Source organism: Heterocephalus glaber, unplaced genomic scaffold (assembly GCF_053883595.1).
Source record: "Heterocephalus glaber isolate CG9 unplaced genomic scaffold, H.glaber_assembly_v1.0 deba00001781, whole genome shotgun sequence".
Lineage (NCBI taxonomy): Eukaryota > Metazoa > Chordata > Mammalia > Rodentia > Bathyergidae > Heterocephalus > Heterocephalus glaber.
Window position 1 is genome coordinate 9,128,424 of NW_028258467.1, and position 121,896 is coordinate 9,250,319.

The following is a 121,896-nucleotide window of genomic DNA, read 5'->3' on the forward strand; positions in this document are numbered from 1 at the left end:
CTGAATACCTGTGACTCTTCACTGCCTACCCCATGGGCCCTCCCAGCTCCTGATCTCAGGAAACCATGAGGTCACCCCTCCAAGGAAGCAAGCATTGTCTCTGCCTGTGTCCCCGGAGCCAGGTGTGGAGTCAAGGGAACTTGACAAACAAAATGTTTGCCGAGTGAATCAATGAGGAGACTGCGTTGCTCTGTGCTTGCTAAGGGAGGTGGCTCTGGAAAGTAGAAAGGCCCCACTTTTGCTGTAAGAGAGCCACATTCAGACCCTGACTGCCTGTCAGTGCCTGAGTGACTTAGGGCTCAGTAATTATCCGAGCCTCAGTTCTCTCCCCTCAACTGTGAGAGGAAAATAAAGCGGACACTTCCCTCTGGTCCACCATGTAAGCACAAAATGAGATGATGCATGGAAATCCCAAACAAGAGGGTGAGTTCGTGGTAAGGTTTTTTAAATAAAGCATGGAATTTTGTGTGGTTTTAGCAGACCTGCACTGAGTTCTTTACACTAAACTCTTCTCTGGTCTTTCATTCCACCCCAACCATTTAGGATGATACTGGTTTTGCTCACTCTTCACAAAAAAAGAAAAGAAACTATGCCCAGAGATGTTAAGTAACTTTCCCAAAGTCACACAGCTAATCAACAGGATCTACCTCAAAATCCACCCCATTACCCTGTGTCCTCCAATAAGGGATGGGGGGTGAGTAGGATTCTGTGAAGTGTCTTCCACAAGTTATTACTTCCCTTCCCCACTGCCTAGACTGGGTCTCTTCTTTTCTGATGGTTTCTGGTATGCATTTGTTCACACAGACACATGAATGCCCTTTCTCTTTTGAAGGAATCCATGAGTTCTGATAAAGAAAGAAGGTGCATCTCGTATCACCCTGCTAGCCCCCACAGAGCATCCACCCGCTGCTCCCACACACACTGGCACACCACAGGGGGCAGCTGGTGGAGGCTGGGTGTGGGGCAATGCTTTCATCAGGAGCACACTGCCGGCCTCTGGCAGATCAGAGGCGAGGGCTCTCTAGCACTCGCTCTGTTAACATAATGAGGGGATAACCTGGTATTTAAATCGCAGCCACAGTGGTAAATCTGCATTGTCAGCCTTCAACATGATTTACAAAATAATTTAAAAATGCATGAACCTTCTTCTTTATAAAGCACAGGGGTGCTAAGTTAACTTCTAAATATTTTATCAGCCAAGGTGAGCTCCTTGCCTTGCAGCCATCACTCACTGAGCCCACTCTCTGCGTGTGAATCTGAAGACCCTTCAGTGTGAAAGACTCCGGCTCTCTTGGGTGAGGATGTGGCTGATTTCACCTCAAGTCATTTGTCCACCTTCTCATGAGAAACGGCTGCCTCCAGCGTCCTTGGCTGACTCTACTCTCCCCTCCTTCACTAGAACAAAGCAAGGGCCTTTGAGATCTCTCCTGCATGGCAGGGAGGGAACTCTCAGAAAAGAGCTCTATAGAAACTTCTGGAGAAGACAGCAGCAGCCTAAGCATCTTAACTACCTGGAAGAGATTGCAGTTGGCTAGGGTGAGAAGCAATGGTGACCAAAGACCCTGCATTGGGCAGCCAACGTTGGCTGACCCCCATCGAGATGAAGGAATTATAGGTTCTTGGATGTAAATTCATATCTGCACTCAACTTGCACTTCTTTAAGTGATGAAGTGCTCACTATTTCAATGGGGAGTCCATGCTTCTTGAAACCTTATTCTGCTCTAAATACACTGACATTTCACTCCATACCAGTTCTCCTTGCTGGTCCCAGCTGCTTGAGATCAATCAAGTCATCCCACTCAACACACTGTACAGCTGAAGAAATTTACATTAGCTGCTCCCTGCTGCAAGGGTTGCTCATCTCTTTTTTAGTGTATGTGCTGCCAAAGCCAGCACAGTTGCTCATCTCTTTCCCACTCTCATCTCACCTGGCAGCCTGTGCCCTAATTGCTCTCCTCCATGAACATCTGCTCTCAGGAAGGTATCTGCCATCCCAGCACGACTGAATCCATTAAGGGGTAAGCAGTGGATACCAGGGCCTGGCTCCCCCGGCTCTACCTCCTAGAACATTGGTCAAGGTGTTTTCACCCACTCCCTGGATCTCATCATTTTCTTCTCTGTTGTCACTGGGTCTGGTTTAGATTAGTTTTTAGGACTCTTCCCAACTCCCAAAGTCTAATCTGAGGAAGGAATAGGAAGGGTAGGAATAATGCCTAAAGTAGTTAGCCACTGGAAGGAGCTTAAGAGTGAGAGGAAAAAGGGAAGCCCCAGAGGAAGAGAGAAAAGAAAGAAGGAAGGAGGGAAAGAAGGAGGGAGGGGAAAGGAAGAGCAGCCCCTTAGAGTCTTTCGAAAACTTTCTAATGCACCAAGCAAAAATATTTTGAAAATGTAGACAACAACACTACTCTTTATATAGTTACTTATTACACGGTGCTAGTGTGCTGTTTGAATCACAAATTGCATGCTAATGGCCTAATTCATAAACCATTGACATTCTTTATGAGTCCTTAGCTTTCAGAAATGAAGAATTTGTGTTCAAAATATAATTTGCATTGCAAAATTCAATAATTTAGTTTCTCATATTCATTAATGCCTAAAACCACAACACATAACTTATCCCATTGCAACTTCCTCCTTAGGACACTGGAAAAAGAAGTGCTTCAGCTGGGAAATCAGGCGCTGCTTTTATGGCCATATTTGGAGCTGTACTAAGAGTCATCACAAGGGGAAGCCATGCTGTTTTTCTCAAAGAGTGGGTACTGAAGGATTTTTCCACAATAAGATAACACAATTGGGAGGCTTCTCAAACCCCATGCAGAAGTTTATTTAACCTTTCCAATCTCAGAAACTCCATCTGAGGAGAAAAAAAAAAAAAAAAAAAAAATCTTGCTGAAAGAGACATGCAATTTCCAGGAAAATAGTGTAAAACTCAGTGAAATAACCAATGTAGCAATTGAATCATCTATGGGGCTTCCAGTTGAATAGTCTGTGGAACACTCAGTGGAATGATGAATGTAACAATTGAATAGTGCATAGAATGCTCAATCGAATACTCTGTGGAACGCTCCAAAGTATTGTATAAGTATTGGTAAGTGCTGTACAATACTCTGTGAACTAGAAAGGGGACACTCTCTTAGCAGACACCTCCACTATGATAGGAAAACTGCTTCGTGTATATAAGGGTCCGGGTTGGGTTCATGGCATCTCTAGCTGGTTTTGTTTCCTAGTATAAGGTAGGCACTGAAAAATGATGGAAAGAATGAATGGAGAATGCACATAAAGAGCTAACTAATAATGTTTTTTTTTCAACTTCTAAGCGTTAGGTTCCTAAGCTCCAACTCAATATTTTAGTTTCTTTAATGCCTCACCAAGTCAGAGAACCTTACAGCTAGGAGAGGCCCTGGAAGTCATCTAAGAGCACTATTTTCCTTTATGTAATTTTCACACCTACACTTCTAAGAATGAGACAAGTAGTCAGGGCTGGTGGCTAATTTCCCAGAATTCTGGGAAACTGAGGCAGGAGGATTGCAAGTTTTTCAGGTCTGAGTATCAGGAGGCTGAAATTGATGGAATGCAACTCCAGAGTCAGAAGTCCTGAGTTTTCATTTCCATCCTTCTTTCATTCTCCTGTGTCAATTTGGCCAAGTCACACCCTCTCTTCTGGGACTTGGAAATAGGGATCTTTGGATATTGTGACCTCTAAAACATCTTTCAACACTAAGACTCCTAGGAATTCAGGGTCTGGCCCTAATATTAATAATTAATAGCCCACATTGGGCATTAGTTTCTCCTATTCTCACTCCGAAAGCTGATATCTAGAAGACAAACAATGTAGGATGTGTCTGATTCAGTGCTATAGTCCCAGCACCCAGGACACAGTCCACTGCTCAGAAAATAATCACTCATTCATTCAACAAATGTACTCTGAGCCCTGACATAATGCTGAGCTGCTTCCCAGGCAATAGAAACCCAATGATGTACAACAGAGAAAGTCTCTGCTTTTATGGAGCTTGCTTAGACCGGAAGAGACAGGCAGTAATCAAGGAAAGCACACATAAATAAACAGAAGAAGTTCAGGCAGTGATTGGAGTTAATCAAATAAGGTAATAACACTTTAGGTGATCAAGACCATCTTCTCTGACTTTTGATGGAACATTTGAGTTGAGACCTGGGTAACCACAAGAAGCCAGCCATAGGTAGATCCCAAAGCAGAGCTTTCTGGGAAGAGGGAGGAGCAAGTGCAAAGGTCCTGAGATACAAACATGCTCTGTGTTATGGGAGATGAGCAACAGCTCATGCAGTTGGTATATCGTGAGTAATGTGCCATAAATGGGTGAGGTGGTCAGAGGAAGGGTGGGATGGATCATGCAGGTCCCTACAAACACATTGTCAGAGTTAGGGTTTTCTTCTAAGAGTGATGGGAAACTATGGATATTTTAAGCAGGTGAATAGTGTGATCTAGTCCTTAGCTGTAAAGGTCCACTGAGTGCTTCAGAGAAAATGAAATTGTTGGAGTGCAAAGCACCACTATAGGATGCTTTGGAATGGGGTCAGCCTGGGGAGCCAACACCCACCCATTTGACAAATGTGGTGAGGCATTTCCATTGCAGTCCTTGCCATGGGGGCATCTGTTGGGCCTGGCACCCAACACCCCTTTGTGAAGCCTGAAAGTGACTCATTTCAAGATTTGCTGAACTTCCTCCTCCTTCTGTTCCTGCAAACTCTGCAGCCTTGTCATAAGAGCAAGTCATTCATCAGCAAATCTAAAATATTTATTGTGCATATTTTAAAGGCCAAAGTGCTATATCATCGAGCTCTGCCCAGATGGGGACAAGATTTCGCAGTGCCAATGACTGAGATGAAGACGTGCCAGACAAAATTGCAGACAATTAATCTGTGCAAATGGAACTCTCCAACGGGGACTGGAGTACGCACTTAAGCACCAGAGACAAACCATCCCATAATGACCACCATTAAAATTTAAAACAGTTTGCTTATTTTTAAAAAATGGAAATCTTCACGTCCTTTATAGTTATCAGTTATCCTGCTACCACCGGGAAAATGTGAGAGGTGTTGTGTAGAAGGTGGAGGAAGACTTTGAGGGTGACTCGAGCCAAATTCCTACAAGCAGGTCTCTGCAAGGCTGCTACACCCACAGGGGTCCCTTTGTCCTGCTCTCATGGCTGTCTGAACGGGGTGATGGCCAGATGGACTCATTTCTATTAGGACTCAGTGGGTCTGTTGGAGGTTGAGGTGCTGGTGGGAGAGGCAACAAAATGGTGATTGTTTCAGACTTGGAGTGAGTCCTTTGATCTTCAACACCCTCATTTATAAAATTAGAAATGGGTGCGGCACATGGTCAACATTAAATTCATGTGACTGTCACCATCATTATTACTGTTGCTATCCCTACAGCTGTTTTCCTATATACTGACTGTGGGACTCAGGCAAATACCTAAGATTTCCTTAAATGCTATTATGGTTGTGTCTTCCCCACTGGGTTCTTGGGGAGATTAGACAAATTATATGAGTCCAGCACTTAGGGCGTGTCCAAGTTCAGCCAACAGCTACCGCTATCATTGTCATCACCTTTACCTACCTTGGTCCATTATTCAACATTTGTCTTTCTTCCCACTCTTTTTTATTGGTTGTACAGATTAATGGGTTTCATTCTGGCATATTCATAAATGCACATAACGTACTTTGATCATTTTCAAATTTCCCCCTGCTCCTGCCCTGCCCTCTCCCCTAGTTTCACAGTTAGGGGGGTTGCAATATATAGAATATATTATGCTCATATCCATCTCCCTGTTACTTGCCCTTACACCCTCTCCCCACCCCTCTTATTCTCTTCTGACTGGGGCCGGGGCTGCCATGCTCTGGGCCAGAAGGTGCTGCTAGAGTGGATGACGGCAGCGCGCATCCACCATCTGCTTAATTCCTGAGTCCCTCTATAACTCAGTGTCCCTCATCAATAAATGGGACAATATATTAAAGTTGCATACATCACTGACACTGTTTTAAAATAAAGTGCAATCATAGATGCTGAGGCACTACGAAGGGTTAAAAAACACTATGTCAATATAAGGTGTTGATGGTTATTGTTTATTTAAGTAGAGAGGAAATTTTTTTATTATTGTTTTGATTCCTCTAGTCCTGAGATAACAGATAAATCAGGAAAACGTCAAGTCAAAGTGAAGCATGGATCTCGGGTACAGAGTTTCATCGGGATTTTTTTTTTCCTCCTTTTGCAATCTTTGCTGAAAGACATTTGAAGTGAAGTTAATAATTGAAACGTAATGAATAATTGCAGTTTGGGGTCCATAGCGCAATCATAATTGCCAGTTTATTACTTTTTTAATATATTTGCCAAGTATTAATAATATTGAAATAATGCAAGAAGATCATGGGAAATAAATGAAATATATCATTTGTCAAGGAAAAAGGATTTCCAAACTGTAGGCACTGCTCTTATGAGCTCGATGATGAACACAGCTATGCAGTGAATCCTTCATCATGGGGACATCACCTGCAAATTTTGGTTCCTGCATAATTCTCCTCCAGTCAAATAAAGGTGACAGCATGGAAGACTCACCGTGCAGAGAGCCTTACCATCATTTATGCACTTCTTTGGGGGTGTGAGACACAATCTAGGAAAACGTTCCAGAGCTGGGGCTAACAAGACCCAGGTTTCAGGCCTGGCTCTTGGAACAAGTCCTTCCTCCTCCAGCCCTCTTGGACCTTGCAGTAAAATGACAATGAAATGAAAGGACTGGAAGAGGTCTTAAGTCCTTCCTCTTTCATCTCTAAGAGCTCCTCCTCTTCTTATTCTTCTCCAGGGACTGAATGTTTTGAAAGCTCTTCATACAACAGAGTATGAGCAGCTGAATCACCAAGCCTTGTAATCTACTCTGGGAGCTTTGAGGGACTGAACATCATCATCTGTAAAATGAGAAGTTTGACCTTGGCAATAAGTCTCAACCTGCACATCTCAATATTAGGAAACCTCAGTCAGGGGCAGGAAGTCGCAACTGGTTTATTGCTAAGATTAGTAACAGTCGTGAAGCCTGAAGGGAGTTCCTAAAGCACATGAGAGTGGATTCAAAGGTCCCACTGATGAAGGCATTCTTCTCCTGTATGTTGAGACCCTCCCTCTTCCCTTCACCTACCGCCCTGTCTTAGGCATTCATACTGCGCTGGGGACTGAGTTAGAGACAGGAGGGCCAGAGAGGGTGAAAATGACCTGAGCTGTGTGGTATGGTTAACCATCCCCAGCTGGTGATTGATGGCCAAGTAGGTGTTATGACACAAGTTTGTTTCCAAGCAAAGGTATTGTTTCCTTTTTTTGGCTGTAAGAACTGCACACTTCTATCTTTGCTAAAAATATAAAGTCAAAAACATAGTAAACCCACCACCTGGATACTTCTACATATATGTAGATTCTATCTCACATAAACATGGTAACATCATTCGGTACAGGACTATGCTCTGATTCTCTTCTTCATTTTATTCTATAGTTCTTTCCTGGACAACAAAACCTTCCAGAAGTCTCCCCTTGTATTGATTTACTGTTAATAATTCACCATTGACATCCAGACCACTATCAAAAACCAGCTGTATAAAAGGAAAGAAAGCTTTTTGTGTGCTGATATGGAACAATCTCCAAGATAGGTTGTTAAGTGTAAAAAAGTAAGGTCAGAGCACTGCTTACATCACTCCCATTTGGGGAGAGAGAGAGAAAGAGAGAAAGACAGAGAGTGAGAGACAGACAGAGAGAGAGAGAGAACAAAGTATGGGGGTGGGTGGGAGTGCACCAGCAGAAGAGAACATGTAAACACATTTTCTCTGGAGGGGAACCCAAGGAACCAGTTGCAGGGGTCTGAGGTAGCAGAAACAAGTTTCTTTTTTTTTGAGGGGGAGGGGGGGTTGGTACTGGGGATTGAACTTGGGACCTTGGGCTTGCGAGGCAGGCAGCGGAACCACTGAGCTAAATCCCTGGCCCGAAAAGTTTCATTATTGTACCTATAAATTTTCAAACATACAATTGAATTAACCTAGACAAAAATGTGTGTTATGTTTGTGTTTTATGTTCTTCCTTGTGTGCATATATTTTTAATGTAATGAATATGTTGGGGATATATTAAAATTATATCATTTGCAATGTACACATTTATGTATTTAAAAGTATTTTACTGTGATATCCCCAGTTCCCACCCAAGTTCCTGGCATATAAGGAAGAGATTAATGAACATCTGTCAAATAACTTGAGGGGGAAGGGGGAGGGGAGGGGAAAGGAAAGAAGGGAAAGGAATTAATATGAGAAAATGAAAAAATGGAAACAAAGTCTTTGTAAATAGGGAGGGATGGAGGGGTTGAAGGGAGGGCAGGGGAAGGGGGAAAAAATAAGAACTGAGAGGTTATGTAAAGGTGCAAATTTCCAATGATGAATGTCATTATATTGTATACCTAAGATGTACCAATAAAACGATATATAATAAATAAATAAATAAAATATGAACAAAAAAATAACTTGAGATGTCTGGATGAATAAACAAATTCTGATTATTATAATATTCTATTCCTGAGTTGAATTTTTCTTTGGTTCCTTCCATTCTTTTTCAATTTGGGTTTTCTATCATGATCTGAATGCTACTTGGAAGCAGGCCACAAAAATGAACAAAGTGTCCCTGAGTGTGGTGGAAAACAAACTTTTGAGGACCCCTGGGCTGATTGCATTCAAGATCCTGCTGACTGAAAAGGTCCACAATTCCATGGTAGGACCGGAAAGGCCTGAGATTCAGCGGTTTCCCTCTGAGAAAGAACCGGAGATTTGGAAGCAGGGAAGATGGATGGGGAAGCTCTGTGCTTGACCCAAGGCTTCTTGCAGGAGGGAAAGCCCCCACGCCCCCAGTGCAACACGGTCGTCGTGGCAATGAAGCAGTCCCAAGGGCTGGCAGATGCTCTGGAAAAGCAGGTGTGTTGGGCCTCTATTTCCAGGTTCTCTATCTCATTAGGAGATTCAGATCCTACTCAGTGAGGGCCTAACATCCTCTGCAGGAGTCCGGGGTCACCCACCCTCTGAGTAGTGTGCCCTTGGCCTCATTTTCCCCATCTGTAAAATGGGGAGATGGTGAGTGCACAGACCCGGAAACTCACTGCAAGTCTTAAATGAGATAATACAGGTAGAACAACTGGCTCGCCAGAATGGCTCAGCTAGTATTATTGTCACAGAGGGATCCATTTCACCTTAAGTTGGGGAGCTGGGGAGAGATCAGAAAAAGACTTGGGAGCTGACAGGGATGGGCAAAGCAGAACTGAAAGAGTCAAGAAGCAGTGAGGGTAGCTGGGTGTGGTGATGCACACCTGTGATCCCAGCACTGTGGGAGCCTGAGGCAGGAGGATCTTGAGTTTGAGCCCAGCCTGGACAACTTAGTGAGACTGTGCTCAAAATAAAATATAAAAAAGGACTGGGGATGCAGCTCCGTGGGAAAGGTTCAATCCTCCATATACACACACAAAAATTGAGATGCCGTTCCCTCATTCCAGCCAGTGTCACTGGCCACTGCCTGTACCTCAATATCACACAGGGTACTGGGTACCAGCGGTCAGCAGAGGACATGGTTTTACTCTCTTGGAGATTACTGTCTGCTGAGAGGGATGCGTGAGACAAGTAAGTCTAAATCTGCTGTGGTGACAGGTGCTTCAGGAGAGAGTTGTGCCTCAAGGGGCAGTCGAGGGGGACTTGATGTAATGAGCGATCAGAGACTGATGCTTGGCTAAGATCTGAAGGATGACTAAGGATTATCCAAGTGGAAGGGACAGACAACAAGCGCAAAGTCCCTGTGGCAGAGATAGGCACAGGGAAATAAAGAAGTCCAAAGCTCTGGAGGATGGTTACAAAGGGAGTGCAGAGTGACAGGAGGCCAAGAGCTTACTATAGATCCACCCCATGCAGAGGCTAATGATAATAATGATCACAAATAGGATGGCAGCAATCACATACTGACCACCCGCTGTATGCCAGGCATATCATCTCATCAAAACTCAGGACAACATCATAAAGTTGGTGCCACTGTCAGTCCCAATTTACAAATTGTAGTAGTCTGCCATGGTGGTGGGTGCCTGTAATCCCAGAACTCTGCAAGGTTGAGACAGGAGGATTCCAAGTGTGAGTCCAGCCTGGGTGACTCAACAACATAGCAAAACCTTGTCTTGAATTTTTTTTTTTTTTTTTTTTTTGTGCTGGAGATTGAACTCAGGACCTTGCGAGGTAGGCAGTGGAACCACTGAGCTAAATCCCCAGCCCTCAAAATTTTTAAAATATATACATACCAAAGACTAGGGTTGTAGCTCATGGGCAGACCCTAGGTTCAATCCTTAGTACTGCAAAAAAAAAAAAAAAAAAAAAAAAAAATGGAGAAGGAAAGGGAAGGGGAGGGAAAGGAAGATAATGTGGTTATCAAGGATTTGAACCAGTTACATCTAACTCAAAAGCCTTTATTGTCGAAAACACAGAGCACTATGCAATTTGTCATACACACAGTGTCAGTGGAAGAGGACATTACTAATGTGGCTAAAACCACAGATTTAAGAAATTATCACCCCAGGCAATACCTGATAATATCTCAAGATAAAGGAGGTGAAGGTGCTTTGTAAACAATGGCATCCTCTAAGAGGTCGGGGATAATCTAGCTGACCAAGGGGTTCAGGAAGGGAAGGATCTCAGCAGAGCCAGGAAATCACTGTCATAAACCAGTTCCTCCCTCTGCCTCGACAGGAACCTGACTTCTACCAGTCCCACTTCTTAAATAGATTTGACATGTCAGAAAATAATTAATTGTGTAGGTTTTATTAATGTTTTAGAATAGAAATTAAAAATGTGACAAGTGAATGAGAAACAACAGTCTGTTTTAATGAAAATTTCATTCTCACCATCAATAAATCACAGACCAAAGCGAACCCAATATGGGTCACAATCGTCCTTGCCAGTCTGGGCGTGGGGTGTGGGGTGTTAGATGAATGATTCCACTTGGGAACAGGGAAGATTCTGGAATTCTGCAGGATCCAGGAAACTAGACTTGAGGTGCAGAGGGGGAAGCCACCATGGAGATGGCTTGCAGAGATACAGCAACGTGGACTTTACTGCTAAGGGATCCACCTCACCGAGGGCAGCTTCCACCAGGACAACATAGCAGTCAGAGAAAGGCACCTAATGTTGGGTTGAGATGTAGCAGAATAGAAGCATTTTACTGCAGGAGGCGTCATCTGGTGTGGATGTTGGGAAAGCCCTAGGGCAGGGTCTCCTGCCTAGAAAAGAGGTAAAGCACCTCCCACTTCCTCTACCATGATCCATTCTGACTTTAGGACCCATTCCCAAACTCTAGCCTCAGTTCTCAGCTGAAGTTTTGTTTTCTTTTTCTGAAATTTTCCAAGAGATACCTTAATCCCACTCTTGGACAGAAATAAACCAGTTCATACGCAAGTATCTTCAGTTGCACTGCAGTAGCTGCCTTGATGTCCTGAATTGATTCAAAAGGTCATGGCTGTTTTGACTTTGAGGAAGAGCCAGAAGTCCTATGGTCCCAGATCTGGTGAACAAGGTGGATGAGGATGCACTGTCACGTTTTTATGAGCCTGCCTTTCTGTTGTAAGGGACTGGGCAACAGCATTCATTGTATTTTATATCACACTGTGTAAAGATACTCATGAAAGAAGACTTCCAAAACCGCTTCCAAAAGTGGCAAGAATGATGGGATAAGTGTGTTTGAAGCAAGCAGGAGTATTTTGAGAGAGATTAACGGTAATCTGTCTTTCACTGTAATAAATTTGTTTATTTAAACACACACCATATTTTTATCAGGCATTGTATTTATTTCATATTTGGAAAGAAATCCAGGAAGAATGTTCTGGTCTCCCTTGGTCATCAGAGGTCATTTTTTAAATTTCTTTTTAATTGGCTCATAATAATTGTATATATTTGTGGACCACAGTGTGATAATTCAATATAAGTGCACAATGTGTAATGATCAAATCAGAATAATTAGCATTTTCCACTCCTTACACATTTATCATTTCTCTGCATGTCAGGAAGCTTCATCCTCCTGTCTTCTGGTTCTTTCTAAAATGCACCCTACTGTGCTGTAGAACAGCACAACCCAAGGGTGCTTTTAATCCCATCTCCCCCTCCCTCTGCCATTGCCTTGGGAAGCTTTGCTATTCCATTTCAGGCTTGCAAAGGATCCAGTCCAACTGACTTAGGAGCTGAGTCAAATATTCACAAACATTAAATATCTAAGAACACTTGGGGATGGGGTTGAAAATGCAAATTCTTCAGATGGAATTTTTTAAAGCTGACTCCTTCCACAGGTTTGAGGGGGGAGAAGAGGGGCGGGAATGAGGTTTGTACCTAAGCACCCAGGAGCACTCTTGGATCCACAGGACCAATTGGCCTGGGCGAGAACATGGGGACAGCAGCCTGGGTTCTTTGGAGTAACAGATATTTCAAACCAGAATCACCTCGAGTCTCAGCTCCCCACTCCTCCTGGCTCTTCCTTGAATCCTCCCTCTGCACCAGAGTGCAGCAAGCCAAGTCTTCTGAGGCCAGATTGAAATGCCAGAATGTATGGAGATTAATCACAGAATAATACAAACTGCCGCTTATCATCTCTCATATATTTGACATAATTACCCTACAAGCAACATGAAAATGTTATACAGTAATAACTCCCAGCCAAGAGAAAAAGCAGCATTGCTGATAACATGAAAATAGAGGAGAATACAGAACAGAGCCCTTGGAAAACTTTTAATTAATTTTTCCTCCTTTCAGCATAATTGATGTCAGTTCAGGCTTCAGTGTTTCCAAAGTGCTTGGCCTCATAGCAAAGAAATTTAGGGCTGGTATGGATTGCCTATGGAGCAAAGCTGGGCCTTGGTGGGGACTAAGGAAAGACTACATATGGAGTGTTTCTGTACCTTTAAACACATAATCTAAACTGTCGCTTTTTCATTTAAAATTATTTCATAGCTCCCCATCTCCCACCCTGAAGAACCTCAAGACCAAGGGTCCTTTGGTGTCACTGGGAATCCTCCATGGCCTGTCACCTCTGTGGTCTGTCACTTCCTTGATCAGCTTCCCCCTCCCCCCATGAGTGCCACTCTTACTGAATCACTTGTAATTTCTCCAATGCACCATGCTTTCAGTCCTCCAGACCCTGGCACTTGCTGTGTGTGTGTGTGTTTGTTAGCACTTCATCACTGTGACAAAAATACCCCATGGAGGAAAGGCTTATTTCCAGAGGTTGCAGTCCATGGTCAGCTGGTGCTATTGCTTCTAGGCATGTGATGAGGCAGAAACAACATGGTGGAAGGGCGTGGGGTTTGGGGCAGTCTGCTCACCTCATGGCAGCCAGGAAGCAGAAAGATGGGAGAAGCAGACAGGAAGCGTCTGGGGACCAGATACAGTCTCCAAAGGCTGTGCCTCCATGATCTCCCACCAATGAGGTCCCACCTCTCACTTCCATCACCTCCCAGAATGCCATCAAATTATCATCTAATCAACAGATTAATCTACTTGATGAAGTTACAGCCTTCATGATCCAATCACCTCCCAGGATCCAATAGCCATCCCTTTAGCCTATGAGTTTGGGGGGCACATTTCAAATCTATTCTTTGTTTTGTTTGGTTTGGTTTTGGTTTTGGCACCAGGAATCGAACTTGGGACCTTGTGCTTGCAAGGCAGGTGCCAGAACCACTGAGCTAAATCCCCGGCCCCACATTTCAAATCTAAACCTTAACATTGTACAAATTGCCCAGACACCCCACTCTACCTCCTTGGTATCCAAACGCCATCTGGTCAACCAAACTCATTCTTTAAAACTTAGCTCCTGCATCCTCTCAGCCCTCGTCCTGGAAGCCCTCCCTCCTCAACACAGCTGAGGTTTCTGTCTCGAGTTCTGTCAGGCTCTGTCAGAGCCTTTGACTTTCCTCTAGCACTGAGTGCACAAGCCCATAGGATCTGAATCGGTGTGTCTCTCTCTCCTCTAGAATGTAAACCCTAATTCACTTCTGTGGTCCAACATCTACATCATGTCTAGAAGCAAGCACATGCCCAGAGACTATATGAAGAATGAACAAATAAATGTTCTCTAGAGCTCCTAGAGTAACCTGGCGTTTTGTTGATGGCCACTGTACAGCAGCCCATGCAGTAACTTCCTCATATGAAACCACTTCCCTTTCCTGATGAACTACTGTGGCTCCACAGTCAAGCGGACTTACATAGCCCAGTATTTCCCTTCTTACCTAGACTTCTAGGAAACTCAAAGCAACATGAAGCCATACTGAATCATCAAAATGGTACCAGCCCAAGTCTCTGCTGATGTTCACCTCCCCTCACTATGATTTGTTGCTCTTCTTCTACTGTATTTCCAATTTCCTTGCCTCATTTTCCCACTCTATCACTCACTCTATTGCAAATAACCTCATATATGGGGGCAGGAAGGACTAAGTAAAGTTACCTCCTCTAATACTTGTTTTACATCTGGCTTAACCGACAAGCACAACTTGTAGATAAATAAGAAGTCTAACTTATCTAAGCAGTAAAAAAAGACAGCAAATATCTGTTGAGTTTTACCTATAAGTCAAGCACTGAAGACAGGCCCTGTGTATGCAGAGGAGAGAAGACACAGTTCCCTCATTCAAGGGCTACATTGTCTCTGGAAAGCAGACGAGTGACAACAGCACAGAGTGGGGACCTGCAATAGCCAGAAGTGGCTTGGGAGGAGGAAAACCAAACCGTGAGAAGTTGAGGTAAGCTTTCCAAAGAGGGTAGTATCTGACCAGGGTCTTAACAGAGAATGTAGGAGTTCACCAGCAGGGGACACAAAGCCTGCTGAATTTCAAGGATCTCAAGTGATTTGATAATGGGAGAGGACACGTGGAACTGTGGGCTTGTGGATGACCCACGCGTTGAGACAAGGAAGGACAGATCATGCAGGCTTTTTCCTATAGGCCGCTGGTGCTCTGGGCCTTCTTGCCCACAGTGCTCAGAAATTTCATGGCAGCACTTTCAGTGCTAACTGACGGAGAAAACACAAATCACAGCAGAAGCTATGGTAAGTTCAGTGATGCATTTAAATTAATTTGTACTTTGTCCAACCCAATCAAATCCACAGACATCTGAAAAATAGCTGCACCCAGCAAAACATCCACCGTTCTCCTCAGAGATGTAAATAAAATATGAATGGCCTATTCCGTGCAGGGACTCTTCTCCCCAACCTCCATTCTCGCTCCCCAGCATGGTGTTTTGTGATGCTAAGAGAAAGAATGCAGTTTATGCATTATGTCCTCCCGCTGTTCTCACAAGGGTCTTCTGCTTAATTAGGCCCAGGTTTCATCTTGCCTCTGCCCTTCCCAATTGTTCTTTCTTCTAGTTTCTCTATCATCTGTTGTTGTCCAGTTACATTTTGACACGTTCATCTCATCCAACGGTCCTCAAAAGCTAGCAGGATCAGAATCACCCAGAGTCTGTTCAAACAGATGGCTGGGCGCCACACTCAGAGGTTCTACTTTAGTGACCTTTCAGATTCGGAGCCCAAGATTCTGCTTCTCTGACAAATTCCCAAGTGATACTCCTGGTTTAGGGGCCACATTTTGAGAACACCTGATCCACATAATCCCCCTTCTTCTGTTTTACGAGAACTTTGTTGACGGTTTCGTGGGCTTCTTATATATTTTTGCCCTTCTTAGAATTTCCAAACCCTTGACTTCACAAAGAAATATTCAAAATGCACAAAATAATCTTAGAAGGCCACATGCCCAGAAAACCAGCCCATTATTGCCAGTAACCACTATGTCTTATAGCCCGCCATCCAGTTAACCCCAAATGGCCAGGATTTAATTAATTACTGATAGCTTCCCTAACTTATTGTGTGTGTGTGTGTGTGTGTGTGTGTGTGTGTGTGTGTGTGTAGTACCAGTTTTCTTGCACTGAGCTACATCCCCAGCCCTTTTTAGATTTTCTTAAATTTTTGAGACAGGAGTTCACTAAGTCATTACGTTCCCCAGGCTAGGCTTGAACTTGGGATTCTCCTGCCTCAGCTTCCCAGAGTGCTGGGTGGGATTACATGCATGCACCACCATGCCCAGTTTACAGCTTCTTTCCCTGATTTTTGTCCCTGCTCCCAACTTGAGATTTACCACAGAAAGCTAGATACAACTCCATAACCAAACACACACAGGGTATCTCACCTCTGATTATTCCACCTACAGCTTCCTGCACCAGCAGCCCAATCAGGGCTCACCTGGAGTCTTCCCTTTCCTCCATCTCGTGCTCTGCCACTCTGCTGCCTTGGAATCTCCGCCAAATGCAGGCACTGCTGGCTGACTTCCCTGCCACAGCAAGCTTTCAGTGAATGGCTTTTGCTACTCCCCTTTGGTTGGCCTGTTTCCAAAGTGGGCTGGAAGGACAAAGGACAGCCACAGCCCACTGAACCTCAGAAAGCATCTCTAAGCATTTCATAAGAGAGTAATATGAACAAGACCCACCAGGATGTTCAGTCAGTCTCTAGACAGAAAGTAATAGGAAAATATGGTAAATGTTTAGTTGTGGGGTTTTAAAAAACAATTTATTATAGTAAAAGACACATTTCCATTAACCCCCTTTAAAATCCTGCTCCTCACTTCGAACACACGCATCCCATCATGCTTGCCACTTTCTGAAGCAGCTCTGGAAGTCCTCTTTTGTGAGTGTTCCACTGTCATGGCTGCCTCCATGTCCTGAATTGAGTCCAAATGTTGACCTTTCATGGTCATTTTGACTTTGGGGATGAACTGGAAATCACACAGTGCCAGATTCGGTCAACAATGTAAATGAGGACACACCTCATGTTTTGGGGAGCCTGTCTTTCCACTGAATGGTGCTCAGTGGCAGCATTCACTGTATTTTTATCACACTGCATGAAGTCACTCGTAGAAGACGACTTTCCGAAAATGGCAAGAATGATGGGATAAGTGTGTTTGAGGCAGCCAGGAATATTTGAGGGAAATTAATGGCAATGTGTCCTTAACCGTAATGAATTTTTTTTTAATTGAAGAACTCATCATATGTTTCGATCACACCACAACAGTAATGATTGCTGCACACGGTGTTTTCAGGCTTCTTTCAGGGATTCTGTTGAAAGATCATGTGGCCTCGGTGTCACCTGGTGCCAGAGGCAGGGGATAGCTCTGTCGAGAAGTGAACATGTGAGCTGAGCTGGGCCATGACCTGGGCATGAAGACATCACCAGGGGGCTGTGTGGAGGAGGAGGAGTCAGGAAGGGTCGATCCCTGATCCCAGGGCTCTGTAAAGGGGTGACACTGAGAGGGGGTGACACTGCACTCCACGGGGGCCTTTCTTGTCCAGCAGTATTTCCCATCACCCCTGCACAGCCTGAATTTCCATCCTGAGCACAGAGGGAGGTGATGCTGTCTTTCCAAGCATGCAGCATCCTTCCATAGCCTCAACGTGAAGTCACAGTGTAGCAGCAGCCCACAATCACAGTTATTTAATTAGCGTGATGGACTCGCATCCAGAAGCCAAAGGGCACATTCACAGCTGAGGACCCACTCTTAATTGCTGGGCTAGGGAGGCCCTTCATGCCTGTGATGGGCCTGTGGATTGCTTGCTCTTTCCACCACCAACATCTGGATTTACTGGGGTTGTGGAAATGATTCCCAGTCTGGGTGGTAGCAATCCCAGGAACAAGGTTCTGGCCACAACATTCAGCCAGACTCCATTAATTTCATGAGGAAGGGGAAATGCACACTGCATTCTCCCTGTGCTGCTACAAGCAAGACACCCACTGCCTGATCTGCAGAGAAGTGTGTCAGATGCCCTGAATCCAAATCCAAGGCCCAGTGCTCAGTAATAGGCCCTGATGGAGGAAGTGACTCACCCTCCTCTCTCAGGCACAGGTATGTGCATTTGTGAAAAGGGTGCAACACCAGCACTGCTTCTCTGGGTTTGAAAACAGTGCATTTAAAGGGCTTGATAGCATGCTGAACCCACAACAAACTCTGACGATAATAACACAGGTGCCTTGAGTGGCAGGTGGTTCTTCTGTGATTCCTAAGTCAAGGCTGGAGATTCCCAGATCCTAGCCACACAGGCCCAGGTGGATCTATGACCTCTTATTCTTATCACCTCCCTAAAGAGTCTTTTAAACATTTTTTCCTAACCACCACTGCCCACCCACAAAATTTTAATAGCATAGATACACTGTGCATTTATTATGACCCTTTATTTTATTGTGACCCTTTAGGGGGCCATCAACATTCTAATATCCAAGATCTTTTTCACCTTTCAAGTACCAGTTCTCTGAGCAAAAATAAAATCTTAAATGCATCTGTTTTTCCTGCCCATAAAGAAATGCACTTAAACTTCATTGTGCACATGTGTCTGTGTGTGTATGAAATATATATAACATTAATGGACTATGGTTAGTTTTACTTTAATTGGTGAGTAGGATGATGTAAAATATTTAAATTTACATAATGGAGGAACTAGTGTTAAAGGAAATAGAGTGTATTAGTCAGCTTCCATGTTGCTGGAACACAATACCTGATACCCACAACTTAAAAGAGTAGAGATTTAATTTGGCTCATGTTTTAAGAGATTCAGTCCACGGTATTTTGGGTTTACATCATGACAGAAGGGTGCAAAGCTGCTTAGTTCATAGCAACCAAGAAGCAAAGCTGGGGAACAGTGACAGAGAAGAAAGAGCCAGGGACCAGATAGAGTCCCCAAGGCCACACTTCCATGGTACACACACACACACACACAGAAGTGTGCTCCACCAATCCCCTAGGCAGCTCTCAAGCCAATTAAGTTGACACCATCAAGCTTAACCATCACATCAATCATCTCCTAACTTAAAAAAAAAAAAAAAGGAGCCAATGATATCCTGCATTAAGAACACAAAATCTCAAGATGAATTTGGAGTGAAGGGATGAAAATAAGACAGTCCATGTATTCAATTTAAAGTTCAGTCTTTAATCCAAAATATTATATTTCTAGATTTAATAACCAAATTCAGTTGTGAACCTGGATACAAAGTCAATTCTCAAAAATCAATAGCATTCTTTACGCAAACAACAAACTCATTGAGAGAGAAATTAGAGAAACCACACATTTCATAATAGTATCCAAAAAATGAAATATTTAGGAATCAATCTAACAAAGGAAGTAAAAGATCTTTACACTGAAAACTACAGTACTCGGAAAAGGGAGATCAAAGAGAATATCAGAAAATGGAAAGATATCCTTTGCTCTTGGGTAGAAAGAACCAACATAGTGAAAATGGCCATACACCCAAAATTGTTATAGAGATTTAACGCAATCCCAATGAAAATACCAATCTCATACCTCACAGATATAGAGAAAACAATTCTAAAATTTATTTGGAACCAGAAGAGAGCCAGAATAACAAAAACAATTCTGGGCAATAAAGGCAAGGCAGGAGGCCTCACAATTCCTGATTTGAAATTATACCACAAAGCTACTGTGATAAAAACAGCATGGCACTGGCAAAAAACAACAACAACACCACCAATGGACCTGAGGATCGATGGAACAAGTTAGAAGATACAGAAACAACTCAAACACAAAGGAGCCAAATAGTTTTACTGGAAGAAAGATACCCTCTTTAATAAATGGTGCTGGAAAAACTAACCATGTGCCAAAGACTAAAACTAGACCCATGTCTCTCACCATGCACTAAAATAAAATCAAAATGAATCAAAGATCTAAATATTAAAACAGAAACACTAAATCTGATGGAAGAAAAAATAGGTAGAACTCTTGAAGACACAGGTATAGGTGATGACTTTATGAACAAAACCCCAATCCCACAGGGAGTATTATAAAGAATCAACAACTGGGATCTCATATTATTAAAAAGCTTTTGCACAGCAAAAGAAATCATCAGTAGAGTGAAGAGACAACCCACAGAATGGGAAAAAATATTTTGCCAGCTATTCCTCAGACAAAGGACTAATATCTAGAATACATAAGGAACTCAAAATAATCAGACCCCCCCAAATTTAAAGAACCAATCCAAAAATGGAAATCTAAAATGAATAGACACTTCTCAGATGAATAAGTAGAAATGGCAAATAAACATATGAAAAATAGTTCAACGTCACTGGTCATTCGAGAGATGCAAATTAAAACAACACTGAGATTCCACCTCACCCCAGAAAGAATGACTGCTATCAAGAAATCAACCAAGAACAAATGGAACCCTACTCCACTGCTGGTAGGAGTGTAGACTGGTGCAACCACTGTGGAAGTCAGTGTGGAGATTTCTCAAAAATCTAGGATTAGAGGTTCCATTTTACCCTTCTTGGTATCTTCCCAAAAGAATTAAAAACATCATAAACAGTGATATATGCACACCCGTGTTTATAGAAGCACAGTTTGTAATAGCTGAACCTTGGAAACAGCCCAAATGCCTATCAACCAATGAATGGATAAAGAAGATGTGGTTTTTTATAGAATGGAGTACTAGTCACCCATAAAGAAGGGTGAGCTTGAGACATTTCTAAGTAAATGGATGCACCTTGAGACCATACTCGTAAGTGAAATAAATTGGACACACACATGTAAATATCTGTTTCTCTGGTGTGAGAAACTGAAAGTATAAATAAGGACCAAAATGTATACTAGGTACTATGACATAGGAAGAAAATGCTCAAATACGAAGGGGAACTAGGGAGGGAGGAGGAGAAAGGAAGAAAAGGAAAATAAAAATAAAGGAAAAAAGAAAGAAAATTGGAAGCAAAGCTTTCATAAATAAGGAGAGGAAGAGGGGTTGAAGGGAGGGTAGGGGAATGGGAAAAAGAGGAATTAAGATATATCATGTACAGGTACCAGTTCCCTATGAGGAATGTGATCACTGTGCATATCTAAAATGTACCAATAAATTTAATTAATAAAAAAGTAAAGAACAAGAAAAACCAGTCTGTAAAGATTACATTCTGTCGGGTTCATTGATCTCACATTCTCAAAAAGACAAACACGGGGAGACAGAAAACAGACAGGCAGCTCCAGTGTCAAGTAAGACTGTAAACCACTCCTTGGAGGAGGAAAAAAGGTTCTGTAGCTTGATTGTGGTGCTTACATCATAACCGTACACATGGCAGGACTACACAACACACACACTCACACACACACACACACACACACACAATTGGACGAGACCTAACAGTGTTGTGGAGCCCAGTTCTTTGCTTTAATGAAAGACTGCCTTGTACAGGATGTCACCACTGGAGAAAGACAGGTGAGGACTCTGCAGGACTTCATGGGCTATTTGTGGCCACATCCTGTGGACCTGTAATTATTTCAAAATGAAGACGAAAAACAAAAGCAGGGGGTGTGAGCTGGGGTCCCTCCTGCTCCTGAGGACTCGCCTCCTCTGAAGGCAAAGCCCTTGTCCCTTCCCACAGCTCCGGTTCCCCGTGCCAGCTGCTCCCTGGGCCTCTGAGCTGTGACTCTGAGGTCATCTTTCATCGCTCAATCTAGCTCTCTGTGGCCACTTAAGCTGCCTGTATTTAAACTCCCCCCCGAGTGATCTCCTCCCTTTTATCCAGGTCCTTTGATGTCTTGGTTCTGGTCACTTGCTAATCTGGTAAGGTTCTTGTTTCCTGCCAGGTTTTTCTTCAGCTTCCCACCGCTGCCTTTGTGGCTCACCCTCTGCCTGTCTGAGAGATCAGGATGGAAATGCCAGTTAGAGCCCGGAGTGCTGACCACCGCCCTCCCCTTCCTCCCATCTCAGAAGCACCCAGCTGGCCCTGGGGCATCAACTCAGCCACCCTGCTTTTCAAGCCAAGTATGAGGGCCTGCAGTTTAATTGGCATCATTTCATGATACTTTGCAGCTCGACTTCTGCAGAATCTGACAGCAGACAGTACCTGTGGGCGTCAATGGCCAGGGAACATGTACAGGAGAAGGGAGATGTCTACGGAGCTCCAAGGAGCAGGAGATAGATGCTCGAGGACTTGCATCACCCTGTAACCAGCAAGACTTTTTCTCTACTTCAGATAAAAATGACTTTCTCCTTGACCTCACAGATGTGCAGCATGTCTGATAAGACACCAGCCCAGAGGACGAGCAAATACAACAGTGCTCTGCATATAAAGCTTAATAAAGAGCTATGCTTCCCCTATTTTCTTCTTTTTCCTCCTCCAAGAACCCTTCTAGTACCTCAGGTGCCGTTCTACCCACACGTCCGGTCCCCAGGCCAGCCAAGTCCTTGGTGCATTTTGTCCCCATTGCCCTTTATACTAGGTGCGTCATTTGGGTGTGCCCCAGTGGCTGTGGGAAACTGAGTCAATTTCTGGATGCCAGCCTGGAGACCATAGAGGACACCCAAGGAAGCTACATCCACTCCAGAGAGGCCTGGGGTTCTGAGGTCACTAGGTGAAGCTCCTTGAGCCCTGCTCTGGGTTGAGCGGGTGTCTGGGGTGTGGTCTGGGAAGCTCCAGATTTCGGGAGCACAGAAGTGGGAGCACAGGGCACTGGAGTGGGAAATTGAGGCCCAGCTCCATGAGGGAGTCTTTGGAAACCACATAGGGTTTCTCCTCAGGGTTGGCCCTCTGAAGACAAGAGGGCTGGGCACTGTGACTGCACCAGGGTTAGCACTGACTGCACGCGTCACACGTGCTCCAGTGTCAGCCATGCAGGCTCCCACAGCCAGAGAAGGCCGTCGGGTGGGCAATCCTGGGCACCTGCTGAGCAGTGGTGAAAGCCAAAAGAAGAGGGGCGCCTGCTGCAAACATCCTACTCCACAGCCTAACTGTGCCTTTTATCAGGTGCTGCCTAACAAACCACCCGAAGCTGAGTGTCTTATCCAACGATAGCATTTCTTTTGCTCGAAGACCCACAGGCAGGCAGTGCTCGGCCAGAGCCTCTGCTGGTGCAGCTAGGAGGTGGAGGCCTGGAAGCACCATCTTAATGCTCTGTCATCACACACCTGCAGAGACCCATTTGCTGAGTAAAATCACAGTCATGGGTACCAGAGTTACAATTTCAGTGTATCTTTTGGGAGAGGGGCTTGAACCCACAAGGGATCCTTATTCATGTGGGCCACTAAACCACGGTTCCTGAGCAGGCCACCCATCTGCAGGGCCCGGGGGCAAAAGGTAGCAGGTCAGATGTGCTTGTCCTCCCTCCCAGCTCCGATACCTCTCTTGCAGGATGCAGAATCAGGAGCAAAGCCCCGGGAGTGCAGGAAAAGCCAGGAGCTGCTCCAAGAATTCCAGGTGAGTGGTCGGCTCGTCACTGGAGCTCCATAAAGCTGCTACTTCCAAGCAAGGACCCAGCAGCCCCCAGATGCAGGAGGGCATGAACCCCACCAAGAAAGGGGGCTCTTGGAGGGGAGTGGGGAAGCTGCTCTCTGACTGCGGATTTGTTCCTCTTCTGGGGCTTTGAGCATTCTGTTAATTAAGCATTTCTAATTGAGGAAATAGAAATGACTGTGGAACGAATGTCAGTATGGTAACAGAGCCCATGCCGTGCTCAAGAGGATGCCCTGAATGAGACCAGGCAGCCCACACAGGGTAGCCAAGGGCCACACCAGTCTCCAGAGACCCTTCGGGTGTCAAGTGGGCACCGAGAGGCTGTCAGTGGGGAGACGGGAGTGGGTGGCTCAACCCTGCAGTCAGAAGACCAGGTTGAAGTCTCAGCTGTGCCTCTTGTAGCCTGGGAGCTCAGGGCTACCTGGTCCTCACTGAGCCCCCAGGGGATGGGGATGGGACTACAGGAAGACTGAGAGAGGGCACAGGGCATGCTCTGGAAATACTAAGGTGTTCTGCATAGGAAAGGCACATGGGCTAGGTGGCCCAGCCCAGCCCAGAGGGCACAGCAAGCACCCCCTGGAGGTGGCAGCAGGCAGGGGATAGCAACCACCCAGAGGTCGCCGTAGGGCACAGTCCTGTCACTCCCAGGCACCACACCCGCCCTCCTGTGACATGTGCATGTGTTGTCGGATAGGTGAGAAACTGAGGCCAGATGGGAAGGAGCTTTCCTGGTGGGTCTGGAGGGAAGCAGAAGAGTTATCAAGTGCTCGCTGCCCGACCCCTAGCCAGCACCCTCCCTCCTTCCATGGAGCACATATCCTCTATTGCCAGCCCCAGCAAGCGCCTCGTACCAAAACTCTCCTTTCATTTTTGCCTCCCAGCCAGGGCCCCAGCACATGAGGAGAATCTGCAATGGGAGAACCCTGACTGCCAGAGTACAGCATGGCAAGGTGATGCCTTCCCCCAGGAGCACTTCCTAGACCCAACAGCATACCCACAACGGCTTCTCTGCTGGGACCTGTGATGCCCTGCTGGCTTGTCACCATTGCATCCCTGGCAGCTAGCTGAGGACTTGGTTCAGGAAGAGCTCTCAGGAGACACTCGTGCTGTTGAATGTGACAGAAGAGCTTGGGGAGGTGGACGGGGCAGAGAACAACGGGCCAGTTGTACAGAAAAGAAGACTGAGGCCCAAGGGAGACAAAGACTGCCCCAAAGCCACCCCATCCAGCTGGAGTCCAGAAACTGGAAACCTCCTGCCCTGGTTGCTCATGGAGACTCAATGAGGCTGGGGCAGTGGTGACCAGCAGACAGATGGACAAGCACCTTCCCCTTCGTTCCACCCACCCGGACCTGCTTGGCCGTCTCCATGGTGGCCCCTGGGCTACTTCTCCAGGTCTCAGACGGGTGGGGTGCCAAGCTGGCGCTGGGCACGGGCTGGGCCTGGCCCTAGGTGTGCAGTGGTGTGGACCCCCCTGCTGTTCCCCCAACGCGGTTGCCTCCCGGGCCCCGGGGGAGCTGAGCTGTTCAGATAGACTTTTTCTCAATGTTTTATTTAGAGTGCGCTCCTTGTCCTTATCAGGAAAAAGTGTTCTATGAACCGGATGCTGGGTCACGCCAGCCACAGCCCGGTACAGTTCGTGTTGCCTTCATCTTCTGACTGCATCCTTTTCTCTTGGGCTCAATTTACTCTCTGATGGCCCCAGGGGCAGCAGGCTCTGCCAAGGGGGTGAACCCCAAGTGTGTGGCCGGCTGCCCCCTCCGATGCTGGGTGCATGCGCTCTGTGACATCCCCACAAAGGCGTTTCTCAGAATGTGTTCCTGGCGTCAGGCGGCGCCGACTGTCCTTCTGGGATCCCTGTGTCTCCTGCCCCATGCGTGTCCCATCTCTCCTCTCTCCCCGCCAGCCTACCCCTTCCTCCATCTGCTCCGGAGGGAACCTCACTGGTAAATATTTGAAAAGGTGCAGGCTGTTGTGGGAGGAAGGCAGGGATTAGGAGTCTGCTCCAGTGCTCGCTGAGGCCTGACACCAGAGTCCAGCTGTTGGGTGTCCTGGCTGCAAAGATGCCAAGTGGAAATTCACTGAGAGGAGAAGCCAAGGCCGCAGAGCACTCCCCGTCCCGCTGTAAATTAAACCCAGTCTGTTTGCTCTCAGGAGGGGGCTGGGGAGGGGCGCTGGGGCCCGGGACTGGGTCCCAGCCCACGTCTCTGGCCTGCAGCATGTCAAGGTCAGCCCTTTGTGCCCCTCGGGCTCCTGGCCAGCCAGGCAGGCAGCGGGCCAGCTCTGCAGGCTTCAGGGCACCCTGGGCTGTGCCAGGATCCTGTGTCTGCCCCGGCTTCCCCTCCAGGACAGGCACCAGAGTCAGCATCCGGACAAGGCCAGGTCCTCCCTCTGCCCCTGCCCATTGGCCCCAGGGAGACCCCTCCCCTGGCCTCCCTCAGAGGCCTGGTGAACACTGAGTGAGCAAGTCGGAGTGAAATCAGGAGCTCGAGTCACTGGTCTCTTCGGATCTGCTCAGCAGAGGACTGGACAGGATGCCACATCCATTGCATTGTTCACCCCAGTCCCCCGCCCCTGCATGTCTGCGTCACAGAACTTCTAACCAAGACACAGTGGCGATGTTCATTGTCTGTGTGTCACACACATATACACACACACACACACACACACACACACACACCAGGGTGTTGGCTTCTCAGGGCAGGTTCTCTGTCATTTTTGTTCACTGCTAAATCCCTCAGTGCTTCAAACAGTGTCTGCCACATCAGACCCAAATAACCTTCTGTTGATGCATGTGAATGAGTGAGTCAATGAATGAGTGAATGAATGAACAAATACATGAATGAAAGAACCCAGAGTGAGAAAGTGAATGAGCACGAGTGAGTGGATGAGTGGACTGATGAATTATGAATGAGTGAGTGAACAGATGATGGCAGGAACCATCGAATGAGTAAGAGTATGAAGAATGGATGGATATATAAGTGAGTGGATGGACAAAAAAACAAATGAATGGATGCACACGTCAGTATAAAAATAAGTGAGGAACCAAGTGAGAGGATAGGTGGATAGATGAAAGTATGGGTGGTCGGGTGGGTGAGTGGGTGGGCGAGTGGGTGGGTAGGTGGAGAGGTAGGTGAGTGGATGGATGGGTGCACGGATGAGCGGCTGGACAGGTGGATGGGTGAGTGGGTGGACAGGTGGGTGGATAAGAAGACGGGTGGATGTGGGTGTGGGTGTGCCTCCATGGGTGAGTGCACCGCAGACCCAGCTGCCGGCAACCTCTGCGGGCCCCTCTGGCTCTCAGCGTGAATCTCCCCGAAATGGAGCCGCAGAAAGGGACCTCGCACTTCCGCCCTTGGGTCTTGGCACAACCCTCCCGCCCCTCCCTCCTCCTGCTCTCCCTCAACTCCCCTGTCTCCTTCAATCACACCCCAGGGCCTCCGGTCTCGTCCTCCCCTGCAGCGTCCCTCCCAACCGCTCTTGTCTCCCCACCGTTTTATTTTCTTCCTCACACTGTCCACTACGGACTCCTTCCTGCATTTCACTGGTCTGCGTGTTTATCGTCTGTTTCCATGGAAGCGGGCCGGGGCACGGGTCTCTCCGCCCTCCCCTCAGGGCGCCCGGGTCTGACACGCAGCAGCCTCGGGTAAAGGCTCCCTCAGTGAGTGGCCGAGACCACTGCTGCTGTGGGGCCTCCAATCTCCGCCCACCAGAAGCCAGCTGACCTGTCTCTCACATAGCCAGGACTCCTGGTCGGAGAGAAAATCGCCCGGCTTGAGAAACGCGGCCCTTTAGGGCCGCAACCCAACGTCCTGGGCTGATTGGCAATCAAGTCCGGCCGCTGACGAAGTTCCGCCCTGTGACCAGCAGGTGGCAGCAAAGACCGCCCTTTCTTAGCATGGTCGGCCTCGCTCGGCGGAAACTCACCAGCCTGGCGCCCATGCTGTGTCGATCCCATTAAACAAAAAAAGCTGCAGACAATGGTGGCTGAGTGGTGCAGGCGGAGATGGGAGAGACACAACAGCCTTGGAGTCAGCCAGGCCTAAATTGTGCTCCAGGTTGCAGCCTTCTTTCTTTGTGCCTTCAAGCTGGTGCCTAGGCCTAACCTGTCTGTGCCTCAGTTTCTCTGTCTGTACCCTGTTCGGATTAGCTCCCTAGTCTCCATCACCGGCTGTCTATCCCACATGCCCCTCTCCCCCGTCCTGTGACAGCCCAGCGACCAAGGAGGGTTGGGTGCCAGAGTCCCTGATCCTGTGGCCGCCATCAAGTATTTGTTGAATGACCGTCTGACCTGCTCTGCTCGTAGAATAGTCAGGGGCAGAGCAGATGCGCAGTAGGTGTCGACTGTGGTGGTGACGTCATGTGAAGGCGGTAGTGACCTCACGGTGAGGACCATGGCGTCAGGACACTGGTGGCTGTCATCACTGACATCAGTGGTCCCAGACTTGCTGGCCCAGGGGAACCCCCAGGGAGCCCCCAACCTCAAGGCTCCGGGGCCCCAGAGTCCTCCGAGCCCGCCCACCTGCACTCGGGCCCGATGAAGCAGGAGGCAGCCGGGCTCAAATGGCCTGGTCCTGCCCACGGCGCAGGCTGAGCACGCGCGCCGCCGCCAGGAAGGCCGCCCCGGTGAGCAGCTCCGAGGCGAAGCTGATCCAGCCCAGGGCCAGGGACCAGCCGAAGCGGATGTCCACCTGGTCCAGGAGGGCCCTCTCCTCCAGCAGGCACAGCGCCTCGCGGAAGGCGGCGGCCGAGTAGGCGATGTAGACGCTGATGCCGGCCAGGGTCACCACGGCTGTGGGAGAGCAGATCGCAGAGAGAAACGGATAAAAGGGGAAAGAAAGATCGCCAGAAACGGAGGAGAGGAGAAGCGGATCCGGGAAGGGGGGAAAGGGAAAGGGGGGAAAGGGAGTGAAAATGACCAAGATACAGGCGTGATCAAGAATGCAGTGAGCGTCTAACACTTTCGTACAGTACCGATTCCTCTCCCATTCATCTCCTCAGAATACTCGCCCTTGCTTGAACACACCGATCCCATCGGCCTTGCCATGGTCCAACGGTCTGGACGCCCTGCCCTCCACAGCTGCGCCGTCGTGGCTGCCTCCATGTCCTGAATCAACTGAAAGCTTTTCTTTGTCATGGTCGTTTTGACTTTGGAGGCGAACCAGAAGCCGAGCGGTGCGGGGCCCAGCGAGTGAGGTGGACAGGGCACCGGGGAGTCTTCACAGGCCGCCCTTCCGTGGGAGGCCACTCGGGCCACGTCTAAAAACACGCGGGCAGGAGGACCCCAGAGCTGCTTCCGCAGGTGGCAAGAACCATGGGACAAGTGCGTTCAAAGCGAAGGGATATTCTGAGCGAGATGACTAGCAATGTGTTTTCCACAGTGATGCGTTTTAATTTAAACATTCACCGTATTTTTTGACCACACCGCCAATGACACGCGCAGGGAACAAGACTCCAAGCCAGCATCTCTCTTCCGTGTGACAAACATGGACCGATGAGAAATGCATGTGTCTAATCCTCCCGGCACCTTCGCTCCCCCGCTCCCCCGCCGCCTCCCCCGCCCCGCCCGGCCCCGCCCCAGGCTGTCCTCCCGGCCCCGCCTGCTGCCCCCTCCCTCTCCCGGAGCTTCGCCGCGGGCCAGGCCACAATTGCAGTTCGTGCCCGGTCGTCACGGAGACTCCGGACGCGAGCTCAGAACGCCTCCAAGCCTGCCCCTCACGCCCTCCCGTTAGAGAACGCTCCCTCCCCTTCTGTCCTTCCGGCAGGAGATGGAGCGGGTCGCCTGCATCTGACGTCAGGAAGAAGCCAGAAAGGCTGCCAGCCACAGACTCCGCTGCCGCTGCCCCCTTGCTCTAGCAGTGGCCAGTGTATCTTCTCTTTATCTCTCAGAGTGCTTTTTCTTCTTGAGCTCTTCTTTGTGCTTCTTTTTCTTCAGTTCCTGTCAGCGCTGGGTTCAAGGCTCCCCACTGCTCAGTGCGGGGAGAGAACTTCGCCATCGCAGAAAGTTGTCCCCAGCCATGCTGGCGTGGAGAATTAGCCGCCCTGTGTGCTATTAATGACAGCGGCGATAATCGCTGCGGGAACGGGGGGGGGGGGTGAGCGCTTCGCAGTATTCTCACCTCCTGCCAGCCCTGGACTCCAAGCACGGGTGGCAACAGTATTGCCTTTTTTTCTTTGTTTTCCTTGTAGTTCTGGGGATTGAACCCAGGGCCTTTGCAATGAGCTGCATCCCCAGCCCTTTTTAAACTTTTTATTTTGAGACAGGGTCTCACCAACTTCCCAAGTTGCCCAGGCTGGCTTTGATCTTGTGATCCTCCTGACTCAGCCTCCCAGGGTGCTGGGATTACAGGTGTGCACCACCATGGCCCACTCACTTCTCTCTCTCTCTTTCTCTCTCTCTCTCTCTCTCCCTCCCTCCCTTTTTTCTCTTCCTTTCTAGAACTGAGAACTGAACCCAGGGTCCTTGCACTGAGCTACATCCCCACCCCATTTTTTATTTTGCTCCCCAGGCTGGCCCCAAACTTTCAACCCTCCTGCCTCAGTTTCCCAAGTAGCTGGGATTACAGGCTTGCACCACCATGTCCAGGTGTCTTTTTGTTTTAATAATGAGGAACCATTTCAAACACACTGGGAACACAGCAGCCATTTTTCTAAAACCACTGGTTTGCCAAACAATTAACCCAGCCAATATCAGTCATGCCTGGCTTTTGTTTTGTTTTGTTTCTCTGCCTGTGTTGTACTTTTGATGAGTGCAAATTGTACATATTTACAGCGCAGCCATGATGCTGGGATACACGTGGTGCTGGCTCCATCAAGCTATTTCATGTATTGTCTCCAGCACTTGGCCTTGTTTGTGTTATTGTTTTCTTGTCTCTGTTTGTGGTGGAAAGAACACCTCAAAGCCACCCTGTTGGCAGTTTTCAAGTCTACAGTCCATTGGTGTCAGCTACAGTTACTGTAATGGACAACAGGGCCCTGGAATCTATTCCTCCTTCTCTTCTCGCTGCAGTTTTGTTTCTTTAAGCAGCATCTCCTGTCCCTGTCCCACTCCGCCTCTGGAAGCACGGTTTTATTCTGTCTCAGGGAGACCGGCTCGTTCAGACCCCACATCTGAGTGGCTGCCTCTGTGCCGGGCTGGGCCTGTCTCATAATCAGCCCATGAGGCTGCTGGACAGCGGGGAGCACCCGCCCCGAGCGGCTGGCTGCCCTGACTTCTGCCTGAGGTCAGAGCCCAGCTCTGCAGAGAAACACAGGGAGGCGTGGCAGCTGCCCCCTTTCCACTTCCTCCCTGGAAACTGCTCACCTCTCTCGACTGATATTATGGTGGGGAAACTGAGTACCCTCCCCTGCTGAGGTTTTAGAGGCAGCACCCAGCCCCTCCAGCAGCCTGCACCGCCCCCCCCCCCGCAGGGTGGACACCTACCTCCAAACAGGAAGAGCGTCCCCGTGAGCAGAAGGAGGAGGTAGGCACGGAGGAGGAAGCTCAGGAACCCCGTCATGCTCCCAAAAACCATCAGGATCAGGCTGAGCGGAAGCAGGATCACAAACGTCCCGTGCATGGCTTGGAAGAGATACAGAGAACACCAGCATTTGATCAACAAACATCTACTGAGCACCCTTCACGGACCAGCCCCTGAACGATAGAGGGAGTTGTTCCTCCTGTCACCATGCTACTTCTAAGGGTGGCAGTGGCAGCACTGGCCAGGGCTTGTCATGTGCAAGGCCTGAGTGCCTGATCCGCACCGAGCCTTGAGGTAAGTGCTGTTGTCAGTGATTAATTTATAAACCAAGAATAAACCCTGCGGGCTGGCATTCTGGTGAGCAGACAAGTCAAGGACAACACTGGGAGTCGGTAACAAATACCAGGGGCTTGGGAATGAAGCTGAAGGGAGACAGAGCCAGCAGCACCCCAGGGGGTAACATCTGAGCAGGGAGAGAGGAGTGAGGGAGGCAATGTCCATGCAGAACCGGGGCGAGAGGTGTGGGAGCTTGGAGCAGCACAGGAACCCAGGGGACCCCAAGGTGACTCAGCCACCTGGGCCAGCGAGTGGATGCTGTCACGCCGTGGGAAGGCTCCAAGCCTCTCCGACTGAGACAGCAGCCACCAGAGGAATCAGGCAGTTAACTTACTTTGAGACAGGGTCTCACTAAGTCACTAAGTTGCCCAACTGGACTCCAACTTGTGATCCTCCTGCCTCAGCCTCCTGGAAAGCTAGGGCCACAGGTGTGTGCTGCCACACCCCCTGTTACATTTTTAAAGGATTGTTCTCGTTGCCATATTGGGAGCAGACAGCAGAGGGGTGTAGCGGGCTGGTGATCCACGTCCACCTGGAACCTGTGAAGTGGCCCAGTTGGAAAGGATCTCGAGATGAGGGCATCGAGGATTAGAGGGTTCCTACGTCCCATGAGTGGCGTCCTCAGAAAAGAAGAGAAGACACGGAGGAGCAGGGAACTCGACACCAGGAGCAGAGGGGCGTCTGCATGCCAAGAACCCCCAGGGATTGCAGCAGCCACAAGGACAGCAACCAGGAGAGACACCCTGAGCAGCTCTCCCGGAGCCTCCAGGGCAACCCCAAGGACACCTGGACTCTGTGCTTCTGGCCTCCAGGAGTTCATGAGAGAACAGCACTGCTAAGCCATTACCTTGGTGGTGACTCAGCGAGGGACAGGCCAGAAGTGGGCCGGCGGTTGGGGGACCCTTGGACCAGGACGGGGACCGTGGCGGGGAGACGTGGTCACATCCTGGGTATGGGGTGAAGGTAAAACAGGGCTGAGGAAAGGGAAAGAGAACCGGGATGGGACTGAACTTGAGGCTGAGACACTGAGTGAAGAGTTTCCAGCTGCTGAGGGGGGAGATGAGGCAGGAGGAGGTCAGGATGGGAGGGGCAGCAGGACTTGAAGTTCCAGACGCCCATTAGACTCCAAGCAGAGGCATCAAAGAGACCACTGTAGATGGAGGCATGGAGCTCAGCGGGGTCTGGGACAGGGTGTAAACTTGGAGGTTGACAATCTTGGATTTTTTCGAAGACACAACACTGTGAGGCTTCCAGGGGAGAGAACAGAGGTGGAGAAAGGCCGAGACCAGGGTTGAGCCCTAGGGGGCTCCGACACAGACACACGGGGCGGGGATGAGGAGGAGCCAGGAGATCAGAGGGTCGGGGACACATCCCTCCCCAGCTACAGGCTCGGGCCCTGCCTGGACTCGCCACGGTAACCAGCCCAGGAGAGGAGTCTGAGCTGCAAGGATGCTTAACTCAGTTCCCTGGGCATATGACGGGTGACAAGTGACAGCCTAGGACAGGGACAGGTGGCAGTGGGTGGGTGATCAGGTGACTGGATGGGGGAGGCCAGACAAAGAGCATCCCACAAAGGCCTGTACCCCCTGCCCCCGATCACAGTGCCCCGTGAGACCCCCAGTGTCCAACAAAAGCAACAAAGCCAATGCCTCCATGATCTTAACAGTAACATGAATAAGACAGAGATAGGACTCAGCTTAGGAAGGCGGAGCCAGTGATTTTTCAACTTTGTGACAGTACAAAAATAATCAATACTCGTTCAGTAGAAACTATGCTTTCAATTTTGAACTTTGATCTTGTCCTGGACTGACACCATTCTGCCCGATCCTCTCTGGGCATGGAGCCGTAGCTTCCCCTGCCCTGTGACCATGCAGGAAGCAACTTCGCCCTTCAGGGGGTGGTGTAGCTGGGCGAAGGTGTTCAGCAGTTTCGGTGTGTTGAGTGCATTCTTGATGTATGATATTTTCAACTTACAATGGCTTTCTCAGGACAGATTCTCACCGTTAGTTGTGAAACATCCATAACTCATGTATAAACAAAATGGTAAAAACAATAGTCTTGAGAATAAAAATAGTGACAGAGGTTTCCTGGGTGCCAGTCCCTGTCTTAAACATTTCCCAGGCAGTAATTCATTTCAGCCTCAGAGCAATCTTCTGTGGTAAGAGCTACTCATGCTCCATGGTGTAGATGTGGAAACTGAGGCACAATAACTTAAGACGCCCCAAGTCCCAGGGCCAGACGACAACAGCGCCAGAGTTTGACCCCAGGCTGTTGAGTAGAGGTCCCTTGGGTGAAGAAGGTGAAACCCTACAGGGTGTCCATGGCCACACAACCCCAAATCAATCAGCTCTCCGCTGCTGTGCTCCGTGCTGCAGCTGGAGATCCTAACTTGTTCCCACAGGAATACAGACCGGATGTGAAGGACTCTCAGGAGTCATCACCATGGAAACACGCTCTTCCTCCTCAGTGCTCCTAATGCCCTGACTTCCGGGTGTTCTGCCTAGGGGAGTTTGTGGTGCACCCTTGGGCAGCTTCCGGGTGGGGACTGACGGAACAATTGGAGCCGTGGAACTTTCACCCTGACCTCTGGGGAGCAGAGAGAGGCAGCGGCACGCAGAGCGAGGATTTATCCACCCGCGTACACAGTGCAACCTCCAGGCAGCCGAGACGGCGGGATCTGAGAGTCTGTGCCAGGAGAAGCCCGGAAGTCCGCACACCCGCCCGCTCCCCTCGCACCCTGAGGCAGGGTTTGCTGAATTGCCCAGGCTGAACCTGAGATCTCCCGCCCGCCTCCGCAGTAGCGGAGATTAGAGGCGCACCCTGCCAAGCTTCTGGGCTCCACAGACCAAGGACTTTGGCACCGAGACCGGAGGAGGTCGCAGTCATCCTCGGGGCGTGACGAGCAAGGGGTCTGTGTAAACCAAACCAAAGGGAGAGATGCCCAGCACTAGGTGGCTGAGCCAAGAGGACCAGTGAACTGAGTCCCACATGGAAATCACTGTTTACCCGGCCTCATCTCTAAGAGGATCTGTGGCAGTTTCCAGAGGCCAAATAGTCAAAGATAAATACACCTTCTGGAATGGGAACGCAGAAAATAATGAATTGCAGGAAACTCCAGACAAGGGAAGAGGGCTGGGAAAGGAGGAAGAGAGACAGAGGAAGCCGAAGGTCTGGGGTCTACACACCTACCACCAGCCTGGCTCTGAGCTTCCTGGCAGGCAAAGCAGAAAGGGAAACAGTTGCAAAGCTCTTTTCCACCATTTATTTACCTAAAATGTGTTGGTTGATTACCATGAGCTGGGTGCAGAGCCTTTTTAAACCCTTTTGGCAGCAAGATAGGTATGAAAATGAATCCTCTCACCCTTCAGGCAAACTAAGTGCCATTCATCTGCTAGGTATTCCCTCACTCCCATCCACACCTGCACATGTTCCCTCAGCTGCCCACAGGTGGCCCCTCCTGCTGTGTATTACTTGTGTTCGTCTCACAATCAGATCATAAGCTCATTTACCATTGTTCCCTGAGTTTCCAGCAGAGGTCTCGGGACACGAGGGTTCAGATGCCACGTGTGACCCACTGAATGAATGGATGAATAAACTTTGAGGCACCACCATAAGGCAAAGCAATATGGCATTTTTCAGGAAGTGAAAAAAACGGAAGCTGGAGAGAAGACTTCACGGAAGTTAAAAATCCAGACTTTCAAGCCAGGTGATGGAAAGCATCTGACTGGGGTCTGACTTGGGGCTTTGAGGAAGTCACTGCCTTCCCCAGACCCCCATGTGCAATAGGGGCAGGAGCGTGGGGCTCAAAGCAGAACACCTGTGAGGTCACAGGGCCACCTGCAGCCACGTGGCAAGGTGTGCAGAACTGTGTCGCTTTGCTCTGGTTTGATGAGATTTTGAGTGTCCCCCAGGATTTCAGTGTAATCCCCATCAGAGGTGTTAGGAGGACTGAAATGGAATCTGACTGCAGTACCTAGAGGTGGCACGTTTTGGGGAGGCTGGGACTAGATAAGGTCATCAGGGTGGGGCCCCCATGATTTAATCCTGGTGGCTTTGTAAGGAGAGGGAGAAGGCAGGTGTGGGGCACAGCTGTGATCCCAGCACTCTGGGAGGCTGAGGCAGTAGGATCACAAGTTTGGGCCCAGACTGGGCAACTTAGCAAGACCCATCTCAAAATAACAAATAAACCATACTACAAAGCTACTGTGATAAAAAGAGCATGGTACTGGCAAAGAAACAGACCTGAGGATCAATGGATTAGATTAGAAGATGCAGAAACAACTCCAGACACACTCAGCCACCTCATCTTTGACAAAGGAGCCAAACAGCCTCACTGGAGGAAAGATAGCCTCTTCAATAAATGGTGCTGGAAAAACTGGGTTTTGATTTGCCAAAGATTAAAAGTAGACCCAAATCTCTCACCATGCACTAAATTAAAATTGAAGTGGATCAAAGATCTAAATATTAAAACAGAAACATTAAACCAGCTGGAACAAAGGTTAGGTAGAACTCTTGAAGCCACTGGTGTAGGAAAAGACTTTATGAACAAAACCTCAGTCACACAGGAAGTAGCACAAAGAATCAACAACTGGGATCTCATCTTATTAAAAAGCTTCTGCACAGCTAGAGAAACCACCAACAGAGCTAAGAGACAACCTACAATGTGGGAAAAATATTTTACTAGCTGTTCCTCAGGCAAAGGGCTACTGTTTAGAATATATAAAGAACTTGCAAAAATCACACCTCCCAAATTTAAAAACCCAACTGAAAAATGGGAATAAAATGAACAGACATTTCTCAGACAAAGAAGTAGAAACAGCAAATAAACATATGAAAAAATGTTCAACATCATTCAAGAGATGCAAATGAAAACAACACTGAGATTCCACCTCACTCCAGAAAAAGCGAGGGCAACAATCATTCGGCCTCTGACCTCCACTGTGACCACATCAGCTTGTCTCCCTCACCCCAAATGCCTCCAGACTTGGCAAGCCCCCGAAATGGGACTGAAATCCCCCCCCCGGGGTACTAGAGGTCTGTCTTCCTCCTCCTTCCTTTCTCTTTAAAGAGAAACCTCAGGGAGGCGGACAAGAGTTGGCGTGGGAACCTGGCCCTCTATGTTCTGTACCCCGCGTGGCATCAGCCCCACACGATGGCTAAGACACGAGCTCTCTCCTGTAGAAATTAATGAGGTTTCCTGGAGGCGGCTGGCCCTGGTGGCCCGGGTGAGTCCCCAACCAGAGTGATCCCACTTGACACTGATGTTCACTTAAACATCGGGGTGAGAACAGGCTCCGTGAGAGAGTCGCAAAATCTCAGGCGGAAATTTGGTTTAGCTGCGCATGCGCACACGTGTGTCTGTGTGTGCGTCTGCCTGTTGTTACTTTTTTCTTTTTCAGGACTGTGACGTTAAAACATGAGCACTGATCCCGATTCAGTTCTAACTGGAAATGTATGCATCTCCAACCCTAGCTCTGAATGTGCTTGGGGAAGAGGCTTCCTGTTGGGGTGTGAATGTGATACAGGAATAAATTTGGGAGGCTGGGATATTCCAGACGGTGGGTATGGCATGATGGAGTTGGAAGAAGGGTCAGCAGTCGAACAGGCCACTTGATATACTGAGTCCAAGACAGTGACGTCCAAGCTGTGTGACTGGACAAACTGGATCACTCTGACCCTCATCGGTAACAAGAATGAGACCCCTGCCCACAGAGCCCAAGGACTTACTGGGTTTGGCATTTGCTTGCTGTGTGCCCAGCTCCATGCTGAGCACTAGTATGGAATGCCGAAGCACACCGCAGATACCGCCTCCTTTGTGTGTGTATGGGCAGAGCACCCACAGGACTTAACGTCCAAGCCGCAGCCCTGCTGAGAGTCGAGCAGTCACCTATAGTCATTGCGTCACCTGCCGTGACCACACGTACAGTCCAGGGCCAGTCAGGGTGAACCAGACAGCTGTCATCCATGGGTTGTGTCTGCAGCTATTTAGCCCATCCCTGCTGCCTGCGCCTCCCGGGGGTCCAGTTCGGCTCCGGGGCCTGACAGCTGAGCAGCCCACGGCAAGTTAGTATGTACCTGTGCAGCCTCAGTTTCCCCACCTGTTAAAGGGAAATGCTAAGCATGGCCACTCCCTAGGATTGTGTGCTGAGGAGGAAATACACTGAAACAGCCAGCCTCTCGGAACGGTGCTGTCACATCCCAGCCCCTATGAGTGTTAATGTCATTGTATTACGCTTACCAGCTCGGTACTGAGCTATTGAGGGGCATAACAACGTGCACGAAAGTGTATGAAGCTTTTAGTGACCTGGGAACTCTGTCACAACCAAATGTGTATCTGAGACCTGATTTTCACTCAGCAACAAGCCTCCAATGAGCCTCCAGGAAGGTGAAAAAGGAAGAAAGACCCCCCAGCATCTGGGAAGCAGCCTGGCACCCACAGCCAGCCTGGAGTTCTGGATACGATCAAAGGTTCTGGGAGATGAAACACAGGGAGACAGATTACTTTTGGGGCTGTTCAGAGACAGTCACCCACAAAACACCAGACACTGCCTCTCGCTGCCAACAGGACCTCCTGCATCAAGCACAGCTGCAGCCTTGCTGTGCCTGCCTCCCTCTAGAGAAGATCCACCAAGATACCAAATCATAGATGGACTTGTTCCCACTTCCTGTCCCTGCCCAGCCCTGATCGAACCCCTGCACCTCAGAGCCCAACATCACCAAATCATCCCCCGAGTTCCAGCAGTCCCTTCTGCACGCCACCAAGATGCCCACAGTCCCTGCAGTGTGTGCCCTTCCGCACTGCAAGGGACAGTGAGCCCCACATGCTCAGCAACGGGGCGGCCCCAGTGGTCTGAGGCTGGAGGGCATGACAGCGGCCAAAGGGTGTGATGCTGGGGGGAGCGGGGGAGGAAAGGCCAGCCTGGCCCAGAAAACGTCTTCTTCAGTGATGGGCTTGTGTACACCATGGAAAACCCAGGAATTTTCACTCCGAGCCTAGAATATAGTGCACACTCTGTGCACAAAGGATGGCCAAATTAGTAAATGAGGGAAGGGAGGCAGGGAGGGAGGGAGGGATGGGGGAGGGGGACCAGAGGGAAGGGGAGGAAATAGCATGACTGAGCACTGAATGTGTACAGCATTTGAGACAGGTATTCTAGGACAGTGTTGACTCAAATGTGAATCCTGCCTCCTTGGATCTTATAATGCAGACAAGAAGCTCATCTGAAGATTAAATGTGTTGAGGTTCAACAGCTTGTGAAGTCAGAGGGGCCAGGCCGAGTCAAAAGGCCCACGGCCCTCCATGTAATGCAGTGAGTGCTGCAGGGGAAAGAGCTGGGTGTTCAGAGGCCAGTCTGATTCGGCTCTCACCAGCAGTGTGACTCCAGGCCAGCTGCCTGTCTGAGCCTCAGTTTTCTCATCTAGGAAATGGGATGGACCACACTCATCTTGGCATAGGGACTCCCAATGCCCTGGGCTCGGTCTGGACCCTCAACATGAGCCCTACCCTTTCCCTTGGCTCAAAGAATCTCATGACATCCTTCCTCCCCACGGGACCACAGAGTGGGGTCCCCAGAAATGCCCCCCTTCCATGGGCTGAGGAGGAGACGTCAGGACAAGTTCAGCACTGGACTCCAAAGCAGGGTTTCTGGTTCTGGATCCCAGCCTCAGTCCGCTATTTCCTGTTGTCAGTCTTGCAAGGCAAGAATCCCAGATCCAAGACCAGCCAAGCACGCTTACTCCCCATGTGACCTTGGGCAAGCCCCCTCGCCTCTCCGAGCCCTGTTCCTCATCTGTAGAAAAGGGGACACGAAGATGTCCCTGCAGAGTCACCATCCAGACCGGCTAGGTTTCCAAAAGCACCTGACACGACCCACAACACATGCATTCATTCAGGAACAAATGCCCGTGGGTTCCCCATAAGACCAAGCTCATCTCAGAGCGTGGGGCCACCACCATGACCAAGGCTGTCACCCTCCTGCAGCTCACAGCCTGGCGCAGGAGACAGACCAGCCAGGGAGCAGGGGACACGGGTGATTACCGCAGACTGGGATGGACCACAAAGGGAGCCCGCCTGGAATGCAGGAAAGCAGGTGGCTGTGAGTGTGGCTTCATCTCCGGACAAGGAGACTGAATTAGTTTCTTGTGGCTACCATAACAAATCGCCACAAACTGGATGGCTCAAAGGCAACCGGAATTTATTCTCTCCGAGTTCCACAGTCACAGTGCCAGCAGGTCCGTGCTCCTGTCGAAGGCTCGTGGGGAGAACCCTTCCGTGTCTATCTTCCCTTCTCCTCATTGCTGTTCCTCCCCTTCAAAGGACACTCACTGCTCATAGGTGTTAGGCCCCATCCAGTTAACCCCAGACTCTCAACTCGAGAGCCTTGAGTCAGGCACATCTTCAAAGACACTTTCCCAACAAGGTCATTCACAGACTCGGGCTGAGGACATGGGCGTATCATCCCGGAGGGGACACAGTTCAGCACACTGCCATATCTTGGACAGCGTCAGGAGGAACCACCACACACGGTGTGAGCAGTGGTTCAGTAGATGAGATCAATGATTACGATGCAGAGAAATAATGATGCAGACATGCTACCGGGTGGGCTTTTCATCAAGAGTAAACACGCATGCCCAGGTGAGGAAGAGCACTTTGATTCAAAAATGCTTTGCTGCTCGTAAGGGGAAAGGCAAATACACAAAGAAGGGCAACAATGTTCTCCCCAAGGAAGACCACACCTGTCACTCTCCATGGTCACACTATTGAAAGAGCCGCAGGGTGGGAGGACTGAGCTCCTAGGCTCTTCTGAGGTCAGGACGCCCCAGGGTGCCATTTACCGAAGGGCAGAAGTGTCACCATCTTTATTTTCCAACCTCATCCGCATGACTTTTAGATTCAGGATGTCCTCAGACAGAGGTCCTACGATCCCAGGTAAGGATGCAGCTTTTTACATTTTTTGTACATTTTTTAGTCCTTGAGTCCATCCTTGGAGGCAGGGGCTCCAGCCTGATTGCTTCACAGTCTTCAGGATGCGTTGTTGTGACTCGAAAAGAGCTGAAGTTAGCCACCAAGAGCTGCATTCAAAAATTAGGTACTAAACCTCTTCCAACACTGTTTTTTTTTTTCTTTTCTTTTTACTTTTCTAGGTCCTTTGTACTCCTACATAACTTTTAAATTTCAATATCCAATTCTGCATTTATAGCAAGTATACATAGACCTGAATTTTTATACATACCTTGTGTTTTCTAATCCTGCTAAGTTCAAGTACAAGTTCTAGGGGCTCCTAGAGATTTCTTAGTATTTTCTCTGTAGATGATCATTTCATCTACATATAAAGATTTTGCTTCTACATTGCCAAGCCTATCCTAACTGGGTCATTTTATTGCCAGACTATTTTGGTTTGGGCATATGTTTCAAAGTTTAATGGACAGATGAAGAGTAGGCATATCTGTCCTTATTCCCCACCTTAGGGAGAAAGCATTGTTATCTTCTCCATTCATATAAGGCGTTCTCGCTGGAAGTATGGAGTACATGTCTTTAATCTGTTGAGAAGGTTCTGTTCTACTTCTAGTCTCCTGATAGCTTTTACCATGAACAGCTGTAGAATTTAGTCTAATACTTTTTCTCCAACTAGTGACAGGATATATGGCTTTTTCCTTTCCTCTGTTAAAATGATGACCTTTGGGGGTTGATCTTCCAACGCTGAACCAACACTGCCATCCCTATAATAAAACCACTTTCTACATCCTGCCAGATCTGACTTCTAAGAGTTTGTTTTGTAAAACAAATTTCTACCTATGTTCATACTTTTTTCTTCTATTATCTTTACCCAGTTTTAGGATTAGCACAATGTTGATTTCCTAAAATGAGGGGAGAAGTGTTCCTTTTTTATTCTGCTTTAAATGTTTGATATAATTTATCAGTTAAAATGTATACGAGCCTGTTGTTGTCATATAGGTAGGTTTTCAAGCTAGGGATATACTTTCTTTAATAGGTGCTATTCAAATTTTATATTTCCTCCAGAGTCAGTTTCATTAATTTGTCTTCCAAGGTACTTCTTAGAAGTTGTCAAATTTATTTTAAAACAGATTTTTGAAATATGCTTTCTATATCCTTTTAAATTCTGTAAAATCTGTGGTAATGTCTCCTAGATCTTGATATTATAATTTTAAAAATGTATAATTGATACTGTGTAATAGGAAGTAAAGGTCTAAAGGAGCAGGGGAAGTGGGAGGGGTAGGGGAAGGGAAAGAAAAAAATATGTGAAAAGGAAAAAAAATTAAACAAAGTCTTTGCAAATAGGGAAGGGTGGAGGGGGTGAAGGGAGGGCAGGGGAAGGGGAGAAAAATAAGAGCCAAGATACTCATGTAGTGGTACAAGATCCCAATGATGAATGTAACTGTATTTTATACCTAAAATGTACCAATAAACTTAGTGGGAAAAAAAAGAGCTGCATTCAATCCCCAGCTCAGCCTCCTGCAGAGCAAACATCATCTCTCCAAAGCCTTGGATTCCCCTCCCATCAGCTGGACTGCGGGCCTTGCACCGAGAGCACAAATAAGTGTTTCCTCCTCACCTTCCAGGGGCACCACCAGGCAGGAGTCTTTAATTCCCACTTCACAGATGGGTAAACTGAGGCTCGAGGTACTCATGCCAGTTTCCAGGCTGGAGTAGCTCAGAAATGTCAGCTGAACATGATGAGTCAGGGGCAGCAGACAAGGCGCTCAGCCCAGCCTGGGGCGTGAGGAGAAGCGACCTGAGGGCCAGAGCCCCAGCCCAGACCTATGGTCGAGGCTGAGAGGGGCCAGACTGTGCCAACACCCAGAAGCAGGGGACGGGAAGGAACCTGTGAGAGGTGGCAGGAGTCAGAGTCCTGCGAGCCACACAGAAGAGGGGTCCAACCACCCAGGCAGCGCTTTGGGGCTTGAGAACTGCTCCTTAGAGAAGGTGAAAAGTCAACCCACCCGACCACCTCCAGCCCTGCTCCGTCCTCTCCTCCCTGAAGGAGCCCTCGGCGGAGGGCTGGAGAAACATCTCCCAGGCTTTTCCCCATAAGTTTATGCATTTTCTATACATTCTCACATCTCTCCAGTTGCACGCCGCACTTCTGACCACGGTTTAACGTATCTGGAAACAGGGTCGTGTGGCGGTGTCCGTGGCACCTCACTGGCAATATGCATCTTAAGCTTCTGTTTTACGTCCATAGGAAACCTGTGATATTGGTGCTAATAGTTTGGATCTTAAGAGCCACCCAAAGGCAGGTGTTAGAGGCCTGGTCCCCAGCTTGGCACTATTGCAAAGCAGTGGAAACATGAGGCGAGGCTCTGTGGGAAGTCTGACATCACTGGGGATGTGTTCTCGAAGAAGACTGCGGGCCCTAGTGAGCGTCTTTCTTTCCTACATTGAGTTGCTTTTCTCTCATTGCTGAGACAAATCCCTGACATCCAAAGTTAAAATGAAAGGGGTATTTTTGGCTTACAATTTGTAGTGTTTTCAGTCCATAATCGGCTGGCTCCAAGGCAGAGTGGCACATGGCAGAGGGGCGTTGTAGCGGAGAAACTGTTCATGGCACCCAAAAGGTAGCAAAAGAGATCTTAACAGCCTTTTCTCTGCTCCTTTTATCTTACTCAGACTACTGGGATTAGGGCGGTGCCAAACCAATCACTCACAGGTAACGGTTTAGTAATCACACACCCTTAATCCTAGCATCACACATTCCAGGTTTAGCTACCTTCAGAAAAGACTGCATGAAGCTTTGAGAGGACATCTAGACACAAGCCACAACATACATCCTGCTGTCAGTGAATAATTTTGCCCCCCGACACAGTCCCCCCATGATATTCCACCACAGTCCCAATCATGGACTCGAATCTCCAACTCTCTCTCTCTCTCTCTCTCTCTCTCTCTCTCTCTCTCTCTCTCTCTCTCTCATTGGCTACATCTCCAGCCATTACAGGCATGTGCCACCACACCCACAACTTTCTGTCTTTATAAACTGCTCATCTCCAGTATGAATTACAGTTAATGGGAAACTGACTAACACAGTTTGGGAGCTATAACAAACTCCATCAAACTGCCCATTACACCGTAACTTGACCATAACTTGTTTGCTTTATTCCACAGTACATCTAGGTGTTCCATCCACATTAAGTATACTCTTCTTACAGGCTACATAATAGCCCTTAAAATAGATATACACATATATCTATTTCTCTATCCACTTCTCTATCCATGGGCACTGAAGCTGTGTCTTGTTTTTTACTGTCTCAAAAATGACATGCTAAACCTCTTCTAAGAAGCACCACATGGAAGATTCCAGAAGTAGATTACTTTGAACATAAATGTTTTATTTCAAAATGTGGCCTTGACTTCCTTTCAGTGGCTCCCTGGAATGCAGCCTGGCCCCTGGCCATCATGCCCTGAGAAGCCAAACCTCGAAGTCGCCTGCCCCTCCTTCTCCTTGCCCTCCCACCCACAGCACTGATATGCATAAAAGACTCGGGGACCTCCTGGGCCCAGCAGCCTCTTGTTATGTTCCCAGCCCCGTCTCTCCTTCTGTCCCTGACAGCTCCCCTCTCAATTTGCACCCGGCACTGCGGGAGGGCTGGCTTTAATTTTCCACACTGCTGCCACTGAGCAGCACCCAGAAAGACGGAAACCCAGTCTTGTGATGTTTCCAGCGCCACCTCCTCCGAGGCCAGGCAGGCCAGGCCTCTGTCTCTCTCCTTCCATGGCTCAGGGTCCAGCTCCTGCTGCCTGCATACTATGCTGGGACAAGCATTTTACCCCTCTGGGTCTACTGTCCTTGTCTGACCGGCCTGATTACCCTTGTGGGCTGTAGCCCAGGAAGGGACTAGAAATGAGGCAGGGCCAAGAAGCACTTTCTGCCTCCCCCTTCAGGAGCACCAGCCTTTCCTGCCTCTGGAGCAGCCACACACATACACACACACACACACACACACACACACACACACACACACACACACTGTCCTGCCTTCCAGCTTTGTTCCTGCTGTTCCTCTTAGTGATGCAGGTCTTGGCTTCCATGTCTGAAGGAGACAGAGAAGGGTAGCAAGACCCCAAAGCACCAGAAACAGGCAAGGAGCTCCTCCTCTGGGCTACCGTGGCCCCTGACCTGAACACATTAGACTAATATTATACTCAGTGGAGCACCATTCCAACCGGGTAGAAGCAAACTTCCAGGGTTCAAGTTCCAGATCTGCCGGCTACTGTGCAAACTTAATTAAGTACCTTGCCTCACGTCTCTGTGCCTCTGTTTCCTTACATGCAAAGTTGAGGATGATCATAATAGCACCTGCCTCAGGAACTGCTGTGAAGATTAAAGGAGCTGATACCTGCAAAGAGCTCGGTGCAATGTCGGTGCACAACTGTTTCCTCATCTTCTATGCCAGACAGCTGACCCAGGGCTGGGGGTGAAAATATGTGCCCAGTAAATAAGTGACTCTGACAGATCTGCAGTTATCAGCTCCATTTACAGACCAGAAGCTTGAGGCTCAGGAAGACATCAGTCAGAACAGAAGAAGGAGGCATTAAGTGAGCTTCTACTGTGTGCAGGGACCTCCTCTGGAAGCCTTGCGTGCATCATCTCATTTCACCCCAGAACAAGCCTATTTATGGGCACAGGTGACTCATAAGAACTCACACACAGCTGGTGAGCGGTAGATAGGGGTCCCCACTTCCTGTGCCTTATCTAAGATGGGCTGATTCCATCTTTGCCCCTTGTTACAAGTGGGCTAGTCCCTCGGCCTGGCAGATTGGCACTTTGAGCCCTTTGGCCATAATGATTGGCTGTGCATGGGTCATGTGGCTCAGTCTGGTCCAATGAACGGCCTGGCTGGAAGTGCAGAGGGGACCACTGAGAAACAGTCTCTTCCTATCAGGGCTGCTAAGGTGGACAGGACTCAGCTGAAACTAGAACTCTCATGGAAGAAAGCAAAGTCCCAGAGGAGGCAGAAAGCAACAGAGCTGGGCTCTATGAGTCCCAGCAGGAACATGGGCCAGTAATTCCTCTTCTTCCTTAAGACAGTATAATTTGAGTTTGTCATTTGTCATCAAAAGGTTCCCCGCTGACACCAATAGCCTGGTTGGCTCTTGAACATGGATCTTTAATCTACACCGTGCTAAGTCTGATGCCCTCTTTGCAAAAATCACTCTGGTCCCTAGCCAAGAAACAAAACTCATGATTCCCCAAAGCTGATCTGGGAGACCAAACAGCCAAGAAAGGGGGATTGGCTGAAAAGGAAACTGCACCATGGGAAACCTCTCTCTGTTGCCCGCTGAAATAGGTGAGCTCCGGTGCACCTCTACATGAATGGGATAACTCTATTCAACTTCACTCCACCACGCTGATGAACAGAACTGAGGAGATGCTGGGAGATAAGTCTGCCTCGCAGGCCTCGGTCTGCCAGGGAACGGCACCATTACTGGGTGCTGAAGTGATCTGTGTGCTTTCCTGGAGGAAAACAATCAAGGTTTCTGCCCATACACCCTCCCCAGGATCTGCCTAGGAGGCTGTCAGAGAACAGTGCTGCTTGTCAACTGGCTGCTCTTTCTGATCTCTGCAGCAGATCTTTAAAGGAATAAATGTCTTTACATAACAAAAGAGCTTGGAACAAACTCAAATTCATTTTGGGGGGGAAAAAGAGATTCTGAGAAAAAGGCTCTCTACTGGGGGTGATTTGTAATGAGCACACAACCCAAAGGGGCAGCTTGCCCTCTTTCTTGGATGGTACAATGGTAACAACAGCAGCTACCATTCATGGTCACATATGGAGGCCAAGCATTGGGCTAGTCTCTTCAAAGATGCCCTCGAGTTCTGTCCTCACTAGAACCTTAGAAGGAGGAACAGCAGTTATCCTCATTTTGCCCATAAGGGACCTAAAGCTCAGAGAGGTGTAGGAAATGTCCAAAGCCACACACTTAGTTGGCCATGAATCTGAGATTAGACCTATGTCTGAGACTGAACAGACCAGTACCTTCTGGGTATGACTTCTACCTGTTTCTCAAAATGCTGAAACAGGGAGGGTTGTTGCAGCAGCAAGTTTCAAAAGAAAGCAGGCCAGTGCCAACCACAGTTAGCCACTGAATTTAACCTTAAGGTGACTGAATGTCAGCACCCAGCCTGGCAAAGGCTGGGCACACCACAGATGTGAGTGCAGCTAGCAAGAGGCTGGAAGAAATGGTGCAGGAGAGAGATGGTGCTTATCCCACGCTTACACTATGTCCATTGCCACTGCTTCACACAACACAGAGCTCCTGCAGCAACCCAGGCATAATGTGAGGTCCTAGGTCAGGTTCATTTGTTTTTCATTCATATTCATTCCACTTCATGGAATCTTGATCTTACCCCTCCTGGTTTTGACATCTTATTTTGATCAATGTGGAAAATGAGGCTGAGTGCTTCAGAAATCTACTCCAGGACTGTGGAGGACCCCAGAAGGGTCTGAGCTGGGACTGGACCCTCATCTTCCTTACCCCAAACACAGGAATTCTTGACGATACTTGAAACAATGTCCCAAGAACACCCAAAGTCCCACCCTGTGCAGCTGGTGTTGAGGACAGAGTACATGACACCTTTTGCCCCCCTCAACTTCCCCCACATGTCCCAGGGGTGTCTCCAGCAGTGGGATGTACACGGTGGGGTGCTGGGCTGACTCAGATGAGCTTACAGGAACTAGTTTAAGATTCCAGGAATCTTGTGAGCTAGGTGCCATCATATGGGCAGCTAGAAATTGGCCACAGTAAAAGTATTTACACCACAGAACTTGGCAAACGCTACAGGTCAGGGGCTTTTTCTCCCTCCCAGAGAGCTAGTTGTTAAATATTTCCCAGCTCAGGACTGGACTTTAGATTTCCATCCATCCACCCATACAATTGATCCATTCATTCAAATATGTATATTTGTTATATAGTCTGCATTCACTTGCATCCTATCTTAAGCCAGGTTCAGGAGGTTAAGACAGATATGATCCCTGCCCCCATGGGGCTCACAGTCTAATGAGGGAGTCAGGTTTTAACACACCCTCCCCAGAAGAAGCCACATGCCCTACATACAAGTAGGAGTCAACCAAGTGAAGCTGGAGGGGCAGGGCGGGAGCAGGGAGATTCCAGGGAGAGGGAACAGCACGTGCAAAGTTGTGTGGCAGAAGAAGCAGGGTGTGCTCCAGGAACGGGTCCAAGGTGGGCATGGCCAGAGAACAAAGTGCAAAGGAAGAAAGGAGCTGGAGAGTGGCCCTGCCAGGCCCTGTGGACCACGTGAGGGACTCATCCTTATTCTACAGTCTTCAAGCCTCAGCAGTCCACCCAAGGAGCCACATGGTTCAAGGTCTATGGGAGTCACTCCTTGCTTCCTCACCACACCCTCTCTGTGGCCCATCTCTGGGCCTGTTTCCTCATTGGAAAAGTGAATATAAAAATGGAGCTAATACCTTCAGAGGGTGGATGTGAGGATCCAAAGAAGACGTAGGTGAAAAGCCCTGAGCTCCATATCTGGCCAGTTTCAAACTTCCATGACAGTGACTGTGATATCTGATTTCCTCCTCCACAAGTGCTCATTCAGCCCGTTTTCTTTCTTACATTCAGCCCTGTACTTTTATCAAGTGCTGGGCATTGGGCTGGGCACTGGGGAACCTGCCACCAAAAAGACAGGTGCAATGGTCCCTGGAGGAAGGGACCCTGCCTCCCGCCTGTCTTGAACCAGCCCCCCAAAACTTACTGCATTCCTACTCCTGCCAGGCTGAGCTGGGGTCTGTGAGGTAAGACCTCCTCTCTGTTACCCGCACTCCTGGGGTTGATTTCGGAGCCTGCTGGGTTCCCATGCTTCTGCATGCTGCTGTTCACTCTGAAGCCCAACCTGTGCTTCCCCACCGCAAGAGAGGCTTAACCCCAACCCTCTCCCAGGCCCTGCCATCCAAGGCCGCCCCAGGCCCACCGTTTGGGGAAGGGCGTTTCCTCCCTCCATCGCCCTCCCTCCCGGACTCACTGAGAAGTTGTCGGCTTGAGTCGCTCACCGTCACGTTCTCTTGCCAGAAGGGGTTCATCAGCGGGGTGCACGGGCTCCGCACTGGATGGGACGAGGAACTAGTGGGCCGGGAGCTGGGTTTGCGACCCCAGCCCGCGGCTCTGTCCTCAGGATCGCCCTCCTTGAGGGTGAGGGGAGCGCTGGCGCAGATGGGAGCAGAGCCGGGCATCTCCAGAAGGGCTTTCGCACGCAGCCCCAGCCCTCGGCCCGGCCCACCTTCCCCGCGCCCCTGGAGGTCGCACTGGTACTTGGCGCCCGGGGGAGGGGTGCGCACCGAGCAACAGGTCCCAGGTGAGCTGGGCACCGCGCGAGGGGCATTCGCAGCCACGGCCCCTGGGTTCCCACGTGTAGCCTTACCCCGGCAAGTCCTCCAGAGGCCGGAGTGGGAGCTCAGAGGCTCGGGCTGGCTGCGGTTGGCGGCCCCCAGCCGGTCCTGCGCCGCCCGCCCGCTCCTCTCCAGCCGCTCGGTGTCGATGATGTACCAGAAGTCCGTGCCGATGGCGGCGGCCAAGAGCACAAAGCTCAGCGCCCCGGTCAGCGCCGCCGCGCCGGCCAGCGAGCCCAGACGCACCCGCATCGCTGCGCGCGGACCCCAAGCCTGGGGCCACTACCTAGGCCTGCTCCACCCGGCCTCGCCAGGGAGCTCCGACGGGAACCCCGGCCTTCGCACCCCCGGCCCTGCCGCTCACGCCCTCACCTGCGCTCCCAACCGCACGCAGTGCTGTCCCCGACTCGGCGCCCAGGACCCTTCTGCCTGCGCCCCCACCTGTGCACACTGGGGTCCCACTCCGCCGGCTGCCCCGCCCCCTGCACCCTAACCCCTCCTCCCTCCCGGGCCCAGCCCACGCATACCTCGCCCAAACTCTGCGTGGTCCCCTAAACCCCTACTCCCTACACTCCCCGGCCTCCCCCTCTTCACCCCAGCCCCCTTCCGCTCCCCACCCCGCACCTTGCTCCGGGTCCTTCCAAGCCCACCCTCCCACCGCTCTTGCTCCCGCCCGGGCGCCGAGTCCTAGCAGAGGAAGAGGTCAGAGCTCTGAGCGGAGCGCGCGGGCAGCCTGGACCGAGGGAGGCGCCCAGCAGCGCCAGGGGCCGGGGCTGCGCCAGAGGGAGGCGGTCTTCCTGCCGCCTTGGGGAGTAGAAAGGAAGGAGGGGGGATTCACAGTCCAGCCAGGGCTTGCAGACATCCTGCTGTGGCGCCCTGCCTCGGGCTCCAATCACCTAGCTACCAAAATCCACCTCCCAGAAATTCTTCTGGGCTGGCTACTAAGGGAAAAAGGCAGGTTCATTTTTTATAAAAGTTCCTTAAAGTAATGGGCTAGAGCAGGTTCTCTGAGTCTATCGTGTCCACCACCAAAGTCCTTCTTCATCATCATAGCTGATGCCACCACTACCACCACCACCACCTCTACCCCCAACACCACCAGTACCAGTGTATTACCATTCTCTTCTTTATCATCACCAATACCCTTGCCCATTCTACCACCTTCTGCACCAGCACAAAACCTTTCATTCTTCCAAGAACTACTTCTTGAGCCTCCTACATGCCCGAACTTGGTTTATGTTAGAATACAGGCAAGAATATAGTGCCCGTGCTTAGTATATGGTGTAGCCCTTTTCAAAACAAGGCAATCAAAGAAAATACTCAAATGTTGTATGGCACATAGTGGTAAATGTACATGGCACATAGTGGTAAATGTACGAGAATTCCAGATGCTGGAAATGGCCAGGCTTGGGGCTGTACTACCAAAGGTCCCCCAAAGTTCTCCTTGTGGATGAAAGATCAAAATCCTGGCACCCCGGCAACACATTCCTAGGGAACCATCATACCAAGCCCGAAAGTTGGTACTCTCTGGTCAAGTTGAGGAGATAGTCATTAAGCAAAGTGCTTAGACCCATGGAAGTGCTGCAGGGAAAGCAGAGAGGGTCTCAGCTGACCTCTCTGAGGAAGTGGCATTGATGCTGGCACATGAAGAATGCACAAGCATTGAGCATTTCATTGGGGGCCTTCTAGAGGAGCTGAAAGGAAGGCAATCAGGTTAAAACAGTGTGGGAAGGGCATGAGGAGGGATGAGGCAGGAATGTAGGGAGGACCTCAGTCAGGCAGGTCTGGGGATCCATGATAGCTTGGGTTTCATCTGAATCACTAAATGGTTCTGAGAAGGGAAGTGAAATGCTCTAATTTACATTTTTTAAAACCTCAACTTCCTTTTGAGAAGTATCCATTTCAGTTGCCCATTGTTTGACTGGATCTTTTATTGGAGGGGTCTGGTTTGTTTGTTTGTTTTTGAGTTCTTTATATATGCTGGACATTAGTCCTCTGTAAGAAAAGGAGCTGGCAAAAGTTTTCCCATTCTATAGGTTGTGTCTTCACTCTGTTGGTTGTTTCCTTTGCTGTACGGAAGCTTTTCCGTCATAAAGAAGGATAAATTTGAGTAATTTGTAGGAGAATGCATGCATCTTAAGACCATAATGTTAAGTGAAATACATCAGACACACAAGATGTGTTATGTACATGTATCAACTCCCCCACATTGAATGTGGTCATTATGCGCTACAAACATGTATTAATAAAAATTTTCCAAAAAATAACCCTCAACTTATCTGCTGACTTGGGAAGCAAAGGGGCCAGTTAGGAGGACACTGTAGTGGAAGAAACAAAAGATCCCAGTGTTTTAGGCCAGGTGGTGGCATAGTGTATAGGGAGGGAAGTGAACAGACATTTTTTTAAATTGAGGGCTGTTATAGTTTAAATATGAAGTATCCCCCGGAGACTTGTGCCTTGAGGGCTGGATCCCCAATGCAGCACTGTTCAGAAGTGAGGCCTAGAGAGGTGACTGGGTTGTGAGGGAGGGTGCTCACCTCACCAGTGAAGTAACTCACTGATGAGTTCATACCTGAATGGGCTGTTTGGAGGTGCAGTCCAGTTGGAGAAAGTACATCACTGGAAGAGTGCTTTCGAAGGATATATCTTGTTCCTGGCCTTTTCCTCTCTGACCCTTCCCTTCCTCTCTGCTTCCTACTGCCTTGAGGTGAGCAGCTTTCCTTCACTGTGCCCTCCTGCCATGGTATTCTGCCTCACTGCAGGCTTAAAAGCAATGCAGCCAGCTGACCATGGACTGAAACCTCTGAAATCAGGAGCCAAAATAAATCTCCTCCTATAAGTTGTTTTTTCAGGTATTTGGTCACAGTGACAAAAATTTGACTGATAGCTGACTAGAATTGATAGGAAGTAGTAATAGAATGGTGCTGAGTGTTCTCTTCCCTGTTACTGGACTCTTCCTTACCAACACCATCTTAATCTTCTTCATCACCATCTTCATCTTATCAGCATTAGCACACTGGCTGCCATCAGTATGATCATATCTTCCTTCATTCCGCACACCATTTTGGTCTGTCACCCTTTGGCCACCATTCTGATTGAGGCTGATCTTTCCCCTGGCCACCACCTGATAGCTTTGCTTTCAATTCCATGACAGTATTACCATCATATTCATTTGCACCACCATCAAAACAACCCATACCATAAACCTTACAGATGAAAGTAAAATTCAACTGAGGTTGGACCTGGGAGTCTTAGCAATGTCTCTAAGGTTCCATCTCTCTCCTCTTTCTTTTTCTTTCTCCATTTATGTTGTTTTCCTCTTGCTTGACTTTTTTTTTTTTTTTTTTTTTTTTTTTTTTTTTTTTTTTTTTGCGGTACCAGGGATTGAACTCAGGACCTTGTGCTTGTGAGGCAGGTGCCACTGAGCTAAATCCCCAGCCTGCTTGACTTTATTCTTCAAGCAGACTCAGCTATGGAGCCACAGACATTACTTGTCACAGCTTAGCAACACCAACAGAAAGAATATCTTTCCCAATGGTGGTCACCAGATTTCCAGAAATAAGGCTCACTGGCCTTATGCTCTCCTCTGAGCCAACACCTATGGCTCCATAGAACAAAACGTGCTGATTGGCCAAAGCTGGATCACCCGCCAACTCCTGGACCCAGCATAGGATGGATCAGTCAGTCCCATTACCCTGAGCTAAGGATTGTCACAGCTGCCAGATGTAGCAAATAAAAATACAGGATGCCCAGTTGAACCAGAATTTCAGATGAATAACAAACACTGTCTTAGTGTAAGTACAGGTTTCATGCAATATTTGAGATATACTAAAAAAAAACTGTGTTGTTTACCAGAAGTTCAAATTTAACAAGCTATTCTGTATTTTATCAGGCAAACTCAGCTGGCTCCATTAAGGAAAACCAAAGTGACTTTCCCAAAACCAAGAGAATGGATAATGGCAAGCAAAACCCACAGATATCCCCTCCCTCCAGCATGAGGATCACCCCTGCCTGGGCCCCACATCCCTCACCCACATAATGAGACCTTCTTCTAGGCTTGTGTGAAAACATAACCTTGTAGGTTTTGAAAATTTTATTTATCCTGAGGATTTTAATATAATCTTCTTGAATCATGCTCAGTCACTCTAAAAAGAACAGAAAGTAATGTTTTTTAATGATTCTGGGGAGGAAAGGATCCCATCAAACATTGGATAATATCATCACACAGCCAGTCAACTGAAGAGGCATGACAGAAACCAAAGGCTCCCAAGGCAGGACCCAAACAGGACACAACAGTGAAGATTAATGCTCCACCATGCTAGCTAGGCATGAGATGAGACTGAAATATACGGTGAATGCTGATTGCAGTAAAAGAAACATTGCCACAAATCCCCCCTTAAAATACTCTTCCTTGCTTCAAACATATTTTTTTCTTGCTTCAAACATATTTATTCCATCATTCTTGCCACTTTGTGAAGTCATTCTATTAGTCCTCTTTTGTGTCTCTATGAGTTGTGCTCAAAATACAATGAATGCTGCTGCCAAGTGCCTTCCCATGGAAAAGCAGCCTTGTAAAAAAGTTACGGTGCCTCCTCATCCACCTTATTCACCAGATCTGGCACTGTGTGATTTCTGGCTCTTCCCCAAAGTCAAATGACCATGAAAAGTGAACATTTTTAATCCATTCAGGACATTTAGGCAGCCACAACAGTGTACTAAAGACCCTCATGATAGAGGACTTCTAGAGCAGATAGGATAAGTGTGTTTGAAGTGAGGGGGAATATTTTGAGGGAGGTTAATGCCAATGTGTCTTTTACTGTAATAATTTCTTTAATTCAAACATTCACCATAGTTTTTTATCGCCCTTTGTGTAGTAAGGTGAAGAACAACACTCAGCAAGAACTCCAGAGTCTGGGCCCAAGTCTTAATCAGCATCTGACAGGCTGTCTGAGCCTGGAGAACTCGCCTTCCTTCTCCAAGCCTTGGTTTCCTTCTCTGTGAAACAGAGATACTCATTATGGCGATCTCAATGTAAGGTCAAAGTTGCCTTTCACTATGAGGCATTGGGGTATCATGGAAAAACTACATGTTTCTGTTTCAGTGAGACTTAGATTTGGCTCTCAGCTCCCTTACTTACCACCATGTGAACTTGGATAGACCACTTTTCCTGGTGCCTCAGTTTCTCTATATGTAAAGTGAATATTAACAGCATCACTCCAATCACATGGCCCTCTTCCTCCTGTGTCTCTCCTGGCCTTCACATAAGGACATCAGTCACTGGCCTTAGGATCCACCCTAATTCCGTGTGACTTCATCCATACTAATTATAATTGCAAAATCATATTTCCAAGTGAGCACATCCTGAGGTTCTGGGACACATAAATTTTGGGAGGGCACTACTCAACCCAGTGCAGCTATCAAATGTGATCCAGGCTCCAACAGGACCCGCCACCACTGCTTTCTCGTGAGGGATCCATCTTTTTCTTCCTCTCTGGATCCAAGAAGCTGTTGAGGAAGAAATGGTCTTTGCTTGTGTTTTTACCCTGTGAGCCTGTGATCTGTTTGAAGGCTCCCTTACCTAAGAAAGGTGCATCTACCTCTGCTCCCATGAGGAAATCCATCTCCTATTTACCAGAAGAACAGAGACTTGCACCTAAAATCAGAACAACAAGCCCCAACATGATCTACAAGGCTCCACCCCAGCACAGTCTCAGTACTCCTTTCATGCTGAGCCCCCCACAGCTGAGCAGCTCAGAAGCAAGCTCACCTTCTAAGCCCTGCACACCCCAGCCTTTCCCTGGACTGATGAAGTTCTTCCTCGCCTCTGGGCCTTCATCCTGTCTATTCCCTTTGACTGGAACACATTCTCAAATTTTCTCCTCTCTCAACTTAAAAATTATTTTTTCCAGAAGGGCTCACTTAACACCCCAACTTGGGTTAAAGGCTTCCATAATCAGCTAGTACAAATGTGGATGGTGCTCCACCAAACCCCTTACGACACTCCATGTTTCCAGCTCATCTCTACAGCACACTACGATGCATCTCATGGCTCTCCACCCAGGGCCTTCCTCCCCAAGTGAGAAGCCTGGGATTGCTGGAGAGTTAAGTATGGAGAATCCCAGCCAAGAGTCTCAATCTCCTGCAAGGCAATGCAACGCAAGGCAAAGGAAAGACATGGAAACAAGACTTAAACAGAAACCAGGGAACTGGGATGGGCTATGCTACGCATGTGGCAAGGATCCCAAGCAAAGAAGACCATCAGTATTTATTGATTACACAGGCGTGGGTAAGCACAAGGTAAGGGGACATGCATGGTATCCAGTGATATCAGCTGATACAGGCAAGGCTTGTAAAAAAGAGGCTAAGGCATTCTTGCAGAAGAAGCAGAACAGACCAAAAGTACGTCGTGGTTAACTGAAACAAGTAAGAGAGGGTTAGCTCTAGGAACTGCAATGTGGTCTGGAGCCATATGGTCCTGGGCTGCAGTTATCTCACTTAGGAGCCCCGCGGCTTCACAGATCAGGACTTAGATCTCCATGGCAGCCGTTGGCAGGGAAGCTGTACTAGCCTACGTGCCATTCGACATGCTCTTGTTAGTCAGGTAGGTTTTGGTCTGTCTCTGTTCATCCAGTAAAGAGGAGATGGATTTTTCTCATGGGGGCAGAGGTAGCTGTACCTTTTTTTTTTTTCTAGGTAAGGAAGTCTACAAACAGATCACAGGCTCAGAGGGTAAAAACACAGGCAAAGTATATTGTAGTCAATTATGGAGGGGAAATGCATGCTCCATACTGCAGCCCACTGTAAGCCTGGCCAGGAGGGTCTGCCACAGCTAAGGCCCCAGGACCAGCCCTCAGTTAAGGATGAGTGGGTTGGAAGATAATCCGCCCCACTATCTCAACCCTCAGGGGAGGGTTAAGCTCTGAGACATGTACTCCTCCATCTCTCAGAGGGGCCCACAGCTCAGTGGCCTGTCTTAGAGATGCCATGGGGTTTACTGGGATTCAACTATTTAATATGTAAAATATTATAGACAGAGAGAGAGAGAATTATTTTATTTATAGGTCTAAACTATCTATTCATAGGCCTAACTTCAAAAGGTAATTTAACTTTTGGATGATGAGAAGATGGGAATGTTTTGTAAGCCAAGGGATAGCATGGATAGAGAGTTAGCGCATTCAAAGAAAGGAAGAGGGGGCAATTTAAATATCTCCTATGAGAAAATATCTGATTCCAAAAAGAAGAGCATCAAACTACCCACTTCTTTGGTTAAAAAACCATTTATTCATCTCACAGTTCTAAAAATAAAACCTAAAATGATTTATGCACCTAGGGAACCTTATATTTTATCTATTTTACATAATGTAGCTGTGGGTTTTTGTAAGAGTTGATGACGGTTCATCAACTCCGGGAGAACACAAAATCAGGAATTCAGGGTATGGCATATACCAGTTCCTTGGTTCTGTGCACACAACACACAAACTTTTTTATCACTGGGGATGGAACCCAGGACCTTCACACTGAGCTGCATCTCCAGCCCTTTCTAAATTTTTATTTAGAAACAGGGTCTCTCTAAGTCACTAAGTTGCCCAGGCTGGGCTTCATTCTCCTGCCTCAGCCTCCCACAGTGCTGGGATTGCAGGAATGTGCCACCAGGCCCAGGGTTCTGTGCACCAATGTGAAACTAAGTGAGTTAAAGTTCTATGTGAAAATAAGCCAAAACAGACTATCAGTGGAAAGGAATTTTTGTGGAGCACATTGCAATTTTAATACATGGTATCTTCTATGAAGTGGAACTAGCACAACTTATACAGTCTGAAATAATATGAATCTACAGAAAATACCCTGTGATTTTGTGTCATCGTACATAAATTAATAAATATCTTTAAAGGACCAAAAGTAGCATATCTTATATTGGTTTTCTTCCCTTTTCCTTTTCCCATCTTATTTCCCTATTCTCAAGCAGCACATCCTATATTACCATTCAAATAAAATTATTGCCCTTAAATCCTCATCTCTGGGTCTACCTCAAAAGAAACTCAATCTAAGGCATATTTTTTAACATTTCTACTCCTTCACAGAGACCATGGCAATTAATGAATATTTAATGATGAAGCTACTTGCTGCACATCCATGTGCTCCTGTGAGCTATAACCCTCATTCAGGCACATCCTATGGGATGACTCACACAACACCATTTTGATTCACAGTCCCTTTTCACATTTCACCTTAAAGCCAGTGGTAGCCACATGACATAATTCTCAATTGAGGTAAAAACAGAGTGTTGGAAAGGACTTCCCTCAAAAAAAATGACAGGCCTCGGAAAAGAAGCCTTTGCTCCACTCGGAATGTGTAGGTGATATCTGGAAATACAATTACCATGTGATACTCACGAGAATAAACCTGCTTGTGAGTGGCAAAACCAGAAAGCAGCAAAGAGCCTGAGTCCCAGATAACACCTGTTATGGTTTAGATGTAAATATCCCTAAAAGTCTCATGTATTAGAGGTGGGCCTTTTGGAAGGTGACTGGATCATGGGAATGCAGTACTCATCAGTGGATTTATCTATTGATGAGTTCAATGTCTGAAGGTGCTGTTAAGAGGTAGGGGCTGGTCCTGGTCAGAAAAGGTGGGTCACCTGGAGGGATATATTCTTGTCCCTAGCTCCTCCCTCCTTTCTGCTTCCTGGCTGCCATGACACAAGAGCTTTCCTCTGCCAGTCCCTTCCACCATGCTGCTTCTGTCTTGGAGACTGCTAATCATGTACTGAAGCCACTGGAAACTGTGAGCCATATAAACCTCTCCTCCTTTAAGTTGTGGGTGTCAAGAATTTTGTCCTAGCAATAGGAAAGAGACTAATACACCACTGTTGAACTGTTGCCCCACCTTCGTGTAGCCTACCTCCAAAATGTTTATTAGAAGATAAAAATAAATCTCTATCTTTTTAAGCCAACAATTTAGAGTTCTCTGCTACTTCCAACTGAATACACTGAGAATTGTTGTGGACAGGGATTGTATTCACCCTACCCAACATGTATCATTGGCATTTAGATGACTGCATGACACGCTGTAGGTATGTGATAAAGATTTGTTGATTTAGTAAATGAATAAATGAACCCTGCCAAAAAATCTCTTCCCCCAAGCACAGAGCTTATTTTGTGTGGCAAACCCATCAGGAACCAACCGAGGGTTTGAAGATATATAGCTGGGTTATCTGCACAGTTATTAAGATTGCCGCACTAGAGAGAAATGCCTCTGCTTATTGAGTTTCATAAGGTCACAATGTTGCACCAGTCAGTTGGACTCCAAAGACCTGACCTTGCATAGCCATTTAAGTGAAAACCTCCCCCATCCATTAGAGACCTGGGAGTTGCTGCTGCCACTCTCCATCTCCTACACAATGTAATCATCTTAGAATAAAAGAGAGAGCTAACCCCCAGGCCCCATTTCCATTACATCCCTGGCGAGATTCCAGAAGATGAAGGCTGGGGATGCTCTCTCTCCATTGCAGGGGACCTTCCCAAGTTGGAGTAAGATTCCTTAGGCTGGAGAGAAACTGCTGCCATGTGGTAGATGGGAAAGAGCTTAGGCCAGGAACCAATACACTGGGATCCAGCACCAATCTTGCCTCTAGCCTGCTTAAACATCTTGATCCAGTTACTTCCCTCTCTGAGCCTCAGTTTCCTCATCTGCAGGAAGGGCTAGTAGGAGTCTTCTGATGGAAACCCAGGCCTGCAATGGCTAAATTATGTGCTGAATCCTTACACTGTCACAGGCACATGGGGAACATTACCTTTTTGAATCTTCACATCAATCCTAGAGAGAAGAATACTTCATTTACCCTCATCACAGATGGGGATACCAAGGCTCAGAGAAGTTGATTAAGTGAATCAGTATCACACAGCTATTTAGTAGAGGAGCCAGGATTCAAACACAGGTTTGTCCAGCCCCCAGAGCCACATTTTGAATGTATGATTGGTTCCACATGTTGGAGTAACAAGAGCCTAAAGCAAGACTACCATGTAAGAGAAGACCTGTCAATACTAACTGACTTGTATAGGCTAGAAATAGCTTTATGTGGGAGATAGGATGGGACATTTTTAAGAATCAGAGAGACACCATTTCAAATGTTACCTCCACCATTCATTAGCCATGTGACACTGAGCAAGTGTTTTAGTTCTCTGAGTTTCACTTTCTTCTTCAGGAAAACAACCCTGTAGCCTATGAACTGATGAATGATAAATAAAACATGGTCTAGATTAGAAGATGCAGAAACAGATTAGAAGATGCAGAAACAACTCCAGACATACTCAGCCAACTCATCTTCGACAAAGGAGCCAAACACCCTCACTGGAGGAAAGATAGCCTCTTTAATAAATGGTGCTGGAAAAACTGGGTTTCAACTTGCCAAAGATTAAAACTAGACCTGTATCTCTCACCATGCACTAAACTAAAATCAAAATGGATTAAAGATCTAAATATAAAAACAGAAATGCTGAACCGGCTGTAACAGAGGTTAGGTAGAGCTCTTCAAGACATTGGTGTAGGAAAGATTTTATGAACAAAACCTCAGTTGCCCATGTACCAGCACAAACAATCAACAAGTGGGATCTCTTATTAAAAAGCTTCTGTACAGCAAGAGAAAGCACCAACGGAGTGAAAAGACAACCCATAATGTGGGAAAAAATCTTCACCTGCTCTTCCTCAGACAAAGGTCTACTATCTTGAATCTATAAAGAACTTAAAAAGATCAGACCTCCCAAATTTAAAGACCCAATCCAAAAATGGGCATCATTTGAAATGAACAGACATTTCTCACACAAAGAAGTAGAAATGGTAAATAAACATATGAAAAATGTTCAACATCGCTGGTCATTTGAGAGATGTAAATGAAAACAATGCTGAGATTCCGCCTCACCCCAGAGAGAATGGCTGCTATCATGAAATCAACCAATAACAAATGCTGGCAGGGCTGTGGGGAAAGAGGAACCCTGCTCCACTGCTGGTGGGAGTGCAGACTGGGGCAAGCACTGTGGAAATCAGTATGGAGATAGAACTAGGACTGGAACTAGGACAAAGAACTGGGACTGGAAGTCCCATTTGACCCAGCTATTCCCCTATTGGGTATCTTCCCCCAAAGAATTAAAAGAATCATACCACAGTGATATATGTGCACCCATGTTCATAGCAGCACAATCTGTAATAGCTAAAACTTGGAAACAGCCCCAAATGCCCATCAACTGGAGACTGGATAAAGAAAATGTGTTTTTTAATAAAATGGAGTATTACTCAGCCATCAAAAATGAGAAATTAGAGACATTTATAGCTAAATGGATGCACATTGAGGCAGTAGTCTTAAGTGAAATAAATAGGACACACATGTGTAAATACTGAATAGTTTCTCTAGTGTGAGAAACTGAAAGTGTAAATAAGGACTAAAAGGTACAATAGATAATGTGAAATAGGAAGAAAAGGGGCAAAGGGGAAGGGGAAGTGGGAGGAGTGGGGGAAAGGAAAGAAGGGAATGGAATCAATATGAGAAAATGGAAAAATGGAAACAAAGTCTTTGTGAATAGGGAGGGATGGAGGGATTGAAGGGAGGGCAGGGGAATGGGGAAAAATAAAAACCAAGAGAGATTATGTAAAGGTGCAAATTTCCAATAATGAATGTCATTATATTGTATATCTAAAGTGTACCAATAAAATAAAATTAAAAAAAAAAAACATGGTCTACCCATACAAAGGAATATTATCCAGCCACGAAAAGGAATGAAGTGATGATACATGCTGCAATACAGATTAACTTGAAATCATTGTTCTAAGTGGAAAAAGTCCATAGCAAAAGACCACATTTAATAGATTCTGCTAACATTAAAGGTCCAGAAATGACAGATGAGACAGACAAGATTAGCAACTGCACAGGGACAGGGACGCTGAGGGATGACAGTAAATGGGCAGGAGGTTGCTTTGAGAGTTGACAGAATGATCTAAACTTGGATCATGATCAGGGTTGCACAATTCTGTGCACAGGGGGTGTGATCAGGAAGTTCTCTTCTGTGAGTCTCTTCACAAGGTGCGATCAAAAACCCAGTGAATGCTACTGTCGAGTGTCATCCCATGGACAGGCAGGTTCATAAATACCTCACGATGTCCCCTCATGCACTGCCTTCGCTGGACCTGGCACTGTGTGACTACTGACCTTTCCCACAGTCGAGATGACTATGAAAGGTTCAGGACATTAAGGTCACTATGACAGAACAACTACAGACACTGACAAAGGAGGACATCCAGAACTGCTCCAGAAAGTGGCATGATCAATGGGATAAGTAAGTGTGTTCAAAGCAAGAGGGAATAGTTTGAGTGGGAACTGATGGCAATGTGTCTTTTACTGTAATACATTTTTTAAATGTAAATATTTTTCAATCTTGTCTTATACATTAAAACCACTGAATCATTAAATATACATGCACATTTTTAACAGCCTATGTCTGACTTTTGCAGGTCAGAGCAGGAAGGAAAGAGCTCAGGAGTGAGGCTGACAGCGGTGGAGGTGACAATGACAGCGATCATAAAGCAGCACCTACCGAACGTGGACACCTGGCACCACACAGCCATCAACTTCCATTAGCACAGCATTCCTGGCAGGCAGATGTGGTCGCTGTCAGAGAGGCTGCGGGGTCCACAATTAGCACTTGGGCTCTGGGGCAGCCCACCAGGTTCACACCAGCCCCACATAGTTTCCTAGGCTGGACTCGGACACAGTCAGAATCTTCACAGAGCCTCAGTTTCTCCACCTGCAGAGGAGGTCTGCACTCGGGGGCAGTGCACAGCAGAGCCCTCGGTGGCCCACAGGAAACAGGCAGCAAACATCAGCTCCAGCCAGCACAAAATGTGACTCGGGAGCTCAGAGCTTGACCCAGCAAGGTGACACAGCTGGCAAGGCATAGGCCTTCAGCCCATGCCTGGCTCTGTTGCCACAACCTCTTGACTGCTCCAGCACCGAGGACAGCAGATACCTGCCAGGCTCTTCCCCCGGCCCCGCAAAGCCTATGGCCATCTGGAAAGACTGGCATCTGCACACATTGTTAACATCAGAACTGCCACATCAGCACCCAGCAGCAGCCTTCAGCCAGCTCCCCACAGCCCTCCAAGGCCAGGGCCGGAGGCCAGGCTGGGCGTCCCTGATACGGATTCTGAACATCACAAACCATGCAGGAGGGGAGACTCAGCCGGCTTTCCCAGGTCATGCTGTGTTGACACTGCCAGCCTTTGGGGCACAGGAACCCTCTTCTCCAGGCAGGACCGGCAACAACAGACTGTGACACATTGTCGATCCTTCTCTGCCCTGTGGCTCAGCAGGGGCTGGTGGAAGTGAGGTGAAGGCACTGGAACCACTGGGCTGGAAGAAACCATAGCTTGTTGTCTCACAGAGGGAAAAAGTGAGGCCTAGAAAAAAAATGAGACAGTTACTCCACCCGTTACAGGCACAGAAAGAAGGATATCTCAGTTCTACCTGGCAAGCACCAATTTAGTGAGCAGCTACTACATGCCCAACACTAAAGATACCATAAGAATAGGACAAGGTTCCAGCCTGCACCAGGCAACTCAGTGGTCTGGGGAAAGAGAAAAGGAAAGAAGCATATGTTATTCTGCACTGTAACTGAAGCAGATCGCAATAATGCTATTTGATGATAACTACCATTTGTTGAGTGCTGACATAAAACCTCTAAGCATACCAGGATGTTCAAGTAGCCCCCTCTCGTCCTCACCCAGGCCCTCCCCTGTACCCTTGGCCTGTTGGTGAGATCTCATCCTCACAGCAATCCTGTGCCCGTTTCCTAGGGTTGCCATGCCAACGGATCATAAATGCAGTGGCTTAACACAACACAAATTTGTCCCCTTACAGTTCTGGAGGCCCAGAGGGAGAGATCAAGTGTCCCTGGGCTTATGTGAAGGTGTCACGGGGCCGAGCTCATTCTGGGGGCTCTAGGAGAGGACCCTTTCCAGTTTCTAGCGTCACCTGCATCCTCTTCCTCTCTCCCTCCCTCCCTCTTGTCAAGTACCTGAGGTCACATTGACCATCAAACCATCCAGGAAACTCTCTCAGCCTGACATCCTTAAATGAATCACACCTGCAAAGTCCTGTTTGCCCTGTGAGGCAAGCTGATCGCTGGTTTCAGGAATTAAGATGTGAATGTCTAGTAGGCCACCATTCTGCCTCATTCCATGAATCCTAACTAGGCAGGCACCCACGGTCACTCAAATGTACAGATGAGGACACCAAGGCTGAGGGAGGCGCTAAGGTTTGGATGTGGCTCAGCCCTGGGTCCTTCTGTTGGAAGCTCGGTCCCCAGTGTGGCCATGGCAACGTGAAAGGACCTTCAAGAGGCGGGACCCAGCGGGAGCTCGTAGGTCGTTGGCAGCCCTGCCCTCAGAAGGGATTAAGGTAGCTCATGGTACCCTGACTTCATTCTCCCAAGAGGGCTTTGGGGATTTTATTTGTGGTGCAGGGGATTGAACCCAGGGTCCTGTGTGTGCCTGGCAAGTGCTCTACTACAGAGCCGCAGCCCCAGTCTTCTCAAGAGGGCTGGTATAGAAGGACCAAGCCCAGCCCTGCCCAGCCCTGCCCAGCCCTCTGCCTTTCTGTTTGGAGACATTTTCATTTTCTTCCCCATGAGCTGCCAACACTGCCATCACCATGATGTGATGTGGCCAAGAGGGCCCTCACCAGAGCTGAGCTAATTGATGCAGACTCCACACCCTCGAACCTCCAGAACCATGAGCTCCTGAACCCTTTTCACTTTAGAAACTGGGCGGACTCAAGTACTTCATTGCAGCAGTGAAAAATGGATAAATGCAGCAGCTAAAGTAACTTAGGCAGAGTCACTAAAGGAGCAGAAATTTGAACCCGGGTTCACCTGATCCCTCAAAGTAGGGTCTGGTCTGCACTCTGCTACTGAAGACAATGGAAAAGTCAAGAGCAGGCCCATGAAGTAAGGCTTGGGGGAAAACTGTGCCAAATAAATATGGATTTCTGAGGCGGAGCTGCAGGACACCTGGCCACACCTTCACCACTCCTCTCTAGAATGACATCTGTGCATCCAATGTGAAGAGACCCGGCAGCCAATGTCCCTAGAGCAAATCAGGACAGCTTCCTCAATAGTTCCATGGCATCAAGGCAAAATAGCTTCCAGAGAGACTTCAACAATTCACCCAGGTGTCTCCACCTCCCCAACCTGTGTCAAAGTTTGAGACTTCTCTGGCCATCCATCTCCCTCTGAAAAGGGGCCTAACTGATGCCTATTAATGCCAGCACATTAACCACCTCCCCTACCCACTTCTGCTCTTTTCCCTAGACCTGGAGATTTTGTTGTTTTGTGCACAACGAAGCTGAGGAGAAGGTACCTCTGCCCCACACAGGCACAGCCTCCAGTCATACACAAACCCCCCAGAGGGCTGCCCTGGTTACAAATGATGGACTCCACTAGCACATCGTGGCACCTGAGCCTGGAGTTTGGTTCGGGAATATTTTTCCAGTGTTAAGTAGTATCTTGATTCTACAGCAGGCGAGGGAAATAAAGTGTCTAGACATAGGCCAGACAGGACTGGCCTTGCACAGCCTGGGCTATCACTTATAGTCTGAACAGAATCCCCCAGAGAACTTGCAGTCAGAGACGACTGGGTCATCGAGCAGGGAAGGAGCAGAAGTGTTTATTATAAAAACAGCATACTCTTAAGTGGAATAAACAGGACACACATGTGTAAATACTGAATAGTTTCACTAGTGTGAGAAACTGATAGCGTAAACAAGGGTTAAAATGATTAAAATGAATAATTGATAATTTGAAATAGGAAAAAAGGTCCAAAGCCGAAGGAGTGAAGGGAGGGGAAGGGGAAAGGAAAAGAAGGAAAGGAAAAATTATGAGAAAAGAAAAAAAATGGAAATGAAATCTAAGTAAATAGGGAAGGGTGGAGGGGGTGAAGGGCGCACAGGTAATGGGGAAAAAAATAACCAAGATACATCATGTACAGGTACAAGCACCCAATGATAAATGTAAACATACTGTATACCTAAAATGTACCAATAAAAGGGAAGGAGAAAAAAAATACCATGTTACTTTTTTAATCTTGGGGGAAAAAGAACTTCAGCTATTATCCTACAACCAGAGAAACTTACATCAGTGTATCAGGTGCATTTCTTCCCAATGTTATTTCTATGAAAAAAATAATGATAATAGCATCAACTGAGCATTCTCTGGGTGCAGGATCCTGTTCTGAGTGTTTTATATACAATGTCTCAATCCTCACAACAGCCTTACAAGGCAGGGATATTAACTTCTCCAATTAACAGGTGAAAATGTGGAGGTAAAAAAAGATGAACCAATAAAAGGGCAAAGAGATGTAAATGTCATATGAACCACACTTAGCAATCTGTATCTTACCAGAGATATTTATGCATATTTTATGCAAACAAATGTAGCTCTACGAGTGTGTGTGTGTGTGTGTGTGTGTGTGTGTGTGTCAGCACATCCCTATTTACATAATGACAGTGTATTGTACACCTTCGATAATTTTTTAAAAAACATCTCATGGAGCACTGCCAATCTGTCAAGGGTGGTTTTAATTTATCAAATGTGTCGTGTTGAGATGACATGCCTCTGGTTCCACTTCCATCAGGCCATTGTGACAAACAAATGAAAGAATGCGGGTAAACACTTACCCAGAGCCTCGCACACAGTCAGCATTCCCAGGTAGCACACTATTACTAGAGCTGCAATCGTCCTGCTTGTTGCTTTTTCCATCCTGTGCTCTTTGACTAAAACTGCCTCACTCAATTGGATAGCATATGCAAAGTAAAAATAAACCTCCCTCCTTGCTTTGCTCCATCTACAAAAATTAGCTGTAAATGAATCACAGACTTAAACATAAAAAGTAAAGCGGTGGAAATAGAAGAAAATATACAGCAAAGACATCTCAGATAGGGACACAGTGGGTACAATCCATAAGAAAAAAAGCAGTGGCCCCCAGTGCAATCTGCCAGTATTCCCACCCTCATAGGATCTGCCTTTTTGTGAGAGTGGTTAGAGCAGAGATTTGCTTCTTTCTGAGCGAATGCAGGCGAGCTGATCAGACATCATGCCTGTGATTACATTACCTGACATTGTAATTACCATCTTGCTTGCCATCTTGGCATATCTGCCCTCTGTGTTTGCATGAGCTTATGTTGCAAAGACCAACATCACCAGAAAAGGAAGGTGGCTTCTGGCCAGCACCAGCATGGAACCAAGACCCTCAGCGGGCAGCCCCAGATGAACTGGATTCTACAACAACCTGGGGAAGCTTGGAAGAGGCTCCTTCCCTGGTCAAACTTGCAAATCAAACTCCAACCCCAGCTGGCACCTTGACTGCATCATCATGAAAGAAAGTGAAGCCCAGCCAGGCTGTGTTCTTGCTCCCAATGCACAGAAATGGTGACTGTATTAGTGAGGGTTCTCCAGAGAGACAGAACAATGGGATAATGAGAGAGAATTTACTAGGGGAATTGACTTACATGATCACAAGGCTGAGAGGTCTCATGACAGTCTAGCTGCAAGCTGGAGAATCAGAGATATTGGTAGCATGGCTCAGCCTGAGATTAAAAGACTCAGAACCGAGGAAACCAACAGTGCAGCCTCAAACTGAGGCCAAAGGCCTGAGAGCCTCTGATAGGCCCATGGCGCAAGGTTCAGAGTCCAGAGCCTGAAGAACCTGGAATCCTGATGTCTAACAACAGAAGGAGAAGGATGTCCCATCCCGGGGTGGGGGGCAAAGAGAGACGGAGGGGAGGTGGGAGGGGAAGGAAGAAATTGAGAGAAAGAGAGAGAACAAATACCCACCTTTCATTTTCCACCTGGGCCCACAGCCATTCCAATGGTGCCACCCGTGTTGAGGGTGGATCTTTCTCTCTTGGTTTATCAACTCACACACCATTCTCCTCTGGAAACACCTTCCAGACAGGCTCAGAAACAGTGCTTCCTCGGCCATCTAGGCATCCCTCTATCTAATCAAGATGACACCCAAAATTAACCATCACACTGAGAAAACAGGTGTGTGTCCTTTTAAGCCACTAAGTCTGTGACCATCTGTTACATGGCAACAGATACCTAATGCAGTCAGCTTGTTTCTGGACAGCAGCTTGGACTCTGTGTCAGGGTTTTAACAGGAGAACAGCCTTTGATTCTGCAGTTCCACTGCGGGAATCTGTCCTCAGGAAAAGCAGAGGCAGTTGTACCAAAAGGCGCACACAAAGATACCTGTCAGAGTTCCCTAGTCAGGGAAAAACATCTAACACAGCAGGGACCTACTATGTGCCAGGAGCTCTGTACATGTGATTTCACATAAGCCTCACAACAATGCTACTCTAGTAACAGCATCCCTATATTACATACCAGCAAATGCAGCCTCCGAGAGAGGAAGCAGCTCACTCAAACCCCATCAGACAGGGCTCATTAAATGCTCAGCCCAGTATCTGGTACAAGCATGGTGCTCAATAGATCACATAGCATTAAGAATCATTCAGCTTCCAGCTGCAGAAACCTACTCCCAAATATTTTAAGGCAAAAAAGGCTCATGGAATCAAGGGGCGTTCGGCAGTGCGGCTGGCTCCAGGCATGGCTGAACCTGTAACAGGAACCTAGAGGCCACGCCTGCAGATGCCCAGTGGTAACTAAAAGCAGGATGAAGCTGGCACCTCTGCCTTCACTTTAGATGTCTCCCTCACTGCCTTAAAACTTTAGGTCTGATCCCTCCTCAGCTCTGCAAGTAGGCAAGTAAAGAGTGTCTGTTATATATACAGGGTTTCCTAGCACTAAATGTACCTGACCTATTTCATCCCCTTTCATGACTGAGGACAGCAAGGTAAGAGTCACTAAAGCAATTTTCAGGATTTGCAGGGACACTCAATTGCCAGGTTCTGACGTACCCTGGAGTGATGCCTAGAGGTCTCCAGCCACTGTGCTACACCTGTAATCACCTCAGGTACCAGGAAAAGCAGACCCTCACAGACCACCCGTGATGAGGTCAGCCCTGAAGTGGGAGCAATCACCCCAGGATGGGAACTGACACTGCCTCTCTAAGCAAGAGCCATCATCATCTCATGATGGAACTGAATAGCCCCCTCAAGCAGTGAAGTCTCTCCAGGACCATGATTTGACCAGAGTTGCCCACAATGCCAGCTGTATGAATCTCTCCAGCTACACAAACCCCAAGCCTTGCCTTGGTCCCCTTTTCTATACAATCCTATAGTTTCCGTCAGACAGACCTTGAATCTCTCTGTGCTTTCCAGCATGTCCACGCTGGTTCAAGTTCCTTTTCATGCCCTTCACCATTGCACATCTCCTTGACTGAGATTATGGGACAAGTGCCCAAGCCGGGTCCGTTGGGACCCTCAGAGCCAGGGCTCTTGCCCTAAAACTCTGGTAATGTATCCAGGAGCAGAAAGCATTAGGGCTCTGTCTATACCAATCAAGCAAGCTCAGCTTGCTTCTGTTTCTCAGGCTTTCACCACATGGCAGACAAAAATCCCAGATTTGTCTTCTCCTGGCCTAAAAGGATCCCTCTCCCAAAATTCACAGACTACTCCCAGAGAAGGCTCTGATTGGTCCTGTTTGGGCCACACCCCTTTTCTGAAGTTATGTGCTAGGAAGTTGGGGCTCTGTGACTGGCTATTCTGGGGCACGTGACACCCTCCCAAAGGCATGATGCTCATGACTGACAGCCCCACCTAGGACCACAGATGCAGGGCAGAGTGTTCCTTAAGGAAAGAATGTACAGAGAGGATCGAGTTGGCCACTGTATTTAGTGACTGTTCCTCCAGCATGAGCACGGAGAGGTGAAGACTGCAGTCAGCTCGGAGCATGAATCTTTTCCAGCACACACACCTCATTTCCCACCTCTCACTCTAACCTTTTCAAGCTTCAGAGCAGCTCGAGAGATGAGGACTGAAGGCTACCAGAAAACAACTCTTCCACCTGACAGCATGCAGTAAAAAGCCACTGATAAAAGGGCCCTGATGAACACCAGCCAGCTGGATGCAAAGGTCAGAGCCCAGCAGAGCTAATGTGCCCCTCAGGGCCACACTCGCTGCTGGAGGGCTGTGGACAACATCAGCGACATAGCCAGACTGCTGAGACTGAGGGCACCAGCAGCTCTCCACAGTGAAAAAACTATTAAGATGGTAAGGCTTAGTGAGTACTTCCTGTGTAGCAGGCCCCAACCTAGATACTTAGCTCTATGATGAACTGCCCTATGCACATGTGCTATCAGTATTATCAATTTATACCAGGAAAACTAAGGCCCAGAGGGAGACAGAGGACCTTGGCCAAAGGCAGACCATCTTGACCATGGTATTATATTCATCTCTGGGCCACATGACCCATGGCTGGAACCAGTACAAACCAGCCCACAATGGACCTGCAGAGGGTGTTGACTGCTGCCCTCTGATCCTCAACCCAGGGCCACCTCAAGACTGAGCACTGTGGAGACAGAGCTCTAAGGAGAAGGGACTCGGAGTGTTCTCTCTGTGCTCTACTCTCCCAGGTTAGGGTTAGGTCCTGCCTGATGGTGCTGCCTATCCATCAAGGGGGCAGCCCTCATGAAAGGACTGGCTGCATTATTGTGGGAGTGGGTCAGTTATCCCAGGAGTGGGCCCTCCTAAGAGAGATCAACGCCCTCTTGCTCTCTTCCTGTGCTTGTACCCTGTGGCCCTTCTACCTGTTGCCATGGGTGACACAGCAGAAAGGTCCTTGCCAGATGCCCGCACTTTGACAGCAGACTTCCTGGCCCATGGAACTGTGAAGACTGCACTTCTTTTCTGTCTAAATTCCTACTCAGTCACATTCTGCTATAGCAACACAAACCAGGTTAAGTCAGCAGCAATGTGAACAAACCCAGGCAGCCCTGTCACACACACACACACACACACACACACCTCTTGGTGCTGATGGCCCTGGGCAGTCATCTTTCCCCAGGGAGGGTGAGAGTGGTCATATGACATAAGATTGGGGCCTCCACCTTCTAAGGGGGCTGTCCCTTGCTGGCTTTGATGAAACAAATAATGTCCAAAAAAAAAGAAAAGAAAAGAAATTGGCTAACAAGCTTCTGAGCCAGAAGTGGATCCACCCTCAGTTAAGCTTGAGATAACATCCTAGCTCAAGCCAATCCCCCACTTGCAACCTAACAAGACCCTGAAGGAGAGGACCAGCTAAGCTTCCCCTAGTCTCCTGACCTGCAGAAACTTCAAGGTAATAAACATGTGTTGTTTAAAGCTGCCAGGATTGTGGTGATATTGATACGCAGCAACAGGAAACTAGAACAGTATCTGTGTGACCTTTAGCAAAGCACTTGACCTCTCTGGGCCTCAGTTTTCACATCTGTAAAAATGGGGGTGAGGATGATCATGATATTTATTCCACAGGGTTGATGGGAGGATTAAATAAACTCATCGGTGAGCAGTGCTGGGCACTGTATGCATCATGGACATATTAATTCTTACAACTCACACAGCACCTGCTGAGTGCCAGGCCATGTGCTGGGCCAGGGGAACAGAATGGTGAGAAAAGCACGTCTGCTGCTCCTCAGCTCATGCAGGGGCCACTTTCCCAGGTGGGATGCGTCCCCCAGAAGGGGTGGGACCAGAGGTGTTTGCGGATGGTGCATGTCACAAATTCCTCTCCATTTCTTCCTCCGATGGTCATGAGGAAGACTCAGGCTGATGCTAGAGCAAAGCCCCTTCACAGCCAACACTTGTCATTTCCTTCTGGGGTGGAGCAGGCAGGAGCCTCCAGGGCTGACATGGGCACAGGCACTTCCAGAAGAATCTCTTGTCCCTGTCCTGACTCCATGATACTCATTTTCACAGCCACCTTCTCTTTGTAGCTAGAAAGAGTGGTTCTTCATTTCAGTAGCACAGAGAGTTCTTTTAGATGTCACTTTAACCAAGTGAGTTAATCGAAATGAAAATATTACATAACACTAGTCATCTAAATTTTGGCAAAAATCATGAAGGAGGCATTTGGGGGCAGATTTTAGAAAGTATATCTATTAGGGCCATGCTGTTCAAAATGAGAGCCACTGGTCCCGTGTGGCTGTTTAGTTGTAAATTAATTTGAATTTTAAGAATTTAAAATGTAGTAGTTTGTAGTACATATGCTGTACAGAACATGCATTCTATAAATACTAATTAAATGGAGAAATAAATTCCTTAGCATTTAATCTCTATCAAGCATGGAAAACAAACATCCAGCAAGAAGACATAGAGAACCTCGTGTTTTAAGAAAAATGGGCAAAATTGTATGCATCTGCAGAATGTTTCCATAAGCAAACCATGCACTGGCAGGACCAGGCAGGGCCTGGGAGTGCTGGAGTTAGGGGCCTCTGGTCTGCAGCAAGACATTAGTGAAACAGAAGGAGGCTCTATATTGAAGATACATATCTACATATACAAGAAGTCAGCCTACTTTTCTTCAGTGGGCCAGAGAGTACTACAGGCCAGAGCATGGACAGGCCAGCCCCTCACCCCTCCCATCACACCAGGCAAGTACCACTGCAGTCGTAAATGAATGCCCCTGCCTGGGCTCCAGTAAGCCCTTATCACATTTACAAATAAACATAATATGGCCAGAGGGCCATGGCTTGCCAGCCCCTCATCTGTATGAATTCTTCAAGGACTATTGTTTAAGGACAGCAGGAGAAGAAAGGGAAATGTGTTTGTGGAACAACTAGTATATGCAGGCACCAAGGCAGACTGTTCCATTCAGTCCTTAAACAACTCTGACAGGTAGGTGGGCATTATTATCCCCATTTTAAAGATGAAGGAAACTGAAGCTCTGAGAGATTAACCTGCCCAAATCACATGGCTGGTAACCTTGGGAAAGAGCCAGAATTTGAATCCAGGACTCCAAGGCCTGGGCCTTAGTGCCCACGCCAGGCTGCCTCCCCTGGGAATCTCATTCCAGGTTCCTTAGCTCCCGTGTGACCTTAGACCTGACCTCTTCGCTCCACACACAGCCCTTTATCCATGAGCATGAATCACGGCCCAGCGATCAATCAGCCTGCAGTCCCTTCCTGCCAGTCTGGCTCACTGAACTCCTCCACCCCCGCCTGAGCTCTCCTGCCCTCTCTCTCTGTGGAGTTCTGCACTGCTCTGTCTGGAACACATTTGCCAAGCTGGGAAAGAAGAAATGGAAAGTTTTGTTTTTGCACAAGCTACCCTTTTCACCCATGGCTAAAATTCCCCCAAAGAATGGTAGTCACGTCCAAAGTTATATAAGTCAAAATGGCAACTTAGTCCTCCTTCAGCCAAGAGGCATCAAGCTTGTACCCAGGGCCGGCAGCTGGCTAGTGACCAACTAGGGAGTGGTCAGACAAAGTACAGCCTCGTCCAGAAGCCAGTGGAAGTAAGCATGGCCCTTGTAGGTACACAGAGATCCCTTATTTCAGCCCGGCAAGGAAAGGGGGAGGACTGTCCAGAGGAGGCTGAGTTTGAAGGATGCGCAGAAATTTATTAATAGGCAAGTCAAGAAGAACAGGTCTGCACACAACCAAAAGCCCGGCATGGATGGCAGAGCAGGAGTGAGAAGGGGCCGTGTGGAAGGTCTGTGGAGGTTTGGTCACCCCCACCCAGGCAAGTAATTTTGCATCTCTGAGCCTCAGTTTTCTGACCTACAAAACGGAGCCAGTCTTGCTACCTCCCCCTGAAGGTGGCCAGGAGAATTCGAGATGATGTATGTCAGAATGCAGCAGGCACCCCACCCTTGAGGCCTGAATCTGCCACCTGTGGTTGGGACCAGCTGGATTCGAGGACTCAGGCAATGCAATCTCAGCTCCAGGCAGAGATCTGGAAGTCAACCCTGGAAGATCCGAACCATCCACTAGCCCTCAGCTGCCCTGTATCAATTAGATTTGGTTTCCAAAACGTTCCCAAGATGAAAGGAGCTGCCGGCAAGCCATATTATCAAAGTGTATTTGTGAGATCTGAAGGCTCACGGTGTATCATCAGTCGGAAAAAAGAAACATGTGAGTTGGAGGGAGAAAAAAGAGAACAAAAGATCACAAAAGCCAGGATCAGAATGACCCTCCAGTAATCACCTCCACTCCTGCTTTTGAGGGGAGGGGTGCTGGCAGGGAGGCAGGCGGAGTGGAAATTACTGAATAAGCCTGCCCTACCATTCCCATGGCGAGACTGACGCTCAGTAGGGCTGTCCCAGGCCGCACAAGGTGGGATTCAATCCCAAGTCTGCTCAAGTACAGGTCCCAGACTCAGCTCTGATCTCCCCTAGGCCACTGAGGTCTTTTCTGAACCTGATTCCTGCAGCCCATTCCCCAGCTACAAAGTCCAGTGTTTCCAACCACATATTCTTGGAAGTCCTCACTCAGTGCAGCTACAGCACCCAGAGGACTCTCAGAAACAAGCAAGAAAACATCCCTGAGAGATGGTCTCTTGTCATCCATCTCCTCACTACTTTCTTGAATGTCAAGGCCACAACTGCACAGGAAATTTCAAGGTACCACTAAAAACAGGCGAGGACAGCTCTGCATGAGAAATTCTCTGGAGCTTCACTCTACATTCCTCACCATGAAAAAGAAACCTGGTCAAATAAACTGAGAAACCTCAATGCTTTATTCCTGTCATTTCACCCACACAGGGCTGAACATAGTTTAAAAAGTCATCCGTTCTATGCGTCACCACACAGCTCAAAGGGAAGTTACAGTTGTTTGAACAAATTAACTCATTATTTTTGTTCCTTGTGGGATCAACACAGCCTCATACAGTGCAAAGAGCAGGGGTAGAATAGCTAAAATGGAATCAGTCCAACATTTATCACATTTATTTTGAGTAAGTACATTGTGTTACATTCATTCCATAAAATACAGCATCATACTGCAATGAAAATGAATGAAACTCACTGGACACAGCATTGATTCATTTTTTTATAATATTGAGGAAAAAACTCCAAACACAAAAAGAAGACACGTAGTAGATGCTATTTAAAGTCTGAACCAGTCAAAACTTAAAACTATATTGTGTGGGTGCCTGTTTAGACAGTTATACTCTAAAGACAGGAAAATAACCAAGTATCATAGAAGGAAGGATGGTGGTTATATCTAAGGGAGAGAAGTAGGAATAAACAGGGGCCTCTTGAACTGGTTGGGAATTAATGAGCATTTGCTTTATAACTACCTGTTATTGGGTAAATACACATTTATCATGGGTGTTATATGAATGCTATATTTCAATGTTTAAAAATGTCTTTAGGAGATTGCAAATTAATACTTCAATAAAATACTACTAGACACTTGAAGAATGGCCAAAATTGAGAACATTGAAGATCCCCTTGTTTTCTGGTGGCATTGCAGAATGGCATGGCCATTCTGGAAGAGAGTCGGGCAGTTTCTTACAAACTAAACACACCCTTACCATACGGTCTAGCAATTGCGCTTCTTGGCATTTATTCAAGCAACTTGAAAATTTATGTCCACACCAAAGCCTACACACAGATGTTCATTACAACTTCATCAGCGATTGTGAAAACATGAAGGCAACCAAGATGTCCTTCAGGAGGTGAATGGATCAACTGTAGTACTTTCAGACAAAGGGACATTATTTGACCATAACAAGATATACAAGAGACATAAATACATATGACTAAGTCAAACAAGCCAACCTGAAAAGCTACATGCTCTATGACTCCGTTTATATGAATCCTGGAAAAGGAAAAGTGTAGAAACAATGAGATCAATTACTGCCAGAGGTTAGGGGAAAGGCAGTGCTGACTGGCAGAGCTCAAGGGATTTTCAGGGAAGTGACATTGTTCATATGATGACAAAATGGTGGATACATGTCACCACACATTGGTCCAAATCTTAGAGTATACAGCACCAAGAGTGAACCCGTGTGGAAACTACGGACTTCAAGTGGAAATGATGTGTCAGTGTAGGTTCATCAATTGTAACAAATGGGCCAGAATGGTGGGTATCATTAGGGGAGTTGGGTGGGGAGAAACCAGGGAGCATACGGGAAATCTCTGTATTTTCCACTAAAACTGCTCTAAATATAAAGTTCATTAATGTTTCTAAATGTGTTAAGAAGGAAAGAAAATGGAAGGGAAGAAAAGAATAGGATTTGGGGGCATATAACTTCACCTCTGTGTTCCTCATCTATAAATTAGGATCAATAGCATTTCACTTGCAGAGTTGTAGGAAGGACCACAGCAAGAAAGTAAATAGTACAACCAGGACATGAGTTCATATCCCAATGTCATTAGCCCTTTACTTGACTGGGGGAAAAAAATCTGTGCCCTAGCTTGAAGGGAATGGATTCAGTTTAATTAAAATGGAGGGCCAGGGATTTAGCTCAGTGGTTCCAGTGCCTGCCTTGCAAGCACAAGGTCCTGAGTTCAATCTCCGGTACCCCCCCCCCGAAAAAAAAGGTTAAAATGGAAATAGAAAGCAGATAGGAGACCCAAAGGGGCACAAGACACAGAAACAAACAAATAAAAAATTATGGCAAGGCATTCCAGAGAGTGAAAGGTTCATGAAGAAAATACCTCAAGGGAGATGTGCATTAGTCTCCTACCACCGATACCACCCACATCACATTCCCGCCAATCTCCATATTCACAGGTGATGCGCCCCTCTCCTGACTCCCAGCAGACTGAACAGGGATCCTATAAGAAGCACTAGGAGGCAGGAGGAGGGAGGGAGAAAGCTAAAAAGGGACACAGCTACTCAAAATCTCCCACCAGCATGAGTCCTCCCTAGGGCTCTCCCAGGGTGACATAGGGAGAAGGAAAACAGAGCTTGTGACAACTGGAAATATTTATTATTCTCCCAAAGCCAGGTACAGGAAAAGAACAGGGTGAATTCTCCGGCTCATCTCAAAAGAGAACACTTTGATCTTGGTCTCAGCAGATAGCTAAAATCACCTTCTCCCTGCTAAGAAGGTGGGCCTCAGTGGCGGTGTCTCTGATATTGCCTTTCCCCGACAGCAACCAGCTCAGCAGTGCCTCCAGCGGTGTCCAACTGCATCTCCAGGCTCTGCTGCATTCTGCAGAGTCACTCAGCCCTTCCTGTGTGGCAGCGGGAACAACTGTAACAGCCAGGAAAGGCCCTTCTCTCGGGGAGCTTATAGTCTAGCACAAGACACAGACAACGAACAAACACAAACTAATGCACATGCATTCGAGAGAGGGAAATGTTCATGAAGAAAATATAGCAGAGTGTATGACTGAGAGCTGCAGGCAGCTGATAGTTTGGGCAGGGAAGGGCTGGCCAAGCAGGTAGTGTTGAAGTTATGAACTGTAAGATGAGAAAGAGCCAGTTGTGAATTTGGAAGCTGAGCTGGGAACAGGCATTTTGGCCCGAGGAACAGCAAATAAAGAGGACTTGAGGCATGCATAAGCTTATACCACACATTACTCTCCTAAGTTTCACAAACTGGGTGGCTTAAACAATAGACATGTTTTCTCTCATGGTTCTGGAGACAGGAAATGCAAAATCAAGACATCAGTACCACTGATACCTCTGCAGGAGAATCTTCCATGGCTCTGTCCTAGCTCCTGGTGGTAGCAAGCAATCCTGGGTATTCCCTGGCCTGTAGTCACATCAGTCTGCTCTCTGTCTCTGTTATCACACTGCCTTCTTCTCTCTGAGCCTTCTCCTTTTTCGATAAGGACAACAGTTAATGGACTTAGAGCCCATCCTAAATCCAGTATGGTTCCTTCTCAAGATCCACAACTAATTGCGCCTACAAAAACCCCATTTCCAGCTAAGGCCACACTCAGAGGTTCCAGGTAGACGTGAATTTTTAGAAGCTAGCGTTCATTCCACTACATACCCTACGCTGTACAACTGACACACCACAGCACGTCACCTGCAAGTCCTACGAGGGCCACAGCAGGCCATGGAGGACACAAGGGAGGGCCTGGGTTTCCCCAAAACCCTTCCCAAGAATGGCAGCAACAGGTGCTCCCCACATCCCCTCAGCCTTATCATTTCTGTGCTCACCGGCTTAACTTCTGGCTGATGGTACCTGCCTTTCTTGGCTTGAAAGAGCCACTCTGTTCATATATGCCAGACCAAAGACTGAAGCCCTGAAATAATCACTGTGGAGAGTCTGTGTATGGATATTCCAGCACCCTCGCCCCTCCAGAGGGCTATCTCAGAGACACACGTTTTATACTGCAATCAAGAGTTATCCAATAAATTTAAGCTCTAAAACCAAAAACTTTCATGCACTACTGCTGATGGGAATGCAAAATGGAATTAATAAAGGGAAACTAGTTTGACAGTTCCTCAAAAAGTTAAGCACATTCAGGCTGGGAATTTAGCTCAGTGGTTCCGGCACCTGCCTTGCAAGTGCAAGGTCTCAAGTTCAATCCTGAGTTTGATCCCCAGTACCAAAAAAAAAAAAAAAGTTAAACAGATTTACCACAGGACCTAATTATTCCATGTCACAAAAAATTTAAAAAGAAAGAAAATAAGTACTCAAACAAAATATGCATGAGTGTTCATAGCAGCATTGTTCATACTAACTAAAAAGTGGAAACACTCCATGTGTTCATGAGCAGATGAATTGATAAACAGAATGTGTCAGTCCATGCAATGGAATAATATTCAGCCCTAAAAAGGAATCAAGCACAACATGAATGAACCCTGGAGGCAGGATGCTCATTGAAGTAAGCCAGGTACATGGACCAGGGATTTAGCTCAGTGGCACGACCCCTGCCTCGCAAGGGCAAGGTCTTGAGTTCGATCCCCGGTACCCCCCCCAAAATAAATGTGCACATTGAGGTGATACTCTTAAGTGACATAAACAGGACACACATGTGTAAATATCAAATAGTTTCTCTAGTGTGAGAAACCGAAAGTATAAATAAGGACTAAAAGCTATAATAGATAATGTGAAATAGGAAGAAAAGGGGCAAAGGGGAACGGGAAGTGGGAGGGGTAGGGGAAAGGAAAGAAGGGAATGGAATGTGAGAAAATGAAAAAATGGAAACAAAGTCTTTGTTAATAGGGAGGGGTGGAGGGGTTGAAGGGAGGGCAAGGGAAATGAGGAAAAAAATAAGAACCAAAAGAGATTATGTAAAGGTGCAAATTTCCACTGATTAATGTCATTATATTGTATACCTAAAATGTACCAATAAAATTAATTATAAAACAAAAGAAGCCAGGTACAAAAGGGATAGGCATGGTGCCTGTGGTCATTTCATTATTCATACTGTCCCACATTTGACCAATGACAGCTCCTTTGTGTCTTTACTTTTAAATAAATGTTTCACTGCATAGTCCTCTAACTTGGTTTTTATTGTCTAATAATACAACTTGGGGAAGTGAGTGAAGACTCTTAGAGATTTCCAGAAGCAGAGGGGGACAGCTGCTGCCTGAATTTCCCCATGCTCTATGCTCTATGTCATTCCTTCTCACCGCCATACTGCAACCTTGGCATTGTATCAGTATCTAAAAAATTAGAAAATTAAGTTTCAAAAAAAGTAATGGCCCAGGCACCTAGCATGTGTAAGCTCTTTGGAATTAGGTACAGAAAAAAATATATGATTAATCACCACCGAGCTGGGGATCTGAACCAGCTCTGAGCATCTGAACACAGATATCAGGCCTTTCCCCATAGAACCTGGAATCATAGAGGCAGCCACTGTGCATGTAAAGCTGCTCCTAGAAGCCAAAGGGAGACAGGGGACAGAATTACAATCACCTGCTTTCAGCTGTCCAGAGGGACAAGCTCTGTGTTCAGGAGGACAGTCTCCCAGGGCTGACAGAAAGCACATCAAGCATTTGGTAAATGCACAACCTTTGCAGAAAAGGCCATTGTGAATAACTAAGCTAATAATAATCATCTGATAGCAATTTCCTACAAGCTGCTTTCCTACCTCACATCTGGCAGTTTGTCAGCCTTCCCTCTACTGCACACATGATTTGTCATTAGTCTAGGCAGTGGGAGTAAGGGACAGTCCAATGTCCTAAGCCTGCACCTTAACTCTTACCTCACCAGCCCAGGGGAGGTTCTCAAAAGGAAAAACCTGTGAGAGGAGTCAGAAAGGACCTCTCACTCTGAGGCTCCACACAGCATCACCGGGGACATGTCAGGGTCCCAAGTTTGCATTCCAACTGAGCAAGGGACATCACCTTTCTGAGTGCTTCTCACATCAACCACCCTTCATGGCCCTGCAAAATAACATCAGCTTTCTTCCTCCTGATTCCACTCACATTTGAATGTGTTGCAAACCACACCAAAATCAGTGTCAGCAACCACAGCCCTTCTCTTGTGCTCAGAGATTCTGTGAGCCAGGGTCTTGGTCCACTCAGGCTGCTATAAAAGAATGCCATCAACTGGGTGGCTTATAAACAACAGAAATTTATTCCTGTTAGTTCTAGAAGCTGAGAAGTCCAAGATCAAGGATCGGACAGATTCTGTGGCTGGTGAAGGCCCGCTTGCTGGTTTTCCCTTTGTTCCCACGTGGCAGAAGGATGAGGGAGCTCTCTGGGGCTTCTTTCACAAGGGCACTGACCCCATTCATAAGGGGTCCACATCCAAAAACCTTTTCTCCAAACACCCTCATGCGGGGAATTAGGCTTCCACATAGGAATTTGAGGGCTGCACAAGCATCCTGACCATGTAGCCAGGATTTGGCCAAAGCACAGCAGGGCTAGTTCCTTTCTGCTGCACATGTCTAGAAGCCTCAGCTGGGAAGAATCCAGCAGTTGGGGTAATCACAGCTGGGGGCTGAAGAGGTGTGTCCCGATCACACATTCCAAGCAGGTGTCTAATATGGGTCAAATTGGGTGAAGATGTGTTCAGTCCTAGTCCTGCAGCTGGGAATGTGATCCTACTTAGAAATAGGGTCCTTAATGCCATTTGTAAGTTAAAACAGGCTCATTGAGTTTGGATGGGTCCTGCCAGGGACTTAGCTCAGTGGTTCTGCTGTCTGCCTCACAAGTGCAAGGTCCCGAGTTCAATCTCTGGTACAAAAAAAAGAAAGAGAGAGATTGGATGGGTCCCAATCTAATGCCTGCTGTCCTTAGAAGAGGGAAATCTGGACACAGATACAGAAGACACAGGAAAGATGGTCATGTGCAAGAGGCAGAGATAGGAGTGCTATGTCTATAATCCAAGTGTTGCCGGAAGCTACAAAAAGCCAGGAGAGAAGCAGAGAAGTCATTGGGAGCAGAATGTTCATGTCTCCCTTACCCTCAAATTCCACTATTCTAAACCAGTGTGGCTGTATTTGGAGATGGGACCCTATGGAAGTAATTAAGATCAAATGAGGTCATAAGGATGGGACCCTAACCCAACAGGATTAGTGTCCTTATAAGAAACACCAAAGACCTCACTTCGTCTCGCTTTCTGCAAGTGCACAAAGAGGTCACATTAGCACACAGCAAGATGGCCACCTGCAACCCAAGGGGAGAGCCCTCACCAGACCCGAACCCTGATTGATCTTGGACTGCCAGCCTCCAGAACAGTGAGAAATTTTGTTGTTCAAGCACTCAGTCTATGGTACTTGTAACGGCAGCCCAAGGAGATCAAGACAGAGGCCATTCTTCTCTAATGTTTTCAGGTGGCACATGTTCCCTGCCAACACCCTGACTTTGGACTTTGGGCCTCCAGACCTTGAAAGAATAAATTCCTGTTGTTTTAAGCCACCTAGTCTATGGTATTTTGTGGCAGCAGTTCTAGTACTTTAATAATTCCATCATGCACTTTTCTCACACCTTGGAGTATGACTGCAGAATTGACTCTACCTGCCCTGCTCACCAGCGGGTCTGCATGGGTCTCTCCAGCATGCTGGTCTTGGATTGACAGGCTTGTTATGTAAATACTGGTCTCCCCCAGAGTGAGCATCCTAAGAGAACAAGAAGAAGCTGCACAACTTTTATGACCTAACCTGGGAGGCAACACAGTCACAGCCACCATTCTTTGAGGTTCACAGCTATCCTAGGTCCTCACAGATTCAAGGAGAGGATGGGAGGAGAGTGAAAGAATTGGTGGCCATTTTCAACTGCCATACTTCATATAGTGGATGGAAAAATGTACATCCAAAGAACCTCAGAATGTGACCTCACCTGGAAATAAGGGTCTTTGTAAGAAGACAAGGAGATGCACAGAGAAAGACACAGAGAAGGAAGCCACCTGAAGATGGAGGCAGATGGAGCCATGCTTCCCCAAGCCAAGGAGTGCCTGGGACCACCAGAAGCTGAAAGTTCTAAGAAAAGATTCTCCTCTAGAGTCTTCAGAGAAAGTGCAGCCTTCCCACACATGGGTTTGGAATTTCTAGTCTCCAGAGCTGCGAAATATTACATTTCTCTTGTTTGTTTTGTTTGTAGTGATGGATATTTAATAATCTCACACATACTAGATATGGGTTCTCACACATACTAGATATTAGCCCTAATTTGTCTGGTTTTAAGCCACCAAATTTATGGCACTCTGCTGTAGGAAACTACTATACCTCCCAGTGCACCCACCCATGAAAGGGAGTGGGCATTTGGTAGATATGTGAGGGAGAACACAATATACAGATGGGCAGACCTTGTGAGCTTCTTGGACCCACAGTTTAAGTGCTGTGGACTGAGGATAATTTGTCTATCTTTGATAGAGGGGCAACTATAAGTGACTTTTCAGTAAAAGCCCCCAACAAACATAGTACAATGGGTGATCAACATACAGGATCCATGTTTAAAATTTTTTTAATGTATTACAGTAAAAGACATTTGCCATTAATCCCCCTTAAAATACTCCCACTCACTTCCAACAACACACTGATCTCATCTTTCTGACCACTTTCTGAAGCATTTCTGGAAGTCTTCTTTTGTGAGTGTCTTTGTGTCATCCAACAGAGAAGCAGGCTTATAAAAACATTAGAGTGTGTCCGCTACCCTATTCACCATATTTAGCACTGTGTAGCTTCTGGCTTTTCCCCAAAGTCAAAATGACCAAAAAAGGTAAACATTTTGAATCAATGCTGGACATAGTGACAGCCATGACAGCACCACTAAAGACGCTCAAGAAAAAAGACTTCTAGAACTGCTTCATAAAGTGCAAGAATGATAAGATATCTTGAGGGAGACTGATAGAAATGTGTCTTTTACTGTAAGAAATTTTAAGTATTTGTCATATTTTTTATCACACTACATATGTATAAAACAGGACTGCCCCATAGACCTTTCTGTGATGATGGTGACTATCATCCTATATCTGCACTGTTCCATACAGTGGCCACCAGCCACATGTGGCTACTACTCCCTGGAAATGAGGCTGGTTGAGTGAAAGAAAAACTGAATTTTTATTTAATCATTTAATTATTTAATTAACTTTTATTTATTTTAATTCATTTACATTTAAATTCAAAGATCACCTGCAGTTAGAGGCTATCTTATTGGACAGCATGGCTCTCAAGAGCTGAACTACCTCCTCTTCCTCATAAAAGCCTCCTGTAAGACGAAGAAAATGGATGCCTACCAAAGCGACAGGGGAGATGCCCTGCAGTGAGACCAGCACTCAGGAGCTATGGACCATGGGGAAGTTACTTAACCTCCACGCTGAGTTCCTCAATACATTTGGGCAGACCAAGCATGACCTGTGATGCTGAGTCTGCTTTCCTCCACCCTCTCTGCATATCCTGAACATACCTCCTTGCTCCCTTCATTCATTCAACAAATCTTTGCTGAGCTGCTGCCAAGGCCACATCATCAATCTAGCATCCTATGCTAAGCAAATGGGCAAGACTCTCTGCCCTGCTGAATCTTACATTCTGATGGGGCAGATAGACAATAAGCACATACATAGGTAAAATATCTAGCTAGGCGTGGTGGCACAGGCCTACATTCCCAGCACTCTGAGTGGCTGAGTTAGGAGGATCACAAGTTCAAGCCTAATCTGGGCAATTTAGGGCCTTAGCAAGAAATTGTATCAAAAATAAAAAAGGACTGGGTTCAATCTCCAGTATTAAAAAAAAAAAAATTGCTGGGTATGGTAGCGTGCGCCTGTAATCCTAATACTTGAGACGTTGAGGCAGGAGGGTTGCTGAAAGCTGGAGGCCAGCCTGGGCTACGTAGTGAGTTCAAGGCCAGCCTGAACTACATACCAAGACCCTGTCTCAAAAAATAAAAATAAAAATAAGTACATGAACAAAAACAAGCAACAACAAAAATGGGTAAAACATCAAGTCTGACAAAAGGTGAGAAATGTTATAGAGCAAAATAAATTAAAAGGGACAGGGAGTGCCTGGGTAGGGAAAGACTGTTGTTTCAAATAGACACAGTGGTAGTGGCATAAAAATAGACCTATAATGGCCTGGAGATTTAGCTCAGTGGTTTCGCCACCTGCTGCACAAGCACAAGGACCAGAGTTCAATCCCCGGTACAAAAAAAAAAAATAGACCTATAACCAATGGAATAAAATAAAGGATAAGGAAATAAATCCACACAACTACAGCCACCAGATTCTTGAAAAGGGCCTAAAAATATACAGTAACAAACAATGCTGGGGAAACTAGATATCCACGTATAGAAGACTGAAGCTACAGGTTTAACTCTGTACAAATATCAATTCAAAGTGGATCAAAGATCTAGGTACAAGACCTGAAACTTTGAAGAAAACACAGGGAAAACACTTCAAGTCATAGGCACAGGACTCCAATGATAGAGAAAATAAGAAGGAGAATCAACAAATGGAACTGTATCAATTTAAAAGCTTCTGGGCAGCAAAGAAAACAATGGGGCAAAGAGACAATCTACAAACCGGGAGAAAATCTTTGCCAGCTACTCTGCCAACAAAGGATTAATATCCAAAAAGTTCAATACCTAAAAGACAAATAACACAATCAATAAATGGGTAAAGGAATTAAATAGTTTTCAAAAGTAATACAAATGGCCAATGAGTATATTTTTTTTAAATGTTCAACATCTTTAGCCATTAGAAAAATGGAAATCAAAACTACAGAGAGATTCCAGCTCACCCCAGTCAGAACAGCTGTCGTCAAGAATGCAAAAAACAATAAATGCTGGTGAGGATGCAGGGTAAAAGGAACTCTGGGTAAAAGGAACTCTTATACATTGTTAAAGAGATGTAAATTAGCATAGACATTATGGAAATCAAAATACTAAAAGCGGAGCTATCATTTGATCCAGCTATTTCACTTTTAGGTACATCCTGAAAAAATTAAAGTCATTGTATTATAAAGATGCCAGTATTAAAAATCCATGTTTATCATGGCACAATTGGCAATAACCAAGACACAGAACTAGCCTAGGTGCCAGTCGGTGAATTAATGAATAAAGCAAATGTGGTATATATACACAGTGGACTATTACTCACCCAGCAAGAACAAAATCATGTCACTTGCAGGAACTTAAGATCATCATGTCAAACAAAATAAGCCAGACTCAGGAAAACAACTACCTATCACATTTCCTTCAAATGTGGAATCTTGAGAAAAGAAAAAGAGAGAGATGACACAAAAGTAGAAGGGAAACTATTAGAGAAGAGGAAGAGAATAGGGAGAGGGAACGGCTTGCAAGTTGAAAATGTAACAAGAGGGATAATGGAGGTAGAAATGATCAAAGTATGTTATATGTATGTAGGAATCTTCCAAAACAAAACCCACTATTCTGTATAATAATATGCACTGATTATGAACGAATGAATAGGATGGTCTGGGAAGGTATCACTGTAAAGGCTGAGCAAAGATCTGGAGAACATGAGAGAACAGAGCAAGGCAGCTGGTCATCTAGGGTTGAAGCATCTCACACCGATGGAACAGCTGGTGCAAAGGACTCGGAGGGGACCAGGGCTGGGGTGGGAGAGGCAGCAACGTCAAGGAGGCTGCCAGAGGAGGGCAGGAGATGAGAGGAGGAGTGGGTGGTTGGGCAAAGGGTTGAATCAGGAGGGAAGTGATCTAATTTTTGTTTTTACAAGGTCATTCTACCTACTTTATTCTCACAAGTCTGAAGATAGAAATTCCCAGAAGTGGGAATGCCATCTTCCTCAGACCCTCCCCACCAGGGCAACGGCCCCTGGGGTTAATTCAGAGAGCCCTCGGTGAACTAGAGAGAGAACAAGACTAGACCTGGATCCCCAGATGCCCAGCTGGCTCTGTGTGTACTCTCCTGGGAGATTTCAGGAAATACAATCTGTTTCCTTAAAGATGCTTTTTTTTCTTATTTGTGTTGCTTGGTCACCCTATCAACTCCTGTATTTTATCAACAGTAACCGTGAAATTGAGGTTGACTCACTTCTGTTTTGAAAAGAGAAATCTGTTTAAAAGTAATTCGGGGGGGAAATTTAAATCCCCCTTCCACAGCTAAAGACTACAAGGAACTGAGCAAAAGAGAAAAAAGAAAATGCTGTGAGACAGTGGGAGACAGGGAAGAGAACCGGTGGGGAGAGCAAGCTAAGCAACAGAGAGACCTGGAAGACTCAGAACGTAGTTGCTCCCACAATGACTGCACCAGAAATAAAAAAGAGCCAACCTAATAGTCCAAGAAATTAATTTTGGTGGCTGCTTGAATACATATTAAATTTTGCAAAGCCATCTTTGCCTCTGTAAATGAAGAGGATTTGAACTAAGTACAAAACCAAGTTGTTCTGCTCTGGATAAAAAGCGAGTGATGCCAGAAACTGCATTATCAGTTTAATTTGATGTACATCTGGTGAACATTAACACACCTAAAGCAAATCAAAAGTCATGAGAAAATCACTAGGATAATCCAACACCTCAAGATCAGAAGTCCTGATCACACCATGTCAACAATAAGCTATGCTAATTTTAATTTAGAATATTATACTTTTTGGAAAATTCTTCTAAAAAAAAAAAGTAATTCGGGGGCACCAGCTGAGCCTATGAGTGTGCACACCCCTGCTCAGACAAGCATAGGCCTTGTACATGTGACCCCATCTCCTATGTGTTTGTATTTGTGTGTCCTTTGTACTGTGGCCTGTCGGTGGCCACAGCTGTGTTCTGCATGTGTCTGTGTGTGCACCAGTGTGAAGCCCGTGCCCAAAGGCTCCCTGTCCCAGGCACAGTAAAATCTGGGATTCACACACTGAATCAAAAGCACATACCCTGGCTACCTTCACACAGGTGTTTCCCACCGCCCCTCCCCAGGTTCACTCCCCTCCTGCCAGGCTGACTTCCACCCTGTCCACTCAGCACAGTGCTGCCCCAGAGGCTTTCCCTGGGTTTTTCCTTCTACATGGACTGGTCCCCGCCCTCAAACACCTGCACAGCCCACTCCTCCCTTCATGCAGCCTCTGCTCACCTTTTGTCATATCAGCCTAGCACTCCCAGGCCCTGCTATCACTCTCCATTCCCAAACCCCGTTCTCTACACACCCATCACAATCTGACACACCATTCCAGTATCATACATTTATTATCTGCCCTCTGTCCAACAGAACATAGGCTCCATGAAGGCAGGAAATTTGTCACTTTTCTTGTTTTACCCACACACACTTACAGTACAGTCTGATACACAGCAAGTACTTGAAAAATACATGTTAAGAACAAATGTGTCCCAGTGAAGCTTGGGGAATCTGCAGGTGCACTTTTGTGCACATCTGTCCTGGAACCTGCATGGACACATCTGGGACCTGTCTGCACATATCTGTCTGTCTGCCTGAATCTCTGTGTACAGCACATTAACATTCCTGGGGCGAGAAGGGGGAACCTGGGGTGAGTACAATACAGACGGCAGGAAAATCAGCCAACACAGGCAGCAGCTTTTGTAAAGGTGCACGAGGTAGCTTTGAGCACTTCAGAAACCTGCTTTCCTGGGTGTTGGAAAGATGCAACAGTGGTGACCACTCAGTGCTGTGCAAATGCCATTCAACTCTCTGGGACAAGGATAAAAGTTAACCCAGGCCTGAGGCCTCCTGTGGGCTCCCCTTCAGCCTGAGCTGTCTGCACCTCTGCACCAAAAGCCCCAGCACCCACAGACAAAACTCTTGGCAAAGGCCTAGTGGACATGAATGGGAGCTTTGAGATTCATGCTAAGGCCTCCAAAGACCTTTAGGTGCCTGCCACTTCCAGGCTTCGAGACACTCACAAATTTACAGTGTGACATTTGCATTGGATTTCATTTCCTGTTTAAGACTCCAGCTAAGACCAAGATTCTGGATTTGCCCTTACTGAATAAATGAATGAATAACTGCTAACTATTATACCAACAATAGCGAGTATTAGGAGTAGGGATAACAGCAGCAACAGTAATCATAAATGGCCAGCACAAATTCTACAAGACATTTAAAGAAGAATTATCACCATTACTCTCTAAACTCATCAAGGAAATTGAAAGGGAAGCAATACTTCCAAATTCATTCCTGGAAGCAAGTGTTACTTTGATTCCAAAACCAGGGAAAGACCCAACCCAGAAAGAGAACTAGAGGCCAATCTCCCTAATGAAAATTGATGCAAAAATCCCCAACAAGATACTGGCAAACAGAATACAGAGGGTCATAAAGAAGATCATACACCCTGACCAAGTCAGATTTATAACAGGGATTCAAGGATGGTTCAACATTCATAAATCAATAAATGTAATACACTATATTAACAGAGTCAAGGACAAAAACCATATGATCATCTCAATAGATGCAGAAAAAGCATTTGACAAAATTCAACATCCATTCATGATAAAAACCCTACAGAAATTTGGAATAGAAGGTTTTTATCTCAACCTGAATAAGGCTACCTATGAAAAACCAACAGCCAGCATCATACTAAATGGTCAATAACTGAAAACTTTCACACTAAAATCAGGAACAAGACAAGGGTGCCCACTATCACCACTCCCGTTCAATATACTTCTGGAAACATTAGCCACAGCAATTAGAAAAGAGAAAGAAATAAAAGGAATAAAGATAGGAAAGGAAGAAGTAAAACTGTCATTATTTGCTGACAATATGATACTTTACATAGAAGACCCAAAAAACTCTGCCAAAAGACTTCTACACATAATTGACAGATTCAGTAGAGTAGCTGGACACAAGGTCAACACTCAAAAAACAATAGCCTTCTTGTACACAAATAGCAGACTCACTGAGAGAGAAATTCGGGAAATAATCTCTTTTACAATAGTATCCAAAAAAATGAAATATCTAGGAATCAATCTAACAAAGGAAGCAAAAGACCTCTACATTGAAAACTACAGCACTCTGAAAAAAGAGATCGAAGAGGATATAAGAAAATGGAAAGACATCCCTTGTTCCTGGGTAGGAAGAACCAATATAGTGAAAATGGCCATACTTCCAAAACTACTACATAGATTTAATGCAATGCTGATTGAAATATCAACAATATACTTCACAGAACTAGAGAAAACAATCCAAAAATTCATTTGGAAGCAGAAGAGATAGGAAAATCAATTCTAGGCAACAGAGACATGGCTGGGGGTATCACAATCCCCAATTTGAAATTATACTACAAAGCTACTGTGATAAAAACAGCATGTTACTGGCAAAGAAATGGACCCGAGGATCAGTGGAATAGATTAGAAGATGTAGAAACAACTCTAGACATACTCAGTCACCTCATCTTTCACAAAGGAGCCAACCACCCTCATTGGAGGAAAGATAGCCTATTTCATAAATGGTGTCAGAAAAACTGGATTTCAACCTACCAAAGACTAAAAGTAGACCCATATCTATCACCATGCACTAAACTAAGATCGAAGTGGATTAAAGATCTAAATATTAAGACAGAAACACTAAACTTGCTGGAAGATATGTTAGGTAGAACTCTTGAAGACATTGGCATAGGAAAAGACTTTATGAACAAAACCTCAGTAGCATGGGAACTAACACAAAGAATCAACAACTGGAATCTCATATTAAAAAGCTTCTGCACTGCAAGAGAAACCACCAACAGAGCTAAGAGACAACCTACAATGTGGGAAAAAAATTTTAGCAGCTGTACCTCAGACAAAGGTCTAATATGTAGAATATATAAAGAACTGAAAAAAATCATGCCCCCCCAAATTTAAAGACCCAATTCAAAAATGGGCATCTGAAATGAACAGACATTTCTCAAAGAAGTAAAAGCAGCAAATACGCATATGAAAAAATATTCAATATCATTGGTCATTCGAGAGATGCAGATGAAAACAACACTGAGATTCTACCTCACCCCAGAAAGAATGACTGCTATCAAGAAATCAACCAATAGAGCCCAATGCAGACAGGCAGGTCTGTGCATGCCCTGCCGAGGTCCCTAGTCGCGCAGAAGATGCCGAATCAGCCTGCCACGGACAGGCAGGTCTGCGCACGCCCTACCGAGGTCCCGAGTCACACAGAAGATGCGGAATCAGCTCGCACCCCGGCAACAATCCACTGGACCCCCCCACCCCCCTGCTCCTCTGTACAGCCACCTGGTTCCACACTACAAAGATGCAGAGGACACCGGACCACAAGACCACGGTACTGAGTCCCACTGCTCCCAGCCCAGACGTAGGGGCTTCTGAGCCGCTGTCCCACTGCTCCTGGGCCAGAGGAAGGGGTTTCCCGGCCACCATCCCTCCCGCTGCTCCCAGCCCACAGGAAAGGGTTTTTAGGCCACCATCATTACCACTGCTCCCGGCCCCTGTCCCACCTCTCCCAGCTCAGAGGAGGTAATCCGTGCAGGTGCCAACAGCACCCCGCCCCCCGCAGTCGAAATGAGAAAACACGTAAATAAGTCTCAAAACCAGACTCCCAGATCACCTACAGCAACCCCAAAGGGAAATGAGATGGAACACTCTGATACTCAACCACCCACTGAACTGGCAACAAAAGGGGATCTGGAAAACATGAAATCAGAAATAATTTCTCAGATAACAGGAGAAATTGTACCCCTAGTGCAAGATACGATTAATAAATCTAGAGAGGAGCTGAGGAACGTGATGGAATCCCAACATAGGAAACAAATGGAATCCATAAAACAGATGCAAATAGATTTCCAGGACATGAAAAACTCCATTGAAAGTCTACACAGCAGAATGAGCCAATGTGAGGACAGAATTTCAGATATAGAAGATAAGATTGCAATTAGTGATCAGGAAAAGAAAAATTCCTTCAAAATTATAAAGGAACATGAGAAATCAATCCAGCAGCTGCTAGATGATGAAAAGAAGAATAACATAAGACTGACTGGAGTCAATGAAGAAACAGGACAGAGTACAGATGACATAAAAGATCTCTTCACAGAAATAATGGCAGAAAACTTCCTAAGCAGGGGGGAAAAGCTTGACATACAGATAAGTGAGGCATATAGGACTCCAAATAGCCTTGATCAAAAGAAATCTACACATAGGCATATAATTGTTAAGATTGCAGAAACACAACAGAAGAACAAAGTTCTACAAGCAGTTAGAGAAAAGAAACAAATCACATACAAAGGAAAGCCCATCAGAATCACAGCAGACTTCTCAACACAAACCATCAAGGCAAGAAGAGCTTGGAGTGACATATTCCAAGCCCTAAAAGAAAACAGCCTCCAACCCAGATTGATGTACCCTGCAAAACTATCTTTCAAAATTGATGGAGAAATAAGATACTTTCATGACAAAGAGCACCTTAGGAACTTCATGAATACCCAACCAGCACTCCAAAGAATTTTACACAATATCCTAGGAACAGACATTGAGGCTCACAACCCTAGGAAGCAAAGCAGAATGAACCCATCTGGCATGACAAGAAATTAAATGTAAAGGGCAAGAACCCAACAAAAAGAAAAAGTCATGGCAATGACAAGTCAATACGTTTCAGTTATAACCATCAACGTTAATGGTCTCAATTCACCAATCAAAAGAAATAGACTGGCAGAATGGGTCAAGAAGCAAAATCCAACAATATGCTGCATACAAGAAACACACTTAATTCAAAAGGAAACTCGTAGACTGAAAGTTAAAGGGAGGAAAACAATACTCCATGCGACAGGAACCCAAAAAAAAGCAGGAGTAGCTATCCTCTTGGCAGATCAAGTAGACTTCAAACCAACACTGATTAAGAGAGACAAAGAAGGACACTACATCCTTGTAAAGGGAACAATCCAAGAGGAAGAGATGACAATCATAAATATCTATGCACCAAACACTAGTGTGCCCAACTATATAAAACAAATACTAACGGACATGAAAAGTCATATATGCACTAATACAATTGTAGTGGGGGACCTCAACACCCCACTGCCACAAATAGATAGATCAACTAGACTAAAAATAAGTAATGAAATACTAGAACTCAATCGAACTCTTGAACAAATGAACTTAACAGATGTTTACAGAGGCTTCCACCCCACAAAATCAGAATACACATTCTTCTCAGCTGCACATGGGTCATTCTACAAAATAGTCCACATACTCACACATAGAACATGTTTAAGTAAGTGCAAAGGAACTGAAGTTATCCCCTGTATATTATCAGATCATAGTGCAATGAAATTGGAGATCCATAGCAAAAGAAACTCAAAAAATTTCATAAACACGTGGAAATCGAACAACACACTTCTGAATAAACAATGGGTCACAGAGGAAATTAAAGAAGAAATCAGACAGTTCCTTCAATTAAATGACAATGACAATACAACATATCATAATCTATGGGACACAATGAAAGCAGTCTTATGAGGGAAATTCATAGCAGTGAATATGCATATTAGGAAAACAGAACGAGCCCAATAAAACAACCTGATGCTGAACTTCAAGCTCCTAGAAAAAGAAGAGCAGGACAACCCCAGAGCTCATACAAAGGAGGAAATTATAAAGATCAGAGGAGATATCAATGCAATGGAGACTAAGAGAATGATACAAAAAATCAAGGAAGCCAAGAGTTGGTTCTTCGAAAGAATCAACAAAATTGACAAACCCTTAGCCAACTTTGTCAGAAAAAGGAAAGGCCCAAATCCATGCAATTAGGAATGAAAAGGGTGAAACTACAACAGACCTAGCAGAGAATCATCAATACCTACTTCCAGGACCTATACGCCAATAAGATGGACAACACAGAAGAAATGGACAGATTCCTAGGTACATATGATTTACCAAAGTTGAACAAAGAAGACCTAAAAATTCTGAACAACTCAATATCAACCAATGAAATTGAAAATGTAATTAAAAACTTATCACCTAAGAAAATCCCGGGCCCTGATGGCTTCACTGCTGAATTCTACAAGACATTTAGAGAGGAACTGCTGCCACTACTGTTTAAACTCTTCAATGAAATTGAAAGGGAAGCAATACTCCCAAATTCATTCCTGGAAGCAAGCATCACCTTGATCCCCAAAGCAGAGAAAGACCCAACTGAAAAAGAAAACTACAGGCCAATCTCACTAATGAACATAGATGCAAAAATCCTTAGTAAGATACTGGCAAACAGAATGCAGAAGATCATCAAGAAGATCATACACCCTGATCAAGTGGGATTCATCCCAGGGATGCAGGGATGGTTTAATATATGAAAATCAATTAATGTAATAGACTATATCAATAGAGCCAAGGACAAAAACCATATGGTTATCTCCATAGATGCAGAAAAAGCATTTGACAAAATCCAACATGCATTTATGATAAAAACCCTACAAAAACTTGGAATAGATGGTCTCTACCTCAAACTGATAGAAGCCATCTATGAAAAACCAACAGCCAATATCATACTAAATGGTCAAAAACTGAAATCCTTCACACTAAAATCAAGAACAAGACAAGGATGTCCACTATCACCACTCTTGTTCAATATAGTTTTGGAAACATTAGCCACGGCAATTAGACAAGAGAAAGAAATAAAAGGAATAAAGATAGGTAATGAAGAAGTCAAATTGTCATTATTTGCAGATGACATGATACTCTATATAGAAGACCCCAAGAACTCCACCAAAAGTCTTCTAGACTTAATAACCAAATTCAGTCAAGTAGCTGGTTACAAGGGCAACACACAAAAATCAATAGCTTTCCTCTACACGAATGACAGACTCACTGAGAGAGAAATAGGGCAAATAATTCCTTTCACAATAGCATCCAAAAAACTGAAATACCTAGGAATCATCCTAACGAAAGAAATCAAAGACCTCTTCTCTGAAAACTATGGCACTCTGAAAAGAGTGATTGAAGATGATAACAGAAAATGAACAGACATCCTCTGCTCCTGGGTAGGAAGGATTAATATAGTGAAAATGGCCATACTTCCAAAACTGCTATATAGATTTAATGCAATTCCAATTGAGATCCCAGCAGCATACTTCATAGACCTCGAGAAAACAATCCAAAAATTCATTTGGAGCAAGAAGAGACCCAGAATAGCAAAAGCAATTCTAGGTAACAGAGACATAGCAGGGGGTATCACAATCCACAACCTGCAACTATACCACAAAGCTACTGTGATAAAAACAGCATGGTACTGGCAAAGAAACAGACCTGAGGACCAGTGGAACAGATTAGAAGATGCAGAAACAAAGCCAGACACACTCAGCCATCTCATCTTTGATAAAGGAGCCAAACACCCTCACTGGAGGAAAGATAACCTCTTTAATAAATGGTGCTGGAAAAATTGGGCTTCAACTTGCCAAATATTAAAACTAGACCTATATCTCTCACCATGCACTAAACTAAAATCAAAATGGATTAAAGATCTAAATATTAAAATAGAAACTCTGAACCAGTTGGAACAGAGGTTAGGTAGAACCCTTGAAGACATCGGTGTAGGAAAAGATTTTATGAACAAAACCTCAGTTGCCCGTGAACTAGCACAAACAATCAACAAGTGGGATCTCTTCTCCTTAAAAGGCTTCTGCACAGCAAGAGAAACCACCAGCAGTGTGAAGAGACAACCCATAATGTGGGAAAAAATCTTCACCTGCTCTTCCTCAGACAAAGGTCTACTATCTCGAATCTATAAAGAACTTAAAAAGATCAGACCTCCCAAATTTAAAGACCCAATCCAAAAACGGGCATCATTTGAAATGAACAGACATTTCTCACACAAAGAAGTAGAAATAGCAAATAAATACATGAAAAATTGTTCAACATCACTGGTCATTCGAGAGATGCAAATGAAAACAATGCTGAGATTCTACTTCACTCCAGAAAGAATGGCTGGTATCATGAAATCAACCAATAAGAAATGCTGGCGGGGCTGTGGGGAAAGAGGAACCCTGCTCCACTGCTGGTGGGAGTGTAGACTGGTGCAAGCACTGTGGAAATCAGTATGGAGATACCTCAAAGAACTAGGACTGGAAGTTCCATTTGACCCCGCTATTCCACTGCTGGGGATCTTCCCTGAAGAGTTAAAAGAATCATACCACAGTGATATATGTGCGCCCATGTTCATAGCAGCACAGTTTGTAATAGCTAAAACTTGGAAACAGCCCAAATACCCATCAACTGGAGACTGGATAAAGAAAATGTGGGGTTTTTATAAAATGGAGTACTACTCAGCCATAAAAAATGAGAAATTAGAGACATTTATAGCTAAGTGGATGCACATTGAGGTGATACTCTTAAGTGAAATAAATAGGACACACATGAATAAATTCCGAATAGTTTCTCTGGTGTGAGAAACTGAAAGTGTAAATAAGGACTAAATGTATAATAGGTCATGTGAAATAGGAAGAAAAGGGGCAAAGGGGAAGGAAGTGGGAGGGCTAGGGGAAAGGATAGAAGGGAATGGGATTAATATGAGAAAATGGAAAAATAGGAACAAAATCTTTGTAAATAGGGAGGACTGGAGGGGTTGAAGGGAGGGCTTGGCAAGGGTCAAAAATAAGAACCAAGAGAGATTATGAAAAGGTGCAAATTTCCAATGATGAATGTCATTCTATTGTATACCTAAAATGTACCAATGATTAGAATGAATAATCGATAATGTAAAATAGGAATAAAAGGTCCAAAGGGGTAGGGGTAGTGGGAGGGGCAGGGGAAAGGAAAGAAGGGAAAGGAAAAATGATGAGAAATGGAAAAAATGGAAATAAAGTCTTTGTAAATAGGGAAGGGTGGAGGGCGTGAAGGGAGGGCTAGGAATGGGGAAAAAATAAGAACCAAGATGCATTATATAAAGGTACCATTCCCAATGAGAAATGCAATTGTGTTGTATACCTAAAAAGAAATAAAAATTTAAAAATTTAAATTTAAATTTAAAAAAATTTAAAAAAAAAGAAATCAACCAATAACAAATGTTGGTGGGGGTGTGGGGAGAAAGGAACCCTTCTCCACTGCTGGTGGGAGTGTAGACTGGTGCAACCACTGTGGAAATCAGTATGGAGATACCTCAGAGAATTAGGACTGGAAGTCCCGTTTGACCCAGCTATTCCCCTGCTGGGTACCCTCCCAAAAGAATTAAAAGAATCATACCTCAGCGATATATCTGCACCCATGTTTATAGCGGCACAGTTTGTAATAGTTAAAGCTTGGAAACCATCCAAGTGCCCATCAACTGGAAACTGGATAAAGATGTGGTTTTTTATATATATATATAAAATGGAGTAAAAAAAAATGGAGTACTACTCAGCCATAAAGAATGAGAAACTAGAGACATTTATAGCTAAACAGATGCATATTGAGGTGATACTCTTAAGTGAAATAAATAGGATACACATGTGTAAATACCAAATAGTTTCTCTAGTGTGAGAAACTGAAAGTGTAAATAAGGATTAAAATGAATAATTGATAATTTGAAATAGGAAGTAAAGGTCTCAAGGAGTAGGGAAAGTGGGAGGGGAAAGGAAAGAAGGGAAAGGAAAAATTATGAGAAAAGGAAAAAATGGAAACAAAGTATGTAAATAGGGAAGGGAGCACAGGTGAAGGGGAAAAAATAAGAACCAAGATACATCATGTAAAGGTACAAGTACCCAATGATAAATGTAAATGTACTGTATACCTAAAATGTACCAATAAAAGAATTTAAGAAAAATAAATAAATAAAAATAATAAATGGCCACCATAACAGTGGTTAACAGCACAGGCTCTGGAGCCCAACATTACAGGCTGGAATCCAGGCCTTACTGAGGTAGGATAGAAGAAAGAAGTAGCCAAAAAGGAGACAAGGAAATTGGGATTTGAAAATTGTACTTTGAAGAGAAACTGCAGCTTTGGGACACAAAAGTTACTCAAGCCCCTTTTCCTTCCAGAAAACTCATCGAAAAATAATTCCTAAAGGACTTAAAGACACAATATAGCTATAGATTGGGCTCTGGGCCTTTTTCACCTGTAAATTGTGCTTCCTTCATCCTCGGGGAAGCAGCAATATTAGCAGGCAGCATATCTCACTGCAAACACATGTGAATGGCTTGCACTCTGACACTGGCCACAGGGGCCAGTAGGAATACACATCCTAGATCACACATCTTGAAGACACGCCTAAGCTCTGGCTCACACCACACCTCTCTCTCTTGAGGGCCCACACCCTATTTCTTTGAGTGTGATTTCTGCCTGAGAAAACCTTTCCCATGCCTCTCACTGACTAGTCCTGAAAATTCAAGCTAAGAGTCTGTGAAACACCAGTCTATGTTTAGTGAGGGTTAAGTTCTTCATCTCAGCTTTGGGAATCTCTCAGCCCCAGTCCAATCAGAGAAAATAACTCCCAACCTGTTAGATTCCGATGTGCTAAATTCCTGGCCTCACAACATCGAGGATGAACCAAAGGAGGAAGTAGGAGAGTTTCATTGGAAATAAGAATAGCTCCTGGATTTTCAGGAGGGGTCCCAATGGATGGTCACTAAGACTCTTTGTTAAGAGTATTTTATACAGCAAAATCACATCGTGGGTACAACATGGGTCAAACTTCAATTAACTTATGGGATTATAAGTATAGTGGCTTAGCCAATATTAACAAGGGAACCAAGTCACGTAGCAAGGGTACATGGAAAGAACAAAGGCACTCCCAGAAATGGATTGGAGCATGAGTCCAGATGTGCTGGTCATCCACCTATGCATCTGATGCCTAGCTGGGCTCACTGGACCAGGCAGTGCTAATTACAGTATCATCTCCAGTTGCTGTTTATCTCTAGGGAGGCTTGCAGGCCTGGCTATTGCATCTCCATCTTGGGGCCTGGCTCTCTTCAGATTCGCCTCCAGCCACAATCTTGGTGACTTCTTCACAGAAATGATCTCTCTCTGGCAGCCTACTAATTTCTAACTTAACTGTCTATACTATGGTGACATTATCACTTACTAGCAGGAGCCTGGCCAGAGGCCTGAATTTGTCCCAGACTATCTAGATTCACTCACCATTTGCCATCAGGCATATGAGAAAACACCTGCATGTGCTGGTGCAGGCCTGTAATCCCAGCTATTTGCGAGGCTGAGACAAGGGCATCATGTGTTCCAGGACATCCTGGGCTACAGAGTGAGATCCTGTCTCAAAAGGGGGAGAGGGGGAGAAAGGGTACGAGAAACGCCTATAAAAACGGGGAAAAAATGAGTCTATAATTGGGCGGGCAGCCACTCTCCTCTATTGCACAGCAGCACTTTTAATTACAACAAGGAGAACAAAACCCTGTAAGTCTGGTTCTGTTCGAACTTCCCAGGCGCCAGGGCTGGGGGTGGAAGTTTCACTCTCAACACGAGGGAGCAAGAGAAATAGCTCTAAAAACCCTAATTTTCAAAGCTCTCTTTAAACTTCCAGCTTTCACCTGGGTGAGTTATTTAACTGCTGTAGATGATGAGTTCGGACACCCACCTGCAGAGGAGTCCTGGCCTAGGCTGGTCACCGCAGTAACCTGAGGCACGTCACAGCCGCCAAAACTTCGGCCCCAGCTGCCAGCCTTTCCGGCGCCTGGGAGGGCAACTAGGGCCCCACACGCAGGCGCAACCGAGACAAGTGGGCGTGACCACTGGGCGCTGCGAGGGGTGGTTCCGCGCCGGCGCAGGCGTGCTGTCATGGCGGTAGCTTGAGTCCGCGGCGAGGCTCTGGGTTAATCCAGGGTCGCGGCGGGTAAGCCCCTGGGAGAAACTGCGGGACGGGTTAAAGTACTGGAAGCCTTCTAGCACCGAACCTGGTTTTGAGATCCGGGCTGCCACAAACCTAAAGCCTAAATCCCAATCCCGTCTGAGCCTCAGTTTCTCCTTCTCCACGAGAATTTCGGGAAAGGGTTTTGTGATCCAGGCAGCCGCCCTCCTGGCGTCGGATTAAGCCTTGACTCCCTTTTGAGAGAGTAGTGCTTATCCCACAAGGGTGAGGTTCAGGGAGGCGGCGAGGCAGAAGGATCTGCTGTGGGGAAGGAGTCCCTAAAACCGACTCTGCGCGCAGTGGCCAGGCCAGCCTTTTCCCTACATCCCTGGGCCTCCAGCTTGCTAGTCTTCACACGTCTTCTCCCATCACATCATCTGCCCACGGAAGCATCATGGAATCGCACGGTTCCTCATTGCTCAGTGAGTGGGTAGCACCTGGCAGAAAGACAGGAAAGAGGGGAGCCGTTTCAACCCCCTAGTCCCAGCAAACTGCATTTTGGGACACAGGAGACCCATAGAGGAGGGAGTCCAACCCCCACAGTCTTAGAAAAGCCCAGGATACCTGTCAGCTCAACCTTAGGAATGAGCCTGCAGCCGAGGGAGGGAGCGCTGTTTCCTGTCTTAAATATGGGTCTGCTTTTTTTTTAGCTCTGCCCAGCAAAGAGAGGAGCCCCAGAATCCACCCAGCCCCAGCATTCCCAGACGAAGACTGAGTCACTGTCGCAAAGTAGGGGAACTGACCACCGCCTTGACCCTTCTTCCCAGCACACTCCTTAACAATTATATTGCTGTAATGATAGTGCTTATTGTTGTTATTTATTGAGTGTTTATTATGGCTTGAGCCCTGAAAGTGATCAAGTGATCACTGTCTGGTTTCTTGCTCACACAAGCCCTGAGATGGTAACAGAAGGGCCTCCTAGGTAGCTGATTCTGGAGAAAGCCCCTTAAAGAGAATCCACTTGACCTGAATTCATTTCCTGGAAGGCCAGGGTATTTGGAATTTTAAATTTGAAAGTTGAACTAAAAATTAAGAATATGAACTTCTTTTCTGTTTTTATAGTATTTAAGTCAGTTTGGTGTATGACATGTTAATTTTTGGAACGAGCAGAGGATGTTCATTTTCTAGAATGTAATTTTTCTGGCAAAATTATACCATAGCAATAAATGGTATTCGATTCATGTTTGACTTGCACAGTAGCAGAGAGGAAATTTTCTTTCCCAAAAAAACTATAGGCAAGGGCCGGGGATTTAGCTCAGTGGTTCCGTCGCCTGCCTCGAAAGCGCAAGGACCCAAGTTTGATCCCCGGTACCTTAAAAAAAAAACTATAGGCAGGAATTCTCTGTTTTTGGCCGGAACATCTCTCAGTCCTGGGAGAGCTCAAATTCAGGCACTCCTGGAGTCTGAGGCAAGAGAATCAAAAGTTCAAGCCCAGCATGGGCAATTTAGTGACTTAGTGAGACCCTGTCTCAAAAAAAAAAAAAACGGAGGGAAGGACCAGGTTGGCTGGTTCACTGTAGTTAAATGGTGGATTTCCTCCTCCTGGATCCAATCTGATTTTGCCAGTGGTCTTTGGCTAAAAGTTGAGCATTTCTCCATCACTTTCATTCACAGTGAAATCCATTGATTTCCTAGATTCACTTACAGTACTGAGTAAGAAAGCCAGCATAGAGACCAGTTTCAGAAGAGGTGTTCTTTTCCCAAAATTCTGTGTTGGGACCACTTTTGGTCCTTTATGGAAAGCAGGTAAATGCGGGAAATCCAGTTGTGTGTTCTGGGATCATGAGGACATCTGGGTTATGGTGATCCCATTTTCCAGTTAATAAATGGAGGCCTGAGAGGTTTCATGACATAGCATTGGCCGGAGTAAGAATATGCCTGAAGAAACAGGGCCAAAGAGGTGAAGGTCATATAGTTAGCAGGTAAGGGACCAGGATTTATGTCTCACTTGCCCAGCTTCAGAGCCCACCCAGCTGCTGCTGTGTGGTGCCTTTTGATGAAGTAGAACATTTTGTTGGTGGGAAATCCTTCCTATTTTTGACCAATTTACCTCAGGCATGGTTTTCCAAATTCTAGTTAATTGTCAGGTCACCTTCATAATTTTTCTATGTCTATATATCACCTGCCCAGTGAAGCCCTTAATTGCTTTTCCTTTAAATCCACTCACTTTTTTAATAGGAAAACTTAAAACAACCAATGATATGTTGAAGGTGATGTCAACTTCTAGAATAAAAAAAGTCTAAGGGGCCATAACAACTAAATGCAAAGCATAAATCATGGTTGGATTCTGGTTTGAAAAATAGCAGTGAAAGACATTTGGGAGACATGGAGAAAATTTACTGTGACCTGAATTTTTGGTGATATTTGGGAATCCTTGTCTTAGGTCTGCAAATGGTCGTATGGTTATACAGGAAAATGTTCTCGGGAAGCAGACACTAAAGAAGAATTTAGGGGTCATGTTGTAATGTGTGTAGTGGGTGCTCAGGGAATTCAAAGAGGAAAATCCCAGACAGATACACAGACATGACAGACAGGGCAAAAGTGTAGCAAAATGATGATCGCTGAATCTAGATGCTTTTTCTCTTTCTTACCTGTTAGAAAATTTTCATAATAAAATTGGAGGAGGAGGGGCCCGGGATTTAGCTCAGTGGTTTCGCTGCCTGCTGTGCAAGTGCAAGGACCCAAGTTCGATCCCTGGTACCAAAAACAAAAAAAATTGGAGGAGAAAAAAAGACAAAAGCAACTGTATCACTATTTATGAATCACTATTTATAAAACTCAGATCAGTTGCTATAAATAGAAGGTTACTATGAAAATGAATACACTACAAACAAAATATCAGTTGAATTCTGGCTAAATTCTTTTCCTTTGCCAAAGCCCGGAGACTTTCTCCTTAACAAATACTGAAAGGGGATGGACAAGGAAAGCGCTTTCTCCTTGGTGGTGATAAGGGTCAGCCTCCTGGTAGGCAGTGTTCCCCTCGGAGCCCTGCTGCCCTGAGGGCCTGTCCTCGCCTCTCAGGTGCCCCTGGCCGAGGAGTAATGCGGACCTGGCCATGGATGAGGTCACCTTCAGGAGCGGCACCGTACTGTCTGACGTCCACCTCTACACCCCAAACCAGAGACACCTCATGGTGCGGCTGAACGGCGCGGGGCAGCCTGGTAAGGTCCTAGCATGGTGCGGTAGCTAAGCACCCTGGATATCCCATTTTATTCTCTGCATTCTCATACGTATCCTCTTAGTAAAACATTGGGAAGACTGGATTGTTTATCTATTATCCTTGTACTACTCAAATGCCCTTCCTTCACTGAGCACAACCTTATGTTTCCTGAGCACCTACTATGTGCCTAGGACCTGATGCTGGGAATGCAGGAATGAATGAACCCAGCTCTGCCTTCAGTGAACTCACAGTCCTGTGGAGAAAGTGAGCTCCATCTCATGTCAAATCTGAGTAGCTGGGGGCCATGGTGTATATTTATAACCCCAGCTACTTGGGAGGCTGAGGCAGGAGGATTACAACTTTAAGGCCAGCCTGGGAAACTTAGTGAGGCCCTCTCCTAAAAAAAAGTCGGGGCCATGGATTTAGCTCAGTGGTTCTGCCACCTGCCTCGCAAGCGGAAGGACCTGAGTTAGATCCCCAGTACGGAGAGAAAAAAAAAAAAGTCAAGGTGCAGGGAGCAGAAGAAAGGGTTGAAAACACAGGTATGGAGTGCCTACTCTGAGCTAGGTGCTTTCTACTTATACCATCGTAGCCTTAGATAACAGGGGTAGACACTCATTCTTGTCATGCAAGTAAGGAGGCTGGGACTCAGAGCAGAGAAATGACTTGCCCAGGTTCAGACATAGATGGTAGGTCTGCAGTGCTGCTGGCTCTGAAGTCCTTGCTACCCCTGCCTCTAGCCTGCTTTCTTAGCACATATATTCTTTTTTTTTTTTTTTTGTACTGGGGATTGAACCCAGGACCTTCACACTGAGCTATATCCCCAGCTCCTTTTCTACTTTTTATTTTGAAATAGGATCTCACTAAGTTGCCCAGGCTGGACCTCAAACTTGTGATCCTCCCGCCTCAGCCTCCCAGAGTGCTGGGGTTACAGGCATGCACCACTGTGCCTGGCACGTGTATTCTCACTGAAACCTGTCCCAGTGACTTTCTGGCCACCAGATGGTGAGGGACCCTATATTCCTTGTACGTCCTCCAGACCTTAAGAGGCGGAGCGTAGCAAGAAAGACATCAGCCAGAGGTGAGCAGTCTGTATTTGAATCCTGCCTCAGCCGTAGATGTGGCCATGCAATGTTGTTCAGCTCCCCCACCTCTCAGCCTCAGTTTCTGTATCTGTGAAAAGGAGCAGATAATGCCGTGTCCACGGTGATTGTGAGGCTTAAACAAGAAGAGTGGGCTGTGTGCTTGGATGCATGGATGGGTAGATGGATGAGCGCCTGCGTTTTAGTGCTTGTGTCATAGATGCTCACGAGGCTGCGCCCATTGCTGGTTCTGACTGCTCCGGTGGCCCCCACAGCCCAAGCCAGCAGTCCCTGCAAAATTAAATGGGCCTTTTCTGCTGATGTTAGGGTATCTCCACCTGGCCTTTAAAAGTCTCTCCATTTGGTAATCAGATTTTTCAAAGAAGGAGAGGAAATAAAGAAAAGACACTTCGAGAGCTGGGGATTTAGCTGTGGTGCCATGCCTGCCTCACAAGCGCAAGGGCCTGATTTCAATCCCTGGTACCAAAAAAAAGAAAAAGAAAAGACACTTTGGAGTTATTCTATGTCTTGTCTTGCCTTTCAGTTTTCCAGTCTCAGTTCAAGCTTCTATGGAGCCAGGACTCTCAAATGGACTCGGGGGCTGAGGGCGGCGGTTACAGACATGTGCACACACAGGAGAGCCCTCCTGCTGGGCCAAGTGGCCCAGGGTCTCCTCCCGGAAGTGGTTACAGTCTTGAGGGTTTCTCCGTCCAGGCCAGGGCTGACAGCACTGGCCAGGAAGGGGCATGTGCTCAGCTGGACGAGGATGGTGATTTGGACGTCGTGAGAAGACCACGGGCTGCCTCTGATACTGACCCTGCAGAGCCTCAGAGAGACAAGGTACATCCCACGATTCTAACACAGGAAGAAGAGGACTTCCTAGAAGCCAGAGCACCAGAGAGCTGCCCCCAGAGTATCATCAAAATAGGTAAAGGAAGACCTGGCTCTCCTACCCTCCAGGCGGCCCATGTATCCATCAGCACTAGCATGTACTGCATGTCAGCTCAGTGGTCAGGCCCAGGCCAGGACAGCATGAGCATGAGTATCAGCTCTGGTGAAGGTGGAGCAAGTGGTGCCACTACCAGCAGAGTACTTTCCAGAACACATAGGTCACGCTTGCTCAAGACTCCTCTGGGGCTCCCCATTGCCCTTGGGATAGAGTCCGAATGACTCACTTATGAGGCTGTGCAAGACATGGCCTCTGCTTCTCTCTCCAGCATCGAGCCTCACGCTCTTCCCTGTGCCTCGGCTGGGCTTGCCCCTTTCCCAGGATGCCTGCCACTGGCCTTTGCTTTCTTAGCACATTTCCTCCTATTGCTCAGGTCCCAGCTCAACTGTCACCTCCTCCAGGAAGGCTCTGCTGCTGCCTTCCGCATCCCTGCTGTGCCCTAACTCGGTTTGCTGGGAGTGTGGGCCAGGCTGGGCTGTGTGGAAGACTTGGCCAGGCTGGGTGGGCAACAGGAAACCCTGGGCGGATCCCGAGATCGAGTGTGGGAGATGGCAATCTACAGGAGCCAGGAAGAAGGGGAGGAGGTAAGGCTGGGCCAAGAACACTGCTGCCCAGGTGCAGGGGCAGAATGGAGTTTCAAATCTAGGGCCCTGGTACCCTGGAAACTCCAAAGATGGTGAGCAGTGAGGACAGGAAGGCCTGCACTGGTGAAGCACCTGTTGCATGATTTACCAGCATGGTCTCCCGTGGACTCCGCACACCACCAGAGGTCACACAGGCGAGGAGGTCGGAAGCCATGTGGTCCATCCTGCCACCCAGCACTCAGAGAGACCTCGGATCTGAATGTGTTCATTGAGATCCAGGGTCACTAGTGGGGTATAGGGGCCAGTGAAAGGGCCCAGCCCTGGCCAGGGTGGGGCATGTGGGTCAGAGGTCATGTTCACAAACGGACAGACAGACCAGCCGCTCTGACATCTGTCTGCCCATCAGTTACTGAGCTCTGCTCACTACCAGGCAGTTTCTGTTCTAGAGTGTTCAGTGGGGATGACAGAGTCCACACTGGAACGCTGCTCCGTGTTTTCCGTGGGTTTTTCCTGGTCTTTGTGGCCTCTGCAGGAGGGATGCATATTCCCTCTTCACAGAGGAGAGGACTGAGCCTCCAAGAGGTTGAGAAACTTGCCCAGGGTCACCCAGGTGGTCAGCTACACGTTCTACATCCTGCAGGCTGAGAGCAGAGATCTCTGGGAAGGGGCCAGTGGGTGGCAGCTGCCCCGCCCGCCCTTTGCTGTGCTGGTGCAAGTTCACCTCGTTCTCAGCTCACGTTGATCCTGGCTGTCTGCAGGGAGAGCATTAGGTAGCCAAATTCCTGTACTTGAGTGATGACCTCTAATGGTTTTATCCTGCACCGTCAGTGCAAAACTTGATGCTGAGCTCTGGGCTTGGGTATCCAGCAGGGCTCATCTTTTGGCCCCATCTCCACCCCCCACAAGCCAAGCGACATTGGACATGGTGCCGCCCACCCCGGGGGCTCAGATTTTGCTCCTATGGAATGGGAGCAGATATACAGCTCTCCCGGGATTTGATGATAATTTAATAAATAATGCCCAGTGAGTCCGACTTTTTATCACTCCCAAATGACTTGATTTTAAAATCTTTTTTCTCAAACTGGTTTCAGAAAAGCATCTTGACACATTTTGATCTAGTTCAGTTTTATCCCTCCAGCCATGACCTTGGGCTAGTCATTTCCCCTCTCTGGGCTCCAAGTGGCCCCCAATTATACAAGAGTGTGGGACTTTGACTTGATCAGCGTTTTCCCAGTGCCTGCTGAGTCCTGGCTCCCTGCACAGTGTGACCTGGCTGAGCCCTGTTATGACCCAAGGATGAGGAGACGCCATTGTCTCTACATTTGGTGCAAGAGGAAATTGCAGCTCAGGCTCCAGGATGTTAAGTGGATGACGTCACCCACCTAGAGGGTGACGAGCCCTTGTTGTCCCTCAGGGCCTGACCTCAGAGTCCATGAGCTCTCCCAAGGGGAGCTGGCCACCCCTAGTGCACACTTGCTAAGCCTGGCTCTCTCTGGAACGCTATGGTTGAGGCTGGGCCTTCTGTCTGCATCTATAAATGGGGATAGCCCAGATCATGAAGGAAGGGCCTCAGGTGTGAACCACAGGCTGGCTCAGAGGTGCCCAGCCTGTCCTGTTCAGCGAAGGGATGCAGGATGTATTTCTGAGCCAGTTTTGGAGCAGGAGCTACATGTTAGGGCATCATACTGTCCTTGAATCCTTCTGAAAGGGGTGTTGTTTACCCAAAGTGACCTCCAAACTGTGTTATCAAGCCCAACAGGATGCTGGTGGACAGGGAGGGCATGAGTCACTTTTTTCTGGGGCCACACATGCCAAGTCTGCGTGTAAGACAGGAATCCTTGGTCACACTTGACCTAAAGAAGCCCTCAGAGCAGTGGCCTGGATCCTCCGGAGGACTTTATACAGCCTGGCTTGGGGACAGGGTGGTTGGCTTGTGTCCTGGACTACTGTTGGAAATAGCACACGTTTTTAAGCACCTGGCCCATCAGAACAGTGAGGTGCTCACACTGATAGCTTGTGGGAACCAGAAAGGACCAGGGAGGTGCAGGCATCCTGGGAGCGGGTCAGTGTCACCATTCTACCCCCTGCCCATCCTTCCCGCCCCTCCTTGTTTCCTTGTTTTGTAAACCTGTGATTTGGTTTGTGCAGGTCTGATAGCTGTGAAAGCTAGCCTGCTGTGCTGTGTTTTAACCTAACAGCCATTAATGGTCCCACTTTGATCCCCCTTCAGATGCTGGAGTGAGTTCTGATCTTACACCAGAAATGTCTTATGTTGTCCCTTTCTCTCGTTAATCTTGTCTTTCTGACCCCTTCCACCACCACACCAGAATGTTATCCTAACATATTTTGTACTTGGTAATACTTACACTCACTCATCAACTTTTTAAAAAAGAATATAAACTCAAACTTACTTTGTTCACTTCTGATGTGGTTTCAAGTGTGAGCAAATAGTCAGGAATGAGTTGTGATTATTATTAGCATGTAAGTATATTGGAACTGTAAAATTGCAGTTACTGGACGTAAAGTTTGGTGTGGCACATGTGTGTCATTAGGATGGGTCCAGACCTGTCAGGACCCCAGTGACCCTTGGTGTCTGGGCTCCAGGTGATGTTCAGACACCGCTAGTGTGGCTGTGCTTCTGCAGCCCTCCAGAGCACCCCATTCCAGCCTCCACCTGCCACATCGGTGCTTTTCCATCTGTCCCCATTTTCACAGTGGCCATTTCTCTTGGTTTTCATCCTGTCTAGAGCACACCATGGCCACCCCCCTGGAGGATGTTGGCAAGCAGGTGGGTATGTCCCGTCTGCTGCCCTTGGCCCCAGAGGGTCTCTCCAGAGCTTCCTGTCACCTCTTCTCCATCCTCTCCCCTCCAGGTGTGGCAGGGGGCCCTGTTCCTGGCAGACTATATCCTGTTCCGGCGGGACCTGTTCCAGGGACGCACTGTGCTAGAGCTCGGGGCAGGCACAGGGTTCGCCAGCATCGTGGCAGCCACCATGGCTCAGACTGTGTATTGTACAGGTAATGAGGCAATGACCCAGACTGGGGGAGGGGTCTTCACAGAGCATACAGACTGTAAAACGTGAGGCAGGGGCACTGGGCATGGGACACGGTACTTTTGACTTCCCATCCTGCTCCCCTAGTTCTTCCCATGCACTCTTCTTTCTTGATGATGTCACAGTGGCCACAATACCTCATCAGTGGCCACAGACCACTGAGCATCAGAAGTGTCCAACACTCCGTCTCCACTCACACCCAAGAAAGAGCAAACATCCCAGGAAATCATTGAGGGTATTCCCTTTCATAAGGCCTCCAGAGAAGGTTTATCACTTCTTCCTGGTTACAGAAGTTTTGCCTGTTCTTTGAGAAGTTTATAAAAAAGCAAATAGGCCGGGGATTTAGCTCAGTGGTTTCACCACCTGCTGCGCAAGCACAAGGACCCAAGTTCGATGATCCCCAGTACAAAAAAAAAATTACTTGTAATTTTACAATCCCCAGATTTATTCATCATTATGTCATTTGTTCAGCACCAACTTTGTACCCAAGACACCTCTAGGTGCAGGAGATCCATGCCACTGGCCCCCGGGTACTGCATTTTAGAATCCGTTTTACCTCTTTCTATAGACATTATAATCTTTTTCCTTTGTATGTGCATCATCCCAAAGAATGGCCAAAACAAAACTACACACAGTGCAAAGTGTTGAAAGACATTTTTTCCAAGAGCATTTTCCCATGTCATTAAAAATTGCCTGGCCCATCAGCATATGACCTAATGGCCAGCTAATTTGAGGTTCCTTTCTTTTTGGTGGCACTGAGGATCAAACCCAGGGCCTTGCATGTGCTAATCAAGCCCTCTTACCAGTGAGCTTCACTCCCAGGCCCTGGATCCTTTTGTTTTTTTAACCTTTCTGTTGTTGAAGATCTTACCCAACCATGTGCAGCGATCAGAACCAACAAATTGACACAGGTGAGATGCTGTTAATGGAACTGAAAGTGCATACCGGTCTGTGAGAGAGCAGCAGTCTCCTCAGATGAGCAGTGTGATGATATTTTAAATCTTTCACATCTGCTAGGCAGAGAGGTATCCGCTGTTGTGGATTGTATTTGATTCCTAGTGACCATTTCATGGTGCTGACTTTGCTTCTAAGATAGGAAGGAGGAAACTGGGTGTCCTGTAAGGTGACCACTAGCCTAGAAGCCACACTAAGTGATGTCCTTGACTATCCTTAACCATATCATGTAAGTTACCGGTGAGCTCTTCTCAGAGTCAAGCCATAATGGAACAGCTCAGAGCTTTGCTCAGTGTCTGGTACATAATAGCAGGGCACAATCAGCTTATCCTTGAGAGGGAGATTTACCAGCATAGAGAAGTCGCATTTAGATGGTAATGGTACATTATGGTTAGCATCAGCGCTCTCACATGCAACTTCACAGTAGCCCTGGACAGTAGCCAGGGAGCCTTTCACCACCCCTTTGTACAGATGGACAGACTGAGGCTAAGGTTTAGTGGCTGGTCCCAGTTCCTGCTTGAGCTGCTGCTGAGGCCTGAGACCCTTGGCGGGACCTAGTAACGCACAGTGCAGTTTTTGGTTACATGGGTGCTTTTCAGGCCATCCCATGGAGCAGCGTTCAGTGAGCTCTCTCAGACTGGCAAAGGGATAAATGGGCTTTTTCAGGGCTCTGGGTCTCCTACTCCCTCAGCCATAGCTACTTCTCTCACCTGTTGCATGTATTCAAATCCTTTGTAAGATTTCTTGTAACAAAAACTGCCATACAGATTTTAAAATAGGGAGGCTGGGAATGGTTCTCCCAGCTTAGCATGCTTAGCATCCTTAGCATCCTTAGCGTGCTTAGCAGGGTTGGATCCCAGCACCCAACTTAAAAAAGAAAAAGATTTCAAAACTTAAACCTGTCATACAACATCCCCTTTACCTGGTGGTGCAGGAGAAGCCCTAGGCCACCTGATCCCAGGCTCTTTGTGATCCCTGGATACTGAATTAGTCAGGTTTCCTGTTCCTGGGATAAAATAACTGACACTTACAACATAAAGGAGGAGAGGCTTCATTTGGCTCATGATTCCGGGATTTCAGTCCCTGATTGGCTGGTTCTAAGGCAGAAATGTCATGGAGAAGGACATGGCAGAGGAAAGCTGCTCACCTCATGGCAGCCAGGAAGCAGAGAGAAGGGAGAAGCTGGGGAGAGAGGCATTTCCTCCAAAGGTTCGCCCTCAGTGACACACCCTTTCCAACCAGGCCCCACCCCCGAATGGCACATTCAGCTAAGAACCCCTAGTGGATTTACCCACTGGTGACAATAGCGCCCCCATGGTCCAAGTACCTTTTAAAGCTCCCACCTCTGAACACAGGAGACTTTGAGGGGACCTTCTAGTTCTGGACCATAAGACATACACATGGTGTAGTCCCTGGGGAGTATGCAATGATTAGGGTAGAGGTGACTGCACCCATGATAGACCAAGCAGATGTCATTTACAAGACGTTCTGTACCTTCACGTGTACATTCTCCTGAGTGAAAGTTAACTCTTACCAAAGCACTCTTTCTCTGTGAAAATCTCCTGTACTACAAATCAGTGAAACGATGAGATATCCTGCCTCATCTGAGTAGCCAGAGATACTGGTGGTAGCAGGCAGTGAATGACCAGCAGAGAGAGGGCCTCGGCGTGTTTGAATCTGCTCTGCATCTCAGTCCTATTGGACACCCTTCTCTAGTCCTTGCTCGGGGTGTCAGACAAGGAGCCTAAATTTGGAGCCAGAGGGCCCCAGTTCAGATCACAGCTCTGGCTGTCCCTGGTGGCGGACTTGCCCAAGGGCTCAGCCTGTGACATGGGAACCCTGATACTGGCTCCCAAGGTGTCTGCACAAGGCATTTTTCATATACATACTTGACAAATGTCGTTCTCTTCTGCCTTCCAGAATGCAATCTGTCCCCACCAGGATGAGAAGCTCACATCTTGTGGGGGCCAGGGGGATCACTGAAAAGAGCCTGTGGCGCGCGGATTTATTTGGGGCTCTAGAACTCATAAGGAGAGGCATGGCTGTGGTCTCTGCAGTCCTGCTGTTGGTAGGAGCTCTCCAGGCAGAAGCCTGGAGACAAAAGTGTACTAACTGCCAGCACATCCTGGCGTGCCCTGTCGTTCCAGATGTCGGTGCAGACCTCCTGGCCATGTGCCAGCAAAACATTGCCCTCAACACCCACCTGGCTGCCGCTGGAGGTGAGGCCCAGCAGGAAGGGAGGTTTCTGTTCGGCAGGCAGGAGAAGCGACCGAGATGGTGACCTTGGCTGGTGGGATTTCACCTTCCCTTTGCCCCAGGTGAATGGAGGGGCCAGGTGCTGTCTTGGCTTCATGTCGCCTCACAACTGATCCGCGCTGGGGTCAGCGCCCCACTCCCACCACCACATCCCCCTGCAGCTCCCCCTGCTCTGGAGGTTGGCAGTGTCTCCCTGCTCCCCAGCTGGTTTTTCCAGCTCCCGATGTGCCCTGCCAGGCGGTCTTCCATGCAGCATCCAGAGTGGTCTTTCTGAGATGCAGGCCTCCACTCCGCCCCGAAAACCTGCCCAGGACCAGTGCCCAGGCGAGGCACACAGCCTCTTCCTTGGCTTTTCACACCTCCTCGGCCTGACCGCTGCCTGCCTCCATGCCACTTCTCCTGACAGCGGGCCAGGGATTCCTGTCACCAGCTCTGCCCTCCCTCAGTGTCCACATCCCCTGCCTGACCGTCCAGCCCCTGCACAGCTCGTGGGAATGGGTTTAAATGGGCGAGGACAGTGGAGACCTCCTGCCTGGACTGCCCTGTGGACTTTCTCCTCGCAGGAACCAGCCCTGCGGATTCAGGCCCCTCCGCAGTTTCCTATTGCTCTCAGCATTGGGACCAAGCTCCTTGCTCACCTATTGTCTACAAGTCCTGGCTCTTGTCCCCTGTGCTTCTCTCTCCACTCACAGCCCCTTCCTTAGGTCTCTGCACTTGCTGCTCCTCCACGTGGAGCTCTTCCCTCCCAGAGTTCCTCCCAGGTCTTCAGCACATGCTGATGACATTGCATTTTAACATCTGCGCACATGGCCCACTAACTGGTGTCTGCCCTCCCCACTCTGGCAATGCCATTCAATGTGCAGTGTGCAGGAGGCATCAGTGAAGACGGGAGGTGCAACCATGAGCTATGCAAGGGCCCTCAACAGCCCCTGACCTGACACGGAGTCCTCTCTCCTTCAGCATTGGCACTTCCCGTCAGCCTTGCCCCAACCGTGCAGTCTCGTAGCGTCTGTTATCTTGCCAGTCACCCCTTCTGTGGCGGAAACCAGGACTCGGATGTTTATGTTCCGTGTCCGGCAGTCACTGACACTTAGCACTCACAGCAGGCAGTGAGGGTGGGCTGATGGGTGAATGGTGAGCTAGAAGGGCAGGTGGCTAGACCTTGGTGGAGTGTAAAGGTTTATTTTCCTGCATACGTGGAGAGTTTGGGAGTTCTGTTCATTTTCGCTTTTGCAGGTGGTGTAGTGAAGGTCAGGGAGCTGGACTGGCTAAAGGACAAGCTCTGCACCGGTGTGTTCCTCCCTGAGTCACCTTTACTTAGCGGCTTCTCTGTGATGTCCCCGGGTCTCAGCTGTGTGGCCTTGATTAAGCAGCGGAGCCCTGGCTGCCACCACCGTCCCACCAGCTCCTGGCAGGCTCCCTCCCAGGGCCAGTGAGTGACAGCTGGTCTTCACCAAGCACCAACCCCTCGACAGCGCCTCGCATTATGTTGCTGTTCAGACCTCAGGGTCACTGCGGTGGGCTTGATACAGCCTGAAGTAGTTGTGGGCACCAGCTGGTCCTTAGCAGGGTCAGGCTGTGACCGCAAGTGTGTGCTCAGGCACACACCGTTGCCTAGCAGATGGTGATACCAGGAAGCTCCTTGGGTGAAAAGGTTCCTAAATCTCTGCTGCAGACCGCTTCCGAGCTGGGTGCCTGCTCTGCAGAGAGGCAGCCTTCCTTCTCCCTGCCAGAGGCGGGTGAAGAAAACATGGCTCGAGTGCTGTCCCTGGCCACGCACTCCACATACTCCAGTTCTTTCACCTTCCCAGCAGTCCTCTGAGGGAAGTAATATTAGGCCCCTTTTTTTTTGTTTTGTTTGTTGCTGGCTTTGTGTTTTGAGCCAGGGTCTTGCTTAGTTCACTTTGTAGCCCAGGCTGTTCTTAGATTCAAGGCAATCCTCCTGCCTCAGCCTCCCAGGTGCTGGGGTTACAGGCATCCACTACCATGCCTGTTTTTTCGTTTTTGTTTTTGTTTTTCAATGTTGCTAAGGATGGAACCAAGGGCCTCTTGCATGCTAGGCAGCATTCTACCGCTGAGCAACACCTCAAGCCCTGAGGCCCTTTCTATAAGCACAAAAGCTGAAGCCCAGATAGGTATAGCGAGTGTTTGGGGGTCACCCAGCAAGTAAGTGGGGCAGGAGAGATGTGGACAGCATGTTCTCACACGGCTGCTGGCCAGGGCAGGGGGGAGGCCGGAATCTTGGAGTGGGGCAGTCCTTACACTGTGGCTGTCCCCACCGTCAGCTGTGTCCCTGACGCCAGCATCCTGGACAAAGGCCTGCCTGGCAGGGTGCGCGGAGCAAAGCTGCCTCCAACCCTGTCTGCCATCCTGAAACTTCTTTGGGTCAGTCTCAGGGAGAGCTGGTGGCCAGCAGAGAAAGGACAGGGCCACAGCGTCCTTTCTTTGCAGATCCTGAGGTCCCCTTTAGTTGGTCGGAAGAGGACATCTCTGACCTGTATGACCACACCACCGTGCTGTTCGCAGCCGAAGGTAAGGCAGTCTCCAGGGTCTCGTGCATCCTCTCCTGACCGGGTGCAGTTCAGGGTTCCCTTGCTCCACTGAGCCTCTGCTGCCTAGGAACGCCCTCCCGGAACAGCCTGCCCCAGCCGCCACTGTTTGTGGGGCCGGAGTCCTCTCCTTGGCATCCGGAGGGCCCTCTGAGCAGATCGCTCTGACACTGGTGTGTTTTCTTCCTCAGTGTTCTACGATGACGACCTGACCGACGCCCTGTTCCGCACGCTGTGCCAGCTCAGCCGCAGGCTGAAGAACGCCTGCACGGCCCTGCTCTCGGTGGAGAAGAGGTGAGCTGGGCCGCAGCCTCGTGCCACCATTCCCCGGGCGCCAGGGGGCTCTTGCCCCTTAGCCTGCCACCTCTTCACATCCACGCTACACGCTGTGAGCAGCACTTCCCAGAGGAAGCTGCGAGATGCTGGCCTGTCTGGGCCACGGCCAGGTGGTGGCAGATGAGGACGTGACTTCTGGGAGGCCACCGCTGTCAGCCTCGGCACACACTGGCCGTCTAGAGGCCAAGGCCATTTGGGGCCACTGTGGGCATCACCCACATTTCGTTTTCCTTCAGGAAAAAATCAACTTTTCTGTGTTCCTTTTCCTTCACAAAGGCTAAAAATGAAACTGAAAGGGCTAGTAACAAAAACTAGGAACTGAGTATATCTCTGGAGGAGCATTTTCCTGTGAGCCAACCCTGCCCGTCTTGGTAAGGTCGCGTGCTGAATGTCACTTTACTTCAGCTCCACCTCTTCTGTGCTAGATTTTTGCTCAAAGCCAAACATTCTCACCTGTGCACTGCAGCAGGGTTTGTACTGAGGACACTAAAGACTTCATAGCCACATAGGGGTCCTGATTTTACAGACCACAAAGGCCAGAATTAGGACAGGAAAAGCTGAACAATACGTACATGACGTTAAAAAATTACTGTTAAATTTGTCTTGGGTGAAGAGTCTGCCTTTTGGGGATACGCGCTGATGTACTCGGGAATACTGGGATGTCTGATGTGACGTGTTCACAAGGCCTTGGGAAGGGCAGAGTGACAGTGGCTGATGCCAGGTGATGAGTGCATGGCAGTTTATTTACTGTTCCTGCTGCTTGTGCATGTTCAAACTTTTTCATAAGAAAAGAGTGAGGGAGGAAAAGGGAAAGGCAAGGGGCTTGAATTTCAAGTGGAATTGCCTCGCAGATTCTGGGGTTGAAAGGCATAAAAGTCGGAGTGGAGACACAGTTCCGCAGTTGCCCTCAAGCTCTGTCGTCTCCACAGCCCCCCCCCCCCCCGGCTTCCTAGCAATGTGTCCTCTGCTGTGCTCTTAGCAGGCTGTGCACCTCCGCCTCCATCGTTTAGCCCACACACCATTCTGAGACAACTCCACGGAGGTTCTGTGCCAGTGGAGCAGCCTGCAGGAGCACAGAGAAGCCTGTGCAAGTCTGGCCTCATGCCAATTTGCAGCTCTGCAGAGGCAGGGACTGTGTTTATCTTTCTGTGGGCGTAACCAGCTTTCTGAGCCTCAGCTTCCACATCTAGAAAGTGGGTGTAGCCATTTGGCACCTCCCACACTGTTCTACAGAGTCAAGAAGTAATTGGCTCAAATGCTTCGCAAGTATGTGGCAGGCACTGAGTGAACGTCTATCCACAGGAAACGAGATTGTGAGGAACAGGTAGCAAGCTGGGAGGAAACCGGCACTTCCCAGGAGTGACAGCAGTTTGTGTGTCTACTGGTTGGTTCACAGGTTCAACTTCACACTGAGACACCTGGACGTCACGTGTGAAGCCTACGATCACTTCCGCTCCTCCCTGCATGCACTAGAGAAGCTGTCGGACGGCAAGCTGCGCTTTGTGGTAGAGCCAGTTGAGGCCTCCTTCCCGCAGCTGCTCATTTATGAGCGCATCCAGCACCTGGTAGGTCCTCCTGGCAGGGTCCTGTGGGTTGCTCTGGCAGGAAGCTGCTGCCTCTGGGTAGAATAGGTGATGAGCCAGGACCCCCACACTCAGGCCATGCCCGGCCCTTACCCACTGTCAGCAGTGACCACGTCCAGAGGGCCTGAGGGAGGGCACACCCTGAATACCAACTCTATTCACAACTTCCCTGCAGGTAGTTCAGACGTCAGAGGAAGCAGGAGAATAGCAGATTTCTTAGGGAATGGGAAGCCAGTGGAGGGGAGCTGCAATGGGCTGCAGGACCTACTGCAGGCTCCTGTGTGGAGCCTGGTGGTCATACCGGCACTGTGGAAACAGACCGGAAGGCTTGTGTGATCACCCTCGCCTTTGTGACCCTGCCACAGTAGGATCCCCCATAGCAGGCCTCTCAGTAGTCATCCTAGATTGCTAGCTGACACATGCCAGGCACCACGCCAAGCAAAGCACCTTTTGCCCACTGTTGCTGAGTGCTCCTGGCAACAGCCGAGACAAGATGCATCTTCCAGCCAGGAAGTGGCAGGGTGCAGTTCCTTCTACAGCCACATCACTTCCTATTGTAACTTGAGCCAGCATTTAGGAAATATTTGAAAAGTCAGAATTATCCTCAAAATCACCACGAACCAGATTCATAGGAGTCCAAGGAGGCGCAGTTAACTTCTTTTGTTCGCTTTGTCTTTTTTGGCCTCTTTCTCTGGGTCCATGGTGGTTAAGACACCTGCAGAATGGAGAGACAATGATGCCTTGCTGCCGTTCCTCTGGCCCCTTTAATTGTGTGATATCCCGTCTCCCCCTTCAGCTAATGCTAGACTCTATCCACGAAGCCTCTCTGTCACTGTGAAACAGAAAGAACAGCCCAGAGCCTCGAAGGATGCAGGAAACTCCTCTCCTGCACTAACTCTGCTGCCCTGGCTTGCCTGTGCTCTGAGTGTCCGCTTTGGCTAGTTGTAGTTGCTCCCTCTTCTGGAACTGTGAGGATCCCTGTGCACCTCAGAAGCCTGTCCTTCCTCTATTGCAGGAGCTCTGGAAGATCATTGCAGAACCAATAACGTGACCCGTCGACTTCATGACATACCGGTGGCCTCTTGACTGTTCGCATAATATATATTTCTAATAAAGTCAGAAGTTAGCAAAGTCTTGCACTTTCATTGAGGCACTGTCATTTCAAAAGCATGGTAAGTGTTTGCCTTCTGTGGCCCAAAATGGTTTTCTGGAGCCTGTCCCTGTCTCCCAGCAGCAGCCAGAGAGCAGTACTGCTCTGGGCTGGGAGTCCACTTAGTGGCCTATGTGTCCCATGCCTCTGACTCGGTGCCCAGCGTCCTTCAGGCACGGCTTGGTCAAGCTGAATGAATGCTCCCAACTTGATTCCACTGCAGCCGGTTATTTCTTCGTGAGCTTCCCCCAGGGGCCAGGGCTGTGCAGGAAGTTTTCAGGCCTCCTCCGCTGTTTACGGATGTCTTTAATACTCTTGCCACAATTGCTGTCATAACTACTTGGCACAAAAGTCTCACTTCCTTCCGAAACAGTATGTGCTCATCCCTGTCCCTCCAGTGAGGGCCCTGTGCCAAAGAGTAGGCTGAACTAGCAAGTGGCTTTCTGTTTTTCAATTTTAATCCTTCATAACTAAAATCAGGTGTGCTTAGGCAAAACATGAGAGCCCCTGTCCTGGCCCAGGCAGCTGACACGGGTCCCTGCACTAATCCACCTCACAGGTGTTTCCCCTCAGCCAGACTCACTCCCTTCCCTAGAGCCTCCCTCTCTGTCTTGAGTCACACGCACATGCCTGTCTGCCTGTCTTCTCACATCTGTCTTTGCCTGTGTCTCCCCTTCCCCATCTCTCCCTGTCGCCTCCGTGTCACTGACCTACTCTTGTCTTCCTTCCAGTCTCAACCCCTTCTTCCTGCCACCGCTGGCCCTGCCCACCTCGCTCCTGCTGCCTGCTGTCACCAGGGCCCGCCCAGGCCCCCGTCCACCGGCACTCAGAGCCCTGGTCACCCGCACTGTCCCATCCCCATGTCCCTGCCCACACTCACCTCTCCCCAGACACCCAGGTCCGTTTCCCTAGTCATTATGTTATCCTCGTGTGTGGGACCAAGCATTTGCAAGACTTAAGCTCATTGTATCTTTCCAATAAATCTAGGAGGTTAGCAGTGCAGCTGTACTCATTTTACAGTTGAGAAAATTAAGGCTCCAAAAGAAAACAAATCTCCTTGGGGTCAGGGACCTTGTTTGTCTGAAGCATCACCATACAACTGGCATATCATCTGGCACAAAGTAGGTACAAATTATTAATCTATCGATTAGAACAATTATGGGTGGTTTTGTCTCCAGGGGCATCGGACAGTGTCCGGAGACATTTCTGGTTGTTACTAGTAGGGGAGACAGAAGTGCTCCTGGCGTCCAGTGGGTGCGGACAGGATGCTGCTAAACCCCACAGAAGAGAATGATCCAACCCAAAGTGTCAGTGTCAAGAATGCCAAGGGAGGCCCGGGGATTTGGCTCAGTGGTTTCGCCGCCTGCTGCGCAAGTGCAAGGACCCGAGTTCAATCCCCGGTACCAAAAAAAAAAAAGAATGCCAACAGAGAGAAACCTTGGCTAGGGACAGAGCCAGCTATTGGAGGAAAGAAAAATGGTTCTCAGCTGAAGCTGTGATGCTGGAATACAGAGTGTGTCTCACCTGCCCACCCCCGGAGGGGGAGGAGTGGAAGGAAACCCACATTCATTCACCATCACTAAGTCCTGTAACAATCCCAAAGGCAGGGTGAGCCCCACTTTACACATGAGGAATAGGAAGGTCAGAGAGGCAGCATGACTGCCCAATACCACACAGCTGCCAGAGCAGAGTCAGGCTTGGAGTCCAGACCTGACTGACTTCCCACGTCTCCCCATTGTGCTGCTGACCAGCAGCAGCACCCACAGTCTCCCGGGGTCAACACCGGGCCGCACCCAGGGCCCTCCTGAGTCAGAACTCTGACTCTGACCAGACCCTAGCTGTCCTTCCAGAAGCACTGGGATTGACAGCACAGCCCTGGCCCTATTCCTGTTTTCTAAAATTCCTACAAAAACCCCTCTCTGGCAGACATGCTGTCATGAAGCAGGGCTGTAGGTCACATGGCGATGCATTAATAATGAGTCTAAAACACAATCCTGCTAGACAGGACCCCCAGCTGGTCATGTCTCAGCACAAACAGTGACATTTTCCCAGCACTCCTGGGGACAAGCCCATAAATGTAATTGGCACCAGGCAATACAGTTGTCACCACTCTCACCTGGCGCATTAGGGCAAGCTGCTTTTATGTCTAACCACTCGGCCTGAAAGCTTCCTCTGAGTGGAGCCCGGAATTAATCTTGATCCTCCATAACTCAAAGTATCATCAGATGTTCACTTCAGAGCTGAAGTGTGCCCTTATCACCATGTTTCACGGCCTCACTTGAGCGTTTGCAAGTGCTTGTTTGTCGGTGATATTTCAGAAGCATCAAACCATCAAGATGCTCCTCTGGATAATTAACCCAGCCATTGGACTCAATTTTCTTTTTGACACATTCTGGCATTTTCAGGGAAATATACGGCCCAAGGAGGAGACGTGGCTGTTCAGCTGTAACCTGCATAGAAAAGATTTGTTTAAACCAACAAATACTGATGCTGTCACCCCCAGGACTTCTCACACTTCTGCACGTGAGTCACTTGGGGACGTGACAGCATGCAGATCTGACTCAGGTCCCAAGGGGCTGGCTGCTGCAGTTGAACACATGCACCATGCTGGTCCCAGGGCCAGCGTGTCACTCATAGTTAAGGCTGCCAACCGAATTGGGCAGACCCGGGTTCAAATCCTGTCACCTCTCTGTACCCCATTTCCTTACCTGTCAAACAGTAAGACTCCTTTTTTTACAGCGTGTCAATGAAGATTGTTCTGGATGATCCCTGTGAGGTTCTCTGAGTTGCATCTGGCCCTGGGGATGTTTCCAGCAGCTTGCAGATACTGTCCTACTGCAGAGATGTTCAGTGTGGGAGCATTTTCTACACGCACACCCTTGGCCTGTGTGATCCTGAGGTTTGCTGGTCTAGCTTAATTGCCTGCTGGAGAAATCACTGTGAGCAGTCTCTCCCCATCTCTATAAATAAAATGGATCCTACTTTTTACCCTGTCCTGAAGGAATTTCTGGGAAAGAACAAATTTGAAAAGTCAAATTGAACAGCCCTGACTTCAATATCAGGCTCTGTTATTGTACACAAAAGTCACTCTGGAGGACCCAGGAGGCCCTCAGAGAAACAGGCAAGTCATTCTCCACTCCACTAACCCCAGCATTCAACAGACGCCTGGTGACTGCCAGTCGGCAGAGGTAACGACCTCAGAGTCTGTTCTTCAGATCAGATCTGGGTAACAGCGGGATGTGTCTGCTGCGTGCTGTGAAGCCCTCATGTGGAGCTGACTTAGACCAGAGGACTTGAGGGTGACAGGCATCGGCCCCCAGCAGCCATGATATAAACAGTGGTAGGTAACCACCTGGCTGCTTCCGTGCCCAGTGACCCACCTGCTTCTTGGCTGTCAGCTGCAGCAGCCACATGAACCCCCACTGGTACAGGGAAAGACAAAAGCTGTGGGCCTGGGAGCTGATCCTCCCAGTAGGGTGATGCTGCTGTGTCTCCTGTCTGCATCCTTCTGGATGCGAAGTCACTGTGATGTGAGAGCAGAGACTGTTTCATCTGGGGACCCAGCTCCACTCCTTGGCCAGTGCACACACTGAGCAGAGGCTGGCGCTCCAGACATTGGAAGCAGGTGGTGGATGCAGCCTGCCTGGGGAACCAACCTCCAGCTGGGGAACCTTCCCAGGTGGCTCAGTACAGCAGCCCAAAGCAGGTACCAGTCCCCTTTGCTTCTCAGCATTACCCAGTGATTCTGTCCAGCCACACTGGGCAGCCAGCTAGTAGTTTTTAAATCTACAGGTAGTTACTGATCTCATTTCTCATCTCTCGACAAAGAGATGGATACGTCGACCTGATGGCTTTGTAAATTTCAAAACCCACAAAGGGTGGTACTAAGTGTTAAATCTAAAACAAAAGTGTCGTGGGAGACAGCATCTGGAGGGCCGATGACACAGGCAGTAAACGAATTTATCAAGACCAGAGCAAGGAAAGAGCAGATTTATCAAATCCACCACAAGAAATAGCAGGCAAGTTCCCAGAGAGAGGGTCGCTGCTGGGGAAGGCAAGTCTTTATAAGGGTTTCTTGGTTTTGAACAAGTTACAGATAAGGCATGCGGGCATGGGAAGACTACGTTAGGAGGATGAGGTAGGTAGGGCCATGTGAGTTTGGTCTCCTCCGGGTAGTGCTGTGTGTCACCCTTACAGTAAGACTTGGCATGGGCCAGGGGTAATGTAACACACTCATTACCAGAAAGAATGTTAATGGCTGTTTTGCTGTAAGCTGCTGAAGCTGCTTATTTTGAAGCAGAATATGTAACTCTCCTGTAAAGCCAAATGGAGGTTAAAACAGCTTCTCTCTGGTTCCTTAGCATTCCACAGATGGGGGCAGGTTAATACCTCAGACTGAAAAGATGCCCATGGGTTTGGGTAATGACTGGTGCCCTGGGCTCTGAGGGCCAACCTGATGACCTCTTTCTCCACAGGGGCCCTGACTCTTTTCAGACCAGTCTGGCATTCAGGAAGTGTGGGTTCTGCATTGCTAGGAAATGACTGAATGCAGGGCGTATAAGAAGTGAGGGAAGAGACGTTAACCACCCACAGTGGTTAAAGGCAGTGGAACTAGACAAAGCCAAATGAAATGCAGTATACAAACATATTAATAAGTAAATCAATCTCTTCACTGATATATGCCTGTTCGAAGTGGGTCTTGAATTAGATTCCCACAGGAAGGACTTAGAGATTTTAAATGGCAGAGTTGTGATGATTAAAATGCAGCTTCCTTCTGAAACTGCTATAGGTGGTAAAGTCTTAATTAGCTAGAACACAGTTAATTAATCCTGCTTCCCCACCACTAAGGCTCAGGCCACTCAAGGTGAGCAAGGCTAAGGCCTTAGGTATGGGATCGTTAGCACACTGTCCCTGTCCCATATGTTGAACACCCGAGCCAGGAAGACCTACATGGAGAAGGGTGGCAGAGCCCTGGGCAGCAGCATGTTCGTGTCGTGATATTCACTAGAGTTGGGCAGTACAGCGGAGCCTTGTGAATTGATTTTCAACCCAGGAAGTGAAAGCTACTTCCATGTCTCCCTCAGTTTACAGTGAATTTCAGGGAAAGCCTGGCTTCAACGCGGCTGGAGCAGGAGACCTCGGAGGGTGTGGTGGTAACAGCAATGACAGCTGTTCTGAACAGTTTATACACATTCACTGGGAGTCACCCCACACCCGCATGAGCCCGGCAGTACTGAGCCCGTGTTGCAGATGAAGAAACTAAGGCCCAAGGTCTAGCTCATTAATGGTGAACCTATGGCTCGGTGCTGCAGCAGGCTGTTTGTATCACTGAGAGCTCTAACAGGTTCACCATCACTGGGCTAGCTAATTCTTCCAAGGTCACATACATGACCAGGGATAAGGGATAGAGCCAGGACTTGAACACCTGTGTTCAAGTCTAGCTCCAGAGTTTGAGCATCTTGCTGCTGGGCTATCTGCCAGTCTATGAAATTTGCCCTCTATGGCATAACTCATGCAGAGCACCTCTAAGACACATGGACACTTACACACCACACTCTTTTTAATTTTTGAAGACAGGGTCTTGCTATATAGCCCAGGCTGGCCTCAAACTCACAGCGATCCTCCAGCCTCAGTCTCCATAATGCTGGAATTATATCCATGCACCACCACACCTGGCAACATGCCACACTCTTGACCTTGATTAATCCTAGGGCATTGGACTAGAAAAGGAGAATTGATGGCCTTGTCCTTGATGCTATATGCATATATTTTGTTTTTACAAGCAGTGTTGCTTTAAAACCAGTGTTTTTTTTCATTGAAAATAAAGATAAAAGGGCCGGGGATTTAGTTAGTGGTTCTGCCACCTGCTTCGCAAGCATAAGGTCCTGAGTTCAATCCCAGGTACCCTAAAAAAAAAAAGGAAAATAAAGATAAAAGAAACTTTAATACATCCACACACTCCAAAAGCTACCATGTACCAAGAGACAACTGAACCCAAGTGAGTCCAACCTACCGAACTTTGAAATGTGGCTCTATAGCTCATTTATAATGATAAAATCAAAGGTTCTAGAAAGACCTAGAGAAATAGTTTGGAGGGAAAGCCAGTCCTCGGTGGGTCTGGGGCCACCAGACCCTGCATTTGACACTCCTCCGCTTGAGGCCCAGAGGACTGGAGCAGTGGTGGCAAACCTCTGGCGTGCATGCTGCAGCGGGCTGTTTATCATTGAAAGCTCTAGAAGGCTCGCCGTCACTGGCCTAGAACAAGACAGCAGGCACAGGCCCATCTGAACTTCGGGTTATCAGGTTCCCTTACCAGGAATTTGGTGTGTCCAGGCCCAGGAGAGTATGGCCACAGACTCTGCTAAAGGCTGAAGTTCCCCCCATAGATCATATCCACGTTTCCAGCCCATTCCTTTTACACAGAGAGTGCTGACAGACCTGGCAGCAGACCAAAGCTGGACCTAAGTCCAGCCACTATGAAGAGAGTGGAAGAGGGAGATTCGGACCTCCTGAGCCTTCTCTGATTAAGTAGAAGATTCTAATATACACCTGTCCTCTGTGAGGCACTGGAGAAATTAGTAATCTATATTCTCAGTAAAAATACCCTAAAACTTAGGGGCTTAAGTCAGCAAGCATTATCTCACAGTTTTGGGGTCCTGGAATCTGGACTGCACCTAATGGAGGCATCTTCCTCAAGGGCTTTCTGTAGGTCACAGGGATACCAGCTAGAGATAGAGTCCCATCTGAAGGCTCAGCTGGGGTGACCCACTTCAGGATTCCCTTTT

General features: G+C 47.3%; 2 protein-coding genes across 10 annotated transcripts; one reads left to right on the forward strand and one right to left on the reverse strand.

Annotated features, from left to right (window-relative positions):
- Window positions 1-24,868: 24,868 nt before the first annotated feature.
- Window positions 24,869-97,332, reverse strand: Tmem114 (transmembrane protein 114). 5 transcript variants are annotated; one of them, XM_087202925.1, is made up of 5 exons: window positions 97,186-97,332; window positions 61,074-61,935; window positions 48,129-48,209; window positions 30,756-30,893; window positions 24,869-28,124 (listed from the first exon to the last, which is right to left on the reverse strand). In XM_087202925.1, exons 2-5 carry the CDS (start codon window positions 61,102-61,104, stop codon window positions 27,892-27,894), a joined length of 483 nt encoding a protein of 160 aa, XP_087059051.1. In that variant the 5' UTR covers window positions 61,105-61,935; window positions 97,186-97,332; the 3' UTR covers window positions 24,869-27,891. The 5 variants fall into 5 exon arrangements, 4 of the variants coding, with proteins under 4 accessions (XP_087059051.1, XP_087059053.1, XP_004864918.1 ...); XM_087202927.1 differs by having other exon boundaries at window positions 61,074-61,888; window positions 97,186-97,318; XM_004864861.4 differs by lacking the exons at window positions 61,074-61,935; window positions 97,186-97,332 and adding an exon at window positions 48,525-48,968.
- Window positions 97,333-97,336: 4 nt separating this feature from the next.
- Mettl22 (methyltransferase 22, Kin17 lysine) lies at window positions 97,337-115,093 on the forward strand. 5 transcript variants are annotated; one of them, XM_004864862.3, is made up of 12 exons: window positions 97,337-97,440; window positions 98,106-98,184; window positions 100,477-100,616; window positions 102,242-102,625; window positions 105,978-106,018; window positions 106,104-106,248; window positions 109,385-109,456; window positions 110,730-110,783; window positions 111,945-112,025; window positions 112,234-112,336; window positions 113,775-113,943; window positions 114,977-115,093. In XM_004864862.3, the coding sequence occupies exons 3-12, from the start codon at window positions 100,511-100,513 to the stop codon at window positions 115,010-115,012; spliced, it is 1,191 nt and encodes a 396-aa protein (XP_004864919.1). In that variant the 5' UTR covers window positions 97,337-97,440; window positions 98,106-98,184; window positions 100,477-100,510; the 3' UTR covers window positions 115,013-115,093. The 5 variants fall into 5 exon arrangements, with proteins under 5 accessions (XP_004864919.1, XP_021100134.1, XP_087059050.1 ...); XM_087202923.1 differs by having other exon boundaries at window positions 97,362-97,436; XM_021244475.2 differs by lacking the exon at window positions 100,477-100,616.
- The last annotated feature ends 6,803 nt before the right edge of the window (window positions 115,094-121,896 follow it).

Excerpts from the sequence above, each read along its gene's own strand:
- Mettl22 (XM_004864862.3), top strand. The coding sequence starts at position 100,511 with ATGGATGAGGTCACCTTCAGGAGCGGCACCGTACTGTCTGACGTCCAC. Across the intron at positions 102,626-105,977 it reads CCAGAGTATCATCAAAATAG|AGCACACCATGGCCACCCCC; the intron begins GTAAAGGAAGAC and ends CATCCTGTCTAG. Across the intron at positions 109,457-110,729 it reads CCACCTGGCTGCCGCTGGAG|GTGGTGTAGTGAAGGTCAGG; the intron begins GTGAGGCCCAGC and ends TCGCTTTTGCAG.
- Tmem114 (XM_004864861.4), bottom strand. The coding sequence starts at position 48,744 with ATGCGGGTGCGTCTGGGCTCGCTGGCCGGCGCGGCGGCGCTGACCGGG. Across the intron at positions 48,210-48,524 it reads CCTCTGGAGGACTTGCCGGG|TGCGGAGCCCGTGCACCCCG; the intron begins GTAAGGCTACAC and ends CGTCCCATCCAG. Across the intron at positions 30,894-48,128 it reads CTCAAGCCGACAACTTCTCA|CCATGCACGGGACGTTTGTG; the intron begins GTGAGTCCGGGA and ends ATCTCTTCCAAG.